The sequence below is a fragment of the Mauremys reevesii genome, linkage group 3 (assembly GCF_016161935.1).
Source record: "Mauremys reevesii isolate NIE-2019 linkage group 3, ASM1616193v1, whole genome shotgun sequence".
Lineage (NCBI taxonomy): Eukaryota > Metazoa > Chordata > Testudines > Geoemydidae > Mauremys > Mauremys reevesii.
Genome location: NC_052625.1, coordinates 177382549 through 177526727, shown reverse-complemented (window position 1 = coordinate 177526727; position 144179 = coordinate 177382549). Strand labels below are relative to the sequence as shown.

The 144179-nt window shown below is 42.4% G+C and overlaps 1 protein-coding gene and 2 long non-coding RNA genes across 7 annotated transcripts; 2 read left to right on the top strand and 1 right to left on the bottom strand.

Annotated features, from left to right (window-relative positions):
• Positions 1-2368: 2368 nt before the first annotated feature.
• LOC120401956 lies at positions 2369-12115 on the top strand. 2 transcript variants are annotated; one of them, XR_005596866.1, is made up of 4 exons: positions 2369-2525; positions 5308-5391; positions 8503-8708; positions 10146-12115. It is a non-coding gene; the product is annotated as an uncharacterized LOC120401956 (long non-coding RNA). The 2 variants fall into 2 exon arrangements; XR_005596867.1 differs by having other exon boundaries at positions 5308-5396; positions 8573-8708.
• Positions 3571-6071, bottom strand: ID2 (inhibitor of DNA binding 2). Its single transcript, XM_039532229.1, has 3 exons — positions 5520-6071; positions 4940-5004; positions 3571-4206 (listed from the first exon to the last, which is right to left on the bottom strand). The coding sequence occupies exons 1-2, from the start codon at positions 5865-5867 to the stop codon at positions 4948-4950; spliced, it is 405 nt and encodes a 134-aa protein (XP_039388163.1). The 5' UTR covers positions 5868-6071; the 3' UTR covers positions 3571-4206; positions 4940-4947.
• Positions 12116-58904: 46789 nt separating the features above from the next.
• LOC120401957 lies at positions 58905-135587 on the top strand. 4 transcript variants are annotated; one of them, XR_005596869.1, is made up of 5 exons: positions 58905-59038; positions 61716-61875; positions 63095-63203; positions 111086-111133; positions 135536-135587. It is a non-coding gene; the product is annotated as an uncharacterized LOC120401957 (long non-coding RNA). The 4 variants fall into 4 exon arrangements; XR_005596868.1 differs by having other exon boundaries at positions 61716-61982; XR_005596870.1 differs by lacking the exon at positions 135536-135587 and adding an exon at positions 124005-124148 and having other exon boundaries at positions 61716-61982.
• The last annotated feature ends 8592 nt before the right edge of the window (positions 135588-144179 follow it).

Sequence of the window (144179 nt, the reverse complement as noted above, 5' to 3'; positions counted from 1 at the left end):
AGTGTTATTCTTCTTCTTAATTAATACTTGACATGTTTCCTACATGGCATGGATTATCCCAGGGTGTGTTCTTCCGCAAACTATTTCCTTTGATGAGACAAATTACTTTTCCCCAGTTTCTACACACACAAAATTATGTGGGAAAACCTGTTTTATTTTCCCAAAAACAAATAAAAACAATCGGTGTGGTGTATGAACATGGCTCTACTCCTCACAAGAACAAAATACATTTAAAAAAATTAATTTTCATTTAAACCTTTCTTTCAGACTTCAGGTACCAAATTTTTAAGAACTTCAGGCTTCAAAGTTGGATCAGCACAGGCAACAGAAGTGATGTACTGGATTTTCACCCAATTTATACATTTTCATCTGAACTGTCAGGATGAAATTATACAATTTAAAATAATCCATAAAGGATTGCACTTTTCCCTTATTCACTAAAATTTAAAGCATCAACTGATTTCTTTCTTAAAGATGATTTGTGCACAGTACAGGCATAAGTTAAAAAGAGAAAGGCATTTAAAAAAAGGGGGAATCTGCCTTCTTTACCTAGACCAGAAGGTGGTGCTCACCCTCCATGGCTAGTGCATGTTACATGAGTAAAGAATTATAAAGAGACCAACATGAATGGAATGTGACTCAGGGGTACTAATTTTAATCTGGAGTCAAGACTCTTTGTAGCAATTTTGTCAAAATATTTGCACTGATTCTTTAAATGACTTGTGATAAATATTTCAGTGCATTTGAAACCTTTTCATCTGCTTTGGAAATGGTCAGCAAAAACAAAGGGACTCTTTGTGTTGTCTGTAACCTGATGAAAGGTTTTGAAGAACTCTTTACCACCCCAAATCTTCTGGAGCGAGAATATTCTTAAATCCCTTGTTGGGTTCTCTTGTTTGCCAATGGGGCCTTTACACTTAAATCTCTGGCTGCATTTGCAACTTTTAGGCCTGGTCTATGCCACATAATTTTACAGCTAATAAACACGTTTGCTAACACATTTTAACTAACTTGTTGACCATGATTTGTCCTGATCTACCATGTTCAGCATCAAGTCATGTAACATGACTGTTGGCAGCTGCTGTATTCGGATACAGTATAATCTTATAGCCTACAGCAGGCCCCAGAAAGAAGGTGAAAAGTAATTGATCTAGGATTCCCTATTCATGCAGAAACTTTTAATGTATGCTTGGCTTATGAGGCCAATATTATATAAAAAAGGGTGGTCCAATTCTTCATGTGAAAGTTCCAGGAACCAAGCTTTAACTTTGCAGTTGATCTTTTTGAACTATAAAATATTCAGTATGAACCAATGAGCGTGAATCTCTAGTAAAACGTAGAACTAGGTGACTAATAAGCCCCAAGCACTGGTCAGAGGAAATGTGTGGTGGAAATGCCAAATTAAATCACAGGTAGTTAATCCTTGAAGAAGGAAACAATTTAATTTGCATTTTTAAAAGCAGGTGTGGTTTTCTATTCTTCTTCTCCCTTTCCCCTGCCACCCTACAAGAAACCCCCCCCCCCCATCCTTGGCAATGGAAAAGCTCCTGTTTTGACAGTACATGAGTGAGAAACATTAGTTTGGGTCTACTAATGTATTTGTCACCCCATAATTGAAAAGTGTCCAAGAAACACAGTGTCTTGCTTTCTAAGGGGTTATGCTCTAATCCTTAATGCTCCTGCCAGGTTTTTTCTTAACTTCGTAAACCTCCCCACCCCCCCAAAAAAGAGGAAAAGTGGCCATACAGCAACACTCACTGCTGCCTGTTTACAGCCTCAGCCTGACTCAAGCTTTAGGTGGAAAATCAGCTTTGAGAAGGAGGGGGGAACCTGCCAGTGTTTGAGCGCGTTAGCTTGTTACTGTGGGAAAAAGAGACTGAAGACCTCAAAACAGATTAAAATCCTGGGGCCTGATTTGGGTTAGAGAAAATTCATCTGCAAGAATGATTTTAGTGGCATTAAGATTCATTGACTTGTGTAAATGAAGTTAAGGGTTTTTTTGTTTTTTTTATTTAAATACTTTCCCATGGGGTTAACCATTCACTGTGCAAAGTTAGACCAAACTGCATGCAGCCCTACTGTTGCTGAGCCAGTAGCAGGGTTTGTCCACAGGAGGCATTGAACGTTTGCTACAGTTCTGGAGACTTTTAATCACTGGTTTGACAGGGAGGTGGGTGTAGTTTGAGAAGCAGTAGATTAGCTCTCCTCCCCCATCTCACCCTATTCTGAATCCAGACTTTCAATGCAATGCTTGTGTTCTTATTGCATTGATCCCTCACAAAGGGTCGCAATTCTGATTGGTCAGAGCAGCTTCTGTATTAAGAGATCAGAGCTGGCTTTCTCCCCAGCTTCCGAGGATGGATTTGGTGTCAAGGGCAAGGAAAGGCAGCTGATGCAGACTGTGTGGTGCCACCACCCACACACCTGTTCACTCTGCAGAAAGTGTTACTGGCCTCAGGTGCGGTGCCTTTCCCTGGAAGAGTCCTCAGAGTGCACAAATCTCATCCCCACTCACCAGGCCTAAGGTAATTCCTCTGCAGAACAGTCCTTACCCAGACCATTATCAGAGCTCCCCTCATTCCACTGCAAATAACTCCATTTAGTTATAGGACTTTGAAGTCTACTTATTTAGAATTCCCAGTTTAGGAAACTTTATAGCTTAGTTTAAACTAGAATGCAATACCAGGAGATTCAAGTAAATGCATCCCCACCCTCCTTCTTATGTTATGGCAACAAAATAAATCAAATGAAGACAGGTAATTTACAGTGGACAAGTACAGTACAACAAATGCCCTTGAGTAGTACTAGAGTGTATACATAAGAAATACCAAATCACACTCTGCTTTTAAAAATGTTGAGTCTCGTTACAGGCTTAAATTTCTTTCTGATGGAGAAAGAGTTAATGCTAGGACCAGCCAAAATTTAATCAGTAACACAGCAGTGATTTAGTTCAATTCTCAATAGTCATATGGAGAAGCTGCTGCAACTGATTAGAAAACCCATTTCATTGAGCTATTGCATGGAAGCATGTAAATTCCAGTGTGGAAAGGCAACAGTCACTTCATTATTCCAAATCACATGTTAACGCATCACCAACTTTTGCATTCAAAGCCTTTTGCAGAAATTAAGTGGTTGGGAGACTAATAGCCAGCCGCAACCCTTAATTCTGTGTAATTATTCTAAAAGCAAGTTACCAGATCTTGGGCAGCACTACTGGAGAACTGAAAGTGAGTCATCAACAAGGGGGTTGGGGGGGGGGGGAAATCAAACACCAAGGGAATTTCTTAGGACTAACCACTTTTGTGTATATTTCCAAACTGTTCCTCAATGGTGTCCGCTCTGTAATAATCCACAACTCTGGCAATTCCTTATACACTGTTTATAAGGTGATTGGCTAGAAGTATGGAACATACATTTAAATAAGATTTAGTCAAATTACAAGAATTAAAAATAGTAACATAGTAATTTTATTATTTATGTTCTACATACATTTGAACTCTTACTTTGTAAAATTATAACACCTCTGTCCCCAACAAACTGTTGGTCCCCAAGAATAAAGCAGGAAATCAATTCAATAAACACACTTGATTTATTTTGTATAAAAAAGGTTAAGTTTACAACTAAACTTTTATAAAAAGTTTAGCATGATTAAGTACATCATTACACTTTTTGCAGAAATGTACATTTCTGCCACTATACAAGAAAACTCTGATTAAAGAGTTCACAAGGTTTCACTCTCATATATATATATATATATATTTATATATAAATATATACACAGCATTCAATCCTAGGCTTGCGTCAAAAGGTCATTTCTGACCATGGACTTCCCTAAGAAACTGAACACTGGATCCTTCTGGTACTCACGCTCCACCTTTGGAAAAAAAGGCAAAGTCTGCTTGAAAATGGGCAATTCCTTGTGAGTTTATGTTTCACTCCCCATGCTGGGAATAGTATATAAAGGACACCTTCCGACTAGGGAAAGGGCATTTAAAAGTCTCTTCATAAATAGCTAAGATCAGTCCAAGTTGAGGGGGTGGAGAGAGATCTCAGTTTCTTTCTTCTGTCTTAGTTTTAAAAGGTCCATTTAATTAGATGTAGATTCCCCCTCCAGCAACAGCTGAAAAATAAGTTCAGCACCTCGAAAAAAAAATAAAAGAAAATCCTGTAGACATTTTCTTGTGGGGAAAAGAAGTCAGCAAACACCTGCAAAAGATTGAAAAGAGGAGTATTTAGGAGAATGCTAACAGGGCAGAGATCCGGACAGACTGGCGCCAGAGAGGAAGCCACAGTTTGAACATTTAACCAAACACTCAAAGATTGGGCAAACCCTGGCGTCCAGATGAAAAACACACATACACACCCCTCAAAAGCACAAATTAAACATTAAAATAACATACGTTCAGCAGGACGGGGGAGAAAGAGGATTCTCAGTCCAATCTCTATTTGGATCTCTGTAACTGCACTGCTCAGAGGCGCCAGTCTGCCTCTTACAGCAATTATTTGATTAAAAGCAGACACTTATTTAACTGATAGTGCAGACAACCCCACATCACAAAATTTAATAGATTATGCTAAAATCCTCAACTAAATCAGTCATTTCATCTGAAGGTTAGGGTTTTAGGAACAGATAATGACAGAATTTACATTATGTGGTAACATATTAAGTACAAAGGGACAGTATCAGAGCAAACAGTCTATACTATTTATTTGCAAAGGTGAAACTACACTTTCAGATGGGCTACCCCCAAATGAATTATTAGTGCAATTGTTATGGCTTGATTACTGGTTATAAAGGCATCCTCTGATAAACCTGTTACTTTTATTATAAATTAAAATGTGTCTTAAATCCAAGCCCATACACACATTTTCCTCCCCAAAATAAATTGTATTTTGCATTATATTTATTTGTTGAAAACCAAGAGCCACAAACACTCACCATTGAATTTAGCCACAAAGTGCTTTGCTGTCATTTGACATTAATTCTGAAGGGAATTCAGATGCCTGCAAAGAAGAAAAATAAAACAAAACAGCACAATGTTAAATATCTTAACAGCACAACAAAAAATACAAAATACTCTGAAGCATGAAGCTCATTCCATATGACATGTCACGATTTAGATTCACAATGGCAACCAGCAACTAGGGCTGCCTAGCAGTTGGGGCATTTTCATCTATTTCAATCTAAAATGATTAGTTTAGTTACAAAAAACCATGCAACTGTTTCTCATGCCAGTCACTCCCTATCATAAAAGATACATCACTAATACTGACTTCCTAACAGCAATGTCCATTATCATTATTAAGGTCCAATCTCAGACATTGCATATAGGCCATGAAGACAGCCAACAAGGAGGGAGAAAGCCAGCCAGGGCTAATGAGACAAAGTAGGTGAGGTAATATCTTTTATTCAACCAACTTCTGTTACTGAGAGATACAAGCTTTCAAGCTTACACAGCTCTTCTTCAGGCCAACACAGCTACAACAACACTGCGTACAGCCAGGGCTAAGACATTTACCTGTAATGACAAGATGCTGATGTCTGTGTTTAAGGTAGTCAGAGGAGTTCTGGAGGAAGGATTTGGTCCTGGTCTCTGGTGATGGAGGCTGACAATACTGGGGTGTGAGTCTAAAGCAATTTGCAGGTCCAGGATGTAGTCAATAACGTGCTGCAGGATTTCCATCTTGCTCACTTTCTTGTTCTGAGGGATGCTGGGCACTAGCTCTTTCAGTTTGGAGTAGCAGTCGTTCATGTTGTAAAGCAAACTCATAGGATCATCCATGGGGGTTTTGCTCCGGGATATTCCCAGGGTGTGTTCAGAGAGGCTGTTTTTCCTGACGGATCTCACAGGACTGAAAGCTTTCATGCTGGGAGACAGCCCGACTTCCAGGGTACCGAAAACACACACTAGGATCTCTCTGCCTGCTCGACTGTCTCCCTTCCTTTTCTTTCTCTAAGCAGCTGCCTGAGCTCAGAATGAAGCAGCAAGCTACCTCTACTTGCTTTTATAGTGCAGGCTCAGGAGCTGCCAAATCCAGCTAGTGCTTGCTGCCATTGGAGGCACCCAATGTGTCCATCAGGCGGGGAAACATTCTCACTGGTACAAAAAAAACTAAAAGAAGGTTCAGGCCTTCCGCATTCTGAGCCAATTGTAGGGAAGGGGGTGTGGCTATTCTAGGCACAGCTGAGGATAGTAAATACTGTACAGTAACTGCTGAGCCCTCCTGACTCATTTTACAAAGGCACTGAGAAAGGAATGAAATTGGCATTTTGCATTGTGGTTGCAAAGAGCCAGGTCTGATCACAGAGCTCTCAGCCCTCTCCAGTACAACAGACGATCCCCTAATATTTTCTTCTTCATTTTATAGAGCTAGCTTGGATAAAGTTGGAATGAAAAATGTTGCAAATTTAGGATCTGAAAATGAACTAGGCTTTGGGAGCATAAGCACATTATGAGCATTTGTATGTGTGGTGGGGTAGGAATGGACACACTATAAAGCATGCTAAGTGCAGAATACACCATGACCAGATAAAGTCTGCAGTTGTTACATGGTGTCAGTGAAGCCTGATACTTCCTGAAAGCCAATTTGAATTATAGTAACAAACAGGTCTTTCTTTTTTTAATATGGTTGCGTACATCAGCGGTCAGCTTCACTAATAAGCATTGTAAGCTGAAGCATTGCAGGAGTATAAGCATAAAAAAGTTAAGTAAATAAATGAACAAGAACAACTGGAACTTTTTCCTATAATGACAGAAAACTCAGCTACAGAGCTAATAGCTCAGGGCTTTAAAGGACTGAGAAGTCACTGCACTGTTAGCTTGCTGTCTCATAAATAGGATAGGGCTATTTTAAATGTTGCTATTAATTGGTGATCATTAGGCAAATATTGAAAGTTCATTTACACATATTACCTCTGAAAGGCTGCTGACCTGTAACCCACCAGTGCATGTGACGTTACTGTAATTAATTCTGCATAGACTGATTCTGGTGACAAATGAGAATACTTACTGTACTGTACTTTTGCATCTTTGCTTTTGCTGAAGCCAATGAAACACATCTTCCAGAAACATTACAAACATACAGTGATTATTTTGATGAGAGAAACAGTCTTTGAAATTTTCCTTTTGCCCAATTGCATTTTCCACATTTTGTCTTGCACTCAACTGCTGATTATCAGAACTAATTCCCACAGTGTCACAGACTACTCAAGGAAGACTAAAGCTATGAAATTGTAAACTTCTAGATATGGAAATTATATACGATATAAAATTATTGTATTGTAAATTGTTAAATTTTCCAACACACTAAGTTCTGTATTGCACAAAAACCACTTACACTACATTAATATATAGATGTAAAGTCAGTGTGGGTATTCGATAATTGTATTTAAGAAGACACACAAGTATTTGATTTATCCATGTTGTTGGGTCCTTGTTGCATAGCTACATCATACTTCATTTTGGGGGGGGGGGAAGGGATCATTATTGGGAACTGGAGGCAGAGCTCTATAGGGATCAATCAATATTTTCCTCCAATTAATGTTGCATTCCTTAGCTGGTGTTTGGGGAGGTCTCTGACAGGACATTTTGCTGACTGCAATACAAGCTTATTTGCCCCAGGGCTTTTATCTAGGGGTGTAGGCGGTGCTGAGCCTGACAGGAACACAATTCAATCATTTTGAAATGTGAAGGGTGAAAGTGAATCTCTCCATTCAATCTTACAGGAAGACAAGTACATTGTTTACGTACAATTAAAAGGCACAGTCAATAAAAACCTGTGTGGCAAATAATCAACAGCTTAATTAAAATAAACAAATACTGACTGCAACTCCAATCCTTCTAAAACACTAAATTAACAAAATCTCATTTATATTAAATCTGGTGATTTACTATCACAGATTTTACCCTACTGACTTGCTTGTATTTCTGTTCCACATGTGCCCCAGTGGAACGGGTTTTGTTTTGACACTATTATTGGTACAATAATAGCCAATATCAACAAATATCTTCATGTTTCTCTCATTATTTGCCATCCCTGGATAATGAAACAATGTTACAGAAACGTCCTCCTAGGCTTTTACAAAGGACTGGTTCATTCATAGCTGGTTTCGTATTTTCATACTGAATACTTGACACTTCACATTTTTAAAAATTTTGTTTTATAAAGCGGAGTTATATGAAGAGGGATTAACTAGATTAATTGATTCTGTGACCAAATCATCGCTATGCCATGTGTACTTTCTGCATGTAAAGTGGTGTTCAGAGCACACAAACGCCACTTCTGCCTGGGGACTCTTGATTTGTGTTTACACTCCGTCATTTTTTGGACAGATTTTAAGCCCTGTTTTGAAACTCTTTCACTCTTGAAAGATTTTACAATAGACAGACAGATCACTAAAACATTGAAACTCTCCCCACCCCTCCTGGCTAATCGTTGTAGTCCAAATTGTCCCAGCAGTTTTACACATAGCCCTGGATCTTATTTTCATATTGTGCAAAGGTGAACGGATTTTGTGCAGGGATTCTCAGAAAACTGGACCCCTTGAAACTGCTGTAGCATTTCCCCTAAGGATCTCAACGAACGTTGCAAACAGGACTGGATGACATTCCACGTGAGACTCCCTCAGCAATAGATGTCAGAGCCAAGCCTGTATCTGTGTCTCTATTCCCAACCTCAAAATGCTGCTGTTAACATCTGGAAGAAAAGTAAGCGAGCTCCTGTCACCCAAAGCGGTGCTCTACTGCTCCCCCCCCCACAACCCTGCAGTGGGGGGAAGGGTCTTTCCTAGTGCATGAGCCCCCCCCCCCGTCACTCCCACCGGGGGCGCCCCTCTCTCTAGTGCCCCGAGAGAGGGACCGCCCTGTAGCGAGCGGGGCTCCGGACCCCCAGCCTCTGGGGCGCGGAGAGGGGTGGAGCTCCCCGCTCTAGCGCCCGCACGGGAATTCCCCGCCTCGAGAGCCCCAGCTCGCCAGGCTCTCCCCGGCGGGCTCCCCAGGGAGCGGGGACCAGGCGGCGCAGCTCCAGCGCCGGGGGCCGGGCCGGACTGTGCGGCGCCAGCCCCGTGACATCACCCCTCGCAGCCTCCCCCCTCCTCCCCGGCCGGGCCCGGCGGCGGCGCCGCTCAGGCGGCTGCCATGGAGACCGGGGCTGAGCCCTGGGCTGGGGGAGGCTGCGGGGCCCGGCCTGGCGTTCCCGCCCGGGCGCACCTGCAGCGGGGGCACCCGGACACCCCCAGCTGAGCCCGCCTCCCGCCTCCTGGCCGCTGCGTGGGGCCCTGCAGCCCCAGGGAGCTGATGCTGAACGGGGGCCCTAGGCGGGGCGCCAGCCCCCGGCCCCACGCGGCTGCTCCCCCCGGCCCCGCAGGACATTCCCGCGGGGGGGCTCGTTCTGTGCCGAGCGCCCCCCCCCGCCGCGGCTCCAGCTGGCCGAGGCAGGGTCCTGCTGGATACCAGAGGCCGCCGCCGGATTGCATCCGGCAGCCTCACCCGCCGTGCCGCTGCCCTCCAAAGCGCCCACGGTCGTTAGCATTAGCTGGGCTGGTCCTTATCAGCGGAGACCTGAAACCCCTGCCCCGCTGGTCCTGCGTGTGAAACTGTCATGAGCTCAGAATGAGAAAGGCAAGAAACCGCTGCTCCTTCTCTGTGCGGAGATGTTTGCAAAGTTCCCGACCCTGTTCTCTCACCATGCACATTGTTGTGGTTTTCTAGGAAACAGCCTCTGGGTTACATAAGAATTCAGGTTGTTGCCTCCTGGGTTTGACGCTCACAAGAAGTCTTGGGAAAATGGAGTGCGGTGTCGGAAGCAGAGCCCGTTTATCGGCTCTTGGCTACCAGTCACTTATTTGCCTTATGATTAAGGAGCTTGAAAGTTTTCACACCCAAGACCCTGTGTTTGTAATAAAATGTATCTAAAAACCAACTAGAAATAGTATAAATGCCTTTAACTGCTGCATATTTGTGCCATCAGACTCTACTAAAATCTGTTGTTAATCCTGTCCCTTCTCCACCTTGTTGCCACAATCCAAAATACCAAAAAGAGTATGTTGGCTAAATATGTTTTGACATAGAGGTTTTCAGTGTACCTACCTCCCAAACCCAATTGCTTTCAACTGCCTGATCCTTTTTGTTTGTCTCGCCTTTTAGATCCATTCAAAGAATGCAGTTTTGGACTTTTGGGGGGAGTCGGACAGCCTGCATGCAAAATATTTAGTTACAAATTCTGTGAAGCGCACTGATCTTTAACAGCATTTTCTGCTTTTACAAAGATTTTCCTGTTACTTTGTTCCGGTCGCAAAATTTAAAAAAAAAACCAAAAACTTAAACTTGGGAGAGATAAGGTCTGGAAAACAATCTGGAATTGCCAGTCTGTTGGTGGGAGCTCTGCAGGGCTGGCGTCAGGAAGTCTGCGCCGCCTTCTATTACTGTTGATCCAGCTTTGTGCAGCTGCACTTAGTACAATTAGCTTGTAGAAACAATCCTGCTGTAGGCAGCCTCTTCCCTTCAAAGTGCTTTTCTATACTGATCCCCTCACATCATGATGCTGGAAATCAAGTCACAAGCTGACCACTGTTTGGCCAACATCATCTGTGGGAATTCATTAACCTCCATCTCAGCGATGCAACAAGAGATTGTTTGTCCAGAACCAAATTTACAGCTTAATATTATGATGTAGCCCATACAGGAAAAAACCTGTGTCCCATTTTTTGTTGTTGGCTATAACAAGAAACACATTGTGCTTACAGAGTGGGGAATGTAGCTGAAACCAAGCATAAGCCGGCTCCTGCTAAAACTTTGCCATCGAAGTGATTGTTTTTTGGTTAATCAGCCTGCAGTTTCCATAGAAGCAACTTATCCCCTCAATCATTTTGCTGGGTGCACTTTGCAAGCTCATTTCCCGTCTGAGTTTGCTCTGCTACTCTCAGATGCTGCTGCTGACACATTTCCTCCCCTTGCACTTTGCACCCACCTTATCCCTGCCCGAGATGCTCAGGGCTGATTGTGTCTAGAGGGGGGCGTTCAACGCAAACTGCAACTGCTGTGGGGGTTGGGATTGGCCCCCACCCCCCACACATACTTTCCGCTGCTTGATCAGATCTAGGCCATGCAATCACTGAACAGCAAACAGCCCCCCGCCCCCGTCTCCTTCCTATCCATCGCCTCAGTCCCAGATTGCAGGGACACCAACTGCTGCTCCTGCAAGCTCTTTGCCACGCGCCTGTCGTGTGCTGCTATGTGTAAACCTCACTGGTGGCTCACGCGACTCCACTTCCAGCAGCGGCCCCAGGAGGGGAGAGAGCAGGGGCGGAGAGTAACAGCAGGGAGGTGGGTGTGGGGAGCTGGCTACAGAGCATGGTGGAATAGCTGCAGTTGTGGGTTGAATCAGCAGGAGGAGGAGGCTGCTGCATGGGGAGGGCCAGCAACAGACTGCAAAGATCCCCTTCATCCATTTCTCCAGCCACTGTCTTGACAAGGGATCCATCAATCACCCCAGTGCCCTGAGGACGTTTGCGCCTAAACTCTGGCCTGGCCCCAAACACCCTGCACATCCCGGGGACATTCGGGACTAAAATCCCCAGCCCTAATGTCCTCACGCACTCCCAGGGATGTTCGTGATCAAACACCCCATTTCCAACGCTCCTATCTGCCCCCTGGGGACATTCATGATTAACTCTCCTTTTCCCAATGTCCCCACATCCCCTGGGGAATGTTCATGATTGAACAGCCCCACGTGCAGTGGGGATGTTGGTGCCTGAATCCCAGTTCCCAATGCCCCTGTACATCCCCAGGAATGTTTGTGCTCAAATCCTAGTTCCCAACACCCCTGTATACCCTCAGGAATTTTCATGCTTAAACCCTGGGTCCCAGCACCCTAAGGGACATTTGTGCCTGATCCGTGGTTCCCACCATCCCTGTGAACCCCCGAGGATGTTCAGGCTTGAACCCTGGTTGCCATTGCCTCCAGAGATGTTTGTGCCTGAACGCCACTTCCAACCCTCTTCCCTGTGCAACCTGGAACCTCAGTTGCAACCTGTCCCCATCCTCACTCACTCCAGGGACATTTGAATCCAAACCCCAGACCTATGTGCCTGGGGACGGGCTTCTTTAACATAGAACTGTGCCATCTGCAAAGGGCTATTGTTATCTTGATGGTACTTGAAAGGTGATGCTGCAAAATCCTTTTACGTGCTAGTTCTGCTTGAAATAGTAAATGTTAATTGTTCAAGGTGTCCTGTATAGGCTCTTGCTTATCTAGTGACTTGAAAGTAAACACATCTCTTTCTTTTTGAATCCTGTTCTCTCTGTGTGTTCAGTCCTGCTGAGGTAATTTGACATTTTAATTAGATTAAGTCACGTCTTTGCCAAGTAAAAGTTTAGTTGCATGTGATTATACTGACCCAATTAAATGACCCCATAACTATTATGGTTGTGCTGAAATCTGGAACCAGTCAGATCCCCCATTGTCGCAGGAATAATATTATCTTATGGATCAGAACATATTTACAGCTGAATATCACATATGTCATAATTAGCTATTCATTTGGATCCTAATTTTGCACCCATAGCAGCTCTCAAGAAAATAAATCAAGGGAGTGTAGCATAAAATTACTTACAATGCATGGTATGAAACAGAGATATGCCAAGGAGAAAAGAAAGCTACAGGCTCTTTCTGAGGGTGTATGTATACAGCAGCTGGGAGATGTAATTTCCACATGCTAGCTCTGTTCAAGCTAGCCCTAAAAATAGCACTGTGGCCACAGTGACTCAGGAGGAGTGGCTCGTGCGAGCTGCTTGAGTGCAATCCCACCTGACTGTTTGTGTAGGTATTTTCCGGGTTAGATCCCTAGTGAAGAAGGGCCACAAAATTCCAATTTTAATTTCTCTTGAAATTGGCTTATTGCAAGAAGCCCTTGAAAATCTGCTCCGGGTGCTTCTTTGCAAAAATGCCAACCTTCATTCATTTTAGGGGTAAGGTGCATTTGCATAAAGCGCCATGAAGATTTCAGCTACATAGCGGAGGAGCAAGAGCTATGCCATCATAGAATCGTAGGATTGGAAGGGACCGTGAGAGGTCATCTGGTCCAGTCCCCTGCACTCATGGCAGGACTAAGTATTATCTAGATCATGCCTGATAGGTGTAACTTGCTCTTAACAATGTCCAATGATGAAAATTCCCACTCTCCCTAGGCAATTTATTCCATTGCTTAACCACCCTGACAGTTAGGAAGTGTTTCCTAATGTCCAGCCTAAACCTCCCTTGCTGCAGTTTAACCCCATTGCTTCTTGTCCTTTCTTCAGAGGTTAAGGAGAACAGTGGAGCTGTGACATAATGGTCTCAGAGTGGATCTGTGCCATAATTGTTGGGGAACTCATTTTGCTGGAATTGTAGCTCTCCGTTTTGACTGGAATCTATCAGCTCAGTAATGGAGAGCAATCTAATATAAACCAAGTGTGACACTGAAATGATTATTAGAGCATCACCCACAGCGTTCTGGGTGTTTTCCAAATGTGTACTAAAACAGAGTGTAACATTTTCAAAATTGCCCAAGTGATTTAGGAGTCTAAGTTCCATTTTCAAAAATGAAGATAGATTTTCAAGGGTAGTTAGGAGCCTAAAGAATTCTAATGCTCATTGAAATCAATGCACATTAGCTGATTAGGCACTTTTAAAAATCCCTCTAGGCATCTTTCTGTAGGTGCCTAAATACCTGTAAAACCTGTCTCCACTTTTGAAAATGGGACTTACGTCTCTACAAATTGTGACCCTGGTCCCAGCCTCTAAGAGATGACAAGGTAATTCTCATGTTTCAGCAAGCTACGGTATTGAACGTTGGTAACATGTTCATTCTAAGGTGCTGTGTGCTGTACAGGAGAAATTCCAGATACGTACCCTGACCTTTCCATTAGAGACCAACAAAAGGTCATTGGTCCTTCTTACCAGAGTTCAACTATTCAAGTTCCTTTTAGAGCTAGTTTTAAGTTTGTTTATTATGAGCCATGGATTATAGAAAAATCAAACTGACCACATTTTATATGTATTTTTATAATTTACTATTTCTGTCACTGATCACCAGACAGTCATCAGTCTAGTAATTTTCAAAAATTGTCACACTCTTTGTAGGTAGGCAGTAGACTTCCAACTGGGAGAAATTAAAGTAATCTGAGGTCACCTGTTTCATTGTTCAGGTTTCAGCTAACTATATTGTTGGTGAGTGAGTCTGCTAAAGAGACTGATGTCAATAGCTCCAAAGTGTGGAATGCTGTGCACATACCTTGTAGAACCCCATCTACCCCTATTAATGAAACTGTGAAAGTAAACACATATGCTCAATGTGTGAAATTTGGTGACACCTGTGTAGCATGTCATGCCATTACAGCTAGTGGAATTGAACTCAAAATTGAATTATTTCAGGCTTGAACTGTTTCAAGCAGAGATGGCGGTGAGAGAACTTTAAAGGGATCCAAGAGCTTCTTTAGAATATTCTGGGCCAAAAGTCATAAGAGCTGATTTATAGCAGCTGAGGCTGTGACTCATGATGATCAGAAGCTAAACCCTTTTGCAACTGTTTATTGTCTGCCTCCTCCCTTTTATAGTCCTCTGCTTTCTTTTCACCGTCTTCCTTTTCCCTCTGTAACCTGTATCATGCCCAGATCATGGGCCCATTCTACCTATCACAGTGTTGGTAATTCTCAAGATTTTATTGCAGGTCTTGTGATGTTTAGTGTTTTTTTCGTAAAGCCCCAGCTCCTGGAGTCACGAGAATCTAAGTTTTAATTAATTAAAAATAGGTAAGTTTCTAGCCCTTGCGGTTGTGGAGAAAAGCTGGAAAATGTGACCCAAGGGTAACCTAAAGGCACAAATATCATAAGGCAAAGAAAAAGAGCCCAACATTTATTTTATTTTAGACTCTTGTGATTTTCAAACCAACCTCATGAGTTTTTGGACCCCAACTCAGGTTGAGTGGTTGGTGTTGGCAAAACTACTTTCCATGTCCGTCCCGTTTGTATTTCTGTGGTTGTTTTTCCACCTCTTCAGTGCTGATAGCAGAATTGTTCTTGGTGCAGAGTAACTGTGAGAAAATTAAAATTCCACTTGTTTCCACCAAAAGGTGAAAATGAAATGAGGGACTAAACAGAAGAGACTGCACCTGTTAAACATGATCTAATGTTTATGGCTTTCATACCTAAACCATATCAGGCAAGGTGTGTGAAGAAAACAAACTGTTTTTCTGGTAATAAATTCCCATGATTTGCTGGGTAAATTAAGGCAGGATCCAAGGATCGATAAATCTAGGCCCCAGAATGGAAAAGCGAGGATCCACAAAGTTTGGATCTCTGGTGGGGGCCACTGCCAGAGAGAGAAGGGAGAAGCATTGCAAGGAAATGACAACTACATGGGTTTTTCTTGGACTTTATAGCTTCTTCCATTTGCTGACTCTGGCCTTGGCCACTCTTAGCAGTTGGGTTGTAGGTATGTTGTTAGGCTCTGTAATCTGTCCACACAAGAGAGAAGAGCAGGATGGACTCCCACTGCCTGCCAGCCCAGTGGAGTTGCTCAGTCTCTTGTATCAGCTAGTCATGAAAGAAGAGGATTCGGCCTGAAGTCAGAGTTCATGCCCCGCTCGAGTCACACTTAAGAGTCATCCCTTTGTTCTGAACTGAGGGAGGAGGATCTGAGTCAAGCTGCAGCCAGCCCAGCCTGCATATGACTGAAACGGGCATGTTAATCTGAACATGTGCAGGAATTCGTGTCTGTGCCTGCTGCTCTCAGCTTGAGCTATCCATCTGGGGACATGACAGAGAGGAGCACCACCAATCCACAGCAGCAAACAGAGTAACATGCTAAATGGAGGCACAGGAGGGGGAGGAATGGCCCCAGGGCTTGGAAAGCGGATGAAAAAGAGCAAGAATCAGGGCTCTAAGGAGGGACAGAGGAAGAAGGCCCTTCAGGGTTTGTGGGCAGAACTGGGGAAAGAGCCTTCAGGCCTTAGAGTGAGGAAAGAAGGGCTGATTGTCAGTGTTTATACTTGGGCCTTTTGGAGGGGACGCTGATGCTGTTCCCCTCCCCCCATATTTTTAGGCTTTTGCCATGTCATGTATATGTTTTTAGTTTTTTGACAGCACTGCTGGGGCTATTTGTGTTTGGTATGTTTTGCTGTTTGCAGTGGTGAAGCTGTGTTTTAGAGAGAGTTTTTTTCCAGGAAGAGAGGTGCCTTTTGCCTTCTCCATGAAAATCTTCCCAAACCTAGCTGAGTTTTAAGCATCTGGAAATGGCTGTTTGCACATGCTCAATAGAGACTTGTTAGAAGTCAGCAACTAAAGTCTCTGAAGAGTCTCTCTGCACTGAGCCTGCTTTAGCCCCAGGCTACAGGGAATGAGGGGGACTTTCTCTGCAATTGCTCATCCCAGCTGCTGGATGTTCAGTGGTAGTGGGCAATGGAATTGAGAGAGGGGACTCTCTCTGTTGTGCTCTTGGTGCTCCCTGGTTGGCCTTGAGGCAGTGTGAGGAAGAGAATGCAGCTCGAGGTGACAGCAGAGAGGTAAGGAGCAGGGATTGGGGGGGACTGCAAGAAAAGAAAGGAAAGGAAAAGAAAGGATGATATTGTGGCTTAGGCAATTGAATGACACTGTGGAAAATTGAATTTTAACCCTGCCTCTGCCACAGAGTCCCTAGGTGATGCTGGGTAAGTCACTTCAAACCAAACTATTTACAGATGACCACTAATTGTGCATTATGAGCCGTGCTTGAACATCTTAAGTGCTATAAAATGCTAAGGTCTCTGAACAATCAGGCCTCAGGTGTCTGAAGTTGGGTACCCAAAAGTAGTGGATACTTTTGGCAATTTTTTTCTTAATTTTTCAGTGCCTCTGTACCCTATCTGTAAAATGGGCATAATGTATCACCTTACCTTCCAGTAAGGTGTGTTGGGAAGTTAAATTCACTAGTGTTGTGAAGCAGTCAGATGCTACAATGATGAAAGCCATTGGAAAGCTGACATGGAAAATAATAATTCTGTATTCAACTGCTAAACTTCAACAGTTCAGGCTAAAAAATTTTAGATAAATCACCAACTGAATGTTGAAGATAAAATAGAAGCAGCAAAGAATCCTGTGGCACCTTATAGACTAACAGATGTTTTGCAGCATGAGCTTTCGTGGGTGAATACCCACTTCTTCGGATGCAAGCAGTGGAAATTTCCAGGGGCAGGTGTGTATATATAAGCAAGCAAGAAGCAAGCTAGAGATAATGAGGTTAGATCAATCAGGGAGGATGGGGCCCTGTTCCAGCAGCTGAGGTGTGAAAACCAAGGGAGGAGAAACTGGTTCTGTAATTGGCAAGCCATTCACAGTCTTTGTTTAGTCCTAAACTGATGGTGTTAAATTTGCATATGAACTGGAGCTCAGCAGTTTCTCTCTGGAGTCTGGTCCTAAAGTTTTTTTGCTGGAGGATGGCCACCTTAAAATCTGCTATTGTGTGGTCAGGGAGGTTGAAGTGTTCTCCTACAGGTTTTTGTATATTGCCATTCCTAATGTCTGATTTGTGTCCATTTATCCTTTTCCTTAGAGACTGTCCAGTTTGGCCGATGTACATAGCAGAGGGCATTGCTGGCATATGATGGCATATATTACATTGGTGGGCGTGCAGGTGAATGAACCGGTGATGGTGTGGCTGATCTGGTTAGGTCCTGTGATGGTGTTGCTGGTGTAGATATGTGGGCAGAGTTGGCATCGAGGTTTGTTGCATGGGTTGGTTCCTGAGCTAGAGTTACTATGGTGCGGTGTGCAGTTGCTGGTGAGAATATGCTTCAGGTTGGCAGGTTGTCTGTGGGCGAGGACTGGCCTGCCACCCAAGGCCTGTGAAAGTGAGGATCATTGTCCAGGATGGGTTGTAGATCCTGATGATGCGCTGGAGGGTTTGAGCTGGGGACTGTATGTGATGGCCAGTGGAGTCCTGTTGGTTTCTTTCTTGGGCTTGTCTTGCAGTAGGAGGCTTCTGGGTACACATCTGGCTCTGTTGATCTGTTTCCTTATTTCCTCATGTGGGTACTGTAGTCTTGAGAATGCTTGGTGGAGATTTTCTAAGTGTTGGTCTCTGTCTGCGGGTTAGAGCAGATACGGTTGTACCTCAGTGCTTGGCTGTAGACAATGGATCTTGTGGTGTGCCGGGATGGAAGCTGGAGGCATGAAGGTAGGCATAGCGGTCGGTAGGTTTCGGTATAGGGTGGTGTTAATGTGACCACCACTTATTTGCACCGTGGTGTCTAGGAAGTGGACCTCCCGTGTAGATAGGTCCAGGCTGAGGTTGATGGAGGGGTGGAAGCTGTTGAAATCATGGTGGAATTTTTCCAGAGTCTCCTTCCCATGGGTCCAGATGATGAAGATGTCATCAATGTAGCGTAGGTAGAGAAGGGGCGTGAGTGGACGGGAGCTGAGGAAGCGTTGTTCCAGGTCAGCCATAAAAATATTGGCATATTGTGGGGCCATGCGGGTGCCCATAGCGGTGCCACTGATCTGGAGATATATATTGTCATTAAATTTGAAATAGTTGTGTGTGAGGATAAAGGCACAGAGCTCAGCAACCAGTTGTGCTGTGGCATCATCAGGGATACTGTTCCTGACAGCTTGTATTCCATCAGTGTGTGGGATGTTTGTGTAGAGAGCCTCTACATCCATGGTGGCTAGGATGGTGTTCTCTGGAAGGTCACCAATGCATTGTAGTTTCCTCAGGAAATCAGTGGTGTCACGGAGATAGCTGGGAGTGCTGGTAACATAGGTAACATACACTAACACCAGAACAAATCAACATACCCTTAGAACCCCGACCAGGGTTATTCTATCTACTACCCAAGATCCACAAACCCGGAAATCCTGGACGCCCCATCATCTCTGGCATTGGAACTCTCACTGAAGGACTGTCTGGATATGTGGACTCTCTGCTCAGACCCTATGTTACCAGCACTCCCAGCTATCTCCGTGACACCACTGATTTCCTGAGGAAACTACAATGCATTGGTGACCTTCCAGAGAACACCATCCTAGCCACCATGGATGTAGAGGCTCTCTACACAAACATCCCACACACTGATGGAATACAAGCTGTCAGGAACAGTAACCCTGATGATGCCACAGCACAACTGGTTGCTGAGCTCTGTGCCTTTATCCTCACACACAACTATTTCAAATTTAATGACAATATATATCTCCAGATCAGTGGCACCGCTATGGGCACCCGCATGGCCCCACAATATGCCAATATTTTTATGGCTGACCTGGAACAACGCTTCCTCAGCTCCCGTCCACTCACGCCCTTCTCTACCTACGCTACATTGATGACATCTTCATCATCTGGACCCATGGGAAGGAGACTCTGGAAAAATTCCACCATGATTTCAACAGCTTCCACCCCTCCATCAACCTCAGCCTGGACCTATCTACACGGGAGGTCCACTTCCTAGACACCACGGTGCAAATAAGTGGTGGTCACATTAACACCACCCTATACCGAAAACCTACCGACCGCTATGCCTACCTTCATGCCTCCAGCTTCCATCCCGGGCACACCACAAGATCCATTGTCTACAACCAAGCACTGAGGTACAACCGTATCTGCTCTAACCCCGCAGACAGAGACCAACACTTAGAAAATCTCCACCAAGCATTCTCAAGACTACAGTACCCACATGAGGAAATAAGGAAACAGATCAACAGAGCCAGATGTGTACCCAGAAGCCTCCTACTGCAAGACAAGCCCAAGAAAGAAACCAACAGGACTCCACTGGCCATCACATACAGTCCCCAGCTCAAACCCCTCCAGCGCATCATCAGGATCTACAACCCATCCTGGACAATGATCCTTCACTTTCACAGGCCTTGGGTGGCAGGCCAGTCCTCGCCTACAGACAACCTGCCAACCTGAAGCATATTCTCACCAGCAACTGCACACCGCACCATAGTAACTCTAGCTCAGGAACCAACCCATGCAACAAACCTCGATGCCAACTCTGCCCACATATCTACACCAGCAACACCATCACAGGACCTAACCAGATCAGCCACACCATCACCGGTTCATTCACCTGCACGTCCACCAATGTAATATATGCCATCATATGCCAGCAATGCCCCTCTGCTATGTACATCGGCCAAACTGGACAGTCTCTAAGGAAAAGGATAAATGGACACAAATCAGACATTAGGAATGGCAATATACAAAAACCTGTAGGAGAACACTTCAACCTCCCTGACCACACAATAGCAGATTTTAAGGTGGCCATCCTCCAGCAAAAAAACTTTAGGACCAGACTCCAGAGAGAAACTGCTGAGCTCCAGTTCATATGCAAATTTAACACCATCAGTTTAGGACTAAACAAAGACTGTGAATGGCTTGCCAATTACAGAACCAGTTTCTCCTCCCTTGGTTTTCACACCTCAGCTGCTGGAACAGGGCCCCATCCTCCCTGATTGATCTAACCTCATTATCTCTAGCTTGCTTCTTGCTTGCTTATATATACACACCTGCCCCTGGAAATTTCCACTGCTTGCATCCGAAGAAGTGGGTATTCACCCACGAAAGCTCATGCTGCAAAACATCTGTTAGTCTATAAGGTGCCACAGGATTCTTTGCTGCTTCTACAGAACCAGACTAACACGGCTACCCCTCTGAAGATAAAATAAAATATTTAATAGCTGTCTATTCTGTGTACTGAATAAAGCAGGGGTCCTGCGGAAAAATAGCATGTGATAATGTAATTAAAGACTGTATCATAATGCATACATGTAAATAAGCCCTAAGTATAATGTGTGTATATGATGGAGTGTTCACCCCACGCCAGCCCTGAAAGGGTTAAGGAAGCTGAGAAATGGCCAATTAGTGTGATAGGCCCCACATGAGGGGATTAGTCTGGAGAAACAACCCCAGATTGGTGAAGCTCTGCTGAGCAGGTGGGGGCTGGGCTAGTATAAAGCCAGGAAGCTGGCAACAGAAATGGCTGTAGTGAGGAAGTCTGCAACAACTCTTTATGAATTAGGCCTGGTCTACACTGGTGAGTGGGGGAGGATCGATCTGTGTTACACAACTTCAGCTACGTGAATAACTTAACATACTTAAATCTACTTACCGCGGTGTTTTCATTGTGGTAAGTCGACAGCTGATGCTCTCCCATCAACTCCGCCTGCGCCTCTCGCCCTGGTAGAGTACCAGAGTCGACAGGAGAGCACTTGGCGGTCGATTTATTGATCTAGACTAGACACAATAAATCGACTCCCGCTGGATCGATCGTTGCCCATCAATTCAGCGGGTAATGTAGACAACCCCTTAGAGTGGGATGGAGGGAACCAGGAAAGGAGTAGGACCAGGACCCTGGGAACCTGGCCCTCAGGGAAGAGTGTACCCAGAAGAAAGAAGGGTGGAGAAGAAAGCCTGTGGGAGGTGGAATAGGATGCAGCCCAGGGAGAGAGCAGCAAAGGTGGGGACTGAGCAGACGTTAGCTGCATATTGTAGGATCCCTGGGCTGGGTAGTGGGCATTAGTAGTGGGCAGGCCTGGGTTCCCTGCCAGCCAGTGGTGGAGTGGCATTGCCCAGACAGTGGGTCCAGTGAGACTTTATATGCTGGGAGGGAAACCACATTTTAACCTGGCTGGAGGGCTGAGTTACAAAGAGGAAACTGCAACTCCCGGAGCCAGAGAAGGGCTGCAGAGCAAAAGAGAGGACAAGTGGTTGAGGCATCGGCTAGTCCCCAGAGCAGCCAGGAGGAGATGCCCTAGCAGGGAGTGTACTTCATGACAGGTATATTTGTAGAATTTTTAGTACCATGTAGCTTCTCTATAAAGTTTAATCTAATAAGTATTTGCAGATATTGTCTTTTGTTCAAATTACACAGTATGTAGGTTGGTCTTGATCTACTTTGATTTTATTGTAGTTTCATATGTTTCTCCACAGGTTAGGCTCTGTTTCAGGGGTCTTGATACAGACAATGGAATTCTGTTAAGGACAGGATCTGTTTGGGAAAACCTTTATGTATTTATTTATTTATTTTATTTGCATAAAGCAAGTTATCAAATGATCACTACAAGTGCTGGGCAGCAAAACCAAATTCCACTGACAGGTCTGGTTTTGCAGTAATGCTGGGTTTCCTATTTTAAACCATGTAAGTGTGATGTAATGCTCAGTGCTCTAGCATCTCTCCGTTTCCTGCAACTCCCTGTCTTAAATTTTAGTCTGGAAAAGGGAGTCTACAGTATCCTAGTTACCCACCATAACTCTTAGAGTGATGAGCTAAATCTTTGGGTTTAATAAACCCCATTGCACAGCTTGCACAATGGCCCTTCATCCACCTCTCTATGGAAGGGCCATTATGGGAGGGGCTGTGGATAGGTCAGGGGATGAGGCATGGGAACTGCATTTACAGAGCTCCATTGGCCCCAGCATCTGGCACATCTGGGGCCTGATCGAAAGCCAGTTAAGTTAGAGATTTTTTCCATTAATTTCAAAGGGTTTTGGATCAGGCCATAGGTGTGGAGGGGTGGTAGCTGCTGGCCCCTGGGTTTGATGATAATACAAATTATTATTAATAATAAAATAATAGCTGTGGGTGAGAGGAATTATGCAGAAGCTCTTCTCAGTGCTCCCAGGTTGGCGGGTGGATTACACCACTCAAACCCCTCCAGACTCCCCCGGACCAGAGATGAAATACTTGTGCTATATGTGCATTCTACCTTTAGACTGTAAATAGAGCAGAATACGCATTTTTATTTTTTGACTCGATGGTAATTTACTTTGAGTCTAAAATTAACAGATTAATAAGAATTTTATTCATAGGGACGCTTTGAAGCAACTTGGCAAGCAATATTGCCACCCTTGCTTTAAATCCCTGCACTAGCTTTCTCTTCTCTGCTCTATCCAAATAGAAGCTTCTTGTCCTTACTTTTAAGACCATTCATGATTGAGCCGTCCCTAATAGCACTATTACTTAGTCACATCGTTGAGCACTCTTTGCTCCCCTCCCCCTGCCCGCAATGCCAGCCTTTACTGCCTTAGTCTGCTTCACCCACAGACATCTTTGTGCTTTCCCCTGTGCTGCCCCCTAATGTATGGAACAAACTCCCTGGAAAAATCTTCACAGCTGCTCTCCTGTTCTTCAAATCCCTCCTTAAGATTCCCTTCTGCCATGATGCCTTTGGAACAGTGTTGATAACAGCTAGGCAGAAGGTGAGCGAAATCGTCTGTACAGGTAGCCGATGTGAAAACATGCTCCTATTTCTGCAATAGTGGTTCCTATGCCACCTCCCTTCCTGCAGCTGGTGCAGGGGGCATGGTTGAGAGAATGTGGTGAGGGTGTCCCCAGGGCATGATGTTCCCCAGCTGCCATTAGTAACTGATGCGGATGAGAGCAGCCACGAGGTTCGCCTGTTGTCATTTTCTTTCTCCCAGGCCTAAAACAATTATATCGACCTTCCTTCTGCCACCAAACAGTTCCTCCCTCATTTCACTCTGAATGAGTTCTGTGCAGCTGAAACTACATAGTGTGGATCTTATTAAATGTTATCACAGTCACACAATTTACACTCTTTTTTTGAATGCATATACAAATGCGCTTGCACCTTTCCCACATTTCTAACCAATTTGGGAAGATATTTTTTACACTTACAATTTCAGGGTTTTTTAAAAATAAAAACAGTGGGACTAAAAATAGAAGTATTGTTGTCAAAATGCAGCATAGCTTATTTGAGGCTCCCAAAGAACTCAGCATAAATAGACGTATTGTTGTCAAACTACAGCATAGCTTATTTGAATATTTGAGGCTCCCAAAGAACTCAGCAAATAGTCTTCTAACTTTGCAAAATAGGGTTTATTTCTGGGATGAGAACAAGTGTGAGAAATTTCTGCCCAGAAGGTAATGTATAAGCCAATGAATATAGACACTTAGAAAGACCATGCCATCTCGACCATAACTAAAGTAAACACACCTGATGAATAAGCATATATTGGCTCGAATAAGTAAAAAGTGTAAGACCAAACGTGGGCCATGCAGGATACAAAAGAATAGCCAAGTGAGTAAACACAAAGTGAAAAAAATCCTTAATTGTGAGGAATCACTGGCAATGGGAAACACCACTCAAGGAGCAGTTGAGCCTCCTTTCTAGCTAAAAGGAGAATCTGCCGGTTCTCTCAGTATTATTCTCATCTGAGGCAGGTCAGCGGCAGTCTGGTACATGTAACATGCAGTTCAAAGGCTGCTTTTCAAACCCAACAAGTTCAGCTTGCAACGCTTGTCAGATATACTATCATGCTGCATCTTGGCAATTTCTCTCATGCATAGATCTCCAGAAGGACCCCATGATATTTTCCTTTAGAGCTCTCCTGCAACAAAATCACTTGGAGCTGACCAGGCTGTGGGTGGTCATGTCTACCGGTGGAAGTGAGAGTATGGCCTACCTGTTAGAGCTGGGTCCAGGGTGGGCAGAGTCCAGGAATTGACCCAAGGGTAGGTATTGGAGGGAAAGAAATCATATGGCCAAGTTGTGGAGTAAACCAGAGTTGCAAGCCAGAGGCAGAGCTGGGGCTTGAAGCCAGAAGTCTGAAGCTGGAGGGGAGCAGGGACTGGAAGTGAGCTTGAGCAGGGCTGGAACAAAGCAGGACCAGGGACTGGAATGGGCTGGAGCATGGGCTGGAAAAGGGCAAGTGCAGCTGCAGGCATGGTACCTGTTGAGCTGCTGCTGATATGCTGTGTGGGGCCAGACTTATAAGCATGGCTGCTAAACCAGCAGATAATCAGGGGCTATGTCCACTTCATCAGTTCCATGGCAGTGCAGATGGTCTTATTGGTTACCTAACAGTGACATCTTACCTAATTGGTTACCTAACAGTGATCCTAGCTGGCCTGGTCCCTGGCAGCAACCCTCTCCTTTTGGTATTGCCTCCCACAAGACTTTGGGCTGGGTTTCTCAGGTCAGGCCCCGTGGAAAGTGTGCAGACAGTTCGGGACATGGACATATTCTGCAGGTTCCCACGAACACTCCTCTGGACCGTATCCCTCCCAGTCAATCAGATATTGGAATCTCTTGGACTTGGTGGGGTCCAGCAGATTCTGGACTCCACCATGTATTCCTCTTGGCCCTTCATGATTATTGGTGGATGGGGAAGAGTAGTGAAGTTTGGGAAGAAATTCTCAATGAAGAGTTCAGATGGGAGATGTGGTACATGAATGGAGCTTGATGGACTCTTGCAATTGCAGTTGAAAAGCTAGCAGATTACATTTTTCCATGATTGCAAATGGCCCCAAGTACTTGTGGTCCAGCTTCGCAGATGGATGGGTGAATCACAGATCTTGGGAAGCGTTCAGATTCGGGGTTGGCTGATGGTGTCGGTCAGCATGGATCTTGTATTCTGTCCTAGCCTCTTCCGACTGGTGCCTGAGTTCTCGTGTGTAGTGAGGTCAGCACTTCTGAGCATTGACAAGTTGAGGGGGATTTGGAGATGTTACCAAGGGTGAAACACATAATTAATGAAAAAAGAGGTCTGCTGGGTGGTAGCATGTGTGGAATTGTTGTAGGCAAATTCTGCATGGGAAATGAGTGCCAGCCAATTATCCTGATGGTGATTTAGGAAGCAGCTTAGGTACTACTCCAGGACCTGATTGACACTCACTGTCTGACCATTGCTACTAAGGTGGCAAAGTAGTTGTGGTGTGAGGTTTGATGCCCAGGAGGTGCAGAAATTCCCACCAAAAGTGGGAAACTAACTGGGACTCCTGGTCAGACACTACACTTGTGGGCAACCCATGAAGGCAAAATATGTTGTCTTTGAACGGATGAGCTGTTTCCTGCATTGTGAGGAGGCCACCAGATGTTATAAAATGCACCATCTTTGTTAGGAGATTAACTACAACTATAATTGTGGTGTACCCTTGAGAAGGTGGCAGCTCCATGATGAAGTCCATCAACACAATGGCTCATGGTGGAGTGAGCTAAGGCCTTAGAAGACCAACCAGTTTTGCACAAGGGTTTTTGGTCCTTCCGCAGAGGTCACAGGACTGCTACCGAAATGTGGAGGGCTGGCCACCAGAAACTCTGACACCAGGGCCTGCATCTTGAATTGACCAAAGTGACCAACTAGAGGAGCATCATAGCAGATTCATAGGACTTGCATTCATAGGATTGGCCAATGGCTACATAGATGCACCCCTTGTGATCCAGAATTCCTTCATGAAGAATGAAAGTCGAGGTAGTCTGGGCATTGTCATTGTTTAGGGCTTGGGAGATCTGAACTGGAAAGGGATCATGGGGCAGCAGGGAATGTATGGAGGGTAGCAGGTCTACTGAGGTGCTGAGCTGTCTTTGGGAATTCCAGGTTTTTATAGTCTGTGACGACTTGGATTGGGAACCTGCACCCTTCAGGAGATGCTACCATTCCTCGAAGGCTGCTGTGATGGCCAGTAGCTCTTTATTGGGAATGGCATAATTTTGTTCCACTGGGGTGAACTTGCATGAGTAAAAAAGGGGAAGGATGAAGCTGGCCACATGGGAGAGGACTGCTTCCAGCAGGAGGCATCCACTTTTACTGTAAATGGCCAGCCCAGGTTGCAGTGAATCAAAATGGGGGCTGTAATGACTTTCTGCTTTAGGCACTCAAAAGCCACTTGTGCCTCTGGGGTCCAACATACATGGGGACCCTTCTGCAGGAGGGCTGTGATTGGGGAGGCTATCCCTGAGATACCCTTGATGAACTGACTATAGAGATTGGCAAAGCGCAAAAAGCATTGCAGCTCTGGGAACCACCAAGTCAATGATGGCTGTCACTTTGTGTAGGTCCAGGGGGAGCCCTTCAGGGTAGATGATGTAGCTGAGAAACTTTACTGTGTCCTGGTCAAACTGGCACTTCTCTAGGTTGGCATACTGGCGGTGCTGGCGAAGCCTTTCTAAGAATGTCTGTATACGCTGTTTGTGCTGTGCTTGGTTGTGGGGAAAAATAAGGATGTCAATGAGATAGATGACAATAATGAACTGATCTAGTGTGTCCTGGGAAATGTCATTGATAAAGTGCTGGAAGGTCACGGGAGCATTACAGAGACCAAACAGCATGACTGGTTATTCCAGGAATCCATAGTGGGTGCAGAAGATGGTTTTCCACTCATCTCCTTCTTGCACCAGCACCAGATTATAGGCCCCATGGAGGTTTAACTTTGTAAAAATTTGGACAGAGTGTAATTGGTCTAGGAGTTTATGAATGAGGGGAAGTGGGTAATGGTTCCGAACCGTCACCTTATAGAGGGCCCAGGAATCAATGCAGGGCCTCAGTGAACATCCTTCTTTTTAACCAAGATGATCAGGGAGAGGTGGGTGGCCAGATAAATCCCTTCTGCAGATAGGACCTGGAGTTCTGCTTCAGAAAGGATGTATCTGCAGCCAAAGGGAATTTTGGAGCCTGGCTGAAGGTTAATTGGGCAGTTGTATTTGCTGTGTGGGGTCAGGGTGTCTGCATTTCCCTTGTCAAATACATCTGCAAGGTCATGGTACTTGTGAGGTATTTTTGCAGCAGACAGGGCAGTTGGGGTGCGCCCAACTCCTGTGGGCCTGTTCCTTCACAACAGGATTCCCCAAATGATGACACAATCTGTAGAGGATATCTGTTCTGTGTTTGGCCTTCGGAAGGCAGAATCATTAACAATATGGGGAGCAAAAATGCACTGTCCCTTTTGGCCAATGAATACAGGAATCATAGGCAGCAAGTCAGGTCATTCCCAGGATGACCCAAGAGTGGATGGCACGAATCAACCTGAACTGAAGAGTCACTCAGTGCCCTGAAGAGTAATGAGCCCTAAGGGGGTAGTCTGGTGAGTGACCTGCCCGAAGGCCAGGAGCAATACATCAGTGGGTTCCACCAAATCCGAGGAATTCTTAGCCACAGGATGGTCCATAAAATTACTTGAGACCGCTGAGTCGACCAGAGCCTCTAGCTGGAGGCCTGGGCTTATTGGGAGTAGGACTTGGTCCTGGACATCACCTGACAGTTCTTTCTCAGAAATGGTGAAAAATTCTAATAACTCCAAAAGCTGAACAGATTTCAATGAAACCTTCCAGAAAAAAATAATTTCTTGGCAATACAGGCCTTTTGGGGCAGGCTGTGATGCACACATAGACTCACACCTTCTTGTCTCCCCGATTTCTTAGGATTCTATCAATGTCAAGGCTTTTTAGATTGCATTTAAAAAGAAGTTTTTAGGCCTTTTCCTAGATTTTCCTGTATTTCCTTTAAAATGGAAAGCAGTTGCTAAGGCTGAAGGTCTATTATGGCTTTTTCCCTCCTAAAAATTGTGGTTTATTCATGGTGCTTCCTTTGCAGCTGCTCAGACACCCGGGCATCTTTGGCATTAGTGAATTTAATTTGTTTGTACTCCTTTATTATATTTTGCTTCCTTGGCATGTGTTCTATTTCTAATAAATTGGGAGAAAGGGATGGGATAGTTGTTTGGAGCACTTATGTTACAATACTGTTACAGATGGTGGGTGAAGAAAACAGAGAAAATTATCTAGCATTCACCAAAATATACACAAATCCCTTTGGTGTTGGAGAGCTTAGTGGCTGCCAGGCCTTTGCGTATGTGGAGAGTTTCCTTTGTTAAAGTGTTAGAAATGTTGCCAACCATTATCAAACCCTAGCACAAGTAACTGGGCTCTACTTCACCTGCAGCAGAGGAAGCTCTTAGCTCGAAGACTTTTTCTCTTTTGTATAAAATGGCAAACTCTTGATCATAGTGGTGTGATCAGTAGAAATATGGGTAAAGTTGCCTTTGTTTCTGAGATGAGACCAAGCCTGAGAAATTGTTAGGGACTATATATATATATATATATATATATATATATATATATATATATATATATATATATATATATTTAAATTTATGAAGAACTGAAAATAGAGATGTACCTCCTGATCCTGCAATGAATATTACATTGGCACAGGGATCTGCTTCCTTTGAAATCATTGCAGGAACGGGGGCTTTAGAAAGGAAGTGCCTCCTCTACGATTAACTATAGCATCATTAACAATGCACAGATCCTGATAATTTAGTAATACTTTATTACCATGACAGATTGTTCCTGCTGCAGATAACTAGGGGGCTCTGCATAGCAGCCGCAAGATGAGAAATTAGTACGTTTTTGAACTTCAAAACAAAGTACTGTAGCATCGCTCCTTTTTAAAATGCTTTACCAACTACTACTAAGTATGCTTTGTCCTGCCTCATCTTTAATGAATTTATAAAAGAATATATACAGTAGTCCTGAAATCCTTGCCAGTGCTTCATCTTGTTTTTCTTGGCATGGTGGTAGGGAATCAGGATTCTGAAGTTCATTGCTAATGAAGTACCTCATTTTAGAACCTGTTGCTGTTTTTTTTGTTTTTTGGGGTTTTTTTTTTGTTTTGTTTTTGCAGTATCTGAATTGGTTGTGCTATTATGCAGGGTCAAAAAAAAAGACACTGAGGAGACAAAACATAGACATGGCCAGTTAAAGATTTTTACTTCTAATTATTTTTTAATGTGGAAAGTATGGTGGGTAATTAATTATGATAATATATTTATTGCTTTATGGATCAGTAGATTATAATTCCATAAAAATTCTGTAATCATGTTTTCAATGGTTAGATAGTCAGGGAAAACAGTTCTTGGTTTGTATAAGAGAATACAGGTCACAAATATTATTGTGGGGCTGTTAATTGAGACGGAGACAGTTGAGCACTTTTGCTACCTTGGTAGCCAACTTTCTCAAAATGCAAAAATCGACACTGAGATCCAGCACAGGATCCAGTGCACAAGTGCTTCCTTTGGGAAATTGCTCTGATGCATTTTCACAGACTGTGACCTATGGCAGGACACCAAGATCCAGATCTATAAGACAGTTGTTGTTCCTACACTCCTATGGATGCGAAACCTGGGTGACCTATTGATAGCACATCAGAGTTTGGAGAGGTATCACCAATGATGCTTCCAGAAGATCCTTTGCGTCAAGTGGCAAGATCACTGCACTAATGCCAGCATCCTCGCTGAAGCCAATGTCACTAGTGTTGTGTATTTGGTTGTCATGGGTTTTGTTACTATGGCAACTGAGTTAGACTATTAAGGGATAGCTCAGCCGGTTTCAACCGGCTGGGTGAGCTCTCTGTTTCTGTAAATAAAATGGAGGTTTTGGTTAGCTGTCTGCTCTCTGGCCTCAAGTGATTGCTTCCTACACCGGCTGCCCCAAGGATATAACAACTAGCATTGAAGCAATGATCCTCATGCATCAACTTTGCCGGGCTGGACATTGTGTATGGATGCCAGACTCTCGCCTCACAAAACAAGTCCTCTACTCTCAGCTCGCCCATGGTCAGAGATCCTGTGGCAGTCAGGGGAAATGCTACAAAGACATACTGAAAGCGTGTCTTAAGAAAACTGATGTGGACACCACAAGCTGGGACGAGCACACCACCAACCGACCCCAATGGCGCCATATCCTCCATCAGACAGTGGCCTGCTTCGAGGAGAAGCACCTTGCCCTCGAAGCTGAGAAGAGAGAGAGGAGGAAGAGAAAAAGAAATAACTTTCTTCCAGCAGGCTGCTGGCCTGCCACAAAATGTCTGTACCTACTGCGGGCGGATTTGTGGATCCAGGATCAGACTCCTGAGTCATCTCAGGACCCATATGTAAATCCATGGTAGAGATCATCCTTGAAATTGAGGAATCACCAATCAATCAATCAATCAATCAGTTGAGACAGACAAAAGCCCTAGGTAGGGGCCTGAAGAGACACTGTGGTTTGAGGTAAACCTAAAGCTGAACTCCAGGTTGTAGCTAGAATGGAGGAGGAAAGGGTGAAGAGAAGCTTAAAACACTCACTCAGGAGTGAGCGGGAAAAAAAGAGTAATTAGACAGGAAGGATTCAAACTGATAGAAGTAAGAATTAGGGACTCTAGGGTCTTGCTACGTGTCCAAGCAACACTAGGCAGCTGATATTATTGACAACTGTGCTGAAATCAGCTAAGGCAAAGACAGTAGGTTCTTGGAAGTCAGGGTTGAGGGCGTGCTCTACTCCATTGAAGTCAATGGCACAGCTTCCACTGGTTTCAGTGAAGCAGTGGGTCCCTAGTGAAGAGAAGTAAAAGTAGAAGAGTAGTTTTCAAACTGTTACTTTCATACACTTTGTAATGTTTCATTTTAGACTTTGTAAAATGTAAAAAATAAGTGGTTGTGCTGGGGAAAGGTGCTGGGTTGGTGTGGGAATGGGCAGTTCTGTGATTATCCATAGGATTGGTACAGTATCGGTAGTGGCAGTGCAAGATCCCTCATGCCACTCTGCTAATGGGTGTCAAGCCTGACCACGTCTAGGGATGAGAGAAGGGTTCAGCTTCCCGGCGAAGTTAGTCTTTGCTTGTACTGAAGCTGCTAGCAAAGGTTCCAGTTGTGGTGACGATTGAGTTACTGTTGATCAGTAAGTGGAATGAGTCCACTAACTCATTCCACATATGCCACTGACCAGCTAGGAGATAGTGCCCATCTTCAGTCATTAAGAAACTGGAGCATTGAACCAGTGACCTAGAGGTAAAAGACTCTGTATTCCAGTTCCTGCCCAAATGATGTTCCTATTTATTGTCAGGGCCAGTTGGACAGGCAGAACTGCAGAGTCTCAATGTGTGGATGAGATGATGGTGTAGGGAGGAGGGGTTTATATTTATTAGGAACCGGGGAAACTTTTGGGAAAGGGGGAGCCTATACAGGAAGAATTGGCTTCCCTTAAACCAAAATGGAACCAGATTGCTGGCACTTAACATTAAAAAGGTCATAGAGCAGTTTTAAACTAAGGGCTGGGGGAAAGCCGACAGGTGCGGAAGAGCAAATGGTTTGGATATCCTTTAGGGGAGGATCTATTAATAGAGAATCTCTATGTCCTAGTGAGGATGAGAGGAAAATGATAAAATACAGGCAAGGTCTAATCAGAAAGAGTCAAATAAAAAAGAGTCCTATTCAATTACATTGTGTAATGGCAGACAGCTAAAAGGAGACAAGTTTTTAAAGTGCTTATATACCAATGCTCGAAGTCTAAATAATAAAATGGGTGAACTAGAGTACCGCGTATTAAATGAGAATATTGATATAATAGGCATCACAGAAACTTGGTGGAATGAGGATAATCAATGGGATACAGTAATACCAGGGTACAAAATATATCGGAAGGACAGAACAGGTAGTGCTGGCGGGGGAGGGGCACCATATGTGAAAGAAAGCGTAGAATCAAATGAAGTAAAAATCGTAAATGAATCAAACTGTACCATAGAATCTCTACGGATAGAAATTCCATGCTCTGATAATAAGAATATAGCGGTAGGGATATATTACCGACCACCTGACCAGAATGATGATAGTGACTGTGAAATGCTCAGGGAGATTAGAGAGGCTATTAAAATAAAAAACGCAGTAATAATAATGGGGGTTTAAATTATTACCATATTAACTGGGTACATGTCACCTCAGGATGAGATACAGAGATAAAGTTTCTTGACACCTTAAATGACTTCTTCTTGGAGCAGCTGGTCCTGGAACCCACCAGAGGAGAGGCAATTCTTGATTTAGTCCTAAGTGCATCACAGGATCTGGTCCAAGAGGTGAATATAGTTGGACCGCTTGGTAATAGTGACCATAATATAATTAAATTTAGTATCCCTGTGGCAGGAAAAACACCACAATGGCCCAACATTGTAGCATTTAATTTCTAAAGGGGAACTACACAAAAATGAGGAGGTTAGTTAAACAGAAATTAAAGAGTACAGTACCAAAAGTGAAATCTCTGCAAGCTGCATGGAAACTTTTTAAAGACACCATAGTAGAGGCTCAACTTAAATGTATAGCCCAAATTTAAAAACATAGTAAGAGAAGCAAATAGGAGTCACCGTGGCTAACCAACAAAGTAAAAGAAGCAGTGAGAGGCAAAAAGGCATCCTTTAAAAAGTGGAAGTTAAATCCTAGTGAGGAAAATAGAAAGGAGCGTAAACACTGAGAAATGAAGTGTAAAAATACAATTAGGAAGGCCAAAAAAGAATTTGAGGAACAGCTAGCCAAAGACTCAAAAAGTAATAGCATAAGTACATCAGAAGCAGGAAGCCTGCTAAACAGCCAGTGGGTCCACTGGACGATTGAGGTGCTAAAGGAGCACTCAAGGACGATAAGGCCATTGCGGAGAAACTAAATGAATTCTTTGCATTGGTCTTCATGGCTGAGGATGTGAGGGAGATTCCCGAACCCGAGCCATTCTTTTTAGGTGACAGATCTGAGGAACTGTCCCAGATTGAGGTATCATTAGAGGAGGTTTTGGAACAAATTGATAAACAGCAATAAATCTCCAGGACCGGATGGTTTGCACCCAAGAGTTCTGAAGGAATCATAGAATCATAGAATCATAGAATTCAAGATCAGAAGGGACCATTATGATCATCTAGTCTGACCTCCTGCAAGATGCAGGCCACATAAGCCGATCCACCCACTCCTTAGCAAGTGACCCCTGCCCCATGCTTCGGAGGAAGGCGAAAAACCTCCAGGGCCATTGCCAATCTTCCCTGGAGGAAAATTCCTTCCCGACCCCAAATATGGCGGTCAGCTGAACCCCGAGCATGCGGGAAAGACTCTCCAGCCAAACCCTCTGGAAAAGCTTATATCATACCAGGCACATAATTGACCTATTGACTAAGCCCGTTATCCTATCATACCATCCCCTCCATAAACTTATCTAGCTTAATCTTAAAGTCATGGAGGTCCTTCGCCCCCACTGTTTCCCTCGGTAGACTGTTCCAGTATTGCACTCCCCTGATGGTTAGAAACCTTCGTCTAATTTCAAGCCTGAATTTCCTGACTGACAGTTTATATCCGTTCGTCCTCGTGTCCACATTAGCACTGAGCTGAAATAATTCTTCTCCTTCCCTGGTATTTATCCCTCTGATATATTTAAAGAGTGTAATCATATCTCCTCTTATCCTTCTTTTGGTTAAGGAAAACAAACCGAGCTCCTCAAGTCTCCTTTCATACGAAAGGCCTTCCATTCCTCGGATCATTCTAGTGGCCCTTCTTTGTACCTGTTCTAGTTTGAATTCATCCTTCTTAAACATGGGAGACCAAAACTGCACACAATACTCCAAATGAGGTCTCACCAACGCCTTATATAACGGGACTAGCACCTCCTTATCCCTACTAGAAATACCTCGCCTAATGCAACCCAAGACCGCATTAGCTTTTTTAACGGCCACATCACATTGCCTACTCATAGTCATCTTGCGATCAACCAGGACTCCTAGGTCCTTCTCCTCCTCCGTTACTTCCAACTGGTGCGTCCCCAGCTTATAACTAAAGTTCTTGTTAGACATCCCTAAATGCATAACCTTACACTTCTCACTATTGAATTTCATCTTGTTACTAATACTCCAGTTTACAAGGTCATCTAAATCTCCCTGGAGAATATCCCGATCCTCTTCCGAATTGACAATACCCCCCAACTTGGTGTCATCCGCAAACTTTATCAGCCCACTCCTACTCTTGGTTCCCAGGTCAGCAATAAATAGATTGAATAAAATCGGACCCAAAACCGAGCCTTGAGGAACTCCACTGGTAACCCCCCTCCAACCGGACAGTTCCCCCTTCAATACTACCCTCTGCAGTCGCCCCTTGAACCAGCTCCTTATCCACCTCTGGATTTTCATTTCGATCCCCATCTTTTCCAATTTAACCAGTAATTCTTCATGCGGTACCGTATCAAACGCCTTACTGAAATCCAGATATATGAGATCCACCGCATTTCCCTTGTCTAAAAAATCTGTTACTCTCTCAAAGAAGGAGATCAAGTTGGTTTGGCACGATCTACCTTTCGTAAATCCATGCTGTAATCTATCCCAGTTGCCATCGGCCTCATGCTCCGGAACCACTCTCTCTTTTAAGATTTTTTCCATGACTTTGCATACTACAGATGTTAGACTAACAGGCCTATAATTCCCCGGGTCACTTTTTTTCCCCTTCTTGAATATAGGAACTACATTAGCTAATCTCCAGTCAGTCGGTACAATCCCCGAATTTAGGGATTTATTAAAGATTATCGCTAACGGGCTAGCAATATCCCTCGCCAATTCCCTTAATATTCTAGGATGAAGATTATCCGGGCCCTCCGATTTACTTCCGTTAAGCTGTTCAAGTTTGGCTTCTACCTCAGATACCGTAATGTCTACCCCCATATCTTCATTCCCATCGGTCCCTCTGAAGGAACTCAGATGTGAAATTGCAGAACTACTAACTGTAGACTCTAACCTATCAAGTAAATCAGCTTCTGTACCAGATGACTGGAGGGTAGATAATGTGACGCCAATTTTTAAAAAGGGCTCCAGAGGTGGTCCCAGCAATTACAGGCCTGTAAGCCTGACTTCAGTACCAGGCAAACCAGCTGAAACTATAATAAAGAACAATATTGTCAGACATATAGGTGAACATAGTTTGTTGAGGAAGAGTCAACATGGTTTTAGTAAAGGGAAATCATGCCTCACCAATCTACTAGAATTTTTGAGGGGGTCAACAAGCATGTGGACCAAGGGGATCCAGTGGATATAGTGTACTTAGATTTTCAGAAAGCCTTTGACAAGGTCCCTCACCAAAGGCTCTTATGCAAAGTAAGCTGCCATGGGATAAGCGGGATGGTGCTCTCCTGGATTGGTAACTGATTAAAAGATAGGAAACAAAGGGTAGGTATAAATGGTCAATTTTCAGAATGGAGAGAGGTAAATAATGGTGTCCCCCAGGGTAACCAGTCCTATTCAACATATTCATAAATGATCTGGAAAAAGGGGTAAACAGTGAGGTGGCAAAATATGCAGATGATACAAAATTACTAAAGATAGTTAAGACCCAGGCAGACTGTGAAGAACTACAAAAGGATCTCTCAAAACTGGGTGACTGGTCAACAAAATGGTAGATGAAATTCAATATCGATAAATGCAAAGTTATGCACATTGGAAAGCAGAATCCCAACTATACATATAAAATTATGGGGTCTAAATTAGATGTTACCACTCAAGAAGGAATAATTAAGAAAGGGATAGATAATAGGAGAAAAAATATCGTGTTGCCTCTCTATAAATCCCTGGTACTCCCACATCTTGAATACTGTGTGCAAATATGGTCGCCCCATCTCAAAAAAGATATATTGGAATTGGAAAAGGTTCAGCAAAGGGCAACAAAAATGATTAGGGGTATAGAACGGCTTCCATATGAGGAGAGATTAATAAGATGGGACTTTTCAGCTTGGAAAAGAGACGGTTGAGGGGAGATATGATTGAGGTCTATAAAATCATGACTGGTATAGAGAAAGTAAATAAGGAAGTGTTGTTTACTACGTCTCATAACATAAGAACTAGGGGTCACCAAATAAAATTAATAGGCAGCAGGTTTAAAACAAATAAAAGGACGTATTTCTTCACACAATGCACAGTCAACCTGTGGAACTCCTTGCCAGAGGATGCTGTGAAGGCCAAGACCATGACAGTGTTCAAAAAAGAACTAGATAAATTCATAGAGGATAGGTTCATCAATGGCTATTAGCCAGGATGGGCAGGAATGGTATCCTTAGCCTCTGTTTGCCAGAAGCTGGGAATGAGCGACAGGGGATGGATCACTTGATGATTACCTGTTCTGTTCATTCCTTCTGGGGCACCTGGCATTGGCCACTGTTGGAAGACAGGATACTGGACTAGATGGACCTTTGGTCTGGCCCAGTAGGACCATTCTTATGTACACAGGCTAAATTCTGACCCCTGTAATATGAGGCTAAGGAGTCAGCAGGCCCTAATGATTCATAGGGAGAAGGCTTTTTGGCTCCCTTGCTGTCTTGGTAAGCAGTCACTAAACCAGGGAGGCCACATCATGTACGGAAATGTCTGGGAAAGTACTGCTACTAATGGATGTGTTGGAAGGTGGAATCTTGGAATCCAGCTCCTTTTCCACCACCCCAGGGAGGAGGCAGGGCTGAGTGACTGGGGGACAGCTCTGTGGCTGCTGCTGAAAGAGGGGGTCCCTTGTCTAAATTAGAGTAGCGTTGCTTGGGTGCTGAGCATCACTGGTTGTGGAAGGAGGTCTGTGTTAGTGGAATGCCCTGGCCGGGATGAGACCCCTGACGTGTAGTAAGCCTTTACATGTACCTTTATTATGGTTAAGGCTATATGAGAGATGTGGAGATGCTATGTGATAATCTAAGAATACTAAGATGTAGTAATTTTATGACTACTGTATGTGACCTGGTCAGTGAGAGGAAATTATTGTATATTGGGTTATAAGACTTTCCCATATGAACGTTTTGATCTAGCTTAACAAAGGGCTGTGGACAAAACAAGCAGGGAAGCAACACAATAACTATATATAAGAAACCTCCTAGCAAATATTGGGGAGTCCATTACAATAGAGCCTCAGAGTTATGGGACTGGAGATTGTTTGTTTATAACTCTTGAATGTTCGTAACTCTGAACAAAATGTTATGGCTGTTCTTTCAAAAGTTTACAACTGAACATTGGCTTAATACAGTTTTGAAACTTTACTATGTAGAAGAAAAATGCTGCTTTTAACCATCTTAATTTAAATGAAATGCGCACAGAAACAGTTTCCTTACCTTGTCAAATCTTTTTTTAAACTTTCCCTTTATTTTTTTAGTAGTTTACATTTAACACAGGACTGTACTGTTTAGTATTTGCTTTTTTTTGGGGGGGGGGGGGTCTCTGCTGACTGATTTGTGCACTTCCGGTTCCAAATGAGGGGTGTGGTTGACCGGCCAGTTCCTAACTCTGGTGTTTGTAACTCTGAGGTTCTACTGTACAGGATGACACACTTTCAGGCAGCAGGCCATAGTGACACAACTCTTTTGCCAGTGCTGGTAATGAAGAGATCAAAAGAACAGTTAAAAAGTGAGGAGAAGAGGGTGGGGATCAATTCTCAGCAGGTGTCCAGGGAGACAAGCTGATACAGAGGCAGACTGCAGAGGGAATCTAAAGAAGTTGGGCGTTACTCAGGTTCATGGAATGGGTAAGCGTTAGGGAGAGACAAGCACGCATACAAACTGTTATATTGGTGTTAAGATCTGTTTTCTCTTAAATGCTTTGGTTCTATATAAATAATACTTTGCTTTAAGAAGGCTGTTTGGTCAATATATTAACCACTGGTCATTGCTTCTGGAGGGAGTGAACTGTAGCGTCTAAACCTTAATCAGGCCTGCTGAGGCAATCATGGTTAATGCCAGGGGACGGCAGCCCTGCTCTGGGAGTGGGAGAACCACAGGATTCCATCCTGAGACAGGTGACAACTCAAGGCCTGGGGGGATGCACTTGGTGACACCAGAAGGGGTCTGAGGTGCAGTTAGCCCAGTAAGTGTGATAGGCTGCACCAGGATTTCCATTTTAACAGGGGTGAGAAAGTCTGTCTTCTTGCTTAGAGTAACATTCTAAAATGTATGTTGTAGCAAGGGTTGCCAACCCTCCAGGATTGGCCTGGAGTCTCCAAGAATTAAAGATTTAATCTTTTAAATTAAAGATTATGTCATGTGATTAAATCTCCAGGAATACATCCAACAAAAATTGGCAACCCTAGTTGTAGCCCTACTGGACTTTTCTATAGCAGTTTGTGGTGAAAACAATATCATTTGAAGTTTGCTGTGACTGTTTACAAAGATATTATTTAATATTTATATTCTAATAGTGCCCAGAGGCCCACTTGGGATTAGAAGCTCATTGTACTAGGCATGAGACGAACACATACAAAGAGAAGGTCTTTGCCCCAAGGTGTTTATAATCTAAGTAATCTTAAAAATATGCCAAATTTGAAAAATGTTTAGAGATTTTTTTTTTGTTCCAGCATACTCCAGTAGTCACCAGAAAAATGAAAGTTCAGATACAAAAAGGCCATCCTGGTGGTGGGTCAACATCTCACTCCTTTGCTATGTAGAGGATCTGGGGTTTGTAATGAACTCTGAACTCCCTGCTGGCTGGACAGGAGGAGACACATTGTGCCATAGAGAGAACATGGTTAATTTGTTGAGGACAGTAATAGTTCCACTGCCACTCATATTCACTGCTGGTAGATTCTTGAAGGGTCATGAAGAAAAATTTTGGAGGAAGCCATATGTTCCATTGCCTAGGTTGAAAGGTTAACACTGCAGGCTATTAGTGATCTGCACCACATGCACTCCTATTAATAAGAACTTGAAACCTGAATAGATTTCTATGCTTTCTGATGAAGCACTCTGAGCAATGCTAGTTTTGCTATAGCAGCTGCTGTATTAGGGCCCAATTCTGGTTCCACTGAGGTCAATGGCAAAATTTCTTTTGAAAACTACTACATTGGGACTACAGTTAGGCCCTTACACAGCATAGCTTTGTGTTTGCAGAATGTGTCCTATGTTAATAATTAAAATTGCTCTTCTTTTTTTCATGTTACTAAGCTTCAGAGACTTTGAAAGCTAGGGCAGAGTTAAGTTGCCCAGACCAATTCTGTGTGACTTGGCAGTTGTCATTTTAATGAGCAGGTAAAACAATTACATCATGGGCCATGCTGTCTTTTGAGTAATCTAATCAAGATATATCTGTCAACCACAAATTAATATTTCCATATAAACAGAAACATTTTCTTCAAACTTGTCCTGATTTTATAAAAAGTAAAATAATAAAAACTATGCTGGTTAACCCTCCTTTTTGACCAACACACAATCAGCCATATACATAATCATCTGCAAATGACATTTGTTTTTATAAATCATGTGATATTTGCATAACTAGAATATCCTTATGAGAATGACTCTTAATTTTGAAATAAAAACTACCGTATATGATCATACCAAAACACTATATACATATACAGGGTATGTTATAAACATAAACTCACCCATATCTATACTTTTTCATATTTAGTTCAAATTAACCATAGTTTAAATCTATATATCAGAAGCTAGCAATTGTAGAACATTGATAAGGGAAGCTATGGGACACAAGGAGGAATCTATAGCCAGTAGAATTAAGGACAGTGAAGAGTTTTTTAAATATATTGGGAACAAAAAGAATCCTAAAAATGGTACTGGTCTGTTACTAGTTGCAAATGGTAAAATTATCAATAATAATGCAAAAAAGACAAAAGTGTTAAATAAATATTTCTGTTCTGTATCTGGGTGAAAACAGAAGTAGTTATATCATATGATAACTCTTGCCATTCCTCTAGTCTCTCAGGAGGATGGTAAACAGTAGCTATTAAAGTTAAACATTTTAAAATCAGCAGATCCAGGTAACTTCCATCCAAGAGTTTTAAAAGAGCTGGTAGAGGAGATCACTAGACAGCTAATGTTGATTGTCAATAAGTCTTGAAATACCAAGGAAGTTCCTGAAGAATGCAAATGTTGTGCCGATATTTAAAAAGGGTAAATAGGATGACCTGGGTAGTTACAGGCTTGTTAATCTGACATTGATCCCAGGCAAGATTATGGATTGGCTGATACAGGACTTGATAAATAAATAAATTGAAGGCGGTTAATGTAAATAATGCAAATCAACACGGGTTTATGGAAAATAGGTCCCATCACACTATCTTTTGTTGATGACATTACAAGTTTGGTTGATAAAGGTGTTGACATATTATACTTAGACTTCTGTAAGGCATTTGACTTGGTAGCACATCATACTTTAATTTTATATTGTTCTAATGTTTTAATCAATGTGACACACTTAATTGGATTAAAAATTGGTTAATTGATAGGTCTCAAAATGCAGTTGTAAATGGGGAATCCTCGTTGAAGAGGGGTGTCTCTGAAGGGGTGCTGCAGGGATCAATTCTTGTTAAATGTTAACATTTTTATTAATGACCTGGAAGAAAACAAAATCATCACTTATAGAGTTTGCAGAAGACACACAAAGTGGGGGACTGGTAAATAATGAAGAGGACACGTCACTGACAAAGTGAGCTGGATCGCTTGGTAAACTGGACTCAAACAAACAATATGCATTTTAGAATGGCTAAATGTTAATATGTACATCTAGGAGCAAAGAATATAGGCCATATTTACAAGATGGGGGGGCACTACCCTGGAAAGCAGTGACTTTGAAAAAAGATTTGGGGATCATGGAGGATAATCAGCTGAACATGAACTCCCAGTGTGATGCTGTGGCCAAAAGATCTAATGCCATCCTGGATGCATAAACAGGATAATCTCAAGTAGGAATAGAGAGGTTATTTTACCTCTATTTGGCACTGGTGTGACTGCTGCTGGAATACTGTTTCTGGTTCTGACATCAACAATTCAAGAAGGATGTTGATAAATTGCAGAGTTCAGAGAAGAACCACAAGAGTAATTAAAGGATTAGAAAAACATGCCTTTTAGTGATAGACTCAAAGAGCTCAATCTGTTTAGCTGAACAAAGAGAAGGTTAAGGAGTGACTTGATTACAGTGTATAAGTATCTAAATGGCAAACAAATATTTAATAATTGGCTCTTCAGTTTAATAGAGAAGGGTACAGAATGATCTACTAGCTGTAAGTTGAAGCTAGACAAATGGAAACTGGTGTAAATTTTTGACAGCAAGGATGATTAACTATTGGAAGACTTACCAAGGATCATGGTGAATTCTTCATCACTAACAATTTTTAAATCGATATTGGTTATTTTCCTAAAAGATCTGCTCTAGCAATTATTTTGGGGGAAATAGGGTGACCAGGTGTCCCGATTTTATAGGCTTAGTGTTATATAGGCGCCTAGTACCCCCCATCCCCTGTCCTGATTTTTCATACGTGCTGTCTGATCATCCTAGGGGGAAATTCTATGGCCTGTGTTTTGCAGGAGGTCAGACTAGATGATCACAATGGTCCCTTCTGGCCTTGGAATCTATGAAACTGATGAACAGATGGCAAGTGTTAGAACATAGCTGCTGTTAGTAAAATCTATTTGTAGCATTTTGGGGGGGCAAACAAGTTGTCCAGGGGACTGCAATTTTTGTTGTTAATTTAACATCTTTGCATAGTTTTAAAGCACTTTGTGTAAATAGCAGAACTGAAGTTCATCATCCTGTGTATCTAGAAGACACCACTAAATGCAATAATTGCATCATTTTTTTGAATGCAAATGAAAAAGAAAAACAACAATACATTCTTGAAAGTGAAGCCTGCAAGTTTATTTTGTCTTCCTGGTTGTGCAAGATCTCTGTTAACTATGTGTAAGGCATGATCGAGTAATAAAACATGCCAGACACTAAAAGGCAAAAACCTAGTTCACAGATGTTGTAATGTAAGGAGATAATTTTAGGGAGTGAATGGGGTGAAAAGGCTGGATTTGTTAGAGAGAGAGGATACCTATGGAGGCCTTTTCTATGAGCAATACCATGACTTCATTACCATGTCAATTCTGGGAAAGGGCTCTGATTTAACACAGCAGTTGGCTGGATCCATATGGAGCTGATGAACCTCTGAATGAATAGTGAATGGAAAAACTGCTGGAATCTGCCTTCAGCTTTGTTCCCAGGATAACCAATGTAAAAGGCCTAAAAGCAGTACTGCGCAGATGGTGTAACGAGGTAAAAATCTGCAGGATTTACCTTTTTTTTTTTATCCTACCCTGCATATTTTTTGTGTGTGTGTTTTAAATCCATATTTCAGTTTCCCCAACTCCATTTCTTTCAATGTCTTACTCACAATTTTTTTTACAAAATCAGCTTTTGGGAGGTAGAAATTAAACCAGAAAACACATGTAGCAGTAAACATTTATATAAAAATAAAATTTTAAATAGCCAGTTTTGTATGGTATTGAAGTAATTGAAAACATAATTATGAAATCATGAAAAAGGATAATTAAAAAGTCTGAAAAGTTTGGAATTACTTTCTCAATTCACCCTATGCTGTGGGAATATGCAGATGTTCACATTTACACAGTCATGTATGTCCACTACATGCCTTTATAGTCTGAAGCATCATCACAAGTGCCAATACAGTAAATCAAAAGACTCTCTGGCATTATCTAGTTTCCTTTCTGGCTTTAAAAGTTAGAACAGATGTCACAAGAGAGGACAAAATGGATTTTACCCACCGAGAGGAGCTTTTCTTGCCATCATTAATAGGAAGCTCCTTGAAATGCTAATGTACACAGTTTGTGTTGCCGGGTTTGCATAGAGATGGTGGGAAACAGCTCTGATCCCAACAAAACCTTTTGTTATTAATCAAGAAAAATCTGCTCTTCTGAAACAGCAAAGCGCTTGAAATGGTGTGGTTACATGCAATGTGGAGATCTCTATAGCAATGTCAATGAACAAAAATGTAATAACTGTTGAACAGTTCTACAGGATATGGCACATACAGCAATTTATTTTCAGTGATTTTGCATACACCTCTTACTTTCCTTTGTCAATACAGCCTGGCTATTTACAGTGAAAAGAACACAGGGTTCACTTTTCAGTTTATTTCTTCAGAACTGTCATTCTTTAAAATCTTGTTTCATTTCTTGGCAAATCTAAAGAAACAAGATTGGAAAAGCACTTTGAAAGGGCAAGCTTTTTTTTTTGTTGAAGAAATGAAGCAGGGAGACGGAGTTTGTCTGATTTAAGATATTTTGCTTGGTTAGTATATAGGATTATGGGATCTTATGAGCCATTTTGCTATACTTATGTACTGTCAAATATTAGGGTTTGGTTGTGCTTGCCTTGATAGCGGAGGAACTTAATAATTGTTAGTGACTTTCAAAGGAGTAGATTTGGACCCTTGCTTTGCGAAATATGAAGTTTTATGTCTTAAGAAATGTATATAAAATCCTACTTGGAAAAACTATTATCTGCTGCCAGTCTGTAGGTGTGCCAGTTTAGATAGTAGCCTTGTCAGAAGCATTTCTGCCCCAAAGTGAAGGGGGTAATGTGACATTAAGAATATGAGTTAAAGCTACAAGTGCAGAAATAGCCTGAATTAAGATGAAAACTCTGTGTTCAATATTCCCGTTCTTACTCACCAAGTAGTCCCACTGAAATCTCTAGGCCAGACTGTGATCATGGTTACACCAAATCAGTGGTTCTCAAACTTTTGTACTGGTGACCCCTTTCACAGAGCAAGCCTCTGAGTACGACCCCCCCCCTTATAAATTAAAAACACTTTTTAATATATTTAACACCATTATAAATGCTGGAGGCAAAGCAGGATTTTGGGTGGAGGCTGGCAGCTCGCGACCCCACATATAATTACCTCGTGACCCCCCAAGGGGTCCCGACCCCCAGTTTGAGAACCCCTACACCAAGTTCTCTCCCTTATGCAACCCGTTGCACCTAAATTCCACCACACACATTATACATCACATCACAAACATTGAACTGAGACTTCAATAACCAGGCACAAGTGTATTAATTAAGGATGAAGAGTTAGCCCAGAGTTTAATCCTTTTTTAATTTCCTTGATTTTGTGGCTCTAACGCAAATACTTAACACTGTAGCACCATGGATTGTTGTGATTTAATTTCTCTTGTACCTTTTAATGATGGTACTAAAAAATAAAGAACATAGTATCTGTTTCTTTATTATTATTATTATTATTATATTCCATGCAAGATGTTTGATGAGTTTTTCTGTTGTGTACAGAAGATACAATATATGTATTGAGATAGTTTTTTAAAATGTGTATTGTTTACTTGCTCATAGTTCTATCTGGTGATTGGAGGAAAGAAGATCTGGGGAAGGGGTGAATGGAAAGAGAGGATTGCGTGGAAATATATGGAGTAAAACTGAGCAAGAAGGATTGGAGTAGGGAGACTAAAGGGAAGAGGAGAAAGATAGCATTGGGAGGGAAAGAGACAAAAAGGGAGGAGGAGTTGTGTGTTTGGAAGTGTAGGGCACAGCGGCAGGAAAGCATTACTCCTCTCATTTCAGTTAAAAGAAGCAAAAGAGTTTCTATCATAAAGCGTGTTCTCATGCTCATAATGTCTTCATTTATTAGCTAGAATTTTTCTTGCTTGCTCTTTCCTTGTAGATCTATATGTTTTTAAGTTTTAGCAAAATCCTTCCAGCTATTATTATTATGATTATGATTATTATTATTTTTTACAATGGGTAAAATTCCTTTCCCATTAGGGGAAAATTTTTAACCATGCTTTAAAAAAATTACTCACAAAGTCAACATACAAAAACCACTGCAAGTTGAAACTTGGCTGGACATAGCACTTATGGAGAGTGATAGTTATTGTTTGTTTGTTTATATTACCCATAGCACCCAGAGGCCCATTGTGCAAGGCACTGCATACATGCACCTGTATACTCTGTCCCTAGAGATTACACTCCAAGAAGATAAGTGGCGTTTGGACAATTGTATGAAGCATCAAATATACAGAGTTCTTATATATGTTTGCTTTTTAATATATTATATATTGCCAATTCTTGTGATTTTTACCATGAGTCTTTCATTATAAAGCTCCAGCTTTTAGAGGCAAGTGATTACGTGAGAATTTCAGTTTTCATTAAAAAAACAAAAACAACAACAACAAAACCAACCCCCCCCCCCCCTCCAAGGGACGTTTCTGTCCTTTGTGGTTGCAGAGAAAAGCCTGAAAATCTGGACCTGATCTACACTTAAAAGTTTTGCTAGAGTTGCTGTATCAATCAGGAGTGTGGAAAAAATCACCCCCGTAACTGACATACCTATGATGTCAAAATCCCCAGAGTAGACACATAGTTATGTGGGCAAAAATGTCCTTTTGCCAGTATAGCTCATTTTGTTTGGGGAACTGGTATAAGTTACACCATCAAAAATACTCTTTTGCTGATACAAGCTGTGTCTCCCCTGGGAGGGCTTGCTGGTATAACTATCCTCCCTCTGCGCTGTGGCCAGGTTCTCCCACCCGGTGCCAACCACAGCACCTCCACCACATTGCAGTAGTGTTGACTTGGTCAGTGTTAACTTGTGGGGAGCTGCACTGCAGGTCTGCGAATCCCAGCTCCCATAGAGGGGATACTGTGAGGTAGGTGGCAGCATTCAGCAGTGGGAACCATTGGGGCACCTAAAATAATTTTAGGTTTTTAAAGGTTCAAAGTTTTCGGCACCTAAAATAATTCCTACAGCGCCTGCTCTGTGGACATCTGCTAAGATTTCAGAGACTAATGAAGTTTTGCCCCCTTTGTGACATCAATGCACATTCCCTCTACTTGGAGTGGCTAGGAACAAGCTTTTCTCCTGGGAAAATCTCTGAGGGGGATTGTAGGTGTCTCCAATCTGCAAAAGATCTTCCTTTAATATCAGGCCCATGAGAAACCTGCTGAACACACAGAAATTTAAGGCACAAGTCTCACTGGTTTAAGTAAAGGTGTACTTTAAAACTGATTTAATAAAAGTGCTTCAAAACCCCATAGAGACACTCTTATATTGGTTTCAACCTGGCTTCTATTGGTTTGGCTTGTGCTGGTAAATTTATAGGCACAAACTAAACTGATATAACTGGTTTTAAACTGATAGAAATGTGTTTCTACAGGAGTCTGCACCTGTTCAATTTAACCCGATTTTAGTTAAACTAGTATAAATTATAAACTCTGTGTGTGTAGACACAAGATGTAAAGATCTTCATTAATGGCTAAGTGGTAACTGACTGCTTACCTGCACAATTTCCCACAAATTCTACTCTCATTTACAATAGTACAAATCCTAAATAACCTCCCTGCAGTTGATGAAGTTACTCTACGTTTATACCAGTTTAACTCAGAGCAGAATTATAGGCTTAGCACTTAGCAAGCACTTAGCCGCGCGCCGCTGCGCGCGCGGCGCCGCGCTGAAGAAGTAGTAGTCAGAGTCCAGCGAGAGCTCCGAGCTCTCAGCAGCACTGCACTCCCTCCACCTCCCCTGTGGGGGAGGAGACGGAGCTGCAGGAGCCGCGCGCGCTGCTTTGACCACACTGCTTTTGCAAGCGCCAGCATTTGTAGCGCTGAGAGGTGTGTGTTTTTTTCACACCCTGCTGCAGCGCTGCAAATTTGTAAGTGTAGCCAAGCCCTTAGACTTTAAATCCCTCTGCTGGAGATGTATTATGTTCTTTCACTCTGGGTATAGGTACTTTTGTATTAGGGCTCTGAAATACAAACATTTACTACCATGCATAATGCTTCCACATTATTAGTAGTCTCATTGAGGTCAATGGGTCTGATTCTCTGCTGCCTCATCCCTTGTGTTGTTGTTTACACATGTGGAAGATGAGTCTAAATTGATACTAAACCAGAATTCTCTATTCCCCTGCTGTACTGGTACAATATACAAGGTACAATAAATCAGGTCCCATATGACTAGCTCTCACTGCTTTCAGCACTTCTCCTGGCAGTAAGTGTATGTAGGATGAAATCCCTGCTTTGTGCATTAAAATAATAATTTTAAAAATAGAAGGAATATGTGTAAATTATTTAGGACCAGAGCCTAACTTCAGTGGGACTTCTCATTGGAGTAAACTTAATCAAGTGTTCACAAGATCAGGCCTTAGTCTGTTGAAAAATGCATATATGCAAACAGTGAAAAAGGGCAGTCTTTTAATATATTTAGATCAAACTTCCACAAACTTTTAGGCTTGTTATCACTTCTGCTTTCCCTGTTTTTTGTTCTTCAAACTTCCACAGTCAGGTAGCACCCTGCAAGCCGCTATGACTCTAACACCTAACATGGCCTCATAAACCCTGCGGACATTAAACTACTGGAAAACAGATTGGGTTGGTAAAAATAAGTGTGCATGTTCTCACAGAACCTGAGAAAATCACACCTTCACTTTGTTAAAAAAAAATCTGTTTGTGCCACTCCAGTAATCACTTCATAACTGGTGGGATAGCAGAACATATGTCTCAGAAGTGACTGAATGTAAAAGCTTCTACTTCTAATCCTATTTTCTTTAGGAGAAAAAAATACCTTTTCAGCGTGTCATCTTGAAAATCAGTGCCAAGGATTTTCTGCTTAAAAATTACAAATGAAATGTAAATTGCTCATGAAAGCTAAATGAAACAGTTTTTTTAGAAGTGTAGAATGTAGCAGGATCATGTACTAAAATACTTGAAGCTGGAACAAAGATTACAAACAGTGGGCCCAATCCTCTACTCCTTAGTCCTCTCATTGGTCTGCTCTTGCAAACACTGAGCTGCTGTAGTAATGTGCTGAGCTACCTCCCCTCTCATAGCAGGCAATGGGATTTTAGGGCACTCAGCACCTCTTGGGATCAGTCCCAATGTTTGTAAGTTTAAAAAGTCCAACTCCTTTTTCAAATAGACCTCTTTGTTCTGATGTACAAATGTATCCTGGTCTAAGAGATCCAATTTTCCTATCTTTGTTTTGCTAGAAATATATTTTTAAAAAATTAACAAAGTCAGCATAGACAAGCTTTATTTTGGTAAGGATTTTTATACTTCGCTAGTGAAACATAGCTCCAGTCTGGTCAAGTAGGCTTTCCCTACCTCATCTTCTGTTTCAGCCTGTGGCTTTGGGACAATCCTCCTTTGCCCAGCAGATTTGGCCTTGTGGTAATGTGAGATGATGTATTCAACTAAACTCCTAAGGAAGTTTCTTTTGCTTATACGTAATTTTGGTATCAAAGGATTTGGAGCTTGAATTTAGTTTCCTGCTATCCGTTTTTGTTGATGTAGATTTCTTTTCCCTCACTTTTAGTAGTAATCTATGTGTGTTCAAAATTCCCTAAGACCGCGTCAGGGCAGCCGGACTAGGGCTATAAAGTATATTGTTGGGACTTAGGTGAAACTCCAGGGATAATTCTTTAGGAGTTTTATTAGCCATTGCTGAGATGGCAGAAGTAGAGCAGTGTCAACAAGGATGTTGTGAATGGCTTTTGTAATCCTGCTGTAGTTAAAGTATCCTGCGTGCCACTGTTTCATAACCATTTCTCAGTAATCCTTTTGTGGTGACTAGAAGCACCTCTTTTCAAACATACCTTCTGGACTCTGAGCCACGGTAGTAAATATTAGGTAATGGGAAATTTACAGAGGGATGGTTAAAATGGACAATAGATGCGACTTGAACATTGACCCACTGGGGAGAAGGGAAAAAGTGTTTGTTTGTTTTTTCAGGAATTTAGGGTGGTTAAGTAGTTAGTAACCAGGGCCGGTGCAAGGATGTTTCGCGCCCTAGGTGAAACTTCCACCTTGCGCCCCCCGCCCCCACCCTGAGGTGCCCCCCTGTGGCAGCTCCCCACCCCCTACCCTCTGCCCTGAGGCTCCCCCACACCCCAGCTCACTCCTGCTCCGCACACGAGCACCCCAAGCACGCCGTGGCTGCTTCACTTCTCCCACCTCCCAGGCTTGAAGCGCCAATCAGCTTAGGTGCCGCAAGCCTGGGAGGCAGGAGAAGTGAAGCAGCCACGGCGTGCTCGGGGAGGAGGCGGGGCAGGGGTGAGCTGGGGCGGGGAGTTCCCCTGCGTGCCGCCCCCCCCCCCCGTGCTGCAGGTGGCCCTCCCTATGCTCCCCTGCCCCAGCTCCCTCCGCCTAAATGCCGGCAGTGACCGGGGCAGCCGAAGATCCGGCCGCTGTGGTCGCTGCCGAAAAAAATGGCGCCCCCCAAATCCCAGCACCCTAGGCGACCGCTTAGGTCGCCTAAATGGTTGCACCGGCCCTGTTAGTAACTAGGACCCTCTAAAATGCATCAAAATTGCCCTCTGATGGGAACACTGAAGGAAAAATCCTAGTCTAATGCTAAAGGTTCAAAGTGGGGAGGAGTGAGAGGCTATTTAGTTTACAACCAATTAAGTGATACATATCCCTGATGTAATCCCAGTGAAATTAATGAGACACCAAGACAGTACTGGCTCATGGTGTCTATGATAAAAACACAGGCAATGCTAACTTCAGAAGTTTTGGTCCAAGCAAAATTCTTTTTGGCAGGGTTGTCATCTCCTCAGTTTTTCTTTCACCTTTCTCACAGATCCCATCAATCTCTTCTCCTTCCCCCTCTCACTAGTGGAGTGTCAATCAACGTGCTCAGACACTTGGAGATCCTGAGAGTCTTGTGTTAAGACTGGGGCTGTTCTGTGGATTGTGGGCTCCCTGGGCTGCTGACTCCGATTGTGAGATGTGACCGGATCATTCAATTGGGTTTCATGTAGGTCAGCATCTTGGCTACACATCTCATCCTGAAAGCATGCGATGGAGCATTAGTGCAGTTCTGCCTCAGCAGGATACGTGCCAGTAAGAAAGTCAACCAGACCATAAACTGCAACATCGTGGTTTTACCTTTTAGACTTTCTATCTCCTTACCTTGCTTAGCTATTGTACCCTGATATCACAGGGTAGCAAATGTCACACAGTAGCAAATAACCTGAAGACTTAAAAATATACATACCTTAAACATTTAGAAACAGCTGGTTTATTAAATGAATCTCTTTCTATTGCTATGGAGCCAGTGCTTCCTTGATGGCTTATATAGCATGTTGTACATTAACTAATTTGTGTTTCATAGTAGTGAGAGAACATTCATTATTTAGGCTACACAAGATTTTCTGGCCTTGGCTACTGTATGTTAATTCACGTAACAAGGTTTTCCTAAGTAGCATTCAGCTATGATTAGTCTTCATTAATAAAAATTCTTTATGGCATGGTGGTTTCTGAGAATCAGCCCAAAATAACTGCAGATAGAGTAGCACTGGATATAGTCCTGAGTATTATAACGTTTAAATGCTTGTGGTGACTGCATGCTCTAGATTGGGGTGGGCAAACTTTTTGGCCTGAGGGCTGCATTGGGTAATAGAAATTGTATGCCAGGCCATGAATGCTCACAAAACTGGGGTTTGTGTGTGGGAGGGGGTGCGGGCTCTGTGGTGGGGCTGGAGATGAGGAGTGTGGGGTGTAGGAGGGTGCTCTGGGCTGGGACCAAAGGGTTTGGAGGGTGGGAGGGGGATCACGGCTGGGGCAGGGGTTAGGGGCGTGGGGAGAGGCTCAGGGGGTGCAGGCTCTGATCAGCGCTTACCTCAAGAGGCTCCTGTAAGCAGTGGCATGTCCCTTCTCCGGCTCCTATGCAGAGGCCTGGCCAGGCGGCTTTGCACGCTGCCGCATTTGCAGGCACTGCCCTGCAGCTCCCATTGGAGCACGTAGGCGTCAGAGCGGGCCCATGCTGCAGCTTCTGGGAGCAGTGTGGTACGGCCGCCGACCCAATGCCTCGGCCACAGTGGGGCTGAGCCGTGTAGTGAGGCCTTGACCCAGCGATCCGGCCAGAGCGCCCCGGTTGGAGTGGGGCCGAGCCTTGTTGTGCGGCTCGCGGGCCAGCTGAAAACGGCTCGCGGGCTGGAGTTTGTCCACCCCTGCTCTAGATGTCAAATTAATTGTAGATAAAACATGGACATCCTAAAATAAGAAAATAATGTATCTAATTTTATGTCCCCTAATTTTGAAACAGGCTCAGATGAAGAATAATAGAACAATGTTCTTGGAATCTGTATTACAGTGATGAAAATCTATTAGAAAAAAGTTCTATTCTGTTTTGCTCTTTTCTGCCTTTTCCACTTTAATTACCTTTGTTCTTACTTTTAGTGTCAGAAATAAGTCACCAATTTCTGCACTCCTTAACATATGCAAAGATTAGTTCATCATGTTTATCTGAGTGGCTGTGTACCACTCCTTTCCCTTTTCCCCCTCTTTAGATAGCCAGGACTCTGTCGGTTTATTTTTGCTTAATTTCGAAGATTTCCAATCCACTGGTAAAGTTCAGTAAATTTCTGTAAACAGTAGAAAAGTAAAGCTGAGCTGTGTCTTTAAATTTGACTAAAACCAGATAAAATTGTATTGAAAGAATAATTGTACCAAGTCACTGAAAGAGCAGAAGGCTCTATGTTATGCTGGATACAGTGAGAAACTCACGGAAACTGGTTGGTAACACCGACCAAGAGTGCAACAGTGTGTTTTAAATTCACACTGGAAACCAGTTGTAACAAAATGTGAAGATGTTAACTTGGCTGTATTTAAAGTGTAGATATACTTACTGAACATCCTTACCACAAATATCAGTGTTTATTTTCAATAGCAAGCTGGTTGGCTGGTGGTTGTGATTAATCAGATTGTAGCCTGGTCATGGAAACTCTATTTCAACTATGTGCTTGGAATCCCCGTTCTCCTTCTGAGAGGGCCTTTGAAGAGACATGGTTCCCTACTGTGTCTCTCTTCTTTCACGTTTCCTCTGAGTCAGAATTGTATTGAGATGGAGTCAAGGAAAAAGGTGTTCATTTTCTCCTTGCTGCAGGCTCCTTGACTAGGGAGGGATAATTTAAAGCATGGTGTCCTGTTCTTGCATACTGGGCATTGAGTCAAACAAAGTTGAGTCAGTCAGTGTAGATGGTACTGGGAAAAGAGATGACTTTGCAAGGGGAAAGGGAAAAATATAAACTAGCAAATTTCCAATCATTAAAGATAGCTTAGTATGGATGAAAATCTGGCAGCTTTTAAAAGATACATTGAGTTATTTAAAACTGGATATCAAGTTACTGTAGTCTAGAGCTGGCTGAATAATATTCATGAATACTTTTTGCATCAATTGATGCAATTGTCACAAATACATTTCCCCCTCTTTGACTAGCTTTGTGTATGGTTGAATACTATTCAAATAAATGATTCATAAATTTTCAGCAATCAGTAGGTAATTTATTCAGAATTAATTAATTTTCATTATTCAGTCAACTTTCCAGTAGACTGTGGATGAAATACTCCATAGTATCCTACTCCAGTTGACTTCAATAAGGCCAGGATTTTACTGAGTGAATAGTTTTCCTGGGGAGAGGCGGGAGATCAAAGCAATTGCTTTTTCTTGTAGAACTTCAGTTTAAATATTAATGGTGAATACCTGGCTGTAATTTTGTCAGTGTGCAAAGGAGATTCAGGACTGAGTAAGAATTACCTAAGTTTTTATTAAATATATCCCTTGAAGTTCTTTGAACATGGGTATGCCAATTTGCAGGTAAGGTGCTTCCTCCACTTCCTAATATATTGAACTCATGGCCCTGCATGCTGCTACCCTCCATCTGCACAGTTTGTCTTCCAGACACAAGAACCAAAGCCAAAACCACTTACAGGCACAAAAATCCCATGACATTTCTTGCAGATGTAGTGGTCTTTAGGTGCAGTGTCCTGGCCAGTTCCCAACTTTGGTAATTATTAAAACTGGCAGAGAAAAATGTTTGAATTTTCTAAATTTGCAAAAATATTTATAAATTATTTGTAACTTTGTATGTGTTCTGTTTTTCAACCAGCATAAAGAAGAGTTGAAATTTTGAAAAAAATCAACCAAAAAAATCATTGTAAGTTTTTCCCTGAAAATTTCATTGCATGTTTCAATTTGTTTTGCTAATTATAATCTATCTACCTACGTTCCACCTGGGAATATGACATGTTTCTTCACTTCCTGTCCTAAACCTGTGTCATGTAACTATATGCAATTAAAGAGCTGCTGGCATTGGGCCATAGCTGACTGCATTTAGTTGGTGGGCGAAGTGATTCCTATATAAATACTTTAGCTTGTACAGTTAATTGGCAAATGGTGTAAAGTGCTTTGGGATCCATCTGGATGAAAGTCACTACATATGTGTAAGATCATCATTATTATCATGTTATCACTGTATTTGGTATATACATAGACTAAGCTGAGCTCCTGCATTATGTTTGGCACTGTACAAAGATACATGCAGACAGGGTTCCTGCCCCCGAAACTTATCGTGTAGGTCAGCCAAAGACAATAGTCATTAGGCATACAAAATGCATAGGTTGAATGTCCAAACTTCAAGTGCTGGAGTTTTTTTTTTTTAATCTATACTTATTGTGATAGTGGCTGGAACAATTTGTGGAAGAAGTGTGTTGTAAGGAAGAATTTTAATGAAGACAGAGTTTCTTTGGTGTGAGAGGAGAGGGGGGAATTCAAAGCTGAAGGAACAAAAAAGAATGGGAGAACGATACAAATGGGACATTTAAGAAGGTCGTTTGGGAAGAGCATAATTACTAGGAGGAGAATCAGGGGACATAAGAGCATGTGTAGAGTAGGGGAGGATGGGAAACTTAAACTTGATGCAATTTGAAAGGTGTGGGGGACCCAGTGAAAAGAGTTGCAAAGGGAGTTATGTAGTCAGAGCAACAGGAGAAAACAAGGATTTTAACACCACAGTTTGTATTGAAAGGTGTGGGGTGAGAAGATGTGAGGAGAACAGGAATGAGGAGGTTGCAGTAGCTGAGGAAATAGATGACCACCAACACCTGGACAGGGTTTTTAGCAGGAGAAGAGGAACAGACATATTTTAGAGATATTATTGAGGAAGAGATGAGGTTTGCTGAAAGACGGAATCATATTTGACACAAATCTAAGATTACAAGTCTCTGTGATAGGGAAGATGTCAGTGCTGTCATCTGTGAAGAAGGGGAAAGTGTTGTGAGGAAGGAAGCTCAGACTTTGAGATGAGATGGGGCTGTCCAGACAATGTAGAGCGACCATACATCCCATTTTGGCCAGGACAGTCCCTTTTTTAAGCCCTATCCCAGTCGTTCTGACTTTTTTGGCAAAACTGGGCATTTGTCCCATATGCTTGTGCCAGCTGATCTTCAGATGGCAGGAGCAAGCTGGATAAATGCACAGTTTTGCCAAAAAAGTGGAGTGCCACCCGCTAGCAGGGCATGGAGGAACATGTGAAGGGAGGGAAGGAAAGCAGGAATGCCAGCCCTGTGTGGGAGGGAGAGGGAGGGAGAGTCGCTCAGGCATGGCCAGCTCCGTGTGGGCAGGCGACAGGGGGTCTTGGGCTGGTCCAGTGCATGGGGAGGAAACGGGGGCCTCAGGCCAGCCCCATCCGTTTTCCCTTTGGGAAAATATGGTCACCCTAAGTCAATGCTGAGATGTGTGATTGCATGGGATGTGGGGGAAGGACTCTGAGGTGAAGAAGTAGGTTTCAATGGTGGTAGCTGAAACAGTGGGAGCTGCTGCAGGTACTACCAATTCGTGAATATTTACTAGCACTAAAATCAAACAGGTCTTTTTTAAAAAGCTAGAAAATTCAGGTAGGTTCAGTTTTTAGAACAATAGTTCAAAGAGCACTTTCAGTAGCATTTTTGTTTTGTAATAAGTGTCAGAAACATAGGCTTGAAAATAAAAACTCTGAACTCCATTGTTCAAAGCTGTTGCTAAAATTAAGGGCCAACATTAAGGAGCCTATTTAGGATTCTGTACTTCAGCATGGTGTGATGAAGGATGGTTTTGTGGTTAAGGCACTACAAAACTCAAGAGCTGTAGGTTCAATTCTCACTTGTACAACAAACTTTCATTGTTGTTTTGGGCATGTCATTTAATCTCTCTGTACCTCAGTTCATCTGTAAAATGGGAATAACCATTCCTTTCTTACAGTCTAAACAGACAACCCAGACAAAGGATGTAAGCTCCTAGGGGCAGGGACTGTTTCTTACTATGTGATTTGTACAGTGCAAAGCACAATGAGGCGATGATTCTGGAGTGTTTAGGCATCACTGTAATGCAATATTAATATTTATCAAATTGAATAATGATTACTATAAAAAAGTCAACATTTACTAGACACTGATATCTAAAATACCTGTTTTTCTCTGAGAACAATTTATAGCTGTGGCCGTTGTGTGGTATCAGTTGTCAAATGGCTTTTTGATGGCTGTGAGACTGTGTGTATATATATATAGTCTTTTCTGGCTCTGAGAACCTACATATGTGGGTTTTTTGTACTGGTTGTCTTTCTAAATATAAAAAACTGATCTACTAATCTTATCATACTGTGCGTTGTGTAAATGGGCTGTACAGGTTTGAAAATGAAGCCTTCAACAGACTAACAAAATTTGGTGTTTAAAATCTACAGTTCAGCCCACTTAATATCTTTATTAATGACAGTTTTCCCATGCAGCAAACCATTTTGCACTAATTCAGTGCAGTTTTGTCTGTTTAATAATAATTGACAGTAAATGACTTCCTGCTTAAATATCAGTTGAAAATCAGTGATTTCCTGCTCCCAACTGCACTTAGTGTCAATCATTGCATATGGCCCCGTGTGGCACAAGTGATTTTTTCCATTACCCACATTGTGTTGGTTTGTTTTAGTCGAGTTGCGTAGGGCTGAATTCTGTTGTGTTACTCAGGTTGAGTGGTAGATATTTCTCGAGTAGCACCAGTGGGACTGTTCATGGAGCAAAGACAGTGTGAGTAAAGATATCTGAATCTGACCCATTATCTGTATGTACACTGCGGTAATCAATGACCTGGATAGACTGAAAGCATTTTTTCACTCTTTAGCATCAAAGAACTGATTGATTTGATTTCACTTTGAGCTGGAGTAAGATCAAATTGTTTACTGAAAAATCTTGGTGTAAAAATGTGACAAATTGATGTTGCCATGAAGCAGGCTTGACTGTGATTTTTTTTTTACCCATTTTTTTGGTGATGTTGTTTTATAATGCTGCCTGTCAATGTCTTTCTGTGAGAGATGAACCAAAATGGCCAACCAGTCATCCACAGAAGGAAAGGGTGAGGTGTCATTCCTAACTAGAGAACCATCTTACATTATTCACCATGCATCATCCCCCCTTCAATATGTCTTTGCTTGCTTGTGAAGATGAGTAGGCATTAGAAGTGGGAGGCACTACCTGAAGAGATGGCATTTGTAGACAATCACCCAAGCTCATAGCCACAGAAAGACAGGCACCCCAATTTTGAAAGCCTCACACTGCTTTATATGCAATTATCTAGGTTTATTTTTGTTTCCTCCCCTGCCCCCCAATATCTTCTAAGCAATTATTCTTTTTCTTCTTGGTAGCTATCTTCATTTGTCTCAAGCAATGAAAATGTTTTGGCTTGAGCTGGTACTAATGCTGCTTTGTGGAAGGACAAGCAGGTGAATTTGTAACGAGATTGTAGACACTCTCAGCAGTCATCAATAACTTTCCAATATGTTTCATCCCTGGGAGCATAACAACATATGACAATACAGGTGTGCCTCTTGATCTCAAATAGTGTTTTTAATTACTAAATTAAATGTTCCAGTTTAACAGAAGGCCTTTTCTATTGTCTAGAATGTCTGTACTTCACCTTAATTATAATGATGATATTATATCTTCTTTAGCACCATTCATACCAAAGGATAGTAAAGAGTTGTAAACTCCATATGCAAGAAACATTTCATCCCCGTGGAAATGCAACTACCTTGGGTAAAATGCCAAGAATGTAGGTAGAGAATGTAATTAGCCATGTTGGAATTTGGCCAGCACACTGAGATTAAAACCCCTAATGCCTTGGGATCTTTAATGATCACAAATGGTCAGATCACTAATTTTTCTCAGCCTATAATGCTTTACTACAACAAGCGTATTTTCAGTTGTAAAGAACAGTCATCACAATTAAACCAGTAAATTTACTCTCTGTCTAGTTTCCAATAAAGTTACAAAAATATCACTAAATAATAATAACAGTATGATACTATATTTAGTCAAAAAATTGGTGGGCCGTATTCTGCTCTCATTGGAGCTGAATCTTTCCGTGTAAAACTGGAGGACTTCCTTTGAAGTCAATGGTATTCCTCTGGATTGACACCGGTATAAGTGAAAGCAGACTTGGTCTCACTGCGTATTTTTATGTACATATAAAGCAGATATATTTGAAAAGTTAAATATTTATGTTCTATCTAAATATGGGAGATTTTCTTTTTATTTTAAAACCATAAAATTGTTAACAGACCCATGAAAAAGAATACTATGGCTCTGTCTGTTTGTTAACCTTCACCACAAAAATTGATCTGTGGGAATTTCTCGCAGTGTAACATACTGTATCCAATTCCATAGTTATTACTGTAAACCTATTAGTGCCACCTGGGTTTGCATATCCGCAGTGCTGTCCAAGGGAAGACAGATTAGCTCTGTCACATGTTATGCCAGAGGGAGAGCCTCAGGAGGAGTCTGCCCTCAGGGAGAGAAAAAGGCTCAGACCTTTAATGAGAATACAGTGCTTTATAATAGCATTTGGTGGCCTAGAGATTTTCTGTCAAGTCATTTCAAATTAAATTGGCAGCCTTGCAGTGTTCAACCTATATGAGTTTTTGTGCTGTGTATATATTTAATGTTAACCCAATTCTCACATAAGATCAGCAGAACGTATAGAGGCACTGTTTGCACCACTTTCTTTTTTTTTTCTTTTTAAACCACTGAAAAATGCTGTTTATAGGGTGACTCTAAAATTTTACTTGGAGCTGAATCTTTCCAGGTGAAAATTCAGACTTTGTAATTTCTTTGCAAATATAATCATCAGTGTCTTATACTGTTTAAAATCATTACTTGTGCAAACATAAGTGGGCCACATTTGTATTTACATCAGTGTAACTCCATCAACTTAGAGGATTGATTATGGACAGACACTCTCATAAATCAGAGCAGAATTTGGCCCATAGAATTGTATTTATTTCAGATGCTCTTTTGGAGGTTTTGCTTTTATTTTAAAAAGTCACGCAGGATGACTTAGTCTTTCTTGTGTTTGGGAATTAAAAAAAGAACAGCAGAGTGATTAGTGTTTGAAAATAGTTTATTTTCACTGAGCAGAAACTCATTCCATAACGTGTATCAGTACTCATGATTTTTTAGGGTCCAGTTCTGCAAACACTTACACATGAGTAACCTCACTCCCCTGGGCACTGGCAGCCCCATTAAACTAAAAAGTTCTACTCATGTGAGTAAAGTTACATCTGTAAGTGTTTACCGGAGCAGGTGCACAATGACTATAAACAGAATGGAACAGCATGGGGTGTAAAATAGTTCCTGTTGGCTGCTGTTAGAACCAGCAAATATGTTCTCAGGTCAAATTTGAAGCAATCTAGATTATGCATGGTCTGTGCATCTCTTTTTCTTCGGGACCAAGTGTCAAATCCTGCAATGCACTGTGAATCCCTTGATGTGCTGGGTGCCTGCAAGAAAAGTGCAGCAGCTTCCGGGACTGGGCCCTAACTGATACAAGCTAGTGCTGGTCTGGAGCTGGATGCCAAGCTGAACGGTGGAGCAGCCATCCCATGAGGTTGGTAGAAAGGGAGCTCTAACTCGCTGACCAATGGAGAAGAGTGAAAAACTGGGCAGAGCCTTTTATTGAGGCTGGCATCTTATACTGATGTCTCTGCGTTTTTGTATACTACCAGTGGGAAGGTAGACTATGTTTTGGGGGTACTTGGAGAGATCTAAGCGTACAGTTAGCTCTTTTACAAATAATATTAATTTAAGGACCAGTATTTGTTTTTAGTTAATAGGTACACAGGAAAAGCCATCTAAAACAAGCTCTTCGGTGTTTTTTTTTCTGTGTAGAACAAGCAGTGAAAGAGGCCCATCATTCCCTTTTCTGTTTAATATAACCTTTAGTTTGGGGCACATTCTGCCTGTAGATATTTTATACATTTAAACAAAGAAAAGATTTGATTTATTTCTTAATATTCCCGGCCCTGTGTCTTCTATTATATAACTGAGGGGAAAGTAAATTCTGATGGGCGATAAGCTTCCCAATGTGGTCACCATTCGTATATGTTACTTTAAAAAAAGAGAGCTGAACACTGCTCACCTATTTCATGTCTATGGTTCCACGGGCTTCAGTGGGAATTTTGTATGAGTAAAGCCAGCACAGTTTGACCTTGCATCATGTAGGCCCAGTTCTGCCCTCAGCTAAGTGTGTATAACTGTCCTAACTTTACTGAGGGCTACATTCCTAGATATGAGGGAAGAATTTAGCTCAGTTTTCTTAGTTGATTTAAATATTAAACCAAATTCACCCCCATTGTAATTCCGTTGACCTCAGTGAAGTGACACAAGGGATGGATTTGGCCCAATATGCTTTTCGATGTGTCATTCCACTTTGTGTACGTGTGCAGTACGGTCTTGGGAGGTAATAAACAAAATAAGCATTGTATAAACCTCCATTGAAATATTATCCTATTTTTTTCGGGTAGAGAAGGAGAAAATACAAAATGCACTTTCAGTAATGCTAAGTTAGTAATAGTGCTGAGACCCTGCCTTTAACTCACATAGGGCCTTCTGCTGGTGGAGTTAATAGCAAAACTCCCACGACACTGGGGAGCAGAATTTGTCCTATCATTGTAACTGTTTTTTTCCCTCACAATGTTTGTGACTGACCTGCGGTAAATGTGACAATTCCTTCAATGTCTGTAATAATATTACCTGTAGTGGTGACCTTGAGACATTTTGTGTGTGTGTGTGTATATATTATAAGATATTTACTTATTCAAACTTTAGAGCCAAATTCTCCAGTCTACATGCAGGGTGGGTGCACAATGTAAAGTCTTGAATGGGAAAAGGGGGAGGATATTGGGATGGGAGAAATACTGGGCATTCTCCTTAAGCAAACCTTCAAAGGTGTTTGGGTCCTGTTATGATGCTGGCTGAGGTGTTTTTTTTCTTTGGGGGGGGCAGGGGGGCATGAGTCCTGCATTACTAATATGATTTCATGGGGAAGGATTGGTGGCATAGTGGGATAATGTGCTAATCTTTCATATCTTAAGCCCTGGATTCAAATACTATCTCAGGCCTTGCTGACACATGTGAGTAATTTTACGCACTATAAGCAACACTGTGTTCAATGGAACTCATGCCTGATTCTCCACTGCTTTGCAGCTTATATCATCCTACACAACTATGCAAGGTGGGTCTAAAGCAGGGATCTTTGGCATGCGGCTTGTGAGGGTAAGCCCCCTGGCAGGCCGGGCCAGTTTGTTTACCTGCTGCATCCACAGGTTTGGCCGATCGCGGCTCCCACTGGCTGCGGTTCGCCGCTCCAGGCCAATGGGGGCTGCGGGAAGCGGCGCAGGATGAGGGATGTGCTGGCGTTGCTCTGTGACGTTACAAATACCACATGGATTGCATGGGTTGCAATGAAACTTGTGGCATTTGTGAAACTCTGATTTCTTTAGTTAACTAAGAGGATTTCACAAGATGAAACATAATTTTAAATTTTATCTCTCTGATAAATGGTTTGGTTAATAAGGACATTCAGTACACAAATTGGGCCTTAGCTTAATGCTCATTTTTGCGTTGCTATTTGCCTTTAAAACTTGTGATAGTCTTTAAAGTGTTGTACTAGTGTTTCAAGAGGAATGTAATTTTACAGAGTGACTAGTCTGGGAATAGAATGAAATGGAACATCTGTCCTTCTGAACTGCCTTACTGTTGGAATTACTTGGCTGTAGCAAATACAGATGAAAAATGAAGATAAAAATACAAATGAAAAAAATAGATATGACTTGTTAATCTTTTCTCTAAAGCATGAAGTAGACTTATAAAATTAAATATATTTATAATATTTCCTGTTATTTCATACTATTATTTCCTCCCACATAACAACTACTTTTTTTAAAGGCATAAACATCATAAGTTAAAGTCTGATGCATTTTCTGAACATAAAGATGTGCTTTATTTTTTTTTAAACTGCCTTAATGAAAATAGATCGGACTTTCAGTTTCCCTGTAGCAGGTGTTTATTGTACCTGTCACACTTAGATCTACATCTATTGATTATATTGTCAGTATGCCCACCAGCCACTATTACTATTATTATTTTGTTCTGTGTTTACATTTTATAAAACATAAGCAATCATGAAGACTTTGATGATAAAGTATACTTTGACTAGTAGAGGTTTTTAAAAAAAATGTAGCCAGTAATCTATTTTCATGGTGTTCTCTAAACCCTATTATCAGGGCTGCAGATTCCTACACATGACCAGCCTTCAGTAGGTGAACAAAAATGGCATCTAAATCCCAAGTGACACTCTTAAGCACTTGGCAGCAGAAGGGCTCTTCTGAGGAAGATTAACTTAATGGAAGCATTTGGGTAACATCTGCATGACTCTTCATCCTGGTAAGGCCAACTCACACTGCAACAACACGTGATGGAGGATTTCTCTGATTATCACTTAAGAACAAAACTGGCTGAAGTTTCTTTTCAAGTACTGACCAGGGTGTCAGGTGTGTGTGAATATATATATATAATTTATAAACAGAAACAGTGGTAAGGGTAGATCTGTCTAGACTTGTGATAGTACATAAAAATAATTGGATTATTTGTCTAATAAAAAGTAAAGGGGTGAGGGGAAAGATTTTTTTTTTGGATGTTTATTTTAAAGACTTTATTTACCACAAAATGTGCTGTCTTTTTCAACAGAGCCTGGCCCAGGGCAACTGGGGGTTTGTTAACATAGTGGATTGATGCACTAGCCCTTCAACTCAGTTGACCTGTGTTCAAATCTGTTTTGTGTCACAAGTTAAAAGAGTTTATTGCTCCTACTCTAACCCTGGTGGGTGCTTTTCCCACCTCGTAAAACCACTACACAGTTTGGCATAAGTGCTATTTTCTGTTGTGAAAAGGCCCAGGACTAGAGCAGCAGGGCAGTGGCAGGTCATGACTAAAGAACGTCTGTAGAGCAGAATGGGGAACAAGGTATGATGACTAATCACTCTACAGGGCTGATCCTGCATTGTTTATGCACAGGGAACTTCGATTTGAAGTCAGTGGGAATTTTGGGTGTCCAAGTAATGCAGCTTTGGGGCCTATGCCTAACTTTGGCAGCTGCTATCCATCTCATTTTCAATATTGCTAATCTGGTTGGATTAGGGAGAGGCAAATTATTGCAGTCTTGCGATTGGACTCACCTCAGGGTGGGGAAAAGCCTCATTCTATTCAAATGGAGTTGACTTGGAGAGAAAGTTGCCGCATTCCAAGAAAAAGGCCTTGGAAATTGAATTTGAAACTTTGCATGATCCCATGCAAACCTACCATTTCATATAATTGCACAGAAAAGCAAAACTTGAGGGGCATACAATTGCCTGAAATGAACATTTTAGTGCAAAAATTCTAGAAAAATGTTCTCCAGTTTTGCACAAATGGAAGCAACACAAAATACTTCTACATGGCTGCATCATCAGATGAACATTCAGGATTGAAATTTAAGTACAGGTCATTTCTGATTTTTAATTGTTGCAGTTAAGGGATCTGTTTTATTTAAATTTCAAATACTAGTATTTCCAAACCAGCATAGATATGATGATTATTAATAATTACCACTACTTTACTTCCACAGAGTACTTTTTGTCACAGAGTATCCAAAAGGGGGAGAATTATATAGGAATCGCTTCCTTCTCCAAATTTGGGTAGTATCAGTGACGGAACACAGCAGCTAGGGTCTTTAGGTAAGTTGTTTTCTGCATGTTTTGAAATGTTGCCCATGATCCCTTTTTTTAAATTTAAAATTTTTTTCTTGTGTGGTAGGGAAAGGAAGTTTAACTTCTACTTCAAGTAGTGTCCTTATGGATGTTGCACCTGAGTTTTTCCAGAGATTTTCAGCAGAAGTGCCTGTTTGAGCTGCATATGTGATATAGCTATCCTCATACCCTGTGCTGAGGGTATACAGAGCTGCAAGGGATGATCCGCCTTCAGTTCCTTTCAACCTCCTAGGCCCAAGATGGTGCATCCAGAAGCACCTACTTGCACATCTACTTGTCTCGCTGTTTTTCTTTAGTTTGTTTAACTTATTTTCTCTTAGTGATGTAGCTTTCAATAATTTTTAGAGTTAGTTTAGTTGTTTTGGGGTTTTTTCCTCCCTCTCTTTGAGACTTTAGCTTTAGCCTCAACTCCCACTGAAGTTCCCACCTACTCCAGGGGGTACTGCTCAGGAGTCACCTCAAGCAGAGATCCAGGAGGTTCTGTTGAATAGTAGAAAAGAATCAGTTAGAAACACTTACCTTCAGAAATGGAAAAGATTCTACCCATCGACACCTATTTCCTGCTGACTCTTCCCTCCTGGCAATCCTAGAATACCTCCACTAAAGTTGAGCTCCATTAAAGTTCACCCGGCAGCTATCACGATATTCTGTTTCCCCAGTGGAAGGCTTCTCAGTGTTTGTTCAACCTTGCAACTTCTAGATTCGTCAAAGGTTTATCGAACCTGTGCCCACGTGTCACAGAGCCCACCCCAACCTAGGACTAAAACTGATCTCTCATTTCTCTGAGGAAACCACTCTTTGAACTGCTCTCAACCTGTGTGCTTTTAAACCTAGCCATGAAAACCACTTTTTTGGTGGCTATTAGCTCTGCTTGAAGAGTTGGTGAATTAGGGCCTCTGATGGCTGTCCCCCACCCCCACTGTCTTCGTTAAGGAAAAGATATCCCTTCAATCACTCCCACCATTCTTATATAAGGTCACCTTAGACTTTCAGACCATCTACCAGTTTTTCCACTCTAAATCTCACTGATCTAGGTAGGATGCCACCCTTCACACCGTGGACATTAGGAGAGTGTTGGACTTTTATTTGGACAGGACTAGACCTTTTCTGGTTTCTCCTCAGCTGTTTGTATTGTGGACAGAGCTAAAGGTCTGCCACTCTCTACCCAAAGACTTTCCAAATGGCTTTCTGGATGCATCCTCTCCTGCCATGAAACTGCTAAAGTGCCATGCGCACCTAGGGTCATAGCTCATTCTACCAGATCAGTCCATTGCCCTACTGAAAGATGCTCCTATAGTAGAAAACTGAAAAGCTGCTACCTGGGCTTTGGTTCACACCTTCTCAAGTACACACCACTAGGGCAAATGCTGCCTTCTAGGTCTGCAGTTCTGCAAACAGTTCTAGACCAGGGTCTGAAGCTCCCACCTCCTTCAGGGCATGATGATAGCTAGGAGGCATGTGTGGACCGACTGGGCATTGTTCCTGAAAATCTCAGATCGAAGGTGAATGGGGAACATGCACACAAGTAGAGCACCCATAGGGACACACATATCAAATAACTCCAGTTATCATCCAAAGTAAGTCATCTGTCTTTTTCATTGGTAGTTGCATGTGACCCATTATGTTGCCACTTTAGCAGAGGTGGGATTAGCGGGCAAAGGTTGGTCTTGCTTAAAAGTTTCATGTTCTTTTTCTGGACATGTATGTGTGGTATCTTATGGATTTTCTTTGTTTGACTCTGGAAATTTCTCCTGCTAATGACCTTGTTTATTGTGATACCAAATTAAAATGCTTCTAGGTAGGATAGGGCTATTTGGAACCATTACAAAGCAATTGACTTGGCCAAGACAAAGTACTGCAGTGAATTTGAGAGACATGAATGTGTGAGATAAGAATGGGTGAGCAGCCCCCTTTGAGCTCTGCTTTTATGTAGCTTGTTTTCCTATTGAACCACTGTAGTCTAAGAAAACAGATCCTGTCACTCATTTTATATCATACTAAAAGCATATTTGGTGAACTTTACTAAGCTTCTAGCACCTACTAGCTAACCTAATTTATTGACTGGGTAGAAAGAAAAGCAAATACCACGGCTTGGTTGGAGTTCACTTGGAAACATGAGAACATCAGCAGAAAGTTTCCATCTGAGAATTAAGATTGGGGGGGGGGGCGGGAAATGGAAGACTCAGTAATATTTCTTATGAAGCTATCAACTTAAGTCCTACATCAGGCATAGCCAGCTGTTCTGAACTCCTGTGGAAAAAGGCTTAAAATCTCTACAGACTTTACAGGCAATTCTGCAAATTAAATGTAATAATTTATAAGCACAAACACCAGCGGTCTAGCAAAGTGCCTAGTATCTTGACATGCTTCTCAGTCAAGCATAGACATTTTCTTTTTTGTAAAGGGCTGGATTCCAGCTACATAAACTAAACAGCATTAACCGTAAAAACAACAACAACACACAGAAGCTGTCAAAAGATATCTTAGAAACTGTTGTGTATTTCTGTTTCTGACAGTATATGCTCTGTGGGTCAGGTCTTCAGCTGATGCAAACCCATGCAGCTCCAAAGTCAATTGAGCAATGCTGATTTACATCAGTGGAGGCCTCTGTTAGAGTGTGTGTGTCTGCAGTACATGGCTGTTTCACATATAGGTGATCCTGTAGTGGTGTGCCAAAAAAATATTCTCTTTCCATGGAGTGCTGTCAAAGCTCTTCTTTTGTACTTTGAATCATCAGGGCTCTAACTTTTAGGTTTTCAAATGTTTAAAAGATGTCATAAATATTTCTTATATTCTATTAAATGCAGTCTGCTTAGATTATCTAGCCCCGCTTGACTACAGCACTCCTGGGGATAATGATAATATTGATTTACCTACATACAGTATGTAGTATATCAGTGTTATCAGGCATGACTTTATTTTAACAGAAACTTTACAGTACAAATCTAATCTGACAGTTTTATGTGATCTCTGGCACTGGATGTTGAAAATAGGTTACAGCTTGTATAGTTATGGTTTTATTCAACACAGGCATGTGTCTTTTTGAAAGCATTTGAGGGTTAAACTTTTCTCATGGTTTTGCTTTTGCCCATGAATGGCCATTTGAATGAGTGAAATCACAGGAAAGGAATTGCAATGTTTTAAGAAAGCCATTGCCTGTGCTTTGATGAGCTTGTTTTTGGGGAGCATACTTAGAGGCTCAGTGAGTTATATTCTCTCACTGCATGGGCCCTGCTGTGAGTGTAGGAGAAGAGTGCAGTGTACCTAGTCCGCTTCCCACCCCAGCAGACATGTCCTGACTGCTGGGGAAAATACAGGGAAACCCTGCTGCCCCCCAGTTATTCAGACCTCTGCTGACATTCCGCTCTGGGAAGTGCAGGGTTCTCCTTGCCACAACCATCTGACTTTGTGTAGAGATGGAGCCACAGAGGCCCCAGTTTCATGGTGTGCTTTGGGGGGCTAGCTTGCTTTAATCTGACTCTGTCTTCAGTTTCCAGAGCTCCCCACTTCTTGAAGGCGGGAATCCATGACCCATTCTTTCTCAGTTACTCACAGTGAAAAACACCATGAGTAGCCAACGCAGGCTCCAGCTGGTGGATTAGCATGAATCATAAAAGATTTGTGGGTTGGGGGAAGGATGATACAATGATGAAGGCTGTTCCTCCATCCATGCTCTGGCCTACCCGTTCTGCACAGTGCAGCTCAAGCTCCATGGAGGCTTCATGGAGAGGATTCCACAGGATCAGGTAGTTGCTCTCCTTTTGCTGCACCATCTGAGCCAGGATCTGCTAGATCTCGGTTCCTTCTGCTTGCTGGAGCAGGCTCTACAATAGGGTCCATTGGCAGGTAGTATAGACCCCTAATTTAGGTTTTGTTAAAGGTTTCACAAACCCTAATGCTAGCAGAAATATTCCCCTCAAGTTCTAAAGACTTTAATGTGAACAGTATTTGGGTGGATTGAACATTCCCCAGCAAATCTGTCTAGAAGCCAATGTAGGCATTGAACCAGAAAAGCAAGCATCAACTTGCACCTCTTTTCTTCCTTCTTCACTAGTCTGTTGCACAAGACCCAGAAGGTGAACTGGATATAAACTAGAGTGATCACCCTTTTCATATTGTGTGGATGAATGGAAAAGAAATGGTAAACAAACAGCAGATGAACATGAGAAGTTTGGTCTTGCGGCTCAGGCACTGGATGAGGACTCAATAAGTTTAGGTTCAGTTCTCAACCCTGCCTGTGTGATTGTGTGTAAGTCAATTTCTCTCTCTGCCTTGGCTCCCCATCTGTAAAATAATTCTCTTCTATTCTTTGCCTGTCTTTCCCCCTTCGATTGTAAACTCTTCAAGGTAAAGAGACTCTCTCTTACTATTTGTTTGTACAATGGGATCCTGATCCTCTGTGGGGACTCTGTGCTTTACTGTGATACAATGTAACACCAACAGCCCCAGTTGCTGGTAGGCAGGATTGAACCTGGTGCCTCTGGAGCTTAGTGCATGAACCACAAGCCAACTGGCTGTTAGCTAAGGCTATAGAGCAAACTCAATCTCTCTTTCTGCCACTCTATGGGACAAGGGGTAAAGAGTCCTGTGGCACTTTATAGACTAACATAAGTATTGGAGCATAAGCTTTCGTGGGTGAATACCCACTTCGTCAGACGCATGTGGTGGGACAGAACACCACACCCAGGAGGTGGGTGGGTTATACATATAAATAATAAATGGTTAAAATTAAGCTACATTTTTAAACCTCTTAAAGTTTCAGTAGTCTTTGGAGTTAGCAGCAACACAGATTAGGAACTGGATTGTTTTTAAATGGTGATTTTAAATGTATCTGTTTCCTTTTAAGGCCTAAGATTGCACCTCCAACGTGGGTTTGAGTTATGAGGCACATGTACGTGTGCATACATCCACTATACTGCTGCTCTTCCCCCCCAAGTCTGGTGAGCACTCTGGAAATTTACAAGAATCATATATCCTTGGAAGTACTCTTGCATATTCTAAACCTTTCCACTGGCTCATATGATTTCAACCTGCAGAGTGGAGGAATGACATTACATGCATATGCATGTTTATATGCAAATTCCCAGCACATCCATGAACTAAAAACAAGCTCAGTACTCAGAGTTTATTAGTGCATCACCTAGTTCAACACATTGTGCTGCTGATAGAAAAAAATTGCAATTAATGTGATCTAAAACAGGGTATAATCATACTTACCTATTTCATAGCACTATTGTAGGCCTAATTAACTAAAGTTCACAAAAGCATTTTGAGATTCTCTGATGAAGGGCACTATAGAAATATAAAGTGTTTCAGCAAAACCTTGCTAATTTGCACCGTTGACTGGGAGACCCAATTATGGATGAATTAATTTTGCAAATTAGTAAATAAATATACACAGTACAGCAAGGATGGTGCATCATACATTGCAATTTGTTAGCATATTTTGACAACTGTACTTAAGTTTCAATTTATGATGTGCCTTGATGTTCTAGTAATTGTTCAGTAACATATGTTTTTGTAAAAACAATGAAATCTTATTGGTATAAGCTGCACTGCAGCACTTGTCTATTGAGGGCTAGACACATAGCTGGTGTAAGTAGTTGGAGCTCCATGGGCGTCTGATCCTATATTTTTGTGACGAGAGAGACCGACATTTTTTTCTATATTGCTGGAGCCCTGCAAATCTGCGGATATCCGCAGATCATTTTTGCAGATCGTGGATCAGATGCGGATACAAATTTCGCAAAGTGTGGAGGTTAGTGAGGCCCTATTGTACTATATGGCTACTCCTGCTGTTTTCGTTACTGTTTTTATTGTTTTTTTGTATCTACTGTTTTTATTGTTCTTTGCCTTGTTATTGCTGAAGTCATGTCTTATTTGTGACACAGCATTTTGGGTTTGGAAGTACTCTCAGCCTTCTTTCTGGCTCATAAAGAAGAAAGCAAAGATCATGGTGGGTAGGCAGGAGATATGTCCATGTGAATAAGTTGAGTACTTTCTATGCTGATATAGCTCCTAAATATCAAAATGTTTTCTGTACATTTGTCACACTGTTTCCTTGTACTCCTCCGTCTGTCTGTGTCCATCTGCCATCTCTTGTCTTATACTTAGATTGTAAGCTGTTTGGGAGAGAGACTGGCTTTTTTTTCTGGGTTTGTATAACACCTTGCACATTGGTTTCTGATCCATGGCTGGCGCTCCTAGGCACTATGATAATACAAATAACAATCATGTACAAATTTCAACCCTTTTAAATGTGTAATGAGTTTGCTGCTGAGTAAAAAAATATACAGTGAATGTGAAGTGCCTTCTGCAAATTACATAAGGGCCTGCAGGATCTGAAATTCTCATTCTGTGTCATGCCACCACTTCATTTTCCTTCTGGCTCTGCTCTACAGCATGTACTAGACTGGGGATAAGGTGCTTTTTTTTTGCCCAGCCTGAAAGTCAGTGTTTATTTCACCCCGGTCACCAGCAACCATGGTGAACTGTGTTTTCAGGTCTCTTAGTTTTCTAGGCAAACCACCAATTATTTCTTGCATGTTTGCCAAAGCCAATATTTTTTTGCTGATTTCCGTGCCATTGGTGGCAAAGATGTTTTCACACCGATACTGACTTGCCTGCCATCAGTGCTTAGGAGGTAGCCTCTGTTTGTATGTGGCATGCAGGAACTGGGTGATTTCCTATTACAGGACTGTGTTCTTGCTGAAGCTTCTTGTAAGTGTAACCCACACATAAGCAGGCCTGGCATGCTTCATGTCATTTGGCTTGCCCTGTCACACATTGACCTATGCCAGTTTCCTTTTGCGAAGGAAGCCTCAACCCCTTCCTCTATTAACCAAGTCCCACACTGTTATCTTATTCCTCCTTCCACCCACCTTAGCGTCAGATAATAGCTTCCTTCTCTCTGAGGTACACACCAGTGGCTGCTCCAAAAGTTGCTAAATCCAGGTCCAGCTATCTTGAAGAAAGCAAAACTTGTCCACAAACAATAAAAACGTCAAGCAGACTATAAGCACGGCTAGACTAAACATTGCAAAACATATGGCTAGGTAGGCCCTTAACTGAGTTACACACAGTCTGTCCCTGTCAATGTGTCTCTCTCTTTTCCCCACCAACAGACTGTCTAGCAGACTGTTTTAGGTGGCTCAAAGGCTCCTAGCTTCCTCCAGAAGACAGACAAGGTTAATGGATTTTAAGGCCAGATCATCAAGAGATAAAAGGGGAATACGTCTGTCAGTCTACATTCATGCCTGGGGAGTGTTGATGAGAGTTTAGACCCACACAGAGAGTTGGGTGGTTTGAAGTAGGACCCACTTGTGGGAATATTTGGGCTCAGTATAGTATTAAACCCAGATAACAACCAGGTGTAACTGGTTCACCTACCTCTACTTTTGATGCCCCAAGAAGACTGATGCCACAAATACCTTTCTCCCATGTTGGTACCATTGCGATATGCGGTGGGGGTGTGGGAAGGGAAACAGTCTGCATCTTGTTTTAATGCAGTGTGAGGAAAATCTATTTCAGTGCCTGAGGAAGGAACTGGTTGCAGGTGTTCACTAAAGATGTGTTCCTCTTTGCCACTGGTCTCCTGAAGGGGAATTCAACAAAAAGGACGTGAGTGTGGAACATAATCCTTTACTTCCTCAAAACTGTATAAATGTAGCATAAAAGCTGAGCATTTGTACACTGAGTAATTCCTAAGTTCTTATCTTCAGTGCTGTGAATCATTCCTTCCATCTGTAAATTTAAACACCAGCTAAGGAATTGACCCCTTATCATAGATCTTCTTCAGCTGGTTTACTGAATTTTCAAGGAGGCACAAAATCTATGCAGCACGGATGCAAAAGCTTTCCACAGCACCTAGAGACCATAAGGGGAGGGTGGAATAGTTCCAAAAAAAAAAGTGGTTTGCAAATAACTATGGGGCATTTGCTCCATTTTTTTATTTTGGGGTCATGCCATTAGCAGGTGGTGAGTTTTTCATACCATCACTAGTGTATTTGAGGAAATGTTTGTGATGCCCCAAAATTTTGCAAGTTTTAGCACAAATAATGAGTCTGCGTCCAGGCTGAATTATCATTACACTTAGTCTTTTATCACTTTTCATTATTCACTATTCACCATTTGTTAGTATCCTATTTTAAAAGTTTCTGTCATCTGGTCAGGGAGCAAAACCAATGCTATGCATATAACAGACAGCACACTGATAATCATCAAAGACAGTTTCATTGTGTATAGTTCATGAGCATCTCACAGGCTATGATTTGTTCACATAAATCCTTATCTAGCAAAGCGCTTAGTACATGCACAACTATAATAATGTAGGTAATCCATTTAAAAATAAATATTTGTATTGCTTGTTTAAAAGTTGCACATATAAGTAGTCCCATTGAAGTCATATAGAGTATTCACATATTTAGTTATGCAGGTGCTTAAAAACTTGCTGAATTTGTGGCCTAAATTTGCAGTATGATTCTTATCAATTCATTCAGTCGGCTCTAGTCTAGAGTATATGCAGTTATTGCTACATTTGCTCTGTGTGTGTACGTATACACACACAGTAAGGGAATGTGATTATGTAACTCAAATCTAAATGGAGAGTGACATTTATTAGTAACAGTAAATATTCAAGGAAAAGGGGAGGCAGGGAGAGGAATCCATATGAAAAAAAAAGCGTGCTTGTATCCAGAGCATTGAAAACATTGCTCAAGGACAGTTTATCCTTGTGGAAAATATGACCCCCTGTAGAGCTGCTGGGTCTGTTTGCAAATCATTTCAGAATAGAGTCCTTGCATTTGCCATTGTAGTTTGTTTTGGCTCTTGGTGTCCAAACTACATTCCTAGTAAATGGCATGAAGTGCTTATTCCATTATTTCTATTGTTATGTTTCTCAATAGAATGTGATTATCTTGAGCTAGTGTCATGCTCTAGTACATTAGCACTAAAACGCACGGATGCTCTTGTAAAGAGAGTGGAGGGAATCTGACATTGAACTGGTACTTTGTACATTGCATCTACAGATTCCAAAGTCAGGAGTTGCGTTGAGCTTAAAATGAAGAAAGAATATTTGCATTTTTACAATCTGGCTTACAGTTGTGAAACCATGACCTGCGCCAGTTCACATATTTCAAGCAAAGTCTATCCAAGGGCCTTGATTTGCTTCAGCAGCCCTAATTGAAATTTGGATGAGAGGTGGTTTAATCTGCTTCAAATTTATATTTTGCATGGCTACAACTGTCACACAATAAGCCAGCCTTAGCTACTCTGTGTGCTGTGCTGCTTTCTTCAGGTCCCATTTCATAATTCTATTACGTGCCTTTTTGTCCATAGAAATAAAAGAATCAGGGAACTGAAATTGAATTAGACCCAAACATGCTTGAGTTTCCTGTTTTTTCTTGTATTAAAATACTTTTTCAATTGAGACCCAACATTCAGTAGTGTCCTGACCACAGCCACAAGGACAAGCAGGCTTATCGTAAGGCACTCTGGAAGAGGCAGATATGGTACCGGACGTGGCATTCTGTCACACTGTGCACGTTGGCCATTGTGAGGATGATGAAGAAAACACTTGATCATGTCACTCTATTCAGATTTTAACTTCCTTTGCTCTTCTGATGGGTTAGAAATAGGGCTGTCGATTTAATCGCAGTCAGCTCACATGATTAACTCAAAAAATTAATCACAATTAAAAAAAATTTGCGATTATTCACAGTTTTAATTGCACTGTTAAACAAGAGAATACCAAATAAAATTTATTAAATATTTTGGATGTTTTTCTACATTTTCATATATATCTTGTATTCTGTGTTGTAATTGAAATCAAAGTGTATATTTTGATTACAAATATTTTCACTATAAAAATGATAAACAGAAGAAATAGTATTTTTCAATTCACCTCATACAAGTACTGTAGTGCAATCTCTTTGTCCTGAAAGTGCAACTTACAAATGTAGAATTTTTTTTGTTACATAACTGCACTCAGAAACAAAACAATGTAAAACTTCAGAGCCTACAAGTCCACTCAGTCCTACTTCTTGTTCAGCCAATTGCTAAGTTTGTTTACATTTACAGGAGATAATGCTATCCTCTTCTTATTTACAATGTCACCAGAAAGTGAGAACAGGCATTTGCATGGCACTTGTGCAAGATATTTACGTTCCAGATATGCTAAACATTCATATGCCCCTTCATGCTTCAGTCACCATTCCAGAGGACATGCTTCCTTGCTGATGACGCTCTTTTAAAAAAAATAATGCTTTAATTAAATTTCTGACAGAACTCCTTGGGGGAGAATTGTATGTCCCCTGCTCTGTTTTACCTGCGTTCTGCCATATATTTCATGTTATGACAGCCTCAGATGATGACCCAGCACACGTTGTTTGTTTTAAGAACAATTTCACTGCAGATTTGACAAAACGCAAAGAAGGTACCGGTGTGAGATTTGTGAAGATAGCTACAGCACTTGACCCAAGATTTAAGAATCTGATATGCCTTCCAAAATCTGAGAGGGACAAGGTAGGGAGCATGCTTTCAGAAGTCTTAAAAGAGCGACACTCCAGTGCAGAAACTACAGAACCTGAACCACCAAAAAAGAAAATCAACCTTCTGCTGGTGGCATCTGACTCAAATGATGATGATAAACATGCATTAGTCTGCACTGCTTTGGATGAATTTTGAGCAGAACTCATCATCAGCATGGATGCATGTCCCTTGGAATGGTGGTTGAAACATGAAGGGACATATGAATCTTTAGCACATCTGGCACGTAAATATCTTGCGACTCTGGCTACAACAGTGTGATGAGAACACTTGTTCTCACTTTCAAGTGACATTGTAATCAAGAAATGGGCAGCATTATCTCCTGCCAATGTAAACAAACTAGTTTGTCTTAGCTATTGGCTGAACAAGAAGTAGGACTGAGTGGACTTGCAAGCGCAAAATTTTACATTGTTCTATTTTTGAATGCAGTTTTTTTGTACATCTATACTTGTAAGTTCAACTTTCATGATAAAGAGATTGTACTACAGTACTTGTATTAGGTGAATTGAAAAATACTATTTCTTTTATCTTTTTACAGTGCAAACACCTGTAATAAAAATAAATATGAAGTGAGCACTATATACTTGGTATTCTGTGTTGTAATTGAAATCAATATATTTGAAAATGTAGAAAACATCCAAAATCCTTAAATAAATGATATTCTATTATTGTTTAACAGTGTGATTGTGATTAATTTTTTTAATCGCTTGACAGCCCTAGTTAGAGACAAATATTTTTTTGTTCCTATACAGTGGCACTGAAGGTAACACTGAGTGTAAGAGTACAAGAGGAAGTTTTGGATCCTCTTATGCCATTCAGGTGCCATTTTGACACTTCTGAAACTCAGCATTTTGATTTCTCAGGATCGATTCACAAAGCAGTGGTGGGTGCTCTCCTTATAAACTAGAGGTTAGGAGACTCTTGGGTTCAAGTCCCTATGCCAGACAGAGATTTGAACCTTGATCTCCCAGAAGAATGACCTAACCACCAGACTATTGGCTATTCCAGACATAGGCTCTCTCAAGCTTTCCTGTTGTAGCTGTTCTACTTAGTATAAATAATTAAACACTCATTGGAGCAGGGTTTGGAATTCTGGTGTCCCCTTCCCCCAACCCCCATCTGAGTGCCATTCATTCTCATTCTCTGGCACCATTAATATGTGGACGAGCTTTAATGGGAGACCCTGAGAGTGCCTCCTCCCTGAATACCCTACGCACTGGTGGTTAGGGCACTCATGTGGGATATGAGAGACCTAGGTTTAAATCCCTGTGCCACGGTAGAGTTATAAACCTGGATCTCCCATGTCTCATGTGAGTTCCCTAATCACTGGGCTATAGAATGTTAGAGGGAGGGGCACATGTCCTCTTCCTCAGTTTTGTGAATAGCACCAAAGTCCCTTTGTGTCCCTTCATTTTCGCTTTTACTACAAACAAACAAACAAGCAGGAACCTGGCTCCTGACCCCCATGGCACTGAACACACATTTTCTGTGACAGTTTTCATGATAGCTTCTGAAATACCCAGAAAATTGATCCTAGTACTTAAACATTGAATAGACTGGCTAGATTATTGAATCCATCTCCCTGTAAGAGTAGGGTGCTGTTCCCCAATAAAGGATGTGCTGGATAGTCTCCTGTTAGTTTTGTCTCAAGTGTCACTGTTTGGGGAGTAAGGTACCACTCAATGTGAGAGGGGCAGAGTCTGGCCTGCAATGACCTATATTGCTGCTGATCCAACCACAAAGCTCCTATTAATTTAACTGGGAAGGCCTTGGTTATTCATAGATTCCAAAGCCAGAAGGGACCACTGTGATCATCTAGTGTGACCTCCTGAATAATAGAACTTCTACCAAAATAATTCCTAGAGCATATCTTTTTAGAAAAATATCCAATCTTGATTTGAAAATGGTCAGTGATGGAGACTCCACCATGATCCTTGGTAAATTGTTCCAATGGTTAATTGTTCTCACTCTCAAAAATGCACACCTTATTTCCAGTCTAAATCCGTCCAGCCATTGGAGTGTGTTATTCATTTCTCTGCTAGACAGAAGAGCTCATTATTAATTATTTGGTCCCCATGTAGATATTTATAGACTGTTCAAATCATCCATTAACCTTCTCTTTATTAAGCAAAATAAACTGAGCTCTTTGATATCACTATAAGGCATGTTTTTTAGTCATTCTTGTGTCTCTTCTCTTAACCCTCTCTAATTTGTCAACATTCTTCTTGAATTGCGGGCACCAGAACTGGACATAGTATTCCAGCAGAAGTCATGCCGGTGCCAAAGTCAGAGGTAAAATAACTTCTCTGCTTCTATTCAACATTCCCCTGTTTTATGCATCTGATCACATTAGCTCTTTTGCCACAGCATCATAGTGGAAGTTCATGTTCAGCTGACTATCTTCCGTGACTCCCAAACTTTTTTCAGAGTCACTGCTTCCCAGGATCAAGGCACCCATCCTGTAAATATGGCCTACATTCTTTGTTTCTAGATGTATACTGTCACATTGTCTGGAATGGCTCGTGGTACTCAGGGCACACTGTCAAGAAGCAGGGCACAGACCTCAAACTGGTTGTGTGTTCTATAATTAGATGTCACCAACTCAGTAACAAGTGTGAACTTTTAAAGCACTATAAAAGTCTTACTGTGGAGTCAGACAGGAACCTTAGGCATTCCAGTCCATCTTGCCTCCCAGCCAAGCTGAACTTAGTGATAGATGGTTGCTTTACACCAAAAATCAGAACAATATTCAGGTTACTTTCAGTTCCAAAGGACCAGCCACTTACCCCAGGTCAATTTGCACCTTAGATCTCGCACCAAAGATGATGCTTGTAGCCAGTCCTATAGTAAACTCTCTAAGGATTTATTAACTAAGAAAAGAAATGAGTTATTACAAGGTTAAAGCAGGCAAACATATATGCACAAATGAGTCACAGTTTATGGTTTTACAAGGTCAGAGAGTTGTAGTAATCTGTCAGCTCTGAATGTCTTTTAGTGCTAACCCAGGTTGACCCTGAGGATCTCGGCTTCTGTTTCATAGCTCTGACACCGTGCGAGTCCAAACGACAAAAGAGATGAAAAATTTTCTTGTCTGCTATTTTTATTTCTTTCTTCCAGAATTCAAGCTTATGGGATGAGCCCTTTTGCATGGAACCTCTTCATGAGTGTAAGCAGCAATTAACAAAGTCTTTGTGTTGCAGTGCCCCACAAATGGCCCATTTAGTTTTGATAACTTTCTTGATGGGCTGGAGAAAATCCCTCCTGACTGGGTTCAGAGTTTCAGAGCAAAAACGTATAATTTCTTTATCACATGATAGAAGGTAAAATTTAAGTTAGATTAATGCATGTGACAACTTCATAAAGTCTAAACACGAATCACATTGGATATTGGATTTATAACCTCTTAATCATACTAACACACTAGTGAGCTGGATTGGTTTCCAGCAGTGAATTTCTCAGTGTTCGACTGAGGCCTAAAGCCTTGGGAAGAACTGGCACCTGGTCTGCCGTGTGACATATAAATTTACATTCAGATATATTATAATGCAAGTTGTTTACTTGTGCCCAGTTTACCAAGTGATCCAGATTGCTCTGAGTCCGTGATATGCACTCTTCATTATTTATCACATCCCCAATTTTTGTATCATCTGCAAACCTTATCAGTGATGATTTTGTTTTCTTCCATGTCGTTGATTAAAAACATTTAATAGCATAGGGCCAAGAACTGATCCCTGTGGGATCCCACACACTTGCTTGATGCTGATTTAACATTTACAATTACCATTTGAGACCTATCAGTTAGCCAGTTTTTAATCCACTTAATGTGTGGCATGTTAATTTTATGTTGTTCTAGTTTTTTAATCAAAATGTCTTATGGTACCAAGTCAAATGCCTTACGTCAACACTATTACCTTTATCAATCAAATTTGTAATCTCATCAAAAATTATATTAATTTAGTTTGACAGGATCTGTTTCCCATAAACCCATGTTGATTTGCATTAATTACACTACTATCAGTCAATCTCTATTAACCGAATCTGTGTCAGCCACTCCATTATCTTGCCTGGGATTGATGTCAGGCTGACAGGCCTATTTTTATGTGGGTCTTCCCATTTACCCATTTTTAAAAATTGGCACAAGATTCATTTTATTTTAGTCTGCTGGAATTTCCCCAGCACTCCAAGACTTATTGAAAATTAACTTTAATAGTTCAGCAATGGAATGTGGCTGCAAATTTTCTCTGTGAATAAGGACTCCATGTCTGTTCTTCAGTTCCTTGCTGAACAATGGAAGTGATATACTTTTACCAAATATAAGGAGGAGGGGTGTGTGCGTGCGCGCACAAGTTGAGGGTTATTCAGCTTTAGGTTCAAACCCATCTTTAGTAGTAATAAAAAAAACAAAACAGTGATACTTTAAATTGTAGTAGTTCTGTCGATAGTCACAAACTATTTAGTAGGATGTAGATGGACCTTTAGTTAATGATCCGCCCAGCACTGAAACAAAGATAATTGACATTATGCATTAACTCAGAGTTATACAGCTTACATGCACAACATTGTTTGGAGCAACTCACATTCTTTGTGGGGCTATATATAATATATAATATTTTAAGCTTTGGTCCTTTGTTAAAGCTCTGAGAGCCCCTTTTTAGCATCAAATTTTGGTCTATTGCACAATAAGATAACACTTTATTACACAAATGGAAAGAATATAATTACTATATTGAATAATCATTTTCTGAAGGCTCTGAATGTAACCTTTAATTAATATTTCTTCTGTGGCCAGGTTTAGAAGCTTAAATAAGGCCTAATAATACTGCTGTCCTCCTGTTTTGTTAGATATTTAGTTATGAGTCTGCTTGCTTGTTTGCAATTATATTGAAAATATTTTAATTTTAGAAATAAACTTCTAACAAAATGAGGATCATGACTGTTCTACTCTTCAGACTACACATCTACACTGTATTTTTATGCTCTGTGTCTCTCTAGTTACTGTTAACTTTTGACATCTGGTATCATTTTTTCCTTTAAAAACCTCAGGATCATGGTTTTGCTTTTAAGGCTAGTGTGCTGATTTGACTTATTTGTTAGGAGAGGCTTTTCTATATGTATTGTTCTTCCCTTTCTGTCAACTATCCCTCCACCTATTCATCCCTCCTACTTAAGGCCTCTTTGACACTGTTGTAATGACTTCCCTTGGGAGATGTACAATTGGATTTGTAAGTTCCCTCACAGCTCTTGCTTCTTAATGTCTGCTCCTGAGTCAGCACTGTATGCATGGCTAGCTGGAATAGAATGAAAATCTGAATAACTCCCTGTTGGTTTCCCCCTCCCCCCCCACCTCTGTGTAGGGAAAATCATATAACTTGCCACAAAGAAGAAAAACGTCTACAAAAACTGTCCAGAATGCCAACCTTATCTGTAGATGTATACTGTGTTTCTGTGAGTGCTCTGGTCTTTCTGTATTTCTTTGCAATGGCTAATCATTTTTGTTAGTAGTACATTTATGAAGATACTTTTGCACCATCTGAACTAGACTAGACTAAAACACATGATGCTTGTTTGCATCCTGTAATGGTGATCCTCACAGGCACCGACTTTCCAAAGTGCCGGGGGGTGCTCAACTCCTGGCTCTGCCGCAGGCCCCACCCCACTCCACACTGCCTGTTCCAGCCCCTGCTCCACCCCCCCCACCCCCGAGCATGCTGTGTTCTCTCTTCTCCCCTCTCCCAGCCTCCTGCATGCCGCAAAACAGCTGATTGAAGTGGGCAGGAGGCGTGGGGAGAGAGAGGGAATGCACTGATCGGTGGGGCCCACTGGCAGGCAGGAGCCGCTGGGGGTAGGGGTAGGTGCTGATGGGAGGCACCCACTCAGCACCCACCATTTTTTCCTCATGGGTGCTCCAGCCCTGAGCACCCATGGAATCTGCACCTATGGTGATCCTGATTAGCAGAATTTGCTTTGCTACATGCCATATTTAGTCATATGTTATGATGTGACAGGTTTGTGCTTTTCTGTATCTGAATACTGGTGGAGCAGTAAGCCTCAGAGCAAAATTAGCCCCGTCCAAATTTATCTCTGATTACAAGTTACTCCAGGGATGAATTTTTGGCCTGTGTTCTAAGAAAAGAAACATTATGCTGGGGAATCTCTGGATTCCACATTTCCTTCTGGAGTTCTGAAACAAAGTACTTGTAAACAGTTCATGAGAGTTAATGCTTCTTCTGCTTCAACCAGGCATGTTGTCATTTGGATACGGGTCTGAACTAAAAGAGGGCTTCCATCCTTTTGCCATGTGTTGGTGAATCACATTCTGTTGTGTACTATAGCATGAGGTGATGCAATCTTTCTGAAGCTGTAAACAATTATTTTCTTTTGGTCTGCATGCCCTTATTAATCCAGGTAGCAATTACACAATCTGAATATTTGGCAACTGATGAGTCATCTTTGTGGAGAAAGTGTATGCAATCCTGGCTCTGACCTGATTCCCTTTCTTATTTGACTGAATTTAGCAAACAGTGTCCAATACCAGTGGGGAACTAAAGCATTCCCAGGTACCTCTCAACTAAACTACAGGAGTGAAAAATAATCATCCATTTTGCTTTGGTATTTCTTTCATCTGAAGCTGGCTACTTCCCACGTGGGTGCAGCTCCTGGCAATATGCCCTGAAATGTAGGTGGTGTTCTCAGAACAGGAGTGAAGAGCTGCCAGATGTGCTATATGTCACTTACACTGAGAACTTTTGTCCTTTTAAAAATCTCCAAATGATTCATTTCACTTGGTGACCGTAAATGTTGTTGTGTTATTCTGATGTAATCGTATGACAACCAACAGCAATGACCGTATGATGTAATATTGCTTCTGTGTTCAAGGAAGGTGACATTTAACTTGCTCAATAGTACTTTGCAGCTGCAGAGAAGGCACAAACAATTGTGGGGGTGGGGAAATGAAAGCAAGTTTGCATTACAAGAATGCCCAGCATGCAATATATCCTGAATTCTAGCAGTTGTTGCATAGAGGAATTCTGTGTCTTAGCAATAGCTATCCCTGTGTCAAGATTTTTGGACCAGGTTTAGCAACCCTCTCTCAGCAGCCAGGGAATGATGAAGTCAGAGAGCAGAACTCCTCTCCCTAAAGGCTCAGGTGGCCATTTTTTCTATTGAATTGGGCCTTAAATGATCAACAGGTAAAAGGGAGAGAAAACATGGCTGCTGACGGGATGGGATAGAAAACTAGGAGGGGAAGCTTCACCTTCACATAGGAGGGAGGAATGAATGGAGTTCCACCTCTGCCATACAGTTTTGAAGCATCACAAAACAGCACAAGGGATTCTAGTGTCATAAGAAAAAAACAGTGGCAGAATTTTGGTTCACAGGAAGAAAAAGTTTAAATCAAAGCACAACAATTCCCCCCCCACCCCCATCTTCTCAAGAAATAAAGGTGTCAGCAGGCTTGTTCATGCCAGTTTTTTAAATCAATAGCATTCTGATCACTATCAATACAAGCTGAAAGCATATGCTTCTTTTTTTTTTTACTGTAAATTCTCATAGCTCCTTTCCTCCTTCTGCACCAGGCTGTGGGTCAGTGATATCAATACCAGAGATCTCTCTCATGCCACACCTAAACTAAATTGTCAACAGACGGTGTTGCAGCAGATTCATACATCATTCCAGGAACTGTAATATCTGTTGGGAAATGCAAAAACACCAGGTGCATAGCTGCTGGTTAGAGTTTCCATTACTTTACCTGGGGCCTTTTTGTAATGTGCAACTATTTACATCACACATTGAAATCAAAAGTAGGTGGAAGGTTCTTTCCAAACCACATTGACCGAAGGAATGTGTGTGTCAGGTAGCTGTACACTGATATGTGCACACTTTCTATAAAGTGTTACCTTATTAAGGAAATCTTGATGGTGCAGGTGTGTATACTAGTCGACTCATTCAGACATTGAGAGAATAGAATGAGCCCTCTGATCTGACATGTACAAACAATATTTTATCCATTTGCCTCTTCCAACATTTGCAATTCATCTGCCCTTGTTCATCTATTATCCAGAATTACACTGTTTTTGATGGGAAACAAACAAATAATCTGTGAAGACAAATCTTCAGCCATCTTATTTCAGACTGTGAGTATGTCAGCCTGCATGAGCTAAATAGAGCTGGGCCAGCTCAGTACTTGAATAGGAGACCAGGGAGGTGCTGCGGGAATGGGGAGATGTTGCTTCACTAGGCAATGTGCTTTCTTATCTGTCTAATTAGGTACATATATGGCCCCTACTCCCATATTATCTCAGCTTTTCCTTACATGCCAATGTCCCAGCATAGTGTGTCGATTGGCTGACATTATTGCCTGAAGTTTTTCTATACTAATTTTACTCTTGGTAATATTTATTCAGTAAAGCTCAGCTCACATACAGCATCTGATTTTCAATGCAATTCTGACTTTAAATAGTAATTATTACAAAAGGGAGTCCCCAGGCTTTTGAAAGACTAGAGTTTATAAATATTTATATTTTGTATTGTTGTTTAATGACAATTACCAAAGCACAGCAGGGATTTATTTTCAGTTCTTTAAATTCCAAAGTTATTCTTGTGCTGTGTGACATGGGATTGAACCACATGGGACTGAAGCCAGCCCGACTCCATACCTAGCTGTGTTCCATATTTATTCATTCTTTAGAGGATCCTGGATTGGGATTTTGAACATATCTTTTCTCTAAATATTTAGTACTTCTGGCATACTATCTCAGTGTAACTTACCTTAACTCCAATAAGAGTTATGATCACTGGAGAATGTACCTGAAAATACTAATTTGGCTTTGAAACATTATTGGAAATCTTATGGAATATTACTTAGATTGCAAGCTCTTTGGGGCAGCCACTTTCTCTGTGTTATGCCTAGGAAATGGAACTGGAGACATGGAACTACTGCAGTAAAAAAAAAGTTAATAATGCATGCGGGTGGGGAGACCAGTAACACTTTTCTAAACGTTTAATATTAGAGAAAGATGTTTGATTGACAGCACTGGAAACAGAATCCTCAGTTTGTCTTCAGAACAGGTACAGAATAATAGGTGAGCACAATGCAGTCTTTCCCACAGTGCATTGCCAAATGCCTCAATACTGAAATAGAGGGGAATGCCTCTTGCTGTCTGAGGGTTCTGTAGTTCAGTTTTCATTCCAGTTGACTCTCTGGTCTCTTTGCTGAGACTGGCAGCAGGGGGTGGGTATCTGTTACAGTGGTGGTATTGTGTTGGTATCTGTCAAATAGGAGCTAGACATCCTCCACCAACTCATTTCACATACTGTTGGGCCACTGACTTGTCAGCAGCGGGCGATTTTAGTCCTTAACAATCTGGGCCTAATTTGAGCTGCTGACCTGGAATTGAAACATGTTTTGGATCATTACTAATCCCCTGAGCCACTGAAGAGTTTGCTATTTAACATGTAGGATAAAGAGAAACTTGCAAAACATTCCAGTATTATATTTCCTACACCCAAAGCTGTTGACTCAGAAACACTGAAGCTAATAATGAGCAGGGCGAAATCAGTGAAAGTGCTGTAGCAACGCGTTGTCTTTCTGTTAGAGATTTAGAAGCTATTTCCCCTGACATGGTCAGTGAAGACAGAGGGCTGGTTTCTGGCTGCTCCTTCTTAGGTGTGCAATGGGCACAACCCCTGCCCCTCTGCCTTATTAACTTGTGCATGAAGTGACCAGAATTGGAGCAAGAAATGGAAAAGACCTATTACGTCACAGAGTCTATCCTCCTATCTAGTCAGCCTAAATTGCCTTATACTGAATTTCCTCCTATAATTCATCCTATTTACACCTTCAGGTAACACACTAAATGAGTTCTCCCTTCTCCCCTCCCGACCCCCATTGTGTGTAACACTCTTCAAATGTCCCGACTATCATGTTTCCCCACCTTGTTGTCCTTTAGCCAAGCTAAACATATTTAGCTCTTTTTTTTAACCCCCAGCTCTTTGTGGTCCTTGAGCACAGGGTGCAGTTGAGAGTCACATTGGCAGTGCTTCTAGACACCCCAAAGGGAGTGTGGCCATAACTCAGCCCCTATTCACACCTCTTAGGTAGGGTGGCCATATTTTCCCACAGGGAAAACGGAACATTGCATGGGGTCAGCCTGAGCCTCCCCTCTCTCCCCCACATACAGCATCAGCCTGAAGCCCTCCCCTGCCCCCCATGCATGGGACTGGCTCAAGGCCCTCCTGCCACCCGCTCACACGGGGCTGGCCCGAGGCCCCCCTCAATTCCTCACATGTGGGACTGGAACAAGACCTCCTGCTGCTGGCAAAAGACCCCATGCCACCTGCCTGCACGGGGCTGGCCTGTCCTGAGCCGCTGTCCTGAGCCCTTCCTCCTGCATAGGCTGGCGTTGCCGCTGCCCCCTCCCACACATTCCTCTGCGCCCCACTAGGGGTCGCACCAAACTTTTTTGGCAAAACTCTGTGTTTGTCCACTTTGCTCTTGCCATCTGAGGGTCAGTTGACAAGAGCAAATGGGACAAATGCACAGTTTGCCAAAAAAAGTTGGGATGGCCAGGACAGGGCTTAAAAAAGGGACTGTCTCAACCAAAATGTGACGTAAGGTCACCCTACTTCAGGAAGTGGAGGCCTCTGTTTCTATTCCCCCAGGACCCCTGGAGGCATTCCACCTGCGTCTGACCTATGCAGTCAAAATGCCTGTGACAGCTCCCACTGTTGGATTGCATCATCGCACGCACCCTTAAGGTGGCTGCAGCTTTAAAACCTGTCTAACTGATCTTAGGTTTATAGAGTGGCTATTGCTGTGTTATCTAATCCCAGATTGCTTTTACATCCAGAATTGCAATTTGCACAGTGCAGTGGCCTGTAACAATTTGGGATGTTGATGCCACGTTACTTAACTTAACACAGGTACCATAACCTTTTAAGCTTTGAAACAAACTGTGGCTTTCAGTGTACTTCACTGTAGATGGAATTGAACTATGTCTATGTGTGCTACAGGATGGCTCTATTGTACAAATATGAGGGTAGGATACATGTAAGAACCTTTCACATGGTTCAAGTGGGAGCAGAAGCAGGCCATATTGTTAGGCCCAACAGAGATTTGCTCAAATTTACTATGCCCAAAGAGAAACACATCTTCCCCCTCCCTTATTTAGAGGATTTTACTTGGTTCATTATGTGATGCACATAATTTGCAGTATGAGCCTGTTCGTGCAATCCTTATGCAGGTAAATTTCCCATTAACTGTGCAAAGACTAGGATTGGGCCCAATAGTCTCTGCATCAGTGTTATGGTGATGCAGAAGAGTACTGGCCTAAAGCGCACCTTCCAGAATTCTTTCCTTCTTTCAACAAATTTGTTTCAATAAGAAAAGGGGGGGGGGTGGCATTTTAAAAAAGGACACTAGAAGGAGAAATTTAGCTAATGTAATATTCCCTGAAAACAATTAGAGTTGGCCTTGATAGCAAGGGAAACATATCTAGTTTATTGTAGCAACCTGTAAAAGTACAGAAGTTAACAGATTGCTAAGTAAAATTCTTTTAAAAGGTGTTCTGTAGCTCCGAGGTAGTGGAAATTACAGTGTGATGTGGCAGTTGCCGTGGTAACCTCTTGGCTGTACATTGAAGAGCACAGCACAATGCAGTAGTTACGTGAAGCCCATGTAGTTCCTGAATGTATTAGGTGAGGCTACTCAAGGGCAACTTTAGCATTAGGCATCCTATCTGCTGTAGTTTTCATGCTTACAGCCTTGTATTATGCAGATCTGACTGGGCCTTTGTTACTCTGTAGTTATCACGAGGATGAAGTTCTGAAAAAACACAATTTTTCTAGTAGTGCAGACACTTCAGAACTGAAAAATTAGGAGGCCTTTTAGGGGAATAGTTTGTTGCAAAAATGTATCAGTTCATCCATATTGAGAACTGACTGTAATCCACAGTTCCAGTTAACTTCAGTGGAAGTTTGGCTATTCTGTACCTCTGAAAATTAATCCCTGTACTATTTTTGCTATATTACCTCCTCATTAATGCTCCATCTCCTCTCCAGTCACATCACAAGATACATAACTATTTCACCCTTGTTTATACCGTCAGTTTCTTACTCTTCTTTCATTAGCTTTAATTTCAGTTTATGCGATTGTATTATTTAGGCTCCTTGTGATACAATTTGTAAGAGAGACATTGTGCAAAATTTCTCTCTCTCGCTCTCTCTCTCTCACACACACACACACACACAATTTTATCTATCGTGCCACCCATCAGTGTAGTAGCTGAGCGCTTTCCATGTAAAATCAGTTAGCAATAGTGAAATCCCTAATGGGCTTCATGGAGTCTGTGGCTCTTCCCTTTCTTGGGGTACAAAAGCTTTGCTTGCATTAGTGTGTTTTTGTTATAGCTGGAGTGATGGTGAAGGGGAAATGGGACAGATGTTAGTGTTGTGTCATTCAAATAAGGGTGGCTTCTCCCTGGGTTGGAAATAAGTAAGAGTAGAATTTCAGGTAGTTTCAACTCATGGAAAGCTCTTGAATGATTCTGTGGGAGGGAGGTCTCCTTTACCCTGTCTCAGAATGAAGCTCAAGGTTCCACTCCCATGACTTGCAGCTCTCAGGGGATCTACTAGATGTGAGAAATTTCTACATGGCAGTCCCTTGCCTCTGTACTGCTACCCGTGTCATATGTCCAAGTCTATGGTTATAATGAACTCAAAGGCATCCATGTAGAGTAGCGTGGATTGGAATCATACAGGAATGGGTAATCTAATGACAGATGTGTTGTAATAGATCTATGAGTATCCATGGGAGAGTTATACATGCCTGAGTGTAGAGTTATATGTCCGTGTGTCTATCCTTCTTGCTCCTGTCTCCCTTCTCCCCACTTCTGTTTATGAAAACAATGCAACTGGAAAGATTCATCTCAAATTCATTCAATGTATTTCAAAACAATTTGAGGTTGATCCCATGCAAGGGTCACTCAGTCATATTATTATTCCTGTGAAACTCTGCGTGGGACACAAAGCGGGTAGAAGTAAACTCAGGTGATCTCATTGGGATTAAAGATACTAATTAAATCTGGCAGCAAAACTATTTTGTCAGCTTCCTTTAATCCGGTATTTAAATCAGGCTGTATGTATTTTGGCTCCAGATTTCATATACTCATTTTTCTGCAAACTTCCTTTTAACCATATCCTGCCATCGGTACATATGTGGTTGCTTAAACATAAACGCCAGGATATAGACCCGTATGATTAAATTCAAGGTGCCAAATTCTGCTCTCAGATCTACCAGGTTCTCAGCAAAATGTAGTAACCATCTTATTATGGGGGTTTAGTGCCCAAACTGTTGATCTGAATATGCTTTACTAGACTCCAAATAGTAATAGATCTCGGTATCTTGTGAATGCCTATCTCCCAAAGGAAGAGTGGTTTTATCAAAGGTGGGACTATCTATCCATCAAAAGTTATTTGCACACTGCCATCCTTAGGTGCTGGAACCAGGGGTGCTGCCAGGTACCCTGTCTTGAAGTGGTTTTCATTATATACAGGTTCAATGGCTCTCAGCACTCCCACGAAACAAGTTGTTCCAGCACCTGCTGCTGTCTGATGAACATGGAGCTGAAGTTTGAGTTTCTGTAACCTGCTGGTCAGTGTGTGTTATGTGTCTTCAGCTGCCTGCTGCACAGAAGATGTGAGTCTGTTACAGCTCCTACCTATAGAGCCTGGCTTTTTAGCTCCAGTTGACATGACTTTATGCTGTCAGCTCAGAAGGTCCACAGTTCAAATCCTCATTTTAGCTAAGATGGCAGCTGTCACACTTGTACAGCTACATAGGCAGGTTAGAAGTGTTAACTTTCTGAATTAAGTTCTAAACACATTTTACGATGAATTAGAGACCCAAATGGTAAATATAGCACCCAAGGATTTGTGACTGTTTTTTGGGTCTATAAATGAATTGCATACAGTACAGTCACAAGCACATTGCCAACACTAAACATCCAGTAAATAAAAGCACCCTTATGAGCACAGTTTTCATGTGATAGAAGTGGTAATAAACTTCCCTTTTATGTAAACTGTTTCAGAACATATAGAACCAAACTGCCATAGCTTCATTGACTTCATTGGAACTATGCCAATTTACACCAGCTGAGGATCTGTGCCATGGGAAAACTGCAGATTGAAAATTGGTTATATAGACAGTTTCAATAACTATTGGTCAGATATATTGGACTGCTGGGCTGATACCCCATTCTGTTAGTGATTTTTATGCCAGTGGAATTCCCTTGACTTCAGTGGAGTTACACAAATGTAAAACCAGTGTAACAATGGAGAATCAGGGCCTACATATTTAGTGATTCCAACAGTGGTGAGCAATAGTTGAGGAGTAGGTATGTGGGGATATAGCACAGAAAGACAACACATGTTAGTGTGCCATAAGTGCTCATTCTGCATGGGTTTGGGATGAAGGCATTATTCAGGAGTGGCAAAACCACAAATCTCCCCAATTGACTGCTGATAATGTTATGCTACCACCCTCTAGGCAATTCATATGCCATGTACGTTAATAAAAAAATTAACACATTCTAGAGCAGCTTTTCTTTAAGAGCAGTTTTTGTATCCCTTTATTTGTAAAACCAGGTGCCTTACTTACTTGTTCAGGTCAAACTGTACAAAGCTTAGAGAGAGAGAGAAAGAAAGAGAGAGAGAGAAAAATTAAAGTCAATTAGCCCTTCTAAAAATTACCCCAAAAGATTTCCCTCCTTTCAGAATGATGCAACTAAAAGCTTTGATGTCCCTTCATCTTCCGGGGTTAGAAGAAGGTGCCATGTACTTTATTGGAAACTGGGGTAACCCCCCTTTCAAAAGTGTAAAACTCTAGCTATCAGTCATGTGATATCAGACTTCAGTCTTCATGTCAATGGTGAAAAATGAATGTGTCCAAACCTGGAATTTAGGCCTGGCATGTGACTTTTTAGGGGTTGCAGAAATAAGATCATTATTGTGACAGGCAGCTGCTTGGAGCACCTCAGGAGCTTGGAATGTTAGGATAAATTCTGGGGTAGATGGAGTTGTAGGAAGATGAAGAAATCAAAGATGTATGAGAAGCAAATTTAGCACATGGTTCTGCAGTTTAGCAGATGTGGAGTGTATTTGTGTGTATAGACACACAATATGTGTGCAGTAAACACATACACCTTTTAAAGGTGTTTGCATTACAATAATGGATAGTACATATGTTAGTTCTCTTTTCCACTCCCACTCGCTCTCTCTCTCTCTGCATTTATGTATAGCGTCTGCATTTACAGCCAAAGATTATGTATTCTCTATTTTGGGCCAAATTCTTCCCTTAGATACATATGCACATGTTGGTGAACATGGAAGCTGCATGGAGATCCAAGGGCAGAATGGGGCCCAAAACGTAAATAAGCATTACTATGCCAATTTATATGATGTCTGTTAAATGATCAGGTAACCTAATTTAAGACAGGGCGGTCAGAATAAGGCATAGGATATTGAGCAGAGACCCATTGAGGAGCAGGTGGTAAGAGCACTCCTGTTTATAGAGCATGAGAGTGTGGCCAGAACACTGGATTAGAACTCAGGAGACCTGGGTTCTATGCCTTGCTTGGCGACTAGTGACTGGGGGCAAGTCAATGCCCTGCTCTGTGCCTCAGTTTCCCTCTCTGTAAAATGGGGATAATGATACTGCCCTCATTTGTAAAGCACTGTGAGATCTATTGGTGAAAAGCTCTATATAACAACTAGGTATTATGGCTTCCTTGAGACTGCCGCTGGAATACTGAGTTCAGTTCTTGACATCTCAATATCAGAAGGATGTTAGTTGGAGGGAGATCAGAGAAGAGCAATAAAAATGATTGGAGTGTTGAAGGGATTGCTTTGTATGAAAGGACCCATTAAAATGTATAGCTTGGGTAAACAATGATTAAGCAGGGAACATGACCATGTACAAGGACTTGGAGCAGGGGCGGGAAAACATTTTGGCCCGAGGGCTACATCTCGGTATGGAAATTGTATGGCGGGCTATGAATGCTCAAGAAATTGGGTTTGGGGTGTGGGAGGGGGTGAGGGCTCTGGCTGGGGGTGGGGCTGGGGATGAGGGGTTTGGGGTGCAGGCGGGTGCTCCGGGCTGGGACCGAGGGGTTTGCAGGGTGGGCGGGGGATCAGGGCTGGGGCAGAGGATTGAGGCATGGGAGGGGCTCTGGGTGGCGCTTACCTCAAGCAGCTCCCAGAAGGAGCAGCATGTCCCTGTGCTGGCTCCTACGTGGAGGCGTGGCCAGGTGGCTCTGCTGTGCGCTGCCCCATCTGCAGGCACCGCCCATGCAGTTCCCATTGGCCATGGTTCCTGGCCAATGGGAGCTGCGGGGGAGGGGGACACTTGGAGCAGGAGAAGCATGCGGAGCAGAGCTCCCTGGCAGGCCCTACACATAGGAGCCAGCGGGGGGACATGCTGCTGCTTCCGGGAGTTGTGCAGAGCACCCCCCAACCCTGCTCCCCGGCTGGAGTGCTGGAGCGGGACAAGCCCCAGACCCCGCTCCCCAGTGGGAACTTGAGGGTCAGATTTAAACAGCTGGTGGGCCGGATGCGGTCTGTGGGCTGTAGTTTGCCCACCGCTGACTTGGAGGGTGTGAACCAGTGTGATAATCAGTTTTTTTTAGATTGTACCCTCTTTGGGGAAAAGGCTATGTATTCCTCTGCATTTGGAAAGTGCTTAGCACAATTGTGGGTACTACTGCAATCTAGATGATAAATAATGATGATAATATTAACCATACTTAAGAAGGCCTATTAGATTGCATGTCTATTACAGTGAGATCTGTTAGATGATGGAAGTGGTGGGAAAGCACCCTTCCTAGCTATGCCTAGAACTAAACTAAACAAAACAAGCGGGACATTTCTGCTTTGGATATGTCTTTTGTATGTGCCCTAGTACAGCTTTTCCATATCTAATGGCTTTGGTTCTAGGGGGTCTGGAATTTATTTTCTGAAAAAACCCTCAAATTTTACCAAATTAATGTGTAGCCAGGAAGCCCAATATCTTCTGGAGGCAGTATCGGCTGCAGGATACAGAGAATGCTATAATACCCTCTCCCTTCCTCACCCTATACTCTATCAGAGTGAGAGTTTTTGCAGTAATAACCAATCTTCCTTTAAAATATCTTTGGTTATAGTCATTACTGTATTTGCAATAGGTGTACAATAGGCCTCTGCTATACTGAGTTCCTAGTTTTAGGTTTAAACTGATAAAACCCCAGTGCAGCAAAACACTGATTATTGGCTTTTAAAATGTACTCTGAAAATACTTTCTTGCAGAAGATGTTGGTGGCCCAAAGAATCTTTCATTCACTGGGAACTTATCTCCTGGAGAGTGGGCTTTAAAGAGGCCAATTTTTACACAATTCATGAAAAACAATTTTATAAACAATGATTTAAAAAAAATTCACTGTCCTTTTTTTGAAAAAAGCCATAGAATCATAGAATATCAAGGTTGGAAGAGACCTCAGGAGGTCATCTAGTCCAACCCCCTGCTCAATACAGGACCAATCCCCAGATCACTAAATAGCCCTCTCAAAGATTGAATTCAGAACCCTGGGTTTAACAGGCCAATCCTGCTGAGCTATCCCTTCCCCCCATCTCAAAGTGAACGCAAAAAATAATCAACGAAACCCTAAGACTGCTTCCTCTTATATTCCATAGTTTTGTCTTTAAGAAGTATACATTTGTAATCCAATATTGCAGTCTCTAGGCAGACAAAGTTTACATAGGCAAAACTACAGTTTATTTCAATTTAGGGACAGGGCCATATATCAGCATAAGTGAATCTATGGATTCTGACAGTGTCCACTGTTGGAAGACAACATACTGAGCTAGAAGGAACATTGGTCCGACCCACTATGGCCCTTTGTATGTGTTCTTATTATAGTCTTAGGAGCAAGATTAAGGCCCTTACGGAACAGTCACAGGTTCTGAGAGATTTCTTTTGCTCTTGGTGGTGAGTTCTCCAAGTTTAAAAGATTGTGGCCAATTTGCTGTAGAAACACCTGCATTTGTGATGTTTTTCCTTATGTAAAGACTATAGCATAGATTGCACCTGGCCGTTGCATAGGCGGGAAGGCTGTGGGAAAGGTGCAAGAGACTTCTGCCAACATACTTGCATTCCTGCTGCACAAAGACTGAGTGCCAGTGGTTAGGGGAGTTCAGGGTGTGTTATTTCCTAGCAGTCCCTATGGCACATAACAACACAAACGTTATGGGGAAGGGCAGGGAAAAGATAAGGCAATAGCCCTACTTTGCCAGTGAATCCATCAGCCCAGCTGGGTGGAGAAGGAAGTATGTTTCACCACTCTGTTGCAGCATGAGTTGCATCATGCAACTCCCACCCTGTTGCAGCAGGCTGGGGAGGCTCCAGGAGAGCTTGTGCTTCCTGAGGCAAAATACCTCTTGTGGGCAGTGCACTCTCACTCAGGGCTATGCCTTAATACCGCCGTGATGGGAAGATAAACAGGTTCCACTCCATAGTGCTATCACCATTCCTGGAATCTTTCAGGAGTCCTGTAGATACTCTAGTTGTGTTCCCTGTAGGTATTCAGGGCGCTCCGCTCACTGCTCGCACCTCAGCCTCCATTCATCTCAGAATTGTCAATTCCTTTCCTCTCACCACCTCTCTTCCTCTGTCTGAGGAACCAAAGCAGCCAACAGGATGTAACTGGAGACTGAATATTTAGAGCTGTCACTGCTGCTCAGCATGTAGAACAGGTGACTCATGAATGAAGGGATTTTAAAAAAAATTGTTATTAACTCACACTCCCCTTGCACCTCAGGCAATGCAGTGTTATCTGAAAAATGACTTAAAGACAAGTCTCCCAGTTTCCTCATTTTGCTTTATGTAGAAAAGAATGTTCTCCTGCATGAAATATAATAGAGGGCAAATTCTGCTCTGTGAATACCAGAAGGATCTCTGTCAAAGTCAATGGAATTACACTGGCATACATCTGGTATGGGTGAGAAGAATCAGGCCCCAGGCATTCCCACACTGCAGAGACTGATAAAACTTTGCAACCCCTTGCAAATCTTCACAGCAGCATTCCTTGTGTGACAAACTTTTTCACATTTCCCCATTCAGCTGATTGTGGGTGCTATTCTATTTTAAACCCACATGGAAGTATGTTTTTAGGACCATCTGTTACCGGCCCTAACCCAGATGATACAGTTAGAGCCTACCCACAGCATCCTCTCCTCCTTCAGACAGTTCCAGGAACAAGCAGTGAGTCAGTCACACAGCTGAACTCATATTTAGCTAACCCTGATATCCTGCATATCAGAGAGGAATGCACAACGAACTCTCCAGGTGCGACACACCCTGCTTGGGATAGGCAGTTTGAGTAAATGTGACATCAGTGCACCTACCATTCTTGGTTACAAGAAATGAGGAGAAGGAAAAATGTTAGCAACTAATACTCTTTACTCATCTGGACTGCGTTCCATTTTTTGTCTCAACTGCAGTTACTCAGCTAAACTGCTGTCACGGGTCTTCCCTTTCAGCAGGCAGCAGAGATACTGCTAAGGCGATGACTCCACCTTCTCCAGAACTGAACTTCACACCAGTTTGAACATTGCTTGTTTTTGCCTGGGAGAGTTGACAGTTCTCCCACAGAATGGTTAGGAGACCATTGTCTTCAGCCAGGGTCCCTGACCTATGTTGTCATGTTAGCGTTATTAAACACTGACTACTGCTGGATGACTGTAAATCTGGAAGAGGCTCTTTGCCCAGTTCAACTCCCTGTTAAGAGCCCGCAACCCTGAAATAAGGTCTCAGCCAATGAACTGTGTGATCAGGAACCTGGGTTTATGTGTCATTAGTCAGTATATTTCAAACCTTTTCTCTCTAATCCCTGAATGACCTGACAGCAGTTTTCAACAGGACATCTATTCATTTGGCAAGATTGGCAGAGTGTCTCCCCCGTTCCCTGAGCTGCACTGTAGTAGCAGGTCTCCTGGATCTACTTACTACTCTGTGTTGTTGTCACCAGGAGGTTAATGACTCATAATTATCTTCTTTTCATAATGAGGGAAGCCCGATATCCCTGTTGTGAATACTGCACTGTCTGGCATGGACAACATATTTCAGTTGAAAACAACACTTGGGGGTATGGCTACACTGCATCGTAAACTTGGGTCTGTGAGACCCGAGCTGTGGATTTGGTATTTCCAAGCCCACCCTTAGATGCTCACACTGCATTGTAAACCTGGGCTCACAACTGCTGGACCCAGCTCTCCCCTGTACTGCACTACAGAGACCTTCTGACTTTGGATCTGTGGCTTGAGCTGGGTCCATGCTGCCAAATGAAAGGGTTTGGACTTGAGTCACAGTGGGACTTGGTCTCTGACCTGCCCCCCACCCATCCCCCTCCACAAGCAGGGTTTTAGGACCCAAGTCCCATGTGCTTGCTGACCCAAGTTAGACTGATAAGTTTGTGGATAGAAGAGGGGCTTGGGCTCAAACCTGAGTCAAAGCCCAGGTTTAGTGTGAAGTGTAGACATACCCTAAGGGCCTGAGGCCCTGTCCTGCTTCTGCAATCTCCCATGACTTCAAAGAGGTCTGGATTGCCTAATCCACAAAACTCACTCAGAAGTTAAAGGGAGTTTTGCCTGCATGAGTATGAGATTGGGACGTAAATATATCCATGTTTATACAACAATATAGATGTGTGTGTGATGCTCTGAGGAGCTTTCATTAGTATCCTGTTTTGATCAATGATGGTTTAAATAAGTATTGCAAACCTACTTATTGTTGTATATCTGATACTGAATTTGCTATAGTACCCTTGAGTCAGGCGGGCTCTATCCTGCCTAACAGAAACATCCGCAGCTGTACCACAGTGAGCTCCAGGCTTCTTGGAGTTACTTCATCACAGACTGACAGCTGTGTCCCCTGACCATTATCTGGTGGCCACATACTTCAATAGCAGTGTGAATGTACTGTATGCACTATACTACACTGTGGCCTGCCAGCTTGGCTTCCTCTTCCAGAGTATATCTTCTGCTACTCTTCAGCATCCTACAGTTTATCTGTGGTCAGCTTTCTTACCCATTTCCTGCCAGCTGCTACTGGTCTTTCAGTCAGCTCTGATAGGCATGTAGGCAATGATTAGCTTTTAGGTTTAACTACATGATTTATTGGCTACAGACTAAGCAAATGCCATAATGCAGCTTTAAATACAGGATTTCCTAGCAATTAGCATACTGTACATTTTTAAAATAAACTAACTCAAAGGAACATGCCCTCTCCCTTTATGGCACATTATTAATTTTGTTTACAAATTTACATTAATGCAATATTATGGCTGAGACTTTACAAGCACAAAAAAGGCATGAAAATTGAAACAGCAATTGTAACTCACTCCTCTAGCACAAAGAGCCAGATTCTGATGCCCTTGCCCACTTTGGGTAGCTTGTGACTCTGCGAGTAGTCCCACGGAAATGTTATTGTGATTCAGGGTATCAGTAAGTGACCCAGAAGTAGAATTTTATATCATTACATAGGCTGATAAGTTGTCAGTGTATGATGGCCTATGTGGAGTGAGTTTGATGGTCTCAGCTTACAGATGTTAGCAGCATTTGGAATCCTTATTGACCGTCTTAGAGGAGAGGCCAATGGCTGGATGGAAATGGCAATCTTCTTTGTCCTTCTCTGGAACTGCTTTTGTCAGCTGAGTGCTGAGGTATATTAGCAGACCAATGTGGGAGAGCTTGCACTGTTGCTGCCCTTTCTTGCACCTGTTGTGGGTAAATATGGGACTTAAGAGTTCAGGGTTGTCACTCAAGCACTCTGTGCTAGCACTAAATTCACACACAAACTTAAACAAAACCAATAAACCCAGAATAATTGTGATGACTGTCACAGAATACAATTTCTTCTCCCCAGACTGTAAGGAGCCTGGTTACTAGAGGAAAAGTTTGTGAAAAAGAATGCAGGCTAGTACTGAGTAGCAGAGCTCAGTGTGCCACGGAAGCAGCTCAAAGGCATTTGCATAGGAGTCCCTATTTTTCTTTTTTTTTTTAATTATGCTTTTAGTTTTGATGAGACAGCTTGTCGTTGGCTCTTGCAACAATGGATGAGACAGGATGTAAGGAGCCTCCCCCTCCCCTTTGTACACTGTTTGCTGGGGTCACAGCCCCTATGCTCAGAGGCTACTTCCTCTATGCACCTCGGAGGATGCACATTATCCCAAAATGGTGCAGGGAGGGTTAAGGGGTAGCTGGAGCTGTGATCCTGCCCCTCCCCCTCTTGGCACTGGCTCATAGAGCAGGCCAGCTGCACCTGGGGAAAAGGAAGGATTGTGCTAAAGCCTGGTGCAGATGCATTAGAAGTTCAGGGACACATTGTACCTCAGGAAGGCACAATTCCTCCCTGAGCTTTCCTGGGAGTGGCATAGCCATGCCATGCGTGGCTGTGTCTAAATGGCATAATATAGCTCTCTGGTTTCAAATAAGTTCTTCCAAACATGAAGCCAGGCAGTGCTGTCTTCCTGAATCTGCAGCCTGACAGCTAGCCTGAAAGGGTAGGTCCAAGTGAAATGAGAATTGCCCTTATTCATCTTGGTTTGATGTTGCATCTGGAGCCTAATGACAACATAACTATCATCATCATTGCCTATTTCTCTGCTAGTCATTAGTCAATAGTAGATATATTCAGAAAAAGGGCTTTGTCCAGTACCGTTAAGTATCATACCTATTAGATCATTTTATTCCTGCAAAACGTTTATAGATTTTAAGAGCAAAAGGGACCATTATGATCATCTTGTCTGACTTCCTACATAATACAGGCCAGGAAACCTAGGCCAGTAATTTCTGTATCTGTTGCATTTGGCTGTATTAAACTATGTTGTTCAATAAACCCACCTTACCAAATGTTCCAGGACATCTTTATTTACCACTCCACCAATTTGTGGCATCTGCAAACTTTACCATCAATGCTTTTAGATTTTCTTCCAGCTCATTGATGAAGATATTGAGTAGCATAGGGACAAGGTCCTTGCAGGATGATTCCCCAATTTACAATTGATATCAGCTAGTTTTTAATCCATTCAACATAGGATACATTGATTTTGTTCCTGTGGTAGTCACAGGAAATACTACCAAGACACACTGAAATCGTATCTCAGGAAAATTGATATGTACATCACAAGCTGGGCGGAGCAAGCCACCAACTGACCTCAGTGGCGCCACATCCTCCAATAGGGAGTGGCCCATTTCAAGGAGAAGCGCCTTGCCTTTGCAACTGAAAGGAAAGAGAGAAGGAAGGAAGAAGAGAGAACTTTCTCCCAGCAGGCAGCTGACCCGCCAGGAAATGTCTGTACCTACTCTGGGTGTATCTGTGGTTCCACAATCAGACACATGAGTCATCTCAGGACCCATATATAAATCTGTGGTAAAGATCATCCTTGAACTGAAGGATTGCCGATGGTGACACTGATTTTGTGTAATTATAATTTTTTTCATTAGAATGTCATGTGAGACTGTCAACTGCCTTACAGAAGTCTAAGTATAATATGACAACACAGTTACCTTTATCAGCTAAACTTGTAATCTCATAAAAAAATCAGCTTTGTTTGACAAGACATATTTTCTAGAAAACCATGTGGATTGAATTTAATTATTCTATCATCTTCTAAATCTTTATTAATTACATCTCATATCAACTTTTCCCTGATTTTGCTCAGAAGCAGTGTAAGGCTAACTGGCATATAATTACCTGGGTCATTCCTTTTACCTCTTAAAAATATTGGCACAACACTATCTTTTTTCAGCTCTCTGGAACTTCCCCAGGATTCCAAGGTTCGTTAAAAATTAATGTTAATGGTCTATACCATTGTTAGGCTTTTGTTTGTTCCTGATATAGTTAAACAATTCCTTCTTAGCAAAAAGAACGAGGTGTACTTGTGGCACCTTCGAGACTTCTTAGCAGTTGGTCACCTATCTACACTTGGCAGAGTTGGTCACATATCTACACCAGAGACACCATCACAGGACCTAACCAGATCAGCCACACCATCACCGGTTCATTCACCTGCATGTCTACCAATGTAATATACGCCATCGTATGCCAGCAATGCCCCTCTGCTATGTACATCGGCCAAACTGGACAGTCCCTACGGAAAAGGATAAATGGACACAAATCAGATATTAGGAATGGCAATATACAAAAACCTGTAGGAGAACACTTCAATCTCCCTGGACACACAATAGCAGATTTAAAGGTAGCCATCCTGCAGCAAAAAAACTTCAGGACCAGACTTCAAAGAGAAACTGCTGAGCTTCAGTTCATGTGCAAATTTGACACCATCAGCTCAGGATTAAACAAAGACTGTGAATGGCTAGCCAACTACAAAAACAGTTTCTCCTCCCTTGATTTTCACACCTCAACTGCTAGAAGAGGGCCTCATCCTCCCTGATTGAACTAACCTCGTTATCTCTAGCCTAGTTCTTGCTTGCATATATATACCTGCCCCTGGAAATTTCTACTACATGCATCCGATGAAGTGGATATTCACCCACGAATGCTCATGCTCCAATACGTCTGTTAGTCTATAAGGTGCCACAGGACTCTTTGCTGCTCTGAGAGTGTTGAGATCTGATTTGTTTTCAGTACACCTTTAGTTCAGGAGTTCTCAACCCTTTTCCACTCAAGATAAAAAAAATCCCATGTGGTTCATTACTGTGAACCCCCTGCTCTCAGGAACTTTGGGCCTTGCCCAGAGCAGGTAGAGGGTCTGAGGCTCCCCACAGCATACCAGGCTCCCTGGGTGGCTCTTACTTCTGGCCAGGGGGCAGGGCCTCAGGGGAATGAAAAGGAGCAGGGGGCACTTCTACCCAGGTTCTGGTGGGCCCATGGGTTAATCTGCCACTGGGTAGATGATGGTGGGGTTTTCTCTCCTCCACTCCCACGTGGTACTTAGCTCCATCAAAGCACATCCTGAAGAGGTTGTACATATTGGTTCCATATCCTCTTGAGGTGCCATTTCCACTAGATCTGAGCTCTGTGTGGAAGGAGAATGAGGGGAGCTGCATTGCAGTTGAGCTAGGGGGTGGGGCAGAAGCAGCATCAGAAGAAGGTTGAGTGGGACCAACAGCAGGAGTTTTTTTCCCTTTTTTGCTATTGTTTCTTAACTGGTGCAGTGTGACCCATTAAGTGTCCCTTTGCCACCCACTTGCAGGTCATATCCCAAAGGTTGAGAAGTGCTGCTCTAGAAAAGAGGGGTTATTTATTATTGCACATCACATCTGGATGACCATTATTTGACTATTACAATAAACAGGGCAAAGTTATTTAGAGAGTTGTGACATAGCTGGAAAAACACCATAAACCAGGCTTAGTGCTTTCCCCTCATAGTAATTTTACTTTGATTTTCCATAGTTCATTCCCTCCTGAAGTCTGCTTTCTGTAGATAACATAAAGTGCTTGCTGTAGTAGTTGATAACTGAATGTATGAAGCATGACATTTTCCTAGATACAGTGAACTACATGAACACTTTTCTTTCCTATCAGAACCCATAAACAAGAGTTGAGTAAGAGCAAATAACTCTCACAGGTCTGTACGAGAAGCAAGGAATGAAACTCCATGCTGAGAAGAAAGATTCAGTGATGTCTACTAGGTGCTGATACATGCCAAGAGAATCCCAGGCCCAGGGGAGAGAGCTGTCTATTAAGTACAGCTTAGAAGTAGCTGACTAATTGAATGACTGGAGGTACTCTAATTTGGAAGGAGGAAAAGGTGTTTTGGAATCTTAGTCTCCTCCTTACTACTTTTTCTTTCTATGTTTAAATTACTGACAACATAATTTCCTGGCTCTTGAATTCATTTGTTTTGTTTTTCCCTGGGCACTCAAAGTGGAATTTTACTAAATTGCACTAGAGACTGGGATACGCTTTACAACTCTGGTCCTACAATCAGCTCTGTGTGGGTGGACCCTGACAACCAAGCTGAGTCTCATGGCAGTTCAGCTAACCTTTTCATTTCTCAGTTACTCAACTACCACTTGCGGTAAATAGTACTTGCCTATCTCAGAGGGGTTTTGTGAGGCTTAATTTGTTAATGAGACTAAAACAATGAGTTCCTGGGCTGGAAACTGCTCTGTGTGCAAATGTAGAGTATTATGTATACTATTTACTCCTGGGGGAATTCTGTGCCACTGCGCAAGTGCAGAATTAGTGTCCCATGTAGATTTTACTCTTTCCCTGCAGAATAATTGATTCATGTGTCCCTTCAGGGTAGCAATCCTGAGTGAATGCCTCTGGTTTAGGTGTCAGGAGCAGCCAGGAAAGACGAAAATTGCTGCCTTTTTGGGGGTGGGCCTGGGCATGTGTGTGAGAGCTGGGGAGGAGTAGGGCTGGCTCCTACTATATGCCAAGCTCCAGCTGCTAGTCCTGGTTGGGCTGTTGGAGGATGGACTTCCTCTTCCCCTGTACAGGCTGTGCCCCATGCCAGGTCAGACCCATCTCCAGGAAACCTCCCCGCTGTCTGCAGGAAGCTCTGCACTCCCCTGCTTGCTGCCCCCATCACTCCTCAGTGCAGGGGGAGGGGACACCATGGGGAACTGCCCCCTGTTCACCCAACCCCCAAGCCTCTGGACGCCTCCGCTGAGCCTGCCACACTCAAATCCCTACCCCACCAAGTCTCCCCTGCACCCAGAGCACCCTTCCGAGTCCCCTGCACCTGGACCTCCACCCCATTGAGCCCCCAACCAGGTGCACCTGGACCCCCACCCCGCCAAGTCCCACTCCCCCAGCCCCTGGACCCCCCACTGAGCCCCTGCACCTGGATCCCTCCTGCTGAGCCCCAACCACCTTCACCCTGACCTCCCCACAAAGTCCCATTCCCCCTAAACCCAGAACCCCCCAATGAGTCCCTATGCATCCATATCCCCCTGCACCTGGACCCCCCACCAAGCCACTCATACCCAGATTGCCCCACACAGAACCCTCTCACCTCATACCTGGATCCTCCCACTTGGATCCTGCCTTGAGCCTGCTTGTCCCATGCTTGGATCAGGAGGCAGGTCTGGGTGTACGTGTGAGACTCTGTCCCTCTTGCTCGCTCTCATGATGCAGTCGGCACAGAAGGGCAGGGCTGTGGGGTGTTTCTGAGGCAGCCCTGGCCCTTGCGCTGTGTCAGGGGCGGGGGCAGCCTCACCGCCGTGTCTGAGTCCCAGAGGGGGTGGGGGGCTGCAGGGTGATCCCCACCACCACCTCTGTGCAGCCAGTGGCCTGTGCTCCCCTCTGCCATACTGGAGCTTCCACTCCCATTGCCCTTCTAAACTATTGTTTGCAACAGTTTCAATTCTAGTCCAGTGACTGAACAGTGACATGCTGAGTACTACTTAGCCATTCACTAAGGCCTCACTCTGGCAAAGCATTAGTTTCAATGGGGATACTCAGGTACTGAACCTTATGCACATATTTAAGTGCTGTGCTAGATCATGGCCTAACTCCTAAGGATTTGCTGCCCTTTAGTTAGCTGGAGTTCTGCAGGGTGAGAGCATCCCAGAGCTCTGGCTCTAGTCCAAGCCCAGAAGTCAGCACAGCAATGAACCAGACCCACAGCCCCACCCTTGGGTATTTCTTTGTTGTGTAGACGTACCCTTAAAGTCTTCTGTGCTTGACATACATGGAAATATTAGTATCGCTGTCGGCTTGGTAGAGCCATATAGATGTGCTAATATGCCTAGTAAGGAATCGATTTGTCAAAGAACGTTTTCTGAATCTTTTTTGTTGTCTGTATGGTTACAGACATACTTGCTGACAGGTATTTTGAAATAAATTACTGAAATAATTGAAAATGGCGTGATTATATTGTGTTATTGTGACAAATAAAATATGCAGAATTTTAAATTATTGTGCACAGAATTTTTAATATTTTTGGTGCAGAATTCCCTGAGGAGTAACTGGTAAATATACTGCACTACAGAGACTTTTTGAAAAATATAATGAAGTTTTAGTCATATGAGACCTCATTGTGGCAACTTTGCTATTAAAACTTTGTTGAGAAGTGGACTGAGACTGCTGAATTCAGAGAGTTATTGCACTTCTACTGTTTACAGATTAAGATTTTATTCTAATAGTATACTTGGAGCTAAACTCTGCTTTTAAGATGAGTTACCATGCAATGTGTGGTCCCTGTGCTTCACTTTCCCATGATGGTAAGGGAGAGGGAAACTAATGTGAAGCGCAAAGAAAGGCATAATGGGAGACAGGTAGGCTGATGTAAGCAATATGCATCCAGGGTGAGTCAAGTTTAGGACATTTAGGACTAAATTTTTAAGATGTGTTTATGAAATTGTGCCTGCAAAATGCATGTATGCAAGGACAGAATGGAGAATGGCTTGAATAAATGCCTACTCTGTGCATGAAAATGCAGATTTTACGGTTGTGTGTTTTAAGAACTGTACAAATATCCACATCGCAACTGAAAACACTTGGGCTTGCCTCAGGCTCCCCACTAGAAGTTTAGCCCATCTTTTATGAAAGTTTCTGGAAAAGTAGTCCCAAGCCTGTAAATTCTCCACCTGTGCCATTCCCATTGACATCACTGTGCCAGTGTTTTGTACATGAGGATTTTGCCAGCAAATTTAGGTGGTTAATATTGAAATTTCTGTGATTAATAATGGAAGTAGAGCCTAAACTTCTTGTTGTGAGTTTGCAGCTATGTTCAATTTCCCAATGCCTGACAGAGCTGCAGCATTATAAGTAGAGCCCCGTTTCTGTCACGGAGGTCATGGAAGTCATGGATTCTGTGACTTTCCGCAACCTCTGTGACTTCTGCAGGGGTCAGTGCGGCTGATCCCAAGGCCGTCCAAGCAGCTGGCTCAGGTGGCCACTGGGACAGCCACACCAGCCACTGCTGGAGCAGCCTCAGGGACAGCCACACCAGCCGCTGCTCTGGCGGTGTTCCCCGGGTGGCTGGCTGTAGCAGCTGAGGTCTGAGGCCCTGGGCAGCTGGTGCTGCTGGCCCTGGGCACCCCTGCCCAGCAACAGCCCTCTTATGGCCTCTTAGCACCTCGGCCCCCCCCCCCCCCCAACCCAACAAGATTTACTCACAAGTATTTTTAGTAAAAGTCATGGACAGGTCACGGGCTGTGAATTTTTGTTTGTTGCCCATGACCTGTCCCTGACTTTTACTAAAAATACCTGTGAGTAAATTGTAGCCTTATTTATAAGTATATGGGGCTTAGCGCAGATATGAGTGGCAAAAACAGGTAGAAATGTTGTTAAATTTATTTTAGTACTTAAAGTTGATTAGAGTTGGGTGAAAATGATTAGCTGAAAGGATTCAGAATAAACCAATTTAAATTGTAATTATGTAGGGCTTGAGATATACGTGTATGTGTGTGTAATTATGTTCCTTTCTTATGTGGCACTGTAGTAGGAGTGATTTGTTCTGCAGAGAATGGATCAGGAAGCAGGGGTATGCAAACGAATAATTGCTTGGAGAGCTATACTCCTTGCAAAATACTTAGGCCTTGTCTTTACTGCTAAAAAGGTGCATTTTTTTACCTCAGGGTAACTAATGTGCATGAGCTATCCTGAGGTAAAAACACTTGTAAGGCAAGGCACTTTAGTTTTACCAGGAGGTAAACTTGCTGAGGACAACCCCTGGAGGGGATATAAGACTGTTTACCTCACAGTTTACCTTATGGTAAAACCAAAGTGCCTTGCTTCCCAAGTGTCTTTCCCTTGGGATAGCTCATGTGCGTTATTTACCTTGAGGTAAAAAATGCAGTTATTTTAGCAATGAAAAGAAGGCCATAGAATTCACTGCACATGGACAGTGACCAACTGTTCTTCCCCTATCCTCTTATGTTTCTGAAGACATGGAGAGTCAGAAATTGTTTTGAGATCTGTCTAATCTCCCTCAGTTTGGAATCCATGAACCTCTGAAGAAAGAAAGCATAGTAGGGAATTATGTAGTCATGGGAGAGACAAAAGAAAGGGAGTGGTGGCATTCCTTTGCCATATAGGGTGAAAGATGGCTGTCCATTCAACAGTGAATATAAAATGTGCTAGTATTTAAATGCTTGCTAATTAGCCATGCACAGGGACACACTTTTCAAGGAAGCTGGAAAGGCATATCTTGGCTAGTGTATGCAATCACTTTTTGTATAAATGTAAGAGATACAGTCATAGGTAGGCAGCTGGTGTTCTGTGACTGCTGCCATCATGCTGACCAATATTGTATCATTGTTTCCTAATGACCCCTCTATTGGTATCCACCTAGTGTCTCTTGCCTTATAATTAGATTGTAAGCTCTTTGGGGCAGGAACCTGTCATTTTGTTCTGTGTCTGTACAGAGCTTAGCACAATGGGGTCCAGATCCAGGACTAGGACTCCAGAGTGATTGATTAATAATGATGAATAATGCAGTCAGCTGAAAGGACATGTGCCCGAGTAATGGCCTAACAATCAAAATGGCAACCTGAATTTTACACTTGGTTAAAACTTATAATTGGAAATGGCTTTGGCATCAATTTCTATTTGTGAAACTGGTGGAATAAATAATAAAATCTCCCCCCAGGGAGAAAAAGGAACCTTTCGATGTCTGTCGTCGTAACTCTCCATGTATTACAGGAAAGGGCTATTCTTGTAAGATGGCCAGAGAATTGAGAAGTGGTGGTGGTGCCGATCGCCGATAACACTCTTCCCCTCCAGCCAACCTTCCTCTGTACTCCTCTGAATCCAAGGCCAGCTCTGCTGGAAATATAGGTGATTCATCAGTTACACTGCAAGCACATAACACAGTACAGAAACACAGTCATACACATTATTTTAATAACCTGAGTTTTAGCTGTTCCGCTTTAAAAACTAATGAAGCAAATAGTATTATGACACACATGTAGGCAGAGAAAATGTGTCAGAGAAAGGCAACTAACGTCTGTACTAATAAAGTCTGTCAAATTAATAAAATATTTTTATATATTGTGATAGCTAATAAGTAAAACTAGAAACTTTCAGGTACATGGCATGATTACCCACTGCCTTGCACCTTGTGGAGTTACTCATACCTGTGAGAAGTGGGTGTACAACTCTGCTCAATTAAAGTAATAGCATTTTACACTCACTTTGCACAGGTACAAGAATAGGGCACATTGAGTAACTCAGTTCCATGTGAGATCATGCACAGCCTCCTGGAGCTATGGTTGGCATTATTTTCACATATGGGACTGCAGACATCTCTGTATCTCTGCTTATTTGATCAGTTAGTTCCTTAATATTAATGGGAGATTTTAGGCTGAAAATACAGTTGATTAAAATAATAATAATTAGGATTTTGTAATTCCAGCCATTCGAGTGGGATAAGTGCAGATCATATCATCTCTCCTGGGCCCACCCTCAATGGTTTTCTTTATACAGTTGTATTTGGAGCTTTACAGAGGGTACAGAACCCTTTCTGTGTGGCCTGTTTTTATTCCTTGGCATGTAACTTCTGAACTAGGGTATGTTCATTGTTCAGACTTTCTTTAGACCATGGGCATTGCATTGATTGGTCTAGGTGGTACTGAATAAAAGCCTTTCCTTGTAAAGTGAGGTGGGCTCTATCAACTGTCTTTCTCTTACATAGTTCCTTCCTCTTATTTCAGTGAAGTTGGTTCCTATCACTTTGACTGAAATGAGCAATTGATCTGATTATCCATATGGCCTCCAGGGTGCACAGCCCAACTTGCATAGCATGTGACAGTGCTGAGAATGTTAACAGCAGCATCTGAATAACACAACTTATAGTGGCAGTCATCTTTTATTATCTATTGAATCTTCACTGGGCTGTCTCTTGTTAAACCACATTCAGAATTGTTAACAGCCTTACTAAATAAATGTCAACTTTCAGTAGCTGATGATTGAATTATCCAGTAACAAACGAATGATCTAAAAAAACCAAATTTGATCAAAACAACTGATGGAAATTGTCATTTAAAAAAAACGAGTTAGTTCCTGAGGGTTTGCTCTAATTAAACAGAGGATCAGAGTAACCATTCACAGGATTTGTACTTTTCGAACAGGTCTTAACGCAATAATAAATTTGGTTTGGTTATTTTTAAATTCTGCAAGTGAAAGTAAACTGGTTTACAAAATGTCATAATTACACAGTGAAAATGAAATTTTCATTTCCTGTCTGAGGACTTCAAAGTGCTTTGCAAACATTAATTAAGCCTCAGAGTATCCCAGGGAGATAGGTAAGTAAGATATTATCTCCATTTTACAGATGGGGAGCCTGAGGCACAGAGCCCACAAAGTGCTAGCTTCAGTGGGAGTTAAGGATGCTCCGCACTTCCCAGGAAGCACTAAGTAAGCTGGAGAATCGGGTTCTAAACACTTGCCCAAGGGTCACACATTAAGGCCCCAATCCTGCCGTGAGCTGCAGATGGATGCAGGGGTCTGCACTGCAGATCAAGTTGCAGGACTGGAGCCAAAGGGCACAGTCCTAACCCTGTTAATCTGGGTGACTGAAATGGGATTGAGTCCGAACTCTGTGGTGGAGCAGCAAAGAGAACCCAGACCTCCTGATTCACAGTCCTGTGCCTTAACCATAAAAGATTTTCCCCTTCTTCCTCTTAAATAAGGTGTTCCTGTGTATTTACAGTGAGCATTATTCCATTTTATAATATGTTTAAGTTCAGATGATACAACCTGAGCCTACTTTCCTGGAAATCAGTCTGAGTTTTGACTTTGACTGCAGTGGATGCGGGATTAGGTCTGTAGATTTGATTGGCTCCCAGACTTGTGAGCCACTGGATAAATAATGTGTTTAAGACACAAATATGTAGTGTGTAAGTGTATAAAACATAATCCTCCTCCCCCACTGTCCCTTTTTGCTGAGTCCCTGGACTGTTGAGTAAATACTGTAGTATGAATTGTAGTAAATACATGGGGCTCAAATGCTAAAGTCTTTACTCACTTTTTATGCAGTCTTCACTTAGGCAACTCTCCCATTGAATTCAGTGGGTTTTTTTTTTTTTTTTTTTTGCTTAAGGAAGGAAGAATCTGGCTTTGGTTCCTATTTAATCACCAGTCCCCACCAGAAGACTCGTGAAAATTAAATACATTGATCACATTTCAGTAAGAAGAGCATGTGCAGAAAACCACCTAGAACTTCAGACTTAAGGCTGACATAGGCCTACATTTAATGGATTGTCCCTTTTTATTTGTGGATTAAGGACAGTGCTGCAGTTTATGCATTTCCTGGGGTTTTTTGTTAGTCAGTATCACAGTCATCACCATTACTGAAATAGTTACATTAAAAATGTAACTACAGAGATGTTGTTTTGTACATAAGTGCTCCGGAATATGATGAATGCTGTGCAGGTGTGCTTATGTGACTTTTCTGTATCTATAGAAAACATGCTGCTGTATTTTGCTAGCATTCTCTCTAAAACTGTAATTAACAAGTGAACAAAGTGAAATAGTTAAAGGACAATATTTGGGGATAAGATGTACATAGCCACATGTATACGCTGCACATTCAAACATGCAGTTGTGTGTGCGGTTACAAGTTACACAACAGGAAATGTGCAATTACTTCTTTTTGCACATAAGAAATGTCGTTTGGATGTGGGATACTATGTTGTCACATGATTAGACAAAGGACTAGATGTGAGAAGTCTTGGTTTCTGTTTCTGACTCTGTCAGTGATCTATCATGTGACATTGGGCAAGTCACTTAAATTCTGTGGACCAATTTCATCCCAAACCAGGAATGGATTTGGTACAACATGCCCGTCTATAAAATGGGGATAGAATGGTAAAGGGCTTCCAGATTCTCTGATGAAAGGCACAACATTATCATTAATGTTTTGCACAGCAGCTTAGGTATATACTGTGTCATGTTCAAGATCTCACTCCTTATCTTCAAGGTACTTAATGGTCTGGGATAGCTAAAGGATTGCTTGAAGCTTGGGAACAATGACTGTGATTGACTGTGAATGACTGTGAATGTTGTGCCTCACCTCAGTCCCTGGAAAAATCATGGAACAGGTCCTCAAGGAATCAATTCTGAACCACTTAAAGGAGGGGAAAGCGATCAGGAACAGTCAGCATGGATTCACCAAGGGCAAATCATGCCTGACTAACCTAATTGCCTTCTATGATGAGATAACCGGCTCTGTGGATGAGGGGAAAGCAGTGGATGTGCTATTTCTGGACTTTAGCAAAGCTTTTGATACAGTCTGCCACAGTATTCTTGCCAGCAAGTTAAAGAAGTCTGGGCTGGATGAATGGACGGTAAGGTGGATAGAAAACTGGCTAGATGGTCGGGCTCAACGGATAGTGATCAATGGTTCCATGTCTAGTTGGCAGCCGGTATCAAGTGGAGTGCCCCAAGGGTCGGTGCTGGGGCCGGTTTTGTTCAATATCTTCATTAACGATCTGGAGGATGGTGTGGACTGCACCCTTAGCAAGTTTGCAGATGACACTAAACTGGGAGGAGTGGTTGATACGCTGGAGGGTAGGGATAGGATACAGAGGGACCTAGACAAATTAGAGGATTGGGCCAAAAGAAATATGATGAGGTTCAACAAGGACAAGTGCAGAGTCCTGCACTTAGGACGGAAGAATCCCATGCACTGCTACAGACTAGGGACCGAATAGCTGGGCAGCAGTTCTGCAGAAAAGAAGCTAGGGGTTACAGTGGACGAAAAGCTGAATATGAGTCAACAGTGTGCCCTTGTTACCAAGAAGGCTAATGGCATTTTGGGTTGTATAAGTAGGGACATTTCCAGCAGATCGAGGGATGTGATCATTCCCCTCTACTCAGCACTGGTGAGGCCTCATTTGGAGTACTGTGTCCAGTTTTGGGCCCCACACTACAAGAAGGATGTGGATAAATTGGAGAGAGTCCAGCGGAGGGCAACAAAAATGATTAGGGGGCTGGAGCACATGACTTATGAGGAGAGGCTGAGGGAACTGAGATTGTTTAGCCTGCAGAAGAGAAGAATGAGGGGGGATTTGATAGCTGCTTTCAACTACCTGAAAGGGGGTTCCAAAGAGGATGGATCTAGACTGTTCTCAGTGGTAGAAGATGACAGAACAAGGAGTAATGGTCTCAAGTTGCAGAGGGGGAGGTTTAGATTGGACATTAGGAAAAACTATTTCAGTAGTAGAGTGGTGAAGCACTGGAATGGGTTACCTAGGGAGGTGGTGGAATCTCCTTCCTTAGAGGTTTTTAAGGTCAGGCTTGACAAAGCCCTGGCTGGGATGATTTAATTGGGTTTGGTCCTGCTTTGAGCAGGGGGTTGGACTAGATGACCTCCTGAGGTCCCTTCCAACCCTGAGATTCTATGACAGCGCCATTCCCCTGGTGCAATAGAATTGTCCACTGCCAGGGTAAAGCTCAGTTGAATAGGAGGCTGAGCTTTCTCACGGGCCAATCCAAGCATGTGGTACGAATTCCCACAAGAACTAAGACCCACCATAAACCTCACCAATTTCCATTCCAATTGCAAGATGGACGTCTTCAACCTTGTCTTCAGGTATAAAACCACAGATAATAGCCGAAAGAAGTAATATTTAAAAATAACCCAAACCAAACCAAACAAACAAAACCATGCACAATTTTCCCCCTGGGGAGAGGAAGAGAGAAAGAAGAAAGAACAACATGTAGCAGATGCTAGTCATGTGGGTTGATGCACTTCTGGAGGTGTTCAGATATCACAGTGATGGGCATGGAACTGGAACCTGAGTAGCTCAGAATACATATTTTGGAAAATTTAGCACATGCCAGAAATTATTAACAAAATTAGTGAGAACTGGCACTAAGGTGCAGTATCTGGAGGCTACATAAGGATTAGTTCCCCAACATTTTAAATAATGTGCAATCTGGAAAAGTCTCTCTAAATAGGAGTTAGAGTTTCAAGTTGAACCTTTTAAATTTGCCCCCAAAGACAGATCTGGTAAGTTTCCTTCTTATGAGGACACAGGCTTGAGGAAAATCACCTGTACCACAGCAGTATCCTCTGCTGTTTGAGTTGAAATTGCAATCAGCCTGCCTCAGCTGATACAAACTGACCTTTGAGTCTGTTCTTGCAACCCAGTATCTGTTTTCCAAGCCTAAGCTGTATGTCACAAACCTTGTAGCTCTATCCCCAGAGAGCTTTGAGGCAATTCATCAAAGCCTGGGGAAGGCAGAATATGTTGCAATATATCTTTCATTCTTGCATCTGAGTAACAAGGATGAACAATGCATGCTGTATGTAGACATCATTTTTTGAAAGAAACAAATCATACCAGGACTATAAATACAAAACATTTATTACAGGTGCTTTTGTAGCACCTTCATTATTTTTCTGGTGCCAAATTATATGTATGGGTGTGATTTTGTTATAGACAGAGAGAATTATTATTTTTTCCTTGTGAAAGTGGAAATACGTATGTTGAACAGATTACTCCCAACCGATAACTACAGTTCATTTGAAACATTTTTATGATCTGAACTGTTCAATCCAAATTATCAGAGTTGACATTAAACTTCCTGGTTTCTTAAATAAGTTATTTAGTGTTCTTCATGATTGCAGTTTAACTGGTGGCTTAGGTTAGAACTATGCTTCTGTTTTGCCTACTCTCCATAAGCATGGTTTATTCATTGTTCAGGCAATGATCTTATTAAGTCAGTTACAACTTACTGTAGCTACAACCCCCACTCCATTTTTGTCACCTTAACCTGCTCTTTCCTTCCAGTTGTTGTGTATCTTGAAGCATGTTAACCTCTGTCTATAATTGGGATAAATTGTTCCCCAGAGAGCCTATCTCAGTTTCAGTCCATGAACTTGCAGATCCCATTAGAAGGTGAGTATGAAGTTGAAGTTTGCAGTTCTGCTGCCCAAGAGATTAAAAAAAGTTATTGCTGCATTGCATCTGACTTTCATCAGACCAAGGTTTGGGATTTGATTGACTTTTTTTTTTCCAGATTATGTTAAATCAAAACTTTCTGGGGCAAAGCCCTCCACTGCAACCAATGAACTATCCAATTGCTATCAACCAAGTTACATCCTATATGAATTAGGCCGCCTGGTTCTGTTTTCATCCCGCCCTAGACACTGGGCCTGACCTTGAGGTTTGCTGAATGCCCTCAGCTGAAGTCAGTGGGAGTGCTTAGCCCTTCTCAGGAGGCACTCAGCACCCTGAAGAATTGGGCCCTCAAGGATGTAGGAGGTATATCTGTATATCTGCTGTGCCCTAAAATGTAATTACAGTATATCAGAGACCAAGAAAACTGCTTTGCACCTGTTTTATCACAGGAACAAAAGGCACAGGAGACATTTGGAAAACGAGGAACACACCTGCATGTGAGTATATAACAAAACATCCTATATTTAATCACTTGCTATAAGTCACTTTAGAGCTGACAAAGCTGATTTTCAACTTCCTGTCACCATTGCCTGATGCATCTAATTAGTCCTGTCCTCCAGCTGACAAATATCAGTTGCTCTTACTAAAAGACAGTCCCCCCCAAGTACATTTCTCTGACAGTTAAATATTAATTATCCCCTTTTATTTCATGATTATTCATGGGTGCTAATGTTGCCACAGAATGAACTGATAAATCACTGCCATGAAATATTAAAAGCAGTGCTTCGTAACCAAGCTACTTCCAGCAGCCAAGCAAGAGGTAAAGAAATAGCCATTCTGGAAAGTGATGCAACTGCTGCTGTGATGTACTACCTGTTTATAGAGAGAGTTATTCATATCAATAGCAAAAGTCAAGGCAATATGGTCCAGTGGGTAGGCACTGGACTTGGGACTCTGGACCTCTGAATTTTATTCCTAGTCTGCTACTGACCTCCTATATGACCTTGCCCAAGTCATTTAACCTCCCTGTCTCCTCCCACCCTTCATCTGTCTTGTGCATTTAAACTGTAAACTTGGTGGCAGGGACAGTCTCTTACTATGTGATTGTTCTGTGCCTACTACATTGGGGCCTCAAGGAGCTACTGAAATACTGATAATAAAAAATATAATAATAGTTGCAGATCCGGCATTTTTGAAGGAAAAAAATACTAAGATCTGGATCAGAATTACATTCTTGCAGCAGCATTTTGTAGAAGCACAGCATGTTTGCACATATCATCATTGTAAAGATAAAAATTAATAAAGATCAGTTTGTTTTGTGTGTGTCCCAGGTGGGGAGTAAGTGCAAATAATACAGCCTGGGTACCTGCCGTATGTTGTGGTGATTTTATTACCTGAAAACCCTATATGTCTTTCTTACATTGTGCTGTATTCCCTGGGTATAAAACTAACCAGAAAAAAAAAGTGGCATAATTTGACACCGGACAGATATTTTGAGAAATGCTCTTATTTTCAGGACAGATCCCTGCTAATAATCTAGCATCTGACTAAAAGTTATTGAGGTGAACAGAATCAATGTGAACACATGAGCTTCCAAACTGGCAGACATAGTGGATATCCAATCATTCTAATTATTTCCAAGTAATTTAGCATATCTCTAATTATAATATGAGGTCATCTTAATTAGAATGACATAAAATAATGTCTAATTAGACACAATCCCCTCTTTCAGATACTCGTAATAGATTCTAGTGGAAAACCTTTTGGCTTCTCTGATGGGGAGCTTTTTATTCTTAATTTACCATTTTTTTGTAATTAATTTTTTTGAACAAACAGGGCAAATCAATCTAGTTGAATCTAATTAACATTTCTTTCTTGGCTTCCCATACTACCTCTCTTCCTCCCTTCCCCTCCCCCGCCTTATCTGTATGTTGTTCTAATTTATTCATGTTTGTTTGCAACCAGTGCATAATGATCTCGACTGTAGCTGGCAGGAGACTGCAGCTACCACAGAGGTTGCAGCTCTGGGGAGGAAGGTACTGGCTGTGTTTATTCTGTTACAATCTCTTTCTTGCTGCAGGGCCAGAAAAGGTGACAGTAGAGTCAAGCAGCAACTGAAGATGGAGGGCAAATATAAAATAACAGAATGGGGGGTTTAAAGCAACCACTGAAAGGGGATTTGATATGCACCCAAATAGGAAAGCTGACTATTATCTAAAAGTTATATATGCACTATCCTTTCCCCTTTATATGTTACTTTTAATAGGAAAGTTCCTGCAGGTGTGAGTTCTGATTTGCAAATGACATCTGAAGATAGCATCCATAGAAAAATATTCCACCTGTACTAGCTAGTGTTTGTACAGTTACTTTCTTTTTCCATTGTTTACACTTCACTATTATTTTACCTGCTCAGTGGAGAGACCAGCTGGCATGATTTCAATCTAATATAAGCTCTTCTTTTCTCCCCTCAGGATACATCAGTTGTGAGCCTACCTAGCTGAGAAAGGCAGTGTTGTCCGGTGGTTTGAATCCTAGGCTGGGAGGCAGGATCTGAGTTGTTCTTGTCCCAGTTCTATCACTGACTTGCTGTGTTCCCTTTTCTGTCTATCTAGGCATTGATAGCACAGTGGTACCCCACGCCCAGACCCTCAAAGGTATTTAGGTGCCTAATGCCACCCGAAAACAGTGGGAGTCAGGTGTCTAAATACGTCTGAAAATCTGGGCCTCAGTGCTTTGGGCAAACCACTAAGAGCTACATTTTCAAAAGTGTCCACAAAGTGTCCAAAAACTGAGACACCCAAAATTAGTGGACTCTTGAAAATTTGTTCCTTAACCTCACTGTGTCTCATATTCTGTGCCTGTAAAATGGGTGTAATAGTACATACTTACCTACTTCACTAGGGTATTGTGAAGATTGATGAATCTTTGTATAGTATTTTGAAAATCTAAATTGCTAAGTAATATTAGCTCAGTCAGAAGTTGATTTTCTGTTACACAGAATCTTCATCTTTTCCATATTTTGCCCCTGCTGGATCATCAGACTCCAAAAACTGAAGTAATCTTGTATTCAGCATACTCATGGTTAAATACAGTAAGAGGGGCTGATATGTACCCCATTTAAGGTCCAGAATGGATGAGGGAGAGAGGGGTCATTTTTGGGGGCATTTTTGTGAGACAGTAGATTGCTATTTGGAAATGCAAAACTAACCTATAATCTCAGCTTTGGGTTCCAGATCAGGGTGGGTTAGTTCTCACGTCCTGTTGTTCCAGTGGAAACAGTGCTCCAGTCTGATAGACACTTTGATCTCATTATCTGGCCAATAAAATCAATGGATGGGATGAGTGAAAATTGCAGAGATGACTCTGAATCTGCAGAAATATCTGGGTAAATAAAAGAATATGGACAAATCACGGCCCCTTCACTCAGATGAGTTGCTCTTACTCACGAGTATTAACATGGACATCAATGGGAATGTTCAAGTAAGTAAAAATTACTAGACCAGCAGTGCCAGTCCTAGGAATTTTGCTGTGCTAGGCAAACTGCAGTACATGTGTTCCCCTACCACTGATCCACCACTTCCTTTTTCTTCACCATTAATAATCTGCTCCCCTCCCTTTCTTGAACTCTTGGTTTGGCTTTTGGTTCATTTGTCTTGTCTTTATTTAAGGAACTATATTGCCAGACATGCTCAGGCCTTCATTATGAACAGTGCAGATTTGTACTCCCCAAAGGGAAGGTCCAAGTGGCACCTCTCCCAGGTCTCCATTGCACATGGGGAAATGCACACTCTGCAACCTCCTATACCATGCTGTGCTAGCCAATGTGTAGGGGAAACAGCGTCATGGATTGGCTTCCTTCCCACCACTTACCATTCCTTTAGGGGTGGCTTGTGCCTATCGAAGCAATCCAGGGCTCTTCTGAGTACAACTGCACCTGGTTCTGGTGAATGGGTGCATTAATAGCAAGACTCTGTGTGCCCTCATTTCCCAGCTGCTCAAGGGACATTCACACCTTAGACTTAGACTGTAAAATCTTTGTAGCAGGGAATGTGTCTATTTATAAAGTGCCTTCTACAAATATGCACAATATGAGCGTTCTGTAATAATATAATTTCAGAAAGTGGGATGGGAAGAGATTACACTGCTTTACAGGCAAAATGCTTCTGAAATAAATGTAGTCAAACTTTACTAATTCTGGGTCACTGAGAACGAAAATGATGCTTAAAATTGTTGATTGGCTCTAGTTTTCAAGGTATGCTATTGGGTCAGTATATACGACCCTTGACTTGGGAATAGCGGAGGATAAGTGAGTTATAAAGGGAAGGGATCTCAATTTAAACCAGAAATGACTAAAATACATCTTTGACTGGATCTATGAATAAATCTATGACTGGGTTTGGACAGTACTTGCTTTTTAGGCAAAACAATGAATGATGCAATCTGAAGCTGGTATTGTGTCATACATGATATGAATTGCATCCTGTTATTCCTAGAAGTCATGGATGATGCAATCATAACGAAGCTTACATCACTCTGCTGAACAAATTGCCCTATATCAGCTCTAGAAATCATACAGTGTCATGCTCTCTTATTTGTCAGTGTTTGATTTTGCAAAGGGACACATTTCTGTTTAGCCAAAGTGAGCAGAGATGCCTCGTACTTGTGTGAACAGTGCAGATAACTTCTGCTATGTTTGTGGTGAAGTGACTTTTGCATCACAAAAGCGCAGTATAACCACTATGGTTAAGAAAGCCTATCACCTTTATTTTGGCTGCAAAATTGGAGATCAGGACAAGAGGTGGGCCCCACACATATGCTGCAACACTTGTGCAACAAATCTTCGCCAGTGGTTGAACAGGAAAAGGAAATCTATGCCTGTTGCAGTGCCAATGATTTGGAGAGAGCCAACAGATCATACCAGCAATTGTTACTTCTGCATGGTGCCTCCAGTTGGGAAAGGTGTGTCAAAGAAGAAAAAGTGGACTGTGCATTATCCAAACATTCCATCAGCTATACGCCCAGTACCCCATGGAGAAGGACTGCCGGTTCCTGATGCACCAGAATCATTCTCACTTGAGTCAGACGAGGAAGAGGATGAAACTTCTGGTCCTGAACCATCAATGTCACAGGACCCACATTTTCTCCCATCCTCCTCCTCTGAACCACACCTCATAACACAAGGTGAACTGAATGACCTTGTCAGGGATTTGGAACTACCCAAGAGTAAGGCAGAGCTGTTGGGCTCCAGACTACAGCAGTGGAATCTCCTGGCAGGTGATGTTAGGGTTTCTATGTTCCGTGACCGTCAAAAGGATCTTGTCCCATTCTTCTTCATGGAAGGTGATCTTGTAGCCTGCAACAACATCGATGGTGTGATGGCAGCCCTCAACATCGTTCACGATCCAGATGAGTGGAGACTGTTGATTGATTCATCGAAGACGAGTCTTAAAGCTGTTTTACTGCATAATGGCAATGTTTTGCCATCAGTTCCAGTTGGTCATGCAGTCCATATGAAGGAAACCTATGACAACATGAAACAACTTTTGAGGTGCATAAACTATGACCAACATCAGTGGCAGCTTTGTGGCGATTTGAAGGTTGTTGCTCTCTTGCTTGGTCTGCAGACTGGATACACAAAGTACTGCTGTTTTCTCTGCGAATGGGATAGTCGTGCAAGAGATTCCCACTACATCAAGAAAGATTGGCCACTCCGACAGTCATTCGAGCCTGGGAGGAAAAGTGTTCAGCATCCACCACTTGTTGAATCAAGGAAGATTTTGTTACCACCCTTACACATCAAGCTGGGTCTGATGAAGAACTTTGTCAAGGCCATTGACAAAACACAAGCAGCTTTCAAGTACCTCCGTGGAAAATTTCCAAGGTTAAGCGAAGCTAAGATAAAGGAAGGTGTCTTTGTTGGTCCTCAGATTCGTGAACTTCTTCGAGATGATGCATTTGACCATGCACTGCGTGGCAAGGAAAAGACAGCATGGAAAGCCTTCCAGTTAGTGGCAATAAATTTTCTCGGAAACAACAAGGCAGACAACTACAGGTTGTTGGTGGAAAACCTCCTCAAGGTATACAAAAGCCTTGGTTGCAACATGTCACTAAAGATACATTTTTTTGCACTCTCATCTAAATTTTTTTTCCACCGAACTGCGGAGCAGTGAGCGGCGAGCGATTTCACCAGGACATTGCAACAATGGAGAAACACTATCAGGGCAAATGGAGCCCATCAATGCTTGCAGACTATTGCTGGACAGTGACAAGAGATGCTCCATTTAATGAATACAAGAGACAAGCCAAGAAGCACCGAGTGGACACTGAATAGGACTAAACTATGTACATAATAGTTTTTTGCCTTTTGTTTCATAATACATTTTAGTTAGATAACCCTTTTGCTGATTTTTAAAGTGTTACATAAACAGGACAGGTGAAATAATATCATGTAAAGCAACCATAAACACATGAAAAGACCTAGGTTTACAATTTATGATTAAAACTCTACTATCTACACAATATACATAGACATAAAATGTAAAAACTTACATAACTTAGAAACAGTAGCCAATCAGTTGTTTTAATTGTCATATTTGAATTCAGCACATCAAAATACATAATAAATAGCACATTTTATCTCTGAAGCAGACGACTTCTCAAAAATTGTAGACCAGTGTTATTAACCTTATATGAATTACTCTGGAAACACTAATTTCTTCTGCTTTGCAAACCTAGGGAGTGTCATGTAGAATGTTTCTAGGTTTCTGGTAACTACACATACAAGTGTATTTGACAAAATGGGAAGATGATCTGAAATTAGAGTCCAACTCAGTAATGAGAATATAATTTGTCAACAAGTTAAACTAATAACAATGAATTTAAGACATAAAATGACTTTATCAATTTTTCTGCACAGATCTTATTTACAAAAGAAAGAAAACAACTCAGAATATTACAGTAAATATAAAATGATGGAAATGTTTGACATATTGCATAAAGAAGTAGAAAGACAGTAATTTTGTAGTAAGGGCCAGACTCTGTCATCAGTTTTTAAGGATTCAGGAGGGGAGGGATAGCTCAGTGGTTTGAGCATTGGCCTGCTAAACCCAGGGTTGTGAGTTCAATCCTTGAGGAGGCCACTTAGGGATCTGGGGCAAAAATTGGTCCTGCTAGTGAAGGCAGGGGGCTGGACTCAATGACCTTTCAAGGTCCCTTCCAGTTCTAGGAGATTGGTATATCTCCAATCATTACCCATTCACATGAAATACTGAGAGTCAGTTATTTACCCCAAGTCCATTTTTAAAGAAAGGCATTCCTGTTCAGCACATCACATTAAGCACATGCTTAAAACTATGCACACACTTAAATATTTTCCTGAATTGAGGCTTAAGTTCCTGGTCCTGCTCCTGCTCCCATTGAAGTCAATGAGAAGTTTCCCATGGGCTTCCGTGGATGCAAAACAGTATATAAAATAATTTGTTGGAGGTGGCCTTAGTCAGTTTCCAGGCAACATTTGTAGTGTGACAACATCTGAGGCAAACTGCCTTTTGCTTCGCAATTGAAAGAAGTGTTCTATTTGTCCAAGAAAGAAGGACACCTCTGGAAAGGATTCCTTACAGGACAAGAGAGAGGCTTGAGTCTTTTTGACAGGATCTGATTTGAACTCTTTAGAGCTTTGGTGGAAATTCTAACTACCAGATAAAATGCACAGACTATTTCCCTGCTATCTGTAACAGATCAATGTTAATCTGTCAGCAATCTATATTTGATACAGAATAGAATAAAACTGAAATAAAATTGTTGTTGGTGTTTCATGTTCTGCGTTGATTCTCAGGGTTTTCTCTGTGTTGATTTTCAGCCCTACTAATTGTGTATAGGCCTGGAGAGCATTTGTTTTTGTTTGCATGTCTCCATAGTATAGGATAGCAAGGTGATGTCATCTGCAAAGTCAAGATCCTCTAATGTCTGTGTGAAAGATCATTGCATACCCCTGGGTTGTTCTGTGATCTTTCTCATTACCCACTCCTCTATCAGTAGAAAAGATCAAAACATCCTTTTCTGATGCCAGTTGTAACTTTGAATGGCTTAGTCAGTTCACTGTTATGTATTACTCGGCATGTCACATTTTCATAGGATCTCTGAACGATGTTCACAAATTTCGGAGGGATTTTATAGTGATGTAGCAACCTACATAAAATCTCGGTCCATGCTATTGAAGGCTTTTAGGAAGCTTTCTGGGCCTAACATATCAGAGGTCTGATATTTCCTGTATCTTGGAAGCATTGTAAGCACAACAGGTGGCGCAGATGAAGACATTAAAGCCAGAATAGTGAAAGCCAGGCTTGCCTTTGTAATGCTAAAGCTGATCGCGAGATACAGAAATCTTGCCTCCCAAACTAAATTTGAATATTTAACACCATTGTAAAATCACTTTTACTATAGGGCACTGTAGCAAGGCGGTGGGATGCCCCACTGAGGTACGAGCCTCCCCTAGCACCAACGTGGGCGGAGCCAGTGGGTCCTGCACCTGCCCCCCAGAGGTCACGGAGTAGGACAGGAGGTAGAAAAGCCCCGCTGCAAAGCTCAGTTAAAAGCCAGCCACCGGAGAGGCCAGATGCCTGTGGCCTAGCTCCGGGCTGGGGAACGCTGACAGGCCACGGCCAACCCAAGGGCTGGCCCTGCCAGCCGCACCTACCCCTGGCCCGCTACCCCAAGGAGGAGGAGCCGTGCCTACCCCTGGCCCGCTACCCCAAGGAGGAGGAGCCGCGCCTACCCCTCGCCCGCTACCCCGAGGAGCAGCCGAGCCTACCCTTTGCCAGCTACCCTGAGGAACCAATGGTCCTGGAAACCGCTGAGGACTCAGCCAAACCCAGGTACCTTACAAGGGGGAGTCTGGAAGTAGCCCGGGGGCAGCCGACCCTGGCCTGGCTGCAGCTCAGCCAGAACCCATGTCAGTGTGTTGCAGTCAGGATCCCCACTGATGCAGCAGCGAGTCTTCTGCTGCTGCTAGGGCCCCGGGCTGGGACGCAGTGGAGTGGGTGGGCCTGCGTTCCCCCTGTCACCCCACTCATGGGTGGCAGTCTCCCCCTCGCACCAGATACTCAGAAGCCGGAGCTCCTGACTGTGTGTTTGCTGTCCCGCCCTGACCTAGGGCCTGGGCTTGTATTGAACTATTGGCTCAACCCCTGCTTAAGGGCCCGAGCCCCCGACTGTTCGTTTACTGGCCCACCCTGACCCAGGGCTTGGGCCCAGAGCGATCTAGTGCGAGGCGGTGGGATACCCCACAGCCCCACGGAGGGATGAGCCTTGGCTGAGCCCTTCTACAGGCACTAAACTTGGAGACTTATTCCTTTCTATCTAAACTCCAAGTTTTCATAAACAGCTGCCTTAGACAAATTCTCAATGTCAGATGGCCAGAAAAAAATTACAAATGAAGAACTCTGGAGGAGGACAAAAGAGAAACAGAAAAGATAGGAAATTACAAAATGAAAATGGAGATGGCTGGGATGTACATGAAGGAAAGACCTGAATAACATAAGACAGGTGTTGGACTAGAACCCCCAGAGCAAGAGGTGATGAGGTAGACCAGGGATAACATGGAAAGGCACAGTAGAAAGAAAACAGAAAACTATCAAAATGACCTGGGGAGAAGCGAAGACTACAGTAGAAGACCAGCAAAGATGGAAGGCAGTGATGAAAGCCCTGTGTTCCACATAGACTACAAAGGCATAAAAGAAGAGAGAATAGAATTAAGAGGAATTAGAATGTGAGGCAAAGTTGGCCTCAATTTGACATCTCCAGGTAGGACAACTAATCGGCAACTGCTTGGTCATGAGGCTAGAAAAAAAGAACAGAAGGTGGGATTGGGAAAAAACAGAAATCAAAGCTCTTTGTCCAAGGCAGCATATGCAGTCGTGAATGGATATGGAAACAGAGAGAAGGCATTCTCTAGGAATATCTGCATTGTAACTCACCCAAATGGTGCCTACCTGGATTCCCTTTTAAAGTGTGCAAACCTAAATCAATTATCTCAATGTATTTTGTTTTTCTCTATTCTGGGTAAATCTTATTTTACTATAAACCAGGGGTTTTAGACTGTTTGGGAATTTCATGTAGGCTGTCGCAGAGAGCTGGAACAACCTTTGACCTCTGAGAAGGGGTAGTGAACGAAGGGTGTCAAGAACTTATTCAGCTTTGATTCTCAGCGTGTTCTTCAGGGTGTGTCGTTTTGAAGGCTATGGTCCAACAAATGCATGGGAAATGTTTAATCACCACAGATGAGAATCAGGTTTAAGGGGCATAAGGTGAAAATATTAAGAGCACATGGTGCTTGATCATGGTGTTAAGTCACGGGCATGTGCTGGGGATGGTGTGGCTCTGCATTTTGCTTCTCAGCATGCAGGGAAAATGTGCAGACTTCTTCCTTATCTGGGGCTGTCCGGCTGAACAGAACAGTAAGGGAGGGAAGCGATGGGAGTGGAGCAGGGCCTTCCCTCATCCCCATCCTCCTTGAGGTGATTCTCCCTCTGAGGTGCAGAGAGGGAACAGTCTGTTTTTCTTCAGAAGCAGAGACTCTGATTGCACCTGGCCCCTGTAGGGGAGAACAAGATGGAGAAGGCTCCCTGCCCCTGCCCCACATACTCCTGTTCAGAGGCCAGAGATGGTCGCGGTCTTGTTTTGAGGACAGATGCACTGGGTATAAACTGTGTTAGACCCTCACTGTGATTTAGCCACTTACCTATCACAGTGCTGAATGTAACTCTGGCGTAGATCATGCAATTTCATACCTATGTTCCTTTATTTTGTCTTGTTTTTAAATGAGTTTTAAGTCTGCGTGTGAGTATTCCAAAAGTATTAATATAAATAATGTTAAAAGATGGTTCTGGCCTTCTTATTTAGACTTCGTTCTTGGCAGATGTCTTACAAGTTCAGCTAGAGCTGCCCAAGCTTGCCAAAGCTGGCTGCGTGAGCGGTTCATTCCTCCTTCTCCTTCTCCCCCCACTTCCAAAAAAGCTTGTCACGCTTCAGATAAACTTCACAAATGTTTCCAAAAATAATTGGAAAGTCTAAGAATGGTCTAGAGGAGAGAGAAGAGCAACTTAGGAGGATATTGGAGTTGGGAAGTGAGGAGAAAGATTTGACACATTGTGAAAAGATAGGGACACTCAGAAAGTAGTGTCGAGGAGAAGACTGTAGAGAATCTATTAAACATGGTCACGTTAGTGTAACCCACCCGTCCCACTCTGTGCCTGATCCCCAAAGAATATGAGTTGTTACAGCCTCCAGCTATGGAGTCTTGGGCCCTTTAGCTCAAACAGTAGCCGCTTATGCTTTTAGCTCTGGAGTCGCTGGTTCAGTCAGTTCTGGGTATGTCATCCAAGAAGGGGGTCATCACATGAGACAGTCGGGGAAGATAACCTCACCAGTGAAACAGTTACTTGTTGCTGGTGGTGCAGGAGGTTTTTCATGATTGGGGGAAGTAAAAGCACAGCATTGACATACCATGAATGGGTGTCTATGACATTTGGTCCGATGGTACATTTGGCAAGATGTATGCTGATGCTGTTGACCTATGTACATATCAAACAAACAGAAAAGGGGCATTTAACGTAGCCAAGATTTCATACCGCAGATGGAAGGAAGGAAGGAGACAGCTTAGTGGGGGGCACTGGAACATGTTATTACTCCATATAGAAAGAGCTAGATGAGATAACCTCAATACTTGTGGTCCTGGAGGTCAAATGTGGCTACTGAGGCTCTACCGTATGGCTCCTGGAGGTTCCATTGTGTTAGAAAACGTCTTTGATTATGAATTGAAAATGTGTCCTTGAATCATGGCCTGCAGTTTCTAAACTGTGGAGTTTGGCTGGGCCACTTCACTGTGCAGAGGAGGTAGGAGCACTCTCTTCTCAACTATCGCCCCTGTAGCCTCAGGGGCAGCTCTCGTGCCAGCCAAGAGCTCGCTGAGAAGAGGTTGTCCCTTCCTTGCTGTAGTGGCTCAGTAGCTCCCCTGCAGGGCAACTGCTGCATGGCAGGGTAGGCAGAGAGTGTTGTTCTGGCTGCTGTATTGCCTACTTCCCTGCCTAGCTGTGGGAGGCGTAGAAGAGTAAGATTGGAGTTTGACAGGCTGTGCCTGACCACCTAACAAAGGACAGCTCCCCCCCACAGCCATGCAGGGCAGCCCAAGATGGGGTGAAAAAAGGAGAACCAACAACCAGTTATGGCTCCCTGGTTCTCTTCCTCAGTCCTTCTACAGGGTTACAGCAGCTCCTGGGCTGCTCCTAGCTTGCATCAGATGGCAACAATCTGGTTCTCTAGAGACTGTACACCAGCTGAGAATAACCAGAGTGAAGTATGCTCCAAACGCTCCCCTCAACCACCAGTGCAGGGAGGGATAGGAAGGAAAGCATGGCATAGAAATTGGCTATGCTGGCTGTACACCCACTGGGGATTCCCCTACCTCTGGGAGTCCCCCGAGGAGACGCGTGGGTGACTGTTTTGCTCCCTTTGCAGTGCCTGAAAGCAAAATGGACAGAGAATGCATCCCTAAGTACTGATTGTGGCCTCTTGACTTGTAGGAAATGGTATACATGGTACCCAGGCTGGAGAGGTTATACATGGAGATATACTGATCTCATAGAGCTGGAAGGGACCTTGAAAGGTCACCAAGTACAGCCCCCTGCCTTCACTAGCAGGACCAAGTACTGATTTTGCCCCAGACCTTAAAGTGGCCCCCTCAAGGATTGAACTTACAACCCTGGGTTTAGCAGGCCAATGCTCAAACCACTGTGATATCAGCATTGCTATATACAGCTCTTTTAGAGAACACTTTGGTGTTCTTCACTGTGTGAACCATATTTGGGGCTCTTTCCAATGGAGAGAACAAAAACTTTTCTTCACAAATTTTCCTTTTGACCTAGAATTCATTATTTCTCTTTTAACATAGCTGTGTTCATTTTCTCCAGAAACTGAGCTTTAATTTGAGTGCTGCAGATGGAGCATACTCATTCTCCAAGTTCATTTCAGAACATTAAATGCCCAATAATGATGTAAAAATATTTCTTGTTGAATGACTTCACAAGTAGACTTCAGATATACTTTTGGGTCGGGAGCAGGTTAGAGAAATAGTGGGAACATTTTTCCAGGGTAGGTCACAATTCCCTTTCTGTTTTACTACAGCAAAAGTTTTGTTGAATAGTCCTATAAATAAGATTGGACAGGATAACTTCAAAACTTACAGAGAGAGATAATTAATCAGTATCCTAGGTAACAGAAGGACTAGGAACAACTGTACCAAGTACCTGAATTATCAGCACAGCGTTCCATGTCTATGTGAGCCATGGGTGATGTATTGTTTTTACTCTGCAGAGAATATGGACGCTGCGCCAGAACCTGTCAAGGTTTAGAGAAGTGGAGGAAACACCTGCTAGACCATCAACCTTCTAGCTAACAGTGGCACTGCTAGTGACAGAATCAGTCCCTTCCGGAGATGATTCAGACTTCAAAAACTCTTGGTAGTGATGACACACATGCTGGTACTGTAGTTACTGAAAGCAGAACTAATGAGCAATGCCGCTCATTTAGCGTATGGTTTGACAACAGATGCACATGTTGGTAATTAAGTATTTGGCTGAATTTCATTATTTTATTTTGGGATTTCTAAAATACACACCCATCACAATCTCTAGGCACATTTACACAGTTTAAAATCTTCCCCGAGTCACTAATGTAACATAGGTAGAAAAATCAACTTAAATTAAAATAAACCTCTTCCAGCTCAGGAGAGAGGCTCAACAGGCTGAGAACATGGAGTGGGCTTGCAATTTGTCCTGAAAGTCAGCAAACTCAGGCTCTAATCCTGCAGATTTATGAGAATAGTCCCATTGACTTCAATGGGATTCCTCACATGTGTGAAATTAAAACACATGCATAAATCTATGGGATCAGGGCTTTAGGTGGTAACAGGCCAACAGGGAATATGGTTTACCAAAGGACACTGCACTGAGAATGCTCTGCCTCCAGCCCCACCCCAGAGTTCAAAACTGAGGATTGCTAGCAACACACCATATGCCCTGAACTGCAAGGAAGGTGCATAAGAAGAAAGGTGGCCGCAAATGTAGCCAGACCCAAACCATATAGGGCTTTCTAGATTTAAAAAAAAAGTATACAAGGGTGTCATGATACTCTCAGTCCAATAAACTGATGGAGCTAAATAGCTGTAGTAGTAGCTATCTGTTTTAATTGTAGACATTTAGATACAGTTTCTAGTTCCTATTTGTATCATATGTACAATGATGTGGGATGCTGCAAGAAAATGTAGCTTTCCTGTCCCAGGAATACTGTATGGTCAAATGACATTCTCATAAAATTAGATTAGAGGGAGTTAATTTTCCTTTGGAAGGTTGATTAGAGCTGGGCAAAACAATTCTGTTGAACCTTGAATTCACTGCTTGAATTCACTCCTTTTGAAAACCTCCTGTGAAGAAGCTTCCACAACCTCCCTTCCATTGTCCTACTCTTCATACAATTAGGAAGTTTTTAGTCTAAATCAGCTATACTGTAGTTTGATCCCATTGTCCCTTGTCCTGCCCTCTGCGGCAAAGAGAACAACTTTTCTCCATCTCTTTAATGGAAGACTTTCAAGTATCAGAAGACCACTATCATATTCCCCCTTATTTTCCTCTTTTCCAAACTAAGCATACCCAGTTCCTTCAGCCTTTGCTCAGATGGCTTGCATTCCATCCCTGTGATCATCTTTGTCGCTCGCCTCTGTATCCTTTCCAGTTTCTCTACATCCTTTCTATACATTGGTGACCAAAATTGGACACAGTACTCCAGCTGAGGCCTAACCAATGAATGATTGAAAGAGGTCAATGCTTATTTTCTGTTCTCCTTTACCAGGTGAAATCTACCTGTGTCCACTTAAAGATTTTTAAAGTTTGGATTGATTCAGAGGTTAGCTACATCCACTATTTGAATCAATTTCAAGGCTGAGGCTGAGAACAGTTAGGAGTTGAAGGGCAAAAGCAGAAGAGACCAAATGACCCCACCCACCAACTTCAACCCCCAGGGGAAATCTCAGATTTCTGGTATTTCCTCTTGTACAAAGCAGATGAAATTCTAACACTATCTGCAGGTGTCAGACTATTGGAAATGCATGTGCAGGTGTTTGAAAGTGAACAGTGTTTAATACTGCCAGCCTGGGTGCATTTATGTGTGTGTGCAAATGTAGACCAATCTTCAAACTTTTACCCTTTACTGTCTTATATTTTGTTTTTACTGTACTGGGCTTATGGTGGTTTCTGATTTTGCATCCTGTCAGTGGATATAAGAAAGAAGTAAAGATATTATCTATGTAAGACCTATGATACTTACAATTTAAAATGCCAGAATCATCTGTGATGGAATGGGCTAATTTATCATAGCAACAAAAGCATATGTAGGGGACTTTAAAAAAGAGGGTAAATTCTGACGAGGCGTGCCTTTAATTTCTCATGCAAGTATTTTTTGCTTGGGTGGGTGTTGCATTAGTTATATATACAGCTCATGCATTAAGCTGCAGCTAAATGTGAGAAGAAATAATAATAGCTGTTCACATTGAGGTTTCCTCTTTTTTCAGTTCAGATGGTTTAAGACTTTCGACTATTTTTTTCTGAGAACTGGGGAAGTATTTTGAATGTCTCTGTATGTAAGTAGTGATTGGGTTGTCTCTAAACTGAAGTGAAAATAACTCTGACTTTACTAAGGGATTGAGTCAGAGCTCTTGGACTTTCACTGTTAGTCTCCTTATTAGCAAATTACAGTGCTTGACCAGCAGGTTAGTAAGATAAATTAAATGAACAAGTGTAACTCTATTAACATAGAGTTACACTAGGAGTGAATTTGGCCCAGTGCTATGTTAATTCACAGGAAAGGTGCAGTATCAGTGCAGATTTGGGATAAAATACAGTGTATTCAGGAGGTTTTGTGCTATACACAGTGGTGCACAGTCACCCATATTGAAACTGCAGCACTAGCAGAAACTAGTGTAACTGTACCACTGCTCCATCTGGAGGGCAAGGAGGGGATGAAAGTAGGTGGAGCCATGGCTCTGCACACACTCTCCACCAATAGACTGCAAGGGTTGGGAAGAAGGAGGAGTGAGCGTGGTGCACGCCCCCAGTGTACCCTAAAAGCTGTTCTGCCTCTTTGCATTAGAGTGCCCCCTCCTGTTCCCTCTGGTGAATGCAGCTGTGCATCCCACCAATGCCAGGCTAAATGGAACAATCAAGTCTATAATCCTTGTATTTATATATTATCCCTCACCAAGGTACTCTGAAACTGCAAACCCTTTAATCTACCAAACAGTTGAAAAAATAATAAAATAATATAAAATCTCAATAAATCATAAAGTCAAACAATTACAAAAAGACTTAGGACCTGATTCTGCAAACCTTTCTCCGTGCAAATAAAAGCTACTCCCATGAACAGTCCCACTGATCACAATGGGATTGTGTTCATTACTAAGGGGTACTCAGCTGAGTAAGGGTTGCAAGATCAGGTCTGTACATATCGCAGAAGCTGACAGTGCCTAAGTTTTCAGATGGGAAAAAAAAATCATGCAGATGCTTTAAAAACATATGTTTCTCCTTTAATTTGTAGCTGTTAATGCATTTATAAACTATAAGTGCTTTATGAGCGATTATGCTAATGTACTTGACTGTTGAAACCATTGCACTGATTACCCTAACCATTTATTTTAACTAGATTGTAGAAATAAGATGTTATCCTAAAAATATGTCCAGCAAAACTCCATAATCACAAATATGTTTTCTTTTTATTGAAGGGTGCTATTAGTTTTTACTTAATTTAGTCATTTGTTCTTTAATTTTTAACCTTATATTTTGTCTGACACTGGTGTAGAGTGTAGAGTATGAGTAGGACGGCGAATGCATTTCATTGTAGGATGAACAGTTAGGAGGGTATTTCGTCCTGCAGCCAATCAAAAGGACACATGAGGCAACATTCTGATTACACATATAGAGAGCTGAATGAGGAATAACTCCACTAAAGTAAATATAGTGGACTAGATCCTCCAGTGCATTTGGGAGATAATGTAGCCTACTGGATAGAGGACTCGACTAGCTCTGGATTCTATTCCTGGTTCTGGCATTGGCCTTACCTTTGACAAGACTCTGTGCCATGGTTTCCCCATCTGTAAAATGGGATGATCATGATACTTACTTCTCTGTGAGATATACTAATAAAAAGTTCTATACAAGAGCTAGGTATTAAAATAATAATAATATTATTAATTAATTATTAATAAGGCAGCTTTGTGCCAAAGTGATCTTAGGCTGCCCTGAGAGGATCCCTGGATGCATAGAGCCTGCTGCTGTAGTGCCTTTGGGCTGCTTTGGAGCTGGTGGGCAGGCAGAACTACAGGTCAGGCTCATTACTTCCCTATCTAAGGCATCATGTATCTTTTGGGTACAGCGAGAAACCGGTGCCTGTGCTCCCCATACAGGGAATCTGAATGTGACGGTAAATTCACAGTGGTTCCTTCTTATGCTTTCTAGTCTAAGGGCCAGTGGCACTCCTGCATTGGTAGAAGGACCTTGGAGCCCAGATTTCCAGAATGCCAATGCACTGCAGGTAATTGAGAAATCACCTTTTTTCCTGAAAATGGAACAATCCCTGAGACCAAATAATTGCGCTACTTAATATTTTTTTCTTTTAAACATTTTTTTTGGATGAAAATTTTGCCCCAAAATTTCAATTTGGTTTAATTTTTCTCTTTCCTTCAATGAAAATCCAGTAGCCACATCTTTTTGGTTTTTAATTATTGAAAGCTGTAATTTTAAACTGAGAATGGGTTTTGAAAACTGAAAATGGTTATTGAAAACCAATTTTTTTTCCCTTTTTTTTTTCAACAAAAAACTCCAACAGTTTTCCTGGGAAATTTTGAAAAATAAAAAAGGTTCTATTGTGCTGTTAACCCACAGGCTCTATACTAGGGGTGGTGCAGAGCCGTGCTGAACCAGAAGTTGCTCAGGGAGACACTGTGCCTGAAGTAGGAGGACTGGGGGAGTGTGGCTGCTGTGCTACACTTCAGAGGTGCTGGCTTCCAATTTTCCCCGGGAGTGCTCAACCCCCACACAGTCCCAGGCCCCACCCCCACTCCACCCCTTCCCCCAAGGTCCCAGTGCCGCCCCACCTCTTCTCACCCCTTCCTCTGAGCAAACCCCTTCCCCGCTCCTTCCCCTCCCTCCCAGCACCTCCTGCATGCCACGGAACAACTGATCGGTGAGACCTTTGGTGGGCAGGAGGCACTGGGGGGACGGGGAGAGCTTGGCTGACACTGGGTGCTAAGCACCCACTAATTTTTTTTCTGTGGGTGCTCCAGCCCTGGAGCACCAATGGAGTCAGCGCCTATGCTACACTTTACTAGAACATAGTGCCCAGTCTCCCTTACATTCCTCCATCATCTTCTCCTGAGGGGACCCTGCCATCAGCACACTTTGTATTGTTGCTAGGTGCTGTTAATGTGCTTGGAGCTGCATGGCACACAAATATAAAGGCACTTCCTGCCACATGAAGTTTACTCTCTGAGAGTCAACCACAGATGCACTGGGAGACCCAGAGAGAGGATACAAGCTTAAAGATTAGTTTGTTTTGCATTAGTTGTTTCCCATATTTCATTGTCTTCACATTTTATTCTATATGGATTCTTATACTGCCCTCATCACCGGAGTATCAGAGCACTTTCCAGCAGTGCATTAAGCAGTGACTAACATCTGTCATATAGAGTTTATTCTCTCTCATCCTCTCCCCAAAGTAGATTAAAAGCCAGTGCTGGCATCAGCGGTAGCAAGCAGAGCAATTGCCCAGGGCCTCGTACCACAGGGGGCCCTGCGAAGCGAAGTTGTTTGGGCTTCGGCTTCAACTGAGGGCAGCAGGGCTTGGGATTCAGCTTTCTGCCCTGGTCCTCAGTGAGTCTAACGCTGGCCCTGCTCTCTGATTTATTTTGAGGGACCCCCTGAAACCTGCTTGCGGCCTCCCCAGATTTAATATTAAGGGTCAAATTTTCAAAAAAATGAACATCCATTTGTACACATGCAACTCTGTATGAACAAAACTCATCCTGCACTCATTGTCTAGGAGCATCCACATCCGTGTACACAGGTGACAACATTTACATCTACAGAAGCTACTACCTGGGTGCATGGGTGTTAGCACCCCAAAAACATGTGTGCAGTTGTTGATCTGTGCAAAACGACATGCAAAAATGAAAGGTAGGAAGATGCAGTCTTACCATCCCCAAATGTTAAAAATCATGAGTGACTTCAAAAATTCATGACATTTCTTGTTTTCAGGTTTTTCTCTGCAACCATGAGGGCTAGAAATTTACATATTTTGACTGAAAGCTGAGACTGGCTTGAGGAGCTGGGGCTTAAAGAAAACCACCAAGTATCATGAGACTCACGATAATTGGCAACTCGTTGAAACTTTGCCCCAAAATGTCCGTAAAGTGCTATGGACTCATAACACACCGTACAGCTTTTAAGGTCTATTATTATGTTGACCTGGGCTTCAAGCGAAAAGTAAACCAGAATTCTCTCATTTTTCTCCACATCAAAATTAAACACGCTAGCATGAGTGGGAGGAGGCAGGATTGTTTGTGATGACATTGCTCGTTAAACTCCAGCAAGAAAAGCAGCGTCAACCCAGGGATACCACATTGCAGCACAGCTTCCTTTGTATTCAGGTGTGCAAAATTCTGCACAAAAATGTGTATGCGTGTTCGGTTTTGAGGTAAGAAGTGTCAAGGTCGGGCTAGATACATACAAGGCAAACAGTCACATTATTGCACAAGCCCAAGTTGAGATGACAGTTGCATTTTAGGCAGGGCATTGAGAAAGTGGTGGTGACGGTGTTGAATTATTAAATATTAATAATATAGCAAACTCAAACTAACTTCACAATAATTCTTCTCCTCCAAGAGCCACAAATTAAGGGAGTGTTGTTACCCTTTTTTTCTTTTTATCATTAATGTATGAATTCTTACTTGCCAGAAGGCTCTTTCAAGAATTTGGAGAACTGATTTCACGATTTATTTTTTTTCAAAGTGGCCCTGATACCAGGCTTTCTGGGAAGACTTGCCACTGTTTACTCATATCACTCAAGAGCATAAAAATCCAAGTGAGAAAAATAGGGTCTACTCTTTGTCTTACTGAAGTCACTGGGAGTTTTGCTATTTGTCATCAATGGGAGCGGGATCAAGGCTAAAATATTGACTGAGGGTTACCTTGGGTTGCTGTGCACAGGCATTTTGAATTTGGATTTCAGATATCTGCTTAGGGATTCCCTTTTCTTTTATCCATCTAAAACTATCTATGAAGGCAGTTTGTGGTCTGACTATTGCTCAGTATCACAAGAGGAGCTGTCTCTTTAAGGGTATGTCTACATTACTGCTAGATGTGAGCCTCCCAGCCCAGGAAGACAGACTTGTGCTGGTGGGGCTCGAGCTAAAAAACAGCAGTGTGGATGTTAAACTTCAAGCTGGAGCTCAGGCGTTGCAGCCTAGGATGTTGGTGGGCTTGAGAACCCAAGATCCAACCTGAACTGCAGTGTTCACACTGCTATTTTTAGTGTGCTAGCTTGAGCCCTGCCAGCACAAATCTGAGTGCCTAGGCTAGGAGGCTCACTCCTAGTTACAGTCAGGGGCGGCTCTACAGTTTTGGCCGCCCCAAGCAGTCATGCGGGAGCAGTGTACCTCCCGCGGGCGTGACTGCAGAGGGTCCGCTGGTCCCGCGTGGCCCGGCTGGACCCCCCGCGGCTGCGGACGGTTCGCGGATCCCGCGGCTCCGCTTGAGCTGCCGCAGTCATGCCTGCGGGAGGTCCAGCCGAGCCGCGGACAGCGCCTCCGCAGTCATGCCTGCGGCAGGTCCGGTAGTCCCGGGGCTCCGGTGGACCTCCCGCAGGCATGACTGCGGCAGGTCCGCCGGCGCAGCCTGCCGCCCCCTAGATTTGGCCGCCCTAGGCACCAGCTTGTTTTGCTGGTGCCTAGAGCCGCCCCTGGTTACAGTGTAGACATACCTTCAGAGGCTTGGGGTTCAGGTGTAGACAGGTTCTCCAGGTGAAGGAAATGAGTCCACCTGGGCCACATGATGGGCTCATGTGATGCTGAACCAGGTCTGCTGGGAGATATAAAGGGCAGCCTGAGCTCAAGGAAACACTGAAAGGGTTAAGAGGGTTGTGCAAACTGTTCCATACAGTGACTGTCCTTTACTCTTAGGCAGCAGAGTGCCTGGGAAGTACAGCCTTCAGGGAGCAGGAGCCAGCTAGGAAGGCTGATAGGAGATTGAGTCTGTTAGGGGGAATGCCTGAAGCGGGCACAGGGCTAAGAATCTGTACCATGAGTGGTGAGCCACCTAAGAAGACTGAGTGGAAGATCTGTTGTTTTGAATTTTGTATTGATTAAACCAGGCACCTGAAAAAGGGAGAAATATTGAGAACACCCATCAGTGAAGTCTGATTAATTGGGGAAGAAAGGAAACTAAGGTCTGAATCCAGACCAGGCAAGCTCTGTTCCACTCAGCAACTGAGAAATAGCACCCGTCTCAAGCAGATGTAAGAGCCTGAAGTGTGGTGGTTTCATTGCATGTGCTAGGAGAACTCCTGCAGCAATGCTGATGTTTGCTGATACTAAATATGCTTATCTGTGGGTGCCTGTGGGCTGATGATTGAGTGAGTGCTATTTTTCCTTCATCTTCTGTGAAATATGGGCGGAGAAGAGTCAGAGCTATATGAGAGAGTGTCTTAAACTACTGGATCTTGAGAAGGGGAAGGCAGTGAGACTGCAAGGAGGAGGCAGAAAGGGAAGAAGACACACATAAACAGGGGGGAAATAGTGATGAGCAGTGAAACTTACATGGCGATCTAGAGAGAAGAAAAAGAGAATGTTACATGGGGAAAACCCCTTCAGGAAACAGACAGGAAATCCCAGAAAATAACACAAAAGTCACTTTGAAGACACTTCTAAGGTACCTCAAACAAAATAAGGGAATTGGAATCATGCACGCAGAGGGGATTTACACACTGTAGTGGTAACTGAAACCTAGCAGAGAAGCCAAAAATCAAGAGGTGAAACAATCTACTAAGTGGCATGGACTGCCTGGAGAGGACTGTCACTGAAGGGATAGAGAGTAGTTAGGCTTCCAGACCTAAATAAAGGGCAGAAGTATTCTACATACATTTCAGGAGTGATGGGGTGGGTAAAATATCATAGCGCTTAATGTTGTTTCTAGGGGTATTCCTACACAGCAGCTGGGAGGTGTAATTGCTAGCTTGGATAGACATTCATGTGCTAGCTCTGCTGGAACTAGCATGCTAAAAATAGCCATGGGGCACAGGTGATGGGACAGGCTAGCTGCCTAAATATGTACATAGGGCCTTGGCTGGGGCTTACTCAGGTGACTAGCATGAATGGCCACTCATGCTGCTGTGGCCACACTGTTATTTTTAATGTGCTAGCTCAAGCAGGGCTAGCACTTTCATGTCTACCCAAGCTGAGAATCACAATTCCCAGCTGCTGTGTAGACATACCCTAGGCCACCGCCTGTAGCAAGGGGTGGCATGTTGCTGTGCTGCCCTAGGAACATCTCAGGAAAGGAATTGTGCCTTATGGAGCTCCAAGTCCCTCTCTGCTACCCTCTTGCTCCAAAATGGTAGTAATTTTCTCCTGGCCTATAGTAGCAGCATACTACTACTCCCCATCCCAGCCCGCTGCCCCTCCAAAATTCCTATGCCAGCTCAGCTCAGCTCTCCTGGTTGGTGTATTGGGCCTGAGCCATGGCTCCCTCCATTCCCCATCTCCTTTCATCTGCTCAGGGGTGGGGAGTATCAGGCATGGAGTCTCCATTTACCCCTTCTCCACATGTATCCAAACCTAAGGCCTTGTCTACACTATGAAATTAAGTCCACCTATGTTAGGTCGATGTACAGCCACCATGGTAATTACTGCGATTTTTCATGTCTGCGCTACCCTCCTTCTGCTGGTGGTGCGCGTCCTCACTAGGAGCACTTGCACTGACTTAAGTGAGGCAGTGTGGGGGGCTGACAGCTGTACCCCCCCCCCCGGGGGCTGACAGCTCAGGCTGTCAGCGCAGGGCAGCGGGTAGTCCATGAAAGGATATAAGTGGGATTCTTACACTCACCACCCCTTACACCTTTGCATGGATGTGAAGTGCAAGGGACCACGGATTCCTGTTTTAAACTCTTATTTCATTACAGGCTCAGCTGGTAGGGGGAATTCTCCCAGTTGAGGAGATACATAAGTGTATATAATCAAGAATAAAGTAGGAGTAAGATATGTCAATCCCACTAGCAAACTCTGAAATGTTAAGGAGAAGCAATCGATTGAGCAACAACTCTGATGACAAGGTGCCAGTCTGCATCCTTACACTTGGGTCTGATCCTGCATTCCATGAATACCCCAAGCCCCAGGTGATGTCAAGGAGTGCTTTGGGTGTGTGAGGAATGTGGATAGGGCTCAAAAAGTAAAAGGCTTTAGCACATTGCTTCCTGTAACACAAAGGCCATAAGGATGTGTGTCTGAGATTTCAGGTGTCAGTAGTTAATGATCAAATTAAGTTTCTAAAGGAACTGCCTGTTTGGGTTTTGGGGGGCGGGGAAGATAGGTTTTGTTAAAAGAAACATTAAGCTTCCTTCATCTTCACGCATGTTAATGAGACTGTGTCAAGCTGAAATTGGAGTAGATTGACTTTGTCAGTCTATCAGGATAAAAATATTATTTTTTAAATTAAAATTGACCACAGCTATAGGTAATTTATTAGATTTTTAAATAATGTTAATTTTAATAACTTATCTTTGCTTGCTTACTATGTATTTCCCTCAGCTTTGTCAGGCAAAATAAACTTAATCAGCTCCACTTTTATTTAGATCCTGCTCCTTTTTCTGGTTTTCCTGCATTCTCACAATGTTGATAACACTTTGAACGGATGTTTAATTCAAACACGTTTATTGAAGCACTAAAAAATGAACAAAAATCTATGAATTCTAGGCTCTGTAGTACCTTAATTACAAAATATCTTAACACTCCAGTTTCTTTTTAGCAGTTTCCCCACCCCCACCAAATCCCGGTGGTTTCATGAAGCAATACAATGAGGGGAAAGACATATGGGGAAGTGGAAAGTGTCCACGAATAAACTAAGGTTTTCTTAAACGTATATGTTAACTATTCATTGTGAGTACGGATCTTGCTATCCAATTTCTCATAAGAGACACATTTAACCCAGAGGTAAACATGAAGCAATTAATAAATGTATGTGAAATACCAGCTTAAAATAGTAAGTATGGAATAGAAATAAGAATACTTCGCATTTATATAATACCTTTTATATGATGACTATAAGCAGCTTTAGTAGTCAATTAAACTGACAGCATTCATGTCACAGGTGGGTAAACTGAGGCACAATGGGATTTTTTTTTTTTTTTGGTGAGGTAGCCAAGGTCACACAGCAAGTCAGAGGAAAAAGGTTGTAATAGAAACCAGAAAACATGACTCCCATTCTAATGGTCCTAATGTTAGACCACACTGCAGTGCAGAAAGAAATTTAAAAAGTATTTAAATAAATGTTAAAGACAGATGAAGAATGAAAGGAAAAGTGCATAAGAGGTTGAAATGAAATAAATAGATGCCAACTATGCTGGGGATGGATAAAGTTGATAATCTGATGCCTTTTTCACACCTTTGTTCACTTTTTAATGAATTAGTAACATTTGCTGTCAGTGCATGTGGAACAAGAGGCAACTAAAAGGAACCATTGGGCCTGTGAGAGTGATTTGAGAAGAGGTAAATGTTGCTAAAAGCTTTGTCTCTTTGCCTCCATGTTCAGAAAGAGAGATGGGGAACAGATGGCAGAAACAGACAGAAATTTCCCAGGGGAGAAAAGAGAATTACTACAGAAGATCAGGATCAGACCTGAACAGGTGATCACAAAATCGAAATGTTTGAAAACTTAATTTCCAAAGGCTTATACAATCTACAACCAGGGAAGATGTGTTCCAGGATTGTGAACTAAATGACACAAAAAATAAGACAAGGAGGTGCAGGAGAATTGGGGAGAAGCTAATGTTAATGGTGATCTAGCAAGAATCAAATGATATGAGGAATGTTATAAACTGTATGGTTCTGTCCTAATCACAGTTGAAGTCTAGCGTATTCCAGAAATGTCTGACCAACAACAAGGACTGCATTTTTAAAAATACCCTCAATATAGCAACTTCTAAGTATGCTCTTTCCTCATCTAGCTAAGTAGTATGAAAAGATACATCGCTACAGGAAAGATACTGGGAAAACTGAGACAGAATGGAGAAGAGACTGCTTAAACCTTGTGATCCAATTATTCATAGTCAGCATGGATTCCACAAGGAAAAAGATTATACCTAGCAAATAGAATTCATTAGGTTTTCTAATTTTTGAAGGAAGTAATGAAAACTTTGATGGGCTGAAGGTATGGCTATGATTTAATTGAACCTTATGGAAGAGCTGGCTGTTATGACATACAAGGAATTAATGTGCAAAGTTGATACAGTGCTGACTACCAAAAAATACCAGGGTCTTGTAAGGTGGGAGTGAAATCCTTTACAAGTCTAGCAGTATCTCACATTGAACTGATCTAGAGACGCAAGGGAATTCCCAGATACTAAGAGGTCTCGCTTCTATCCCCAACTTTGCTATTTTTTATCAGGTAGCATTGTAAGTATAATGGATGAGTTGGCTGTTATGACATACAAGGTATAAAGACACCATGTACAAAATCCACAGTCCAATACCCTAAATTATACGTTCAGCCAAATTTGTAAAAATTTAGGGAGACCTACTCAGTAATAAATGAAAATAAATGTTGGAGGAGGAAATATGCTAGGGACCACTCCTGATCCAAATGATTGGATGGGCTTATATGGGATCATTCTTTTTTTTCTTTCTTTTTTTTTTTTTTTTTAAGTATCTTTCTTTATGTATTAAATTTATGTCCATCTCCCAAAAGATGGAACTACTGGCTCAGAAGGTCACTTGTCCTGCAAGTTTCCCTTATACAGATCACAAGAAATGTTTTGTTCAAAAAAAAGAATAGATTGAAAACAAGTCATGTGTGGCTGATGTTGATGGAAAGCATGTTTGTGCCCAGTACCGTGATACATTATTTAATGCTATGTCACCCTTGTGAAAATATTACTACTGTAATGTTACCAAAGTTTCTATATGCATGAATTATCTGTAAGTGTTGTTAGGTAAAAAAGCAAGTCCTTACTCACCTCTCCAGCACCCGAGTTCGTGCGGAGTTGGTATGGGGCTCACAAGTCTGTCAGAGACCAGACAACAATTCGTTGATCAACGGGCTCACACCATCCTTAGCTTACAGAAAAGCTTCGGAGTAAGTGTGGCAAGTTTATTAGGGGTGAGCATCAATATTTATACACAGAAGTAAACAAAGTGATTAACAGATCATAATGGTCATGCATAATCAATCAAGATTCTACAGGATAAAACAGGTTAAAATGTAAATTGGAGAAGACATAAGAGGAGATGACTACTTATGGCTACTTATTGGGAGGGGGGAGGTGTCAGGAGTAGTTCGCAGGTCAGAGCTTTTGATTAAAAGTTTCAGACAGAGACATGTAGTCTGAGTTAAGTTTAATTTCATAAAGAGTTCAGACTCAACAGTGTCAATAATGTAGGTTAAATCTGCCTTGTGACAGCTTTAACTGGTGCATCTTTAACTTTCTGCAAAACTATCCATTGTATTTTATACATCAGTCGACTGTTTTTCCTGTGCTGGGCTGACGCTTTTAACTTGGTCTGCCTGCATCTCTTTAGGAACCTCTTCTACAAGGTGTCTGAATACCTCACTGCACTGGGAAAGCCTATTCTATCCTTGTTGTTTACTGTGTGCTAGGCAGTGTGCAGAACATAAGCCTGGTCTACACTAGGCGTTTAAACCGGTTTTAGGAGCGTAAAACTGATTTAACGCCACAATCGTCCACACTAGGAGGCACCATATATCGATTTTAATGGCTCTTTAAACCGGTTTCTGTACTCCTCCCTAACGAGAGGAGTAACGCTAGTATCGGTATTAACATATCGGATTAGGGTTAGTGTGGACGCTGATCGACGGTATTGGCCTCCGGGAGCTATCCCACAGTGCACCACTGACCGCTCTGGACAGCAATCTGAACTCGGATGCAGTGGCCAGGTAGACAGGAAAAGCCCCGCGAACTTTTGAATATTTCCTGTTTGCCCAGCGTGGAGCTCCGATCAGCACGGGTGGCGATGCAGTTAAAAATCAAAATAAAGAAAGAGCTCCCGCATGGACCATGCGGATGTGATCGCTGTAAGGGCAGGCAAATCTGTTCTATCAGCGCTCCGTTACAGAAGACGAAATTCAAAATCATTTTTAAAAAATCTCCAGACAGATGCCATAGCAGGGGCTCAGCGCACTGCTGCGTGACAAACATAACGGAAAGCCCAAGAATCAAATGGACGCTCATGGACTGGAGGACTCAAGCTATCCCACAGTTCCTGCAGTCTCCGAAAAGTATTTGCATTCTTGGCTGAGCTCCAAATGCTTCTAGGGTCAAACACAGTGTCCGCGGTGGGTCAGGGCATAGCTCGGCAATTTACGCACCCCTCACCCACCCCCAGAAGTGAAAGGGAAAACAATCCTCTCTTGACTCTTTAACATGTCACCCTATCTTTACTGAATGCTGCAGATAGACCCGATGCTGCAGCACTGAACCCCAACATCCTTACTTCGCCCCGCCATGGGTGGCTGATGGTGCAATACGACTGGTACCCATCCTCATCATCAGCCTATTGGCAAAAGGGGCAGTGCAAAAGGACTGGTAACCATGATGACCAGCATCTGTTAGGTCGATCAAGGGTGCCTGGTCCTAATTTTTCATGGTAGATGGTGCAATATGGCTGATAACCATCATCGTCATAGAAACAGGGGGCTGAGCTCCATCAGCCCCCACCCTTCATGTGTAAAGAAAAGATTCAAGTGCCCCTGAACTAGCAGAGGGATGCTGGGCTCCTCTCCTACACACTCCTTACTGTCCTGTCTGGACTATCATAGCAGCTGGAGGCTGCCTTCCACTCATATCTCACTAACAAATCACTGTGTCTTATTCCTGCATTCTTTATTACTTCATCACACAAGTGGGGGGACAATGCTACGGTAGCCCAGGAAGGCTGAGGGAAGAACGGAATCAACAGGTGGGGTTGTTGCAGGAGCACCCCCTGTGAATAGCATACAGCTCATCATTTCTGCAGGATCTGACACAGAGCAGCTGTGCTCTTTGGTTCTATATGATACAGTGGTTCTCTAGTACACTTGCCCATATTCTAGGCAGGACTAGGGGACTTGCCCATATTCTAGGGGACTTGCCAATATTCTAGGCAGGACTGATTCTATTTTTAGATACCAAAAAGGAGGGATTGACTCAGGGAGTCATTCCCAATTTTGGCTTTTGCGCCCCTGGCTAAGAGCAGCCAGGGGCACTTATGACAGCAGCAAATGGAACAGTGCAAAAGGACTGGTAGCCACAATCATCTTATTACCAATTTATGGTATGGTAGATGGTGCAATATGGCTGATAACCATCCCTGCTATCATGCAAAAGCATGCTGCTGTGTAGCGCTGCTGAATCGCCTCTGTGAGCGGCATCTAGTACACATACGGTGACAGTCACAAAAGGCTAAACAGGCTCCATGATTGCCATGCTATGGCATCTTCCAGGGCAATCCAGGGAAAAAAGGCATGAAATGCTTGTCTGCCGTTGCTTTCTCAATGGAAGGAGTGACTGACGACATTTACCCAGAACCACCCGCGACAATGAATTTCTCAACCCGGAAATTCAAAGGGGTGGGGGAGGGGAGGCGGAGGAGGCTGCGGGAACTATGGGATAGCTACGGAGTAGCTACCCACAGTGCAATGCTCCAGAAATCGACGCTAGCCTCGGACCGTGGACGCACACCACCGATTTAATGTGTTTAGTGTGGCCGCGCACACTCGATTTTATAAAATCTGTTTTACAAAACCGGTTTATGCAAATTCGGAATAGTCCCGTAGTGTAGACGTACCCATAGATGTCATCCCTGGCCAGTGGGACTTGCACTTGGGATTAGTGTGTGACTTAGGCAGAACTCTGACCATAAGTTGCACCAGCCATGGAGTAGCTCCTGGAGGCTTTGTTACATACACTTATGAGCCACAGTTCCTTCCCTGCTTCCAGCTGGCTCCCAGGGATTAGTGGCGTGCTGTTGGCATATACTGGCAGTAAATTACTATTCTCTCTGTACTGGCCCTTTCACACTCTCTTCACTCCCTGCCCAGCTACTACAGCAGTGGTTCTCAAACTTTTTTTACTGGTGACCCCTTTCACAGAGCAAGCCTCTGAGTGCGATCCTCCCCTTATAAATTAAAAACACTTTTAAATATATTTAACACCATTATAAATGCTGGAGGCAAAGCAAGGTTTGGGGTGGAGGTTGTCAGCTTGCGACCCTCCAAGTAATAACCTCGCGACCCCCTGAGGGGTCCTGACTCCCAGTTTGAGAACCCCTGTGTTACACGAAGAGAGTAAGAGGTGAATAGTCTTGATTGCCACTGAGTCCAGATGCAAGGGATGCATAGCGTAAGCAGGGATGTAAGGTGCTTCTTACTCCCCTATGTGGGTATGTAATCAGTCACAATCCAGCCACAGGAAGATCAACCTGGACAACTTCATTCTCCCCACACTATGGGCCCAGCTGAGAAGTGATGTGTAAAGTGGTGCAAGTAAAACCCCATTCTACTTGCACCCACTTTGCCAATGTGTAGGAGAGACTAAGTTGGTGTATCTTGCACAAAGTAACTGGAATAAGAGATCTATTAAAGTCATTCCTACCTTACTGAATCAGAATAGTAGTTTTTCACACCCACTTTGCACAGGTCTAAATGACTACACAAGACAGTGGTGAATCAGGCCCCAGAATCTCTTGGTGACATGGTAAGCTGTAGATACTTGATTGTCATTGGTGGGAAAAAGTTCCATTGTTCAGGTTTGTTCCTTACAATGGACACTTCTAGTTTTAGTACAATATGAAGCCAAATTCACCAGAGGGCTAACATCAGGGAGCAATCTGTTCCTATGCTTTTGATCTTTTGGTTGCCTAAGAAACTTCATTCAAATTATCTGAATAATCAAATATGAGATGGACTGTGGATTACTTCTCTTGTTAAGTGCAGAGTGTTTTGCATAATTATCTATTGTAAATCAGCTGTATAAAATAACCTGGCAAACTAATCTGTTATCCCCTGGCAAGGCTTAATGACAACTTAAAATTATAATGATATTCATCAGTCAGTTGTTCAGTTGGTTGAAGAGCAAGATTCAGCTTGACATAGCACTCTCTGACCCTAAAGATTATATTTGTGTGTACTGTTTCTCATGGGTTGATTTGGTGTCTGGATATACTGAACTAATGTGCATTGGGACAGGAAGAGTCAGAGCCTGACACAAGTCATTTCGGAAGCTGACTGAGGTCAGTACCACTGAAATCTCATCAAGAGTTGTCTGAAGTCAAAGTCCAGTGCAGTCAGGGAACTATTTGCTTCGATAAGGGTAGGGGGCTGCTGGTGTGCTGAGACCACTGCCCATCATGCTGGCCAATATTGTCTCATAATTTCCTTGTGCTCTTTGACTGCATCCATCGGTTTTCTTGTGTCTTATACTTAGAATGTAAGCTTCTGAGGCAGGGACTGACTTTTGTTTTATGTATGTCCAATGCCTAGCACAATGGGGTGCTGGTCCAGAGCTAGGAATCCTAAGCACTATGGTAATACAAATAATAAATAATAATAGTTGCCTGAGGAGAAGTTTGCCAATCCAGGTCTTACGTTTGCTTCAATCCTACCTTTGTAGGGAGATGGACTTGATGAGCTAATAGATCTTTTCCCTTTCTATGTGCTTATATTCCTTTGATTCTATACACATTGTACGCTAAACATTCATGTCAAATATGTACCTTAATTGCGTGCTGCAAACCTCTACTGTGGATAAAGTACCAGTTGGGGATAATAAATAGGAACTAAATTTACATTCTTCTCTTTTTTGTTGGAAGCAATTTACATGTTATGCTGTTGGATCCTAAAGCGAAAGGAAATGTGCTTGACGCTAAAATTGGCTTCATGGCTCCAGTTTCCTCAGCTCCGCACCACCTGCCTCTAATCAAACTGTCCAATTACAGGAAACAATTGTTTTCTTGCTTTCTGGGAAGTGAAGAAATTCATCCACTAAAGGACTGTTTTCCAAATGTTGCTATTAACAAAACCACTTTCACAATTTGTTTGAAAAATGTGCTAATGTTTATGCATAGGATACTGGCAGAGTTCAGTATTATGGCCATTGGGATCTATATAAGGTCACTGTGACATGAAAATAAGAATATTTCAGATTAAAATGATTGTTGACATTTAAGCGTCATATAAATTGGAAGTAACTTCACTAAAGTCAATGGAGTTATCTTGGTATAAAAGTGAGATCAGAATCAGGCCCTGATCTATAAACGCTGTGTATATGAACAGTATTGGTAATACACAGAAGGGAAAGTTGTCTCTTTAGAGACGCTGCCTCAGTGTGAGATAATAATTTGAAGCTGGTTTTGAGCAGCAAATTTCACTTGCTGAAAGTATAATAAGAAATAACTAGGTAGAGTGATTTGATCCATCTCCGGTTAATTAAACTTTCTGCACAAAACCTCATCTCTGGCCAAATTCTCCCCTTAACCACACCACTGCAGTCCTACTGAAGTCATGGGTGCAAGTGAACACATAATTTGGCCCTTCCATTTTAAATGAAGAAGTATAAAAATGCACACTTGCAGATACTTGTCCTTTTTAGCTAAAGGTCGGACAGTAAAATATTAACAGGATCTTGTTATATAAATTAATGGTATCGCTGCACTTTGAAAAAGTATTTTGATCATCTGACAACACTTGTATGAAATAAAATTCAATAGAGAAGGTCAATGAAGATGGCTAAAGATAAGGGTTTGACTGCATAAGGGGAGAGAGGAAAACATGGAATAATTTAGTTGTGACATAAGCATGATACAGTTATATAAAATCAATGATGTAGTAAAAACATATAAGGAACTGCTATTCATTGTTTCATACTATAAGAAGATGGGAGGTATTCTGTGAAATTGACAGTTGATGAATGAGATACATGAAAATATTTCTTATGCATCAAATAGTAAGTCATCAGCGAGTGGACATAATTTCCATAGGAAATATGTATGTTAAAGTATAGGACAATTGGCACATTGCTACAATAAGGTTAAGAAGGATGATCTATTATAAACCACTTTTAGTTTCCCAGAATGTGTATATAATACATTGGTGTGTGTACTCACACACACACTTGCAGCTATGCTAATTGGATCAATAGACTGTGATTGCCTTTGCTGTTTGAATCAATAAGGATGTATTGGTTTTATACAGTAGAAAAAGGGTTGAAAATTATATATAGCATACTGCATGAGGATTTATCATTGTGCTCAAAACTATACTTGTTTATCTTTTCCTCCTCCACATTTCCCTATTCTTCTGGTCTTTGAAATCAAGATCCAGAAGAGAACCGTACTGGAGAGTTTTATGTTGGCTGATGTGTCCTATTTAGCAACTTTGGTTTATATGTTGAGGGATGGGGGTGGGTCATATATCAGTTTATCCCTGGTATTTCCAAGATTATTTTAGTCACACTTGAGTGGTTAGTCTTGCTGATTTTTGTATGGACAGCATATTTGTGTGCATGATAAGGATAAAAATTCAGCAAACAATATAACAAAACAAAAATGCTGTGAATGCTCTATTGCTGTGAAAAGAGAATCAAGGAGAAATTAACCTAACACAAACCAAATGTCCCTTGCAATGTAATAAACACAACAGAAAATCTGAAAGACTTAATAAAAATGAAGCTGGGGCATTTACCAATCATTATTACTTTGATGCTGGTTGTTACTTTAATCTTATAATGTAATTAATTACTTTTATTAATTTATAAGGGGCCCATCACCATGGTAACTTGGCTTTCCCCGCACAGCTCCATGACTCTAGAAGACAAGGGCATAGAAAAAGTTAAGCAATAGGCTGAATGCCAGCGATTCCAGTGCCCAGGACTAATGAAAAGCATAGATAAAGAGAAGCATCTCAATACACATTCTAAATGAGACCAGGTTTTTTTAGGCTCAAATATATTTCCAGAAGGAGAGAGAGTGTGTGTGTGTGTGTGTGTGTGTGCGCACACACGCGCTTCGGTTCTGAACCTGGCTATTGAGTGGAAGAGTGTTCTGAGTTGAGTGGGTGGTTCTGGACTGTGGAGAGATTCATTAGAAGTTCTCAGCCTGGATGGATAGGGGTATGTGTGTGAGGTGTCCTAGGTGGAGGTTGGGTTGAGGAAGCAGAAGGGGCGTGGGGAGGTGTAAAGCTGGGA

What these genes read in the sequence shown, in the direction of transcription:
- ID2 (XM_039532229.1), bottom strand. Translation starts at nt 5,867, where the DNA reads ATGAAAGCTTTCAGTCCTGTGAGATCCGTCAGGAAAAACAGCCTCTCT. An exon ending in TCAGCATCTTGTCATTACAG is followed by an intron (nt 5,005 to 5,519) that starts GTAAATGTCTTA and finishes TCTTCTTTGCAG; the next exon opens with GCATCTGAATTCCCTTCAGA.